This window comes from Pinus tabuliformis, chromosome J, assembly GCF_031772625.1.
Source record: "Pinus tabuliformis cultivar Carrire ecotype Pingquan chromosome J, CPIR1, whole genome shotgun sequence".
Classification (NCBI taxonomy): Eukaryota; Viridiplantae; Streptophyta; class Pinopsida; order Pinales; family Pinaceae; genus Pinus; species Pinus tabuliformis.
The window spans coordinates 1,235,547,433-1,235,659,344 of record NC_142295.1 but is presented as its reverse complement, the minus strand read 5'-3'; the positions used below and the strand labels follow the sequence as shown (position 1 = coordinate 1,235,659,344).

General features: G+C 39.1%; 1 pseudogene; it reads right to left on the bottom strand.

Moving 5' to 3' along the window:
• Window positions 1–12,819: 12,819 nt before the first annotated feature.
• On the bottom strand, window positions 12,820–102,244 carry LOC149231632 (uncharacterized; annotated as a pseudogene).
• Between the last annotated feature and the right edge of the window lie 9,668 nt (window positions 102,245–111,912).

Sequence of the window (111,912 nt, the reverse complement as noted above, 5' to 3'; positions counted from 1 at the left end):
CGTAGAAGACCTAGGAGTGGATGGATATACACACACACACACACACACACAAGCAAAGAGCAAAGCTAAAAATCGAGAGTATTCATGTTATGAATTCTCATTTGGCTAATGGCATGGAAGGAGCTAGTGAACCAAGAAAACAATGAAACCGACAGGTAGACCTAGTATCCTATACAACTAATGCAATGAAAAGAATGGAAGCATTTACCTACATTCCACAAGGAATTGGTGATAGATTATTTTTCCATTACCACGGGGTTGCCCCTTGGACAAAACCTAGAGAATCACGTGACTCTTGCCTAAAACCCTACATTCCCAAGAGTGCATCCCCCCCGTCTCTCTAACTTTTTTGTTGGTTTTGTTTTTTCATCCTTCGTATATTTGTGTCCACCACCATAATCTTGTAGGCCAACCTCCATAAAACCCCTTTATTTTCACTTATCAGCCTCCATCGTTTCCACCAAATTACTCCTCATCCAAGCATTTGTCAACCTTAGATTTGGAATTTGTCTCCCCAACTCAATTCATTTAATTTATTAAGGTTACAATGTAATCGAACTATTATGTTTACAAGGCTAGAGTTTTGAGTGCTTTCAGTGGCAATGGAAACATAAAAGAAATACAATCATAGTGCAAAATGATGCACTATAAAGGGATCATACAAAACTATTGAAAACATGGACTTATACAAAGATTGCTTTTCATCCTTGAAATTTTGGAATTAGACAAATCCAAATGGGTTGCTTCTTCAACGAAATAGGCAAGTGAAATTAAATAGGGTAATGCATCATGTCCATAAACCAAGCCCTCAGCTCAAAGACTTGGATATGATCAAACCACCTCCATTTTACCTCCAAATATTAGAAAATAATGGAAAAAGAAACACTTTGTTAGAAACATTGTCATTGCATCACTTATATATTATGTTATCAGTAACTGGTACGATGAGGAATTCTTTATAGACTGTCAATGTATACCACTTAAATATATGGGGGCCATGCATCTGCCATACAAAGGAACTTATTATGCTGTTCGAACACTTACGAACACCAAAGCTATTATCACAGTAAAAGCAATGGACCATGCATTGAGAACAATACCACTACATCAATAGAGTGCCAACTAAAAGGATGTTGTCAGTGTATCACTTATATATCATGTTATTAGTAATAAAGACAATGAGAAATTCTTTATAGACCATACAATCATACCACTTAAATATAGGGGTTCCATGCCCATACAAAGGAACTTACTATGTACTTTGAACACTTACGAACACCAAAGCCATTAGCACAATAAAATAAATGGCCCATGCACTAAGAATTGTGCCACTATATCAACAGAGTGCCAACTAAAAGGAGGTTAATATTCTTGCAAATCCCACAATAGTAATACAACATCTATACATTGCAGATACCAAAGAAGCCAAAAAAATTCCTATCTAGGCTAAACAAACGAGAATCACATAGAAACTAGGGAAACAAGGAAATGGGCCATGCACTAAAAATAATACTAGTAGATCAAAGGAATGTTGAGTAGGGAAGATCCACATTCTTACATAGAACACACAGAAAAGAGAGAAAGAAGAATGAAGATGAGTAAGGATTGGAGAAATAGATGGATGCTCCCATAGATGATGAGCCTAACCACAAGTCTAGGCCAAGTCATAAAGATGAGAAAAATAAAACCTCTCTTAGCCATGGATACTTTGCAGCTAGCAAAGGAATTTATAGTGTTTTATTTGATCTATGCTTACTTTTTATCAAACATTGATTCAATCATCCTTTCTGGAAAGTTTGAATGATAAGGGAATTGACAATGTTGATATGCATTATCAAGTAACCTATATTGTAAAATGCTTGTACTTGTAAATTTTTCTACATGATAAAATTATTTCTACAATTAAGAAAATGATCAGAGGAATTGTGAGATTAGGCACTATAGAAATTTCTAAAAATAGCAATCTAATACCATGTATAAATTACTGTGTAGATTAAATAATGCTCATGAAATTTACTAAATCACAAGACTTGAAGCTACTCTACTGATTTGTAGAAGTTAATTCACCATCTAAAACAAGAATCATAGACATGAAAAAGGAAACATCACACATGCACAAAAATTTATCTAAGGGAAAGGAACTGCTCAAAACCCCTTACTACCTATATTTCATTAATCAGAGAATAGAAAATAAATACAATTCTTTCTCAAGCCTGAGCACACTGTGGAAGCGTACAGTTATCCCTCTGCCTGATCGACTAACTCTGGTCACCACGTAGCCACTTTTTCAAGCCTATAGACTCCTATTTCCTTGCGTTGTTCCCTTGGGAATTAGGCCCTTGTTAATTAGGAAATTCTCTCATCTAGATTGTGCAATTCCTTTACGTCAATTCTCTAACTTCATGAACCACCTGTACACTTTAGAATAGTCTACAACTAATAGTACATTTCCTTGAAATATGCATATTAACCGGGTAACTCAATTTATCTACATGCATGAGTTAGTTTAGGTTGATTGATTAGTTATTTGGATGATCACTCAGTGTGGTTGAACTTCCACTTCCATAACTTGATATTCCACTAGTTCCTCCAACAATTAGAACTACTTTAACTAACCATAACTCAATTTAACTTAATTAAATTGCTACAGCTGAAATTAACTCAACTTAAGATCCTAAAATTTAGGAACACATTGCACACAACTAAACTTCATGCCCCTAACTCGAATTGCATAGCTAGACTCTAGTTTTTTAGGAATCAACACAAGTAATTTGAACCTCAACTCATTAGCTCAAATTGAGTGTTCTTAACAGAGTGATAAGGGCCATGTCACCTCAGTTAACTCCTCCAAGTTGTCTATTGATATGGTATTTCAAATTTCTTAATTAAGGAAAAAATCAAATTGAGACTTTTCTTGCCGCATTTTCAACATTCCCTCTTAGCAAGAAAGCGATTCTCAACTACCTTGATCTAGCACCTTTGGAATGTACTACATTCAACACCTCTCACTATTTTTGTTACTCCTGCAACACCTGCAACTGAGAAACATCCAAAAAAGATAGAATTAACTATGTATACAACTGTCTACTAGGAAAACTGTGTTGTTTCTAACTCTGGTACTAAGCCTCCTACTCTGCTATTAACAACTCTCTACACTCAATATCTGGCAGACACTGATCCTCCAAATATTGAATAATGTTGGCTCGTGTAGCAAGGTAATGATCCATGAAGAGAACGCCTCAATGGACCCTGCCAAAATTTTTGCAACTCTTGGACTAAGGGTCTACATTGCCCCACTACACTCCTGGAGGTATGGTAACATTCATGGCGAAATATGATCTACTTGTACTACTGTTGCTGCTGCTTCCACACTATTGTTGTAACTACTCCAATAATGAGTATGATCTCCCCAGATCCCGATGTACTAGCTTCCATAGGGCTACTCCCTCTGAAACTAGAGTCTCTCTGAGTTTCAATCTACCTGTGGGACATATAGGTGCTCCTTAATCTACCAATATCAATGATCAAAACCATGGAAAAGTTTAGGGGCGAATGTTCGCCCTTTGGTGAAATTAAGGGGTTTTAAATTTTTAGTGGGCGAATATTTTCTATCATAGTACATTTTTACAAATCACCTCAAATAGCCCACCTTATTTTAAGGGAGAGGTTGAAAAAGGTAAATTTAGCCCTTGAAATTAGGAGTTACAACCTTCCATTCGCCCTAATTTTCAAGAATATGTTTTATTTAACCTTCCATTCGCCCTAATTTTCAAGAATAGGTTTTATTTAAGTGAATCCCATGGGTCAAATACCATATTTATAAAAGAGGTATGGTAAATTAATATAAATATAAATAAATGAGAGGTATGGAAAATAAATAAAACATTTTTTATATTTACTCCATAAGTCACCTTATACACATGCAAGGGTGTAAACAAATAAAAATATAAGTAAAGTGGAGGTATATTGGTAAATAAATAAAATGTCTTTTTATACTTACTCAAAAGGTATGGTAAATAAATAAAACGTCTTTTTATACTTACTCAAAAGGTATGGTAAATAAGTAAAAATATAAATAAACTAGACGTATGGTAAATAAATAAAACCTATTTGTATATTTAGTCCATAACCCTCGTTCTATTTATGAAGGCTCAAAAAAGAGGTTATTTTTAAGTGAATCTTATGAGCCAAATACCATATTTGTAAAAGAGGTATGGTAAATTAATAAAAATATAAATAAACGAGAGGTATGGTAAACAAATAAAACATTTTTTTATGTTTACTCCACCTTATATTTACGAAAACCTATGGGCAAAATACTATGGCACAAATACCATGGGCTAGATTATTATTAATACCATGCAAAAAAACATTATTAACCCTAATATTAGTATTAATAAAAATAAAAATGGCACATGGTATTGACCCATGGTATTCACTTGAATGTGGCCTATTTAAATGGGGGAATTAAACTAGCATAGATCATCTTTACTCTGGATCTACTAACCCCCGAGAGGTATCAAATATCATGATATGCAAACTAGCATAGAGTGAAAAAATATTTGATCCCTCTCGGGGCTTGGTGGATCAAGTGTAAAAATGGATGTTGTAATTTAATGTATGTTAAACATTTTAGCTTGGTTAAAATAAAAAATAAAATAATAATCAACTATTAATTTTATTAATTTTTATAAATTACTAACAATAATTTTTATGCTCCAGGTTTATGATAACCATGGTATTGACCCATGGTAATACCATGGTATTCATGTGAGCATATACTATTTAAAGGGGAAATTCTATCATCTTAGATCCATCTTAATTCTAGGTCTACCAAGTGCTCAGAGGGATAAATAGATTTCATTCCCCTAAGAGTGGTAGATGTGGAGTTAAGATGGATATAGGTTGGCTTTTATGATAATGAAGATATTAAATAGACTTAGGAAATTATTTTGTAAAAACATCTTAAGGTGAATGGTTAAAGCATAGAAATTAGACAAGTATATTTGTATACTTTTGTTTTAACCTAAAACAAATCCAAGGCTAAAAGGAATGGATTGATTGCACTAGTCATCCTTCTATAACTTTCCAACATAGGCTAGAGTAAACAGATTGTAACTTAGGTAATTTTTCTAACTGCAAATAGGAACATACTTGTGTATTGGCAGGGTGGTTACGAGGTCCCTAGAAGTGATGAATTTGAATATTTCTTGTTTTTATATATAGTATTAGGTTTTTTCTCATTCTTTTTGTGAATGACATGGGTGAATTTTATCCTACACCCACTAGATTATCGATATGTAATTTCGGTAATTTTGATTTCAAAATATATTTTAAAGAAATGCAATGATTTCATTTGTGTATTCAATAAACATAATATTCTAATGGAATTCTGCATTTGTGGTTTACCTATACAGATTCCATGGAGAAGTATTAGTGGCGTGACATCAATTGTCCTCAAGCAGAGGCTTTAGTTTTACTCTTTTCTGGAAGCAAATACTTTCTTCCAACATTTTTGAGTTCCATGAAAAATTTGAAAGTCCTAATAGTATTCAATTATGGGTTCAAGAGAGACATAGTATTCAATTATGGGTTAAAGAGATCCACACTGAATGATCTATCAACCTTATCTTCACTTAGTTTAAGACTATTCACTTGGAGAGGCTGCATGTGCCCCCACTTCAAGAGCATAGTAAAGTCATGTAGAACTTAGAGAAGCTATCTTTAAGCTTTTAGTGAAGATTGGAAAATGTCTGGGTTCAATAACACCCAGTCGAGCATTAAGCTTCCAATAATGCTAGATTTTAACTTGGAGCACTTTTGTGATTTGGAGTAGATGCCCCCTCATATTTGTGACACATCTTTAGTTGTGAATTGGACTATTACTAACTGTCATTTCCTTTGAAAGTTACCTAATGACTTAGGGAACCTCAACTCTTTAAGAATGTTAAGGAAGGAAAGAAAGTACATTATGATAATTCTCTTATGCTTTTCAAGTTTTTCTTGGATATCTACAACGTTTCAGGTAGGAAAGTACATTCTGTTAATGAAAATTTGTCTTGATAGAAAGGCCCAATTTCAAATTCTAATGCTTTCAAAAAACATTGTATAACTGTAATGTTTCTAAAAGGAAAGCATATTTTTTCAATTTAAGTATGATGATCCCATATTCCAACTTATTTTTCAGTAACCCATTAGGCTTTGTAGCTTTGAATAAATCCATGTTTTTTGATAAGATCCTCTTCCAAATTAGAACGCAGTTTCCTTATGGCAATAACCACATACAATGTCTTGATTTTGTTATTGAGAAAATAGAGGTTGTGAAACAAGCTTGTGCCATACAAGGACTTGATTCATTGATTATGTATCAATTATGGCTCTTGATGTAACAATGTCTTGATTTTGTTTCTTGAAAATAGAGGTTATGCTTTACTATTTCACAGAATTTCTTACAATATTTCCATAAGTATTGATTTGTAATCTCAGTCACTGAGGGACGACAGTAATGACAAAGGTAATATTCCATGGTTTGAAGTTCCCCTCTTACTAAATATTTAAATATATCACCACAATTTAACTATTAGTTAAAGGAATTGTAATTGATTTGTAAACAATTCATTGCTTGATTTATAGATTTTGATTTTTTCCCTTTTTTATTTTTTTCTCAGATTTGGTATGAGATATCTTCCAAGATTTGGGTTCCCTAGCTTCCCCACCATAGCTATGAGGTTCAGATGCTATCATTAAATATTCTCATAATGTTACAACTTGTCCAGTAAGTGTGCTTTGAAACATTGTTGTTGCTTTTCCATGGTGTTAATGCAAATAAGCACTACAACTAGTGCCATTATTTAGATTAAGTGCCGAATTCCAGATGGTATTGTAATGATGGAGTGATTGTTTTCTAGCTACTAAGGCCATATGCATTTTTATCTCTTATGTTGTCCTGAGATATTCAAATTTAGAATAAGAATTGAGGTCTTGTTTCCACTGTAGATTGCATTCAGTTTCTTGAACATAATATATAGTAGATTATCTTTTACTAATCAACTGTGGATGTGATCCCTCATAGGAAAGGAAATTCAAAGTGACTTTGATTTCAAATTGATTTGTCAAAACATCCACACAGGAAAGGAGATACAAAGTGACACTAATTTCACAGTGATTTGTCAAAATGGAGGCAAGAGAAAAGGAAACTTTGTATTCAGCAATGCTCTTAATTTCATATGTACATGCACAGACAGATTAGTAGAAAATATTGAAGGGTTGCATAAGTAATATTTTCCATTCCACTACATTCTTTACAACTTGTAAATAAATAACTCAAAACAATTCATTACATTACTTGTTATTCTTTATTAATCAGTGGTTAAGATTTTGATATTGACTGGCTAAGATTTTTCTTCCTTCTATGAAATTGTGTGTTCTATAATGCTTCTTTTCCATTCACTATGTATATCATATAAAGTGTGTCTAATGGAGTAGGAATATTGGAAAGTCTTGTGATCCTTGAACTATGTTACAAGGCAGAAACCCAATGGGGCAGGGTAGGTGCATCCCCACAAAGGGGTCACAAATACCAAAGTTGGTATTGGCTAGTGCCTTGAGCTAGAAAATTTCCTTTACCCTTGTATTAACAGTGAATTTGGAGAGGATTCTAATACTACCTTCATAAGATTTATATCAGTTAAGATTGATGAATAAAATTCATGAGACATGAGCTAGGATGTCGTTACAAGGTGGTTGTTGATTATTGGAAGCTATGATGGCCATTATGTCAGGCTAGGTGGTCGCACTCCCTTGATCATGAGCATGATTGTGATCAAGATGGAAGACTTCATAGTCTAGATTGATTGTTTAGTAGTGATAGTTAGTGGGCTCATTCACAAAAGCTTCTATTTCGCTAATCCTTTTATAGAGTTGTCAGATTCAATTTCCAAAGGTTTTAATTACACTATAGAGTTGAGTTCTGAGAGAGTTGTGATTCACAGTGTTAAGTATAGTAGCTATGACACTTGAATGAAGACAAGCATAGTAGAAGTATCAGACTTTGTTATAAGTTTACCTGCATATTATAAGGGACTTGGTTGGCTTTTTTATAATTTTATAAACAAGTTCCATGTCGTGGAAATGTGAAAAAAAACAGTGATATTGCCACCATCTGGCTCTTGTCATATATGGTTTTATACTTTTTCAAAAAATTCTCTAAGAGTTCACAATGCTAAGATTCACTAGGACTTTACAAAGTTTTATTATTTATTGAAAGACTCGCCAAGATCTTACAAGATTTTATAATTGAGTAAAATATTCGCCATGCCTGGTGAGAGATTCGCCAAAAAATTATATATACATATTATATTATTGATAAAATCGCCTTCCATTTTTCTTATATAACATGGAGATTCGCCCATTTATTATACATATAAATTTAGGGGGGGTTCTTAAAATTTCCCCTGATCAAAACTCCATTTTTTCTCACTAAACACTGGCTCACTGATCTACCCACTAATAACCTTCTAGCTCCATTAAGAAGTCTGCATATAGGGTCTTCTGGATCTGCCCCAAACTAAGGCTCCATAACCCTTGCCTCCTAACAACTTATTATTTCTTCAATGATCATTGTACACGAAGAATTTAAGGATTGGTTCTAATGTGAATTTGACTATGATACCATGTATAAATTAAAGTGTGGATTCAATACTTCTCACGAAATTTGCTAAATCACAAGACTTGAAGTTACTCTACTAATATGAGGAAGTTAATTCACCATCTAAAATAATAATCATAGACATGCAAAAGGAAACATCACACATACACAAATTTATTTAGGGGAAAACAACAGCTCAAAACCCCTTACTATTTGTATTGCATTAATCAAATAATAGAGAAGAAATACAATGCTTGCTCAAGCTTGAGAACAACATGTAAGTGTATAGTCTATCCCTTTACCTAGCTAAATGACTCTGGCTAACACTTAGACAATTTTTCAAGCCTCCAAGATCATATTTCCTTGTGCTATTCCCTTGGGAATTAGGCCCCTATTAATTAGGAAATTCCCTCATCTAGACTGCACAATTGCTTTCAGTCAATTCTATGGCTGCATGTACCACCTGGACACTTTAGAATAGTCTAAAACTAATAGTGCACTACCTTGAAATCTCCATCTCAACTTGCTAACTCGAATTCTATACATGCATGAGTTAGTATACATTGATTTATTAGTTGTCTAGATTATCACTCAGTGTGGTTGAAGTTCCACTTCCACAACTTGACCTTCCACTAGTTCCTCCAATAGTTAGAACTATTTTAACTGACCATAACTCTATTTAACTGAATTAGATTACTATGACTGAAATTAACTCAATCTACACTCCTAGAATTTAGGAACCCACTGCAAAAAATTGAACTTCCCACCCCTAACTCAAATTAACTGAGCTAGACTCCTATTTTTTAGGCATCAACATAGGGAAATTTAACCTCAACTCATTAACTTGAATTTAGTGTTCTTAACTAAGTGACAAGTGACATGTCACCTCAGGTAACTCCTCTAGGTTATATGTTGATATGGAATTTTAAATTTCATCAATTTAATTAAGGAAAAAAATCAAATTGAGACTTTTCTTGCTACATTTTCAAGAGACACCACAACCCTAATATGTCATCCTAAAAACCCAGGAAGAAAGACAAAACATACATTTGACAATATTATTGTAAAAAATTAGTTATTATTATTAATTATTGCAACCAAAGAAAGAGATTGAAAATATAAGTTGCAGCTAAAAATAGTAGCTTTATTATGGCATGGAAATAGTAGAATAATTATTTATGAGTCAAATAAATAGATCTTATAGTAGTACAACACAAGTTTTGAGAATAATGGAGCAGTATTGATACAATATCCACCACTTTTCGAGGTGTGCATTTGTGAAATACCTAAAAATGGGCAAGGTAGGAGCAAATGGCCATCAAACAATTCTGAGAGAGGCATATCCTAAAGGATAGAAAATCTAGCAGAACCAACATGTGTACAAATAAAGTTATCTAAGCATTCATTATAACTGATGATGGTTTCTAATATGGAAAAATGAATGACCTAAAATGAATGCTTGGGATGAAATTAAGTAAAACTCTTTAATACCTTATTCCATGGATATGCAGTAATTTGAGGGAATTTAAGTTATGTATAATTCGGATTCGTGCACTTAATCTCCTCTCAAGTTGGAATCCCCATAACCTATAACACCCAAATATATTGAGTAATATATATAAAATTGACAATCTCCAAATGAAAACCATTCTACATAATTAATTGCAGACCTTGATGATCTCCACCAATTGGTCAACACCACTTTCTCTAGGAAATATGGGTTGTCAACGATAATAACAAGATAATAAGAAAACTTTAGCCAAGATGTCAATGTTCAAGCAAGATTACATTTTGTAGAGACACATCTTACACATCTTGAAGAGTAGAGGATGAGGAAAATTCCTAGAGCTTCCACCAAGATGCATAGCTAGTATGAGTAGAAGTCAAAAATGCCATGTAAAATCAACATATTGAAAATGGACACCAAAAGTATAAAGGAAAGAACTTTTATATTGTAACAAAGTAGTTTTAAATAAGAAACACACTTGAGTCACTAGCCAAGACACAAAAAGGACAAAGAAATATAACACATATGAGAAAGTCAAACACCCTAAGATTGAAAAATCTCATTGAATGAAATTATTAAATAGATTCTGAAGTTCTCCAATCAAAAAAATATCATAATAATATGCAGTGCAATAAATACCGAGAAAATATAGCACCATAAAAATATAATTATGATGATCATAAAGTTATCAGAATTACACTTAAACAACATCTAATTCATATGTTCAAGGTTTAACAACAAATTGAACCTAACAAGAGAGAAGACAAATAATTAAACTATTTCATTATTAGAGACAATTATTGTTTAGTACTTTCAGAACTAAAACGTTTCATTTCTAAAGAAGTCCCTATACAATAAATAAGGAACACTGAATGCCTAAAAGCATACAAATTATGAGATACCCTAATTTTATTTCCACCACAAACTTCCCATTACACCATATATACGATTGATGTGATTAATTTAAACACAATAGTACAAGAAACTAAGAAATATGTTAAAGTATGGGGACATACTTTAGGCTCTTAAGCGAAATTCCAATAGCAATGGAAAAGAATAACACCAACTATGGGATAGGTAAAGTATAACTTTTATGGAGCCTCCAAATGAAACCAAGGACCAACTACTCCAAGAGAGGTATTTAGAAACCATGAGGGTAAAATAGTAGGTATCATATTCTAATTCCTAGGCCAAAAGAGAAATAAAGCATAATTGTTAGCATGAGTATGTGGGATTAAAGAAAGCATATGACTTCCCTTCAAACATATTATATTCAAAGGTAACTAAAAACTCATTATTGACTATCTAAGTGGGAATAACTATAAGCCATATTTGGAAATCAGGAGAAACCTATCATAGATAAGGAAATATGAAGACCTATTTGTTCATATATGTCAAAGAGGAAGTTAATCAAGTTCTTGATTGGGTAATTAGCTTACGGTATCTAGGAAAGGGAATGAAATAGAGAACTTCGAACCTTGATTAATCATGCAATAAGAAGGTTCTCAACATGGACTAAGGAGAAGGTTATTCAGGCCTTAGGCACTATTGAAACAACAAAATTTGGATCAATTCCTATGTGAATTATGAACTTAGATCATGATGGATAAAGAAACATTTTTGAAGCCTAATGAGCCTATAATTTATTTTTTTCCCCTATGGCGTCAATTTCCAGCATTCTAAGAAAGGTAATGGTGCTACTCAATTTTTTATTGATTTTATGTATGATTCACATAAACCCATTGGTTGTCACCTAAATTAAATGCAAAACTATGCTAACCATCTAATGTGGGACATATTCCACTACTTCACTCATTTGTTTATTTGTGAAGCAATAAAGGTTCATGACACACATTCCTACTAGCAGAGGAATGAAAAAATATGTGTTTCTTAAGAAAAATGAAATAGTAAAGATAACAATTTCATAGATTTGATTAGGATGTCACTCTTGTCCTTATCATAATGGATAAAGGAGGAGGAGGAATTAACATAGCTCAAGGTAAAATTATCCTCTGATCTATGTTATGAAAATTTCATATCTAGTTATTTGGGTGGCCAGACAAATCAATAAGGCTAGCCTTAGATTTTCCCCTCCTATTTCAACCTATATTCTACCATTAGGATATGAGAAACTAGTATTCTCTCATTACTTATTAGGGTAGGATCCTTTTGTAAGTAGAGAATAAGGATAAGTAGATCCAAGATTTGTGCATTTCCTTTTAAAACGAGAGGATAAACTAGAAAAAGGGGTATAGAATTTTTCTCATCACAATAGGGAATCTGAAAAAGTATAAAAAAGACCTCCCTAATAACTATTTTATGATGTAACATAGTGAAAATGATCTTGTGAGTACAATGAGAAACCAAGTCCACATGATGTTCCAGCCTAGGCCTCATCTATATTGAGATCCCTCATCAAATTTACTCATAATTCTACCAAATTTTCGAAATCTTTTTTACCAATTTCAGTAAATCTAACAAACTGACATTTTTCAATCAATTTGGCCAAATTTGGTCACTATGTTGTGAAGTAAAGTCTTTCATAATGACAGTTGGAACACAAATTTAAACAAAAAAAATTCTAATTTTTTTTAGTAGTTTGACCAAATTTGATAACTATGATGTAAAGAGAAAGTTATTTCACAAAGATAGCTAGAACTCAAATCTAAACAAAAGAAATTAACTTTGTGACCACTTCAAGCATGTGATCATTCTTAGAGGAATCTTCATAAGTTATAAATTCACGTCCTTCACTTCTTGGGAAATTTTCTATCTATCCAATCCAATCGAATCCAATCAAAGAGAAATTAGCATAAAAAAAAGTGCAAATGCCATTTCTCTTGACAATTGTGGTTGGTTGGTCCCAAATAATGAACTTTGGTTTGTCCTTAAGCTAGGAAAATATAGAATAGGATTATTAGACTTGAACAACTTAAATGTATTTAAGGTTGAAAGTTGTTGTTCCAGATAGATGATTGGGTGCTACATTAGATTTCTAGAAAGGAAGAGGATTTATAGTGGGCCAATGCAGCTCGACTGTGCTAAATTCCGATAAAGAGGAGACTGGTTAACTTCATGTTTTCTCCTCCATAGTAAATGGATTTTTAAGATGGAAGAAATGTTGGCTTAAAGGTAGAATGGTTGAATGCTTCATTTCCTAGAGTTACAAAGATGACTGTTTCATTCTTAGCAGAGACATGATGGTCTATTACTCTCTTGGCTTGTTTGTTGTTCCTACAACTACCACCAATAGGAATGTTTTCAGAAATGGTGAAGTTGTCATATATTGTAGTTTTTAGAGTAATAGAATTACACGTTTGTAGAATCAAATATGAGGCATTTTGAGGGTTGTTAATTATGTGGTTTAATTCTTCATTCCAACATAGGCATCCTCGGGCATGGCATGAGGTCATCTAGAAGTTTTAATGTGTTGTTTTGCAAGAAACTCTGTAGAAATTGTTCGGGATAAATACTTGAATCAGATTAGGTAATATATTAAAACCCAAGAACTAATATATTTTAGCTATAGACAAAACAAATCTCAAAGTATCAAACAACATGAATCCATCAAGATCTTCTATAAGAAAAAAAAAAACCATGTAGAGAGAGGGACTCTATAACATCTAGCACCTCTCCAATTATGAATAGAGTTGATTATGTCTTTTTACTTGACTTTCAATTATTTAGGAGGTGTTATGAAGTTGTTTGTGTGTGAATATTAAGACAATTTGTATTTAAATTCTTATCATTTTACAAATTAATTGCATCTCCAAATATTAAAACACCTCTCTCTCTCTATAGAAAAGCATCTAAAAAATTATGCAATCAAATTGTATACATCTAAATATTGAGAGAATCTATCATAAACCACTTAAACAAGCGTAATTCTAAAAATATTATAAGTTTAACATAATGCACAAAGAAGTGCACAATCTCAAAAACGTGAAGGTTTGTGATATCTATGGTCACTGTGAACTATAACGCTTAGTCTGGTAGTAGAGGTATAAACCCTATTTTTAGATATCCAATAATTACAATATTTGTTATTAAATGAATTAGGAAAAGCTCATACTTTTATAAAATATTCTATTTTATTTTCTTTTATTAAATAAAATATTTTCTTTCCTCTCTAAAAACTCGAGAAAAAAAACATTTTGTACTCACAAAAAATTAATACTAGCAGGCATGTCCTCATTTCTAGCATTTAGTAAGAAATATATCTTGTTTAATAAAAAAAACTCCTTAGACATGAGAAACAAATACTAGTTTAAGTGGAAATACCTCATATATCAAACAAAAGAATAATATAGCTACAGTTGTCCATATTATCTTGTGATAAGGTAGGCTCAAATTCCAACCATCATAATCCAAAACCCAACTCAACACTTAAATTTTAATTTTAATTCTTAAGAAATGGAATATGCGATGAAGTCTTTTCTCATAAACCTAGTCATGACACTTAAACTGAAAAGTTAATACCTAACTGAGTGAGGGAGGATTAATAGAGAAGGATGCTATGAAATATTAGTTTACATGATAAGATTCCTTACAGCTGAGTGAAGGAGGATGCTATAAAATCTTTGGTCACATGAAAGGATATGATGAAAATTGTTAACAACTAAATGAGGGAAGATGATTTAAAAAAATAATCTTTGGTTACTTAAATGATATATGGAAAAAGGTCATTGTATTCATAACCTTTAGACTATGTATATGAATATTTTGGAATCAACAATGATTGAAGCAGAATTCAAGAGCAATCTTATGAATGCAATTAGTGAAGAAGACCTTACTTGGGTGCAATCGACAGGGTCCGTGCAATCTTCAAAAAAATTGAGAACCTTTTCGCTAGTGAAAATGCCCTAAATAATTTCAAATTAGTGAATCACAGATATGTCCCCAATTCTTCACAAGTCACATTCTGGAGTTAATCAACAGACACACACACACACACATATCTATATAACATTGACTAGATGTATTCTTTGATAGTTGTAAGAATCTCTCATTTGAAGGCCATGGATGTTGTTATAAAACCTAGGCCAAAGAAGAAAAGGTCAAAGCAAGAATGAATTAAAGAAAAATGGATATGCATATAAGAATAAGAAGCAAATAAAATGGAAAATGTCTTGTGTGATAAAGGCTTGAGATATTTATAGCTGAAATGAGAGCTAGACCTCCATGCAAGATGTAAATAGATTTTGGAATAATCCAGATGTGTTAAAAAAACTACCTTAGGGTTTCCATTTGGTCTTAGCTGGAACGACCTATTGAAATATTATGGTTAGATGGGAAAAAATTATTCATGTGAAGCTATAATCCCTAAAACTAGACTAGAACGGATTAATAGATTGAGATTTGTTACACCGATAACAAGTTAACTAGAATTATATATTAATTCTAGAGTTTGAGAAAATTGAAAGTAAATCTTACCAGGAAGATTTATTCTGAGTAGTCGAGATCCTAGAAACCCTATAGAAGAAACATATAGATAGAATATTGAATTACATTAAATGTTATAAATTCAAAGGAAAATGAAAGAAGGGATTTACTAGGTTAAAATCCTTTAAACTATGATAACCAATCTTAGCAATAATAATTAGTGTAGAAAAGAATAAAGGGTTCATAGAGATGAGACCCTTCTTAGTTTTCACAATAGGGTTTTAAGACCCAAAATTTATAGTAATAATAGTCCAAATAAGGTTTTGTAAAACCATTCAACATATTAAATGAAAACCAGCAAGACGGAAAAAGGGGGTCCAATAGTTGGCTAGACAAAAATTGTGTCCATTGTAGGCCTGGAGTTGAAGTAACATGACCTGGTCATCTGGTAAGTTTATCGTTCAAAACCCAAAAGAAAATATTGAAAACCCTTATCGTGAATGTTTCAAAAAAATCAAATGCAATATCTAAAACCATGTATACCAGAAAAGATAAAAAAAATAGAGAATGTGAAAATTACCTTCCGAGCGTTATGGGGTCGAAACCATGAAGTGGCCACAATCCAAGCTCTCTTCCGAGCATTTAGACCTTATTATGTTGCTACCCTTTCTTGAAAAATTTAAAACCCCAAAAGATAAACTTGCATTCTTTTAGCTTTGTGAATTTCTCCTTAATGGGAGCCACTTTTGTATTCTTCTTCCAATTCACATTAAGCCAAAATCCACTTTGATAAATCTTTTGGAATCCAAACTCCTCTTTGATACATCTTTGGGCATTAATGGAATGGTGAAGATCATCCAGTTTTAAAAAAAATTCCCAGTTGCTAAACACCATTCTTCTAACCTTGGATGCAATCCAAAAGTGGCCCACCAAATGTTATGGAGTTGAATTTTAGGTTACATTTGAATTTTGAGATCCATTGCACCATGTACACAGAGTCGATCAAGATTGAAACCTAATGACTGCAGCACTGTTATCCCACCAATGTTTGGTTTTTATTTATAGTTTTAATAAAAAAGACTAAGTCAAGTAGATTCACGGGGCTATGAAAAGGGAAAGCGAGCCAATTTTCATTAAAAAAATAAAATAATAATTTATAGTAAAGTTGAGGCAAAATAATAATTTTAAGACAAATAGTAATTTCGTATCAAATACGCATCTTAAACAACCCTTTCATGTAATAGTGTATTTCTCATTGTTTGGAAAAAACCAATAGTAATCAACTAATATACATGGGAAAAAATTCATTTACTGATGGTTACATAGATATCACTCCATTTCCAAACGTGACAACTGACACTCCCTCAGATCAGATGGTTCAATTTTTGTAACAGTCCCTGGTTGATTTTCCATGTAAATAAAATAAGACCAAGGTCATGGGACACGTATTCCAAGTAGAATGGTGGGTAAACATTGCAGTTGACATCACTTGTAGTTTAGTAATGGCTATGGAAATTAACAATGGCATTGGTAAAGGAAAAGAGGCAATAATTGGCATCTAATTATGAGAAATAAAGGAAAATAGGAGAAAAGGGAGATGAATAGACATAAATATTCATGCAATGGAAATTAGAAAGAAAATGAAGGAAAATAAAGAAAACAGGAAAGAGGAAAGGAAGAGACTAGACATCAATGATTAAAAGGCATCAGAGAAATAGTTGGTGGCTTTTGAAAATTTTCTATTCATCTCTAATTCATTCTCTCATACACTCTTACACACTTAGATAATTCTTGGAGCATCCTAGCATTCACTTAGAATTGGATAAAGAAAGCAAGGAATGAAGGAATTTGTGGGAAGTTGCAAAGAGGATTAGATCAGTAGCTATAACAAGGGTTCATTGTAGGTAATAGGTTGCATGTGTGATTTTCTTGTTGATATTTGGATGAGTGGTACATGCATGTGGTTACATGGTTATGTGATTTCATTGGCATGAATATTTTCCTATATTGACATTGGTTTCAGCCTTGCCTTTCTATTTCCTGGATAGACATGATCTAGTGGGTTCTTTATTTGTATTTTTGATTGGTTCTTAGTTTCCCTAGTGGAAGTGGGTTGGGATAAAATATCTGGAGCCCTGGTAAAAGTTTGGTTCCCTAGAGGATATGGGTTGAGATGGTAGTTCTCTGGATCCATGTAATAGCTTAGGATCCCTAGAGGCTATGGGTTGAGATAGGAGTCCTTGGAGCCCTCGACAACTTGGGGAGATACCAATCTAGTTTGATGTTAGTGATTTCTGGACTAATTTAGGTGAAATCACTATGGTTGACGTTTGAGGTGGTTTGGCCTCTAGAATCCCTGGTTGGTTCTATTTTGTTTTAACCTATACGATCCCAATGCATGTTTGGAATATGGCACAGGGGTGATTGACTGAAAGAGGGATTTGGTTTAGCCTAATCTATGGTCGGTTGGTATGTGGAAGTCCCTGACTTGGTTGACATTTTCATATGTTAATATGAGTTATTTTCTTATTATGATCTATGAGTACACGTATTGGTTATTATGTTGATCTTATGGTAGTTCTTTCATGGATTCTACTCTATTTATATGCTGGTTATATACCATGATGTACTATCACTATAGTGTTTGTTCATGATTTGAGAAGTTATTGAGTGGTTGACCAATGCATGGGTTAATAAGTGTTATTGCAACTACTTGAGAGGGAATTGAAACTTCTTGATGATTCTATAATGAAGTTCAAAATTTTATGATCATATATGCATTCATGACCTGTAGCTACTATGCTTATCATGTGTTTGACGAAATGTCTATTATGTGACTGGTATGTTTCAAGCTAGATTTAGCCTTAACATTCATTGGTTAAACTTGTTGATATCCTAGATCTAATTCTGGAAGGTTTTGGGAAGTTCTGGGTGGTGGTTTGGATGCTAGCATGAAAAAGCAGCATAGATCTTGCAACCATTGGCATAGAATAGGAATTTCGGTCATAATTGCATGTAAGAAGGTTCGTGGGTGCGGTTGGATCCTTCCAACCACATGCATAGAGCGTCAAGGGTGCGGTTTGGATGTAAAGTTTTTGAAACTGAGTTTTATATTAGGATATGATAACCAGAGGTTGTTGTATTACTTCTAAATGATATGGGGTTCCTAAGGGATGGTAGTATGCTTCTGGTTAGTCGAAGCCACTTCCATAGCTAGAAATTGGAGGTTGGGTCTTATCATGGTGACACTCAGCTCATGTTTACCCTGGAGGGCTTGGGGAACTAGGTAAATGTGGGAGGGGTAGGTTAAAGATTGGTATCAGAGTGAGGTTGCAACATTGGATGTAAAAACCCTGGTTAAAAATCCATGTAAAAATATATAAGACCATGGTCATGGGACATATATTACAAACTGAATGGTGGGAAATATATCCTAGTGGGTGTTCATTTCAGTTATTATGCCTAAGGGCATTTGGCAAAGGCAATGGAAAAGGCATTGAAAACGAAAAGTGGCATTAATTGGCATTTTATTTATGAAATAAAGGAAATTATGAGAAAAGGAAGGTTTTTGGGAGCAGGATCCCCCAAGGGTAGTTTTGGGGCCAAAATTCCATGTTTAAGTCAATTTTTATAATATAATTCTAAAGACTCCACATTTTGCGGTCGCGGAGCGCGAAGGTGTTATGTGTTAAATAGGGTAGTCCGCCCTTAGTTTTGTAAAGTAAAGTCAGCTATAAGAGATCTACCCATGGTCCGCGGACCATGGGATTGTATAAAAAGAGCTAAGCTCTAAGTAGTTTGAGAGATAGACAATGGCAGATCATGTAATAGAGTGATAGCTCTAAAGAATAAGTCTAAGTCTTGGGTCGTAGCATAGGTAGAGGCTCTGCAGCTGAGTGCGCAGAGGCCTCGGGTGGAAGTCCGCAGCTGATTGCATGGACCCCTGTAGTTGTGTGTGCAGGGTGGACAAAGTCTGTAAACGCTTGGAAGATATTAATAAAGAGAGATATTCTACAATTTCTTTTTCTTTGTTTTGTAGATACATCTTGATATTTTATGTATGAATTTCCTTTATTGTGCTTATTTGATGCGTGAAAGACCACAATTATATTAATTAATTGGATGCATTTACAAATATCTGGTTACGTTGTGTTAACTATAACTGTTTGATTAGATAAACAACTCACTTAGATTAATTGGGGAACTTGTACAACACACTGCTCTAGCAGTGCGAAATTACCTGAGCAGTAGGCTAGGGCTGCACGAAGGTCAATCGTATACTTTCGCGAAGGTATTGAAGGCCGGAATAGAGCGTTTGTCTTGCAAGCCCTAGAGCGAAGAGACCTGCATGAAGGCAGGGATAGAAGGAATCAAACGACATCACAACCATCTTAGGGTGTGAAAACTTTGTTCCAGCATCCCCCCATACTGCTTCGGGTGAGACTTCGGTCGACACTCCATGGGCTAATGCCAAAAGGGCCAGTAGTGTAGGGATTTCTTTGGCTAATTAACGTTGAACCTGGGTCAAGCCCCCTCAAGCCAACAAATGTTTTCGTTGCCGAGACCAGAATCTACATAAGAGATGTGTGATGTCGTAACAATGGAATCCAACTAAGAAGGAGATTAGAGACTGGTTGGATAGAAAGATCCACAAATTCGTGGCATATGAGAACAGGAACCCATGACTGACAAAGGAATAGTGGTTGGACAGCTAATGATATATAGAGATCCACAAGATCTTTTTCCGCTCCTTCCCTATTGAGATATATGAGTGGATCGTGAAGTTAGCAGATAGCTAAGGAAGGTGGAAAATTGAGGGTCCTATTATGTAGACCCTGGAGCTAGTGCGAAGGTTGGAAGCATTAGAGGATAAGAGCACCTGCATTATCGATCATTGGCTCGATCACATCATAGGAGGATTTGTGATTGAATTCACGGTCGATACCTTAGTCAGCTACAGCGAGGCAGAGCAATACTTTTTCAAAGGACCGCGAGGTAAGTACGTAAAATCTTTGAATACCTGGATTAAAATTCTATTGTTCAAAAAAAGGGTTATGCAGCTACCTTGATGTTCAGAACTACGTGAAGTGGAAAAACTTATAGGAACAAAGGAAAAAAGGGTTCGAGTCAGGTCCATTGATTTCACCTCCGCGAGGCAACAAGGAAGAGATAACGAAGGTTTCTTTGTGAAGTGATATTCAGTTAATAAGACAAGGATTCCCACGAATACCACCTCCAACGCAATTCAGTATGGAAAATATAGTGAAGTTGCCTTTTTTCGAAGGCTTGGGAAGCTCAAGGTGTTACAGATGATCATATAAAGAAGGCAACACTGGTTAGTTCTCTGCAAGAACATGCGCTAACCTGGTATATTAAGTACTCTAATGACAACCCGAATGCTAGAGTAGTAGACATCCAGGCAACACTTAATAAAGAATTCAATAGGCCTAAATCTGAGGGGCAGTTGATTGTGGGCTTCGAAGAGATCATGATGCAACCAGGTGAGATGCCTTGGGAATTAGATGAGAGGTTGAAGTGTACAATTCATGAAGTCAACATGAATTTGACAGATGGACAACATTGCGATTGGTTTGTAGCTTCTCTACTACCACACTTGAGGAGTGTGCTATTAGAGCAAAAGATAACAACTTAGGCAGAGGCCTTAGATATTTCCATGAGGCTACATGAAACCTCGATGCAATATCTAAATCTAGGAGTTTAGCAGATCCATGCGCAGTTGAGGAATCTATGCCTTGAGATGCAAAGTCTGAAGCAGGACAGGACGGTTTGACCAGAGGTGTGCGAGGAGGTATGGTGCTTGAAATGCAAGATTCAGGGTCATGAAAAAGACCATTGCCCAGTCTTTGAAAACTATATTGTAGGAGGAGGATTGATGCCTTTAAGGCTAGAAGCTCAAGCAGAACCTAGCGCGGGGCCTGCGTTATGGTGCGCTATCTATTAGGTAGCTGGAAAACCTACCACGGATAACTGTCACTTGCTACAGAAGTTTGTACAGGCACCGCAATAGTTGTTCTAAAGCTTTTGTAGGTTGGTCGGGCATGATGAGAATACTTGCAGGAGCTATGAATTGATGATGGATAGAAATTCCACCTATAGGGTTCAGGTCGAAACGTGACCCATTGACTAGAGCGCAGGGATGTTGCAGATAGGATTTCAGGGGTGTGGATGAGGCCGAAGTGGAGGAGGACCTGACAAAGGTCGAGGAGAGTTGATTTGCTACAATTGTGGAGGATTAGGACACTATGCCCGTGATTGCACTAATCCAACACGTCCGTTGTGCAAGTATTGCACACTGTTTGATCATGAAATGGAAGATTGTCCTATGTTGATATCTAGGATACGTGACAAAGGGGTGCTACCACCTCTACCGACTCAGAACCTGCAAATGATGAGGTATGATCCACGAGAGGAAGATCGAAACGTAAATATAGCGCTCAGAAGTGGAATCACGATAGGAGATGACAAGGGGAAACAACTAGAAGATAGTACATGGGTTCACAAGGATTCAGTGAAGGAGGTTGAGTTCGATTTGGAGCGAGCACGCGAAACCTTCATGGAAGCTAAGAATAGCTTCGATGAGGTCTCCACCTCAGGAACCAAGGATAAGCCTAAGCAGGAGATGGACTCCTCTATGCTCACAACTTTCTTGGAGACCTGTATGAAGTTACTGTGTGATAGTAAGGCCGTGAAAGGGTTACAAGAACTCATTAATAGATGTGCTAGAACTGTGCTAGGTGAGCCATGCATAGTACGAAAGATTGGCAAGCATAAAACAAGGACGAGACAGGAGATGAGACTGACCACGCAGATAGGAGAGTATGAGATGGATCAGGTTATTTTGGACCTGGGGTCAAACGCGAACGTCCTACCGAAGCAGACTTGGGAACGAATGGGGAGACCTACGCTGCAATGGTCTTCGATTCAGCTAAGGATGGTGAATTAGTAGAAGATCATCCCCATGGGGCGGCTGCAGGGGGTGACCGTGGATATTGAGGGAGTGAGCGCGCTGGTTGAATTTGAAGTAATAGAGATAGTGGATGACAACAATCCCTATCCTACGCTCCTGGGAATTGACTGGGTTAATGATATTAATGGGGTAATCAATCTAAAGAAGCGAAAGATGATCTTCGAGAAGAAATTGCTATGCGTAATAATACCCCTAGATCCGGCTAGAGGATCATGCTATATGGAACCAGTCCATGATTATGAAAGTGATGATGACCTGGACTGTATCTATAATATAACAGTGTGAGACCAATATTGGGTGAATCCCACCATGGGTGGATGGATTACCTGGGATCGCGAGAGTTCCTACACTTCGAACTCTGATGAAGAAGTAGAATGCTAGCAGAATCAGTTACATGAAGTAACTACGTTGAATTGAAACACAATGACCCGATCACTATGATGTGTGTCATCAGAAGTAAGAAATTTTCCTACTTATGATGGTTTGAATGAGGTAGATATCTTTTTGGATGCATTTGAAAGGGAGGTACCAAAAAAGCAACACTTCCAGGTGTTGGACTAGGCACTGCGCACTACACCCGCAAGATGGTGGGGTATGCATAAGGGAAGATTTGATTATTGGCGTGAATGTAGGAGAATGATGAGAACTCACTTCGGGAAGCCTAAGATGCGAATGACAAATAATTATGATGGGCAGGATGATCCACGTGCGCATTTGGCCAAATGGACCCAGTGTTATGGAGAAAAGCCCCAACTTGAGTGGGTGCACTTGTTCTATCATACCCTGGATGTGGTCCCAATGAATTGGTATGTGGAAACAAAGCTCCGTCATGGGACAAGAAAATGGGATATCCTGCACAAAGGATTCATGATGACATTCAATTTTGACAACAGGTTTGACAGTATTGATGAAGCGCTACAAGAGGTGAAAGCAACAATATTTAGGATACCGCATGATCCTTTAGACATGATTCAATGTGAATGGGCTACTTCGCTGAGTCACACGGTAGAATGTTATAATGTAATTGTTGAAGAAGAGGACGAGGATTTGTGAAAGATTAACATTCCAGAAACAGAAGGTCACAGCAAGGTTGAAGGGTTACAGATTGAGAACCCTGATATAACTGCACCATTGAAAATGAAACAAGTAAACATTGGTAATGAGGAAGAGCCCAAATTTGCGAAGATTGGAGACTACTGGGATGACACGACGGTAGATAAGGTTGCTGAATTACTCCATGAATACCAGGATTTATTCCCTACCAAGTTTACATATCTAAAAGGGATAATTAGGGACCTAAGAATGATGAAGATCATGTTGAAACCAGACACAAAGCCAGTTAAGAAAAAGCCTTATCGTCTCAATCCAAAATATAAGGAGAAGGTCCGCTTAGAGCTAGACAATATGCTCACGACAGGCATCATTGAGCCTATGGAAGAATCTAATTGGGTAAGTCCAATGGTGGTACAGGAAAATAAGTAGAAGGATGAAATAAGGATATGCGTGGATATCAAGAAGTTGAATGACACTTGAGTACATGATCCTTTCCCAAGTCCATTCACTGACAAAGTTTGGACAATGTAGGTGGCCAAGAAGCATATTCCTTCACTGTTGGGTTCTCTGGGTACCACCAGATCAAAATCATGCCGGAGGATAGGAGCAAGATGACCTTCGCAACTAAGTGGGGTTGCTTTCAGTACACTGTAATTCCGTTTGGATTGAAGAATGCACCTGCGATATTCTCGCGTGTGGTTGTTGCTGCATCCAAGGAATTTATTCATAAGTTCCTAGAGGTATATTTTGATGACTAGACTGTGTTTGGGCTGGTTAAGTGCTATGTAGCAAGCTTGCACATGATGTTGGATACCTACTGCAGATACTAGATTGCGCTCAATCTCAAGAAGTGTCTATTTTGTGTTCCTTTTGGGAACCTGTTTGGGCATGTGGTTTGTAGATAGGGACTGATGGTAGACCACGTGAAGATCATGGCGATACTGAACTTGGAAGTTCCGAGGAGTGTGAAACAGCTGTGCACTACTCTCAAACATACAGGATATTACATAATTTTTATCAAGGGCTACACCCATATCACTGCGCGTATGGAAAAATTATTGAAGAAGGACGTCAGGTTCTGCTAGAATGATGAATGTAAGAAGAGCTTGGATCTATTGAAAGAAAATATGGTTACCACGCCAATTCTAGTCTTCCCGAACTGGAAGAAAGAGTTTCATGTACATGTCGACGTGTCATGTATAGCACTAGGAGCAGTATTGACACATGCTGGTGGAGAAGGCTTGGACCATCCTATCACATTTGCAAGACAGAGATTATCCAAATCAGAGAAGAACTATTCCACCACTGAGCGTGAGGGGATAGCTATGGTGTATGCGCTCCAGAAGTATAGGCACTACTTGTTGGGAGGCCATTTTAATATGTACAGATATCACTCCACGCTAAAGTACCTGCTCAATAACCCTGTGTTGGGAGGGAGAATTTGCAGGTGGCTCTTATTGTTCAAGGAATATGATTTTGAAGTTGTTGTGAAGCCTCGACGATTGAACGTGGGACCAGACCATCTATCATGCAACGAAACAGGGGAGGAACCTACTGACTTGGAAGAAGGATTTCCTAATGCACAACTATTTTCAGTGCACATCACGGATGGTCATTTTGAGGATATAATACACTTCCTAACAACAGGAACTAAACCAGAAGGATGCACTATCCAGCAAAAGAAGGAATTAGTGGTGCATGAGGCAAATTTCTTTGTCATTGTTGGGCATCTATACAAAATGGGGACTGATGAGATACTGCGACGGTATGTACCTGACTTTGAAAGAAGCAACATCCTCGCGGATGCTCATGGGGGCACCGCGGGAGGACATTATGCAGGGGGAGAAACTACGCAGAAGATTCTACGCACAGGGTTGTGGTGGCCAACCCTCCATCAGGACTCAAAAGCATATTGATAGGTGTGTGATGTATTCAATGGATAGGTAGACCATCACAGAGGGATGAGATGCCTTTGAATCCATAAATGACGTTGCAACCCTTCGAGAAGTGGGTGATAGATTTTGTAGGAGCCATTTAGCCACAAGGAAAGAGGGGAGAAAGGTACATTATCACCGCAATGGAGTATTTGACTCATTGGGTAGAAGCGCAGCTAGTGAAGGATTGCATGGGCGCGACTACTGTGAAGTTCCTATTTGAGCATGTACTAATGCGATTTGGATTTTGAAGATTTTTATGAGTGATCATGGTACGCACTTCCTGAATGATATAATCAGCGCATTGACGGAGGAATTTCAGGTATACTACTAGAAGAGCACACCTTATCACCCGTAGGCTAATGTGACCGTGGAGGCGTTCAACAAAGTGCTCGAAAACACACTGACCAAGGTTTGCAATGCTCAGCGAAGTGATTGGGACCTACGCATACCTACAGTACTGTGGGCTTATCGAATGACATGCAAGAAGTTGACTGGACAAACCCCTTTTAGGCTTGTCTATGGTGTGGAAGCTATAATGCCTATGGAATACATCGTACCTAGTCTGTGCATAAGAAAACTCATAGGAATTACGGATCGCAGAGCCCTGGAGGAGAAGCTCGCATAGCTGGATCAACTGGAGGAAGAAATATTTTTGGCTGGATTTCACCAGTAGGTCCAAAAGCAGTGTGAAAAGGCATGGCATGATCGACACATCAAGCTACGCAAATTTAAGGTAAATGACCTAGTTTTGTTATATGATAGTAAGTTTGATAAATTTCTAGGGAAGTTCAGGATGCACTGGTTAGAGCCTTATGTTATTAAGGAGATTACTAGCGGAGGAGCGGTGCAGCTGGTCAAATTAAATGGAGAACCCTTCCCAGGAAGGGTGAATGGAAGTGACTTTAAGCCATACACCGGTGGTCTAGTTATGTGACTAAATGAAGTTAGCATAGTCTTAGCACTCTAGGTAGTTGAAAGGAGGCGCGAGACTATAAACTACACTGCTCGGGTTGGGGAGCTACGCGTTTGGAAGATGGTGGGAAGCAAGGACGTGTCATTGGATCTGTGATAGCATGGAGGGAGCTGCGCTACCTAAGGAGAAATCGCGCAGGTTGGTCAGAAAGTGACCATTAAAGTCACTGTTCATGAAAAGATGGCAGAAGTGAGGTCTAATGGAGTAGGCGATCGACATTTAAGATGAAATTTATGGCTTATATCCTTGAAAACCTCCCGCCAATCCAACATTAATGAACCGATATTGGGGGGAATGGTCGGATTTGAATTCAAAAAGCCCTATAAATTACAAGTGGCAGAGTGAGTTCGGGACAACAAGATCTTCTGGATCTTGATGGAAATGAATATTAGAATGGCCATCAATTGCAAGATACGATTGTCGCCCATGGTATACGCTAACCTTCAGAGCTATGCCGAGTTTAAAGTTGGTTTCCATCGAATATCAATCGTGGCGCAGAAGGACCCTACACAAAAGTGGTATGATTTGCTGTATCTAGTCACAAATGATGGCATTGATGTGGTGCTTGATAAATGGCCAGTGGAGTGGTGCACTACCATGGACTTGGCAGTGGGTGGAAGCAAGTTCGTCGCACAAAAGAAGAAGGAAGAGGCCAAGCTCAAGATGGCGTAGCTAGTCAGAAAGAGGAAAAAGGAGGCTGCTGATAAGGCCTAGGCAGAACAAGCAGGAAAGGAGGCAGGGAAATAGACAGGTGGCATAGAGCAAGGCTCTGACAAAGGTGCGTGGTTGCTTTTACTTGAGATAGAAGAGGAGGACATAGAGAATCACGACGCAAATCATCTGGAGACGTCCACCCGCATTAAGCACCTGAGAGAGTTGGAGAAGGGAGGGTCTATAAAGAAATCCAAAGCGACCAAGACCTCGCTAGACCCTATCACATTGACAGAGGGCAAATTATATGACATCGGTGACACAGTCAAAGATGTCACCACGGAGGCCCTGTAACAATTTTAAAAGCAGTAGTAGATCATATTAGGGGCCATCCAAATCGGTTGCAGGAGTTGCAGACCCGTGTGTCATAAGCTAGTACAGTGTCTACCAGCTTGGCCATAGGAACTTCAGAGGCTGACGATATGTTGCACACGAAGGCTTCCAGTGTGATAGTGCAGCCAGATGCAACACTAACCACAGAAAATGAGGCTGACAGGCCCACTGTCAGCACCTTGAAGGGAGTTGGACTAAACCTGGTAGCGCTTCCTTATGAAGCACTCCACCTCTTGTAGGATGGAGTAATTGTAGATTTGAGGGCCTGTGAGCACTACGCTCTCCACGTGATCAGTGAACAATGTATAAACAATGTGTCGATGGCCCTACAGAGAAATGTTTCAATCACTACTGAGGCCGAGGTGACCAACGAGAGAAAGAAGATCATGTAGGTCATGGAGGAGGCATGTAGAAGGGTCCCAAAGTTGGCCATTCCGGAGGAGGAGCCAGTTGAGGTCCGCATCTGCAAATTGGCCATAGGGGTGCGCGACACTTAGACAGAGATGGCACGCGTTCAGTTGGAGCTGAACCTATAGATTACAAACCTCCAGTTGAGGGCCCAACCTTCAACGCCGCCAGAGGTAAAGGAACAGCAGGCAACTGCTGTCACAGAAGTAGTCATGGTAGTGGAGAGTGCAGTAGCAGAATGCACACAATTGTTCAAGCAATCGTTTGAGGTCCTAACTAGATTTTAGTAGGACCCAAACATCTAGAGGCTAGAGATAGAAGTGCATGAACTCCAACAACGCTATGATGAAGTTAAGGGCATAGCGCGAACTCTCATTGTTACAGGGAAAAGTGTCTACACAGAACTGCTTATCCCACTAACGTGTGGTAGCTACCTTAGAAACAAACAAAGTAAAGCTACTTTCATTTTTCCTTTATGAAATATAGATGAGAGAAGAACAAAGAAGACCAACCACTGTCTTGCGCTAATCTCCTAGTGTGATTCCTCTCTCTCTTGATAGTTTTTCGCTACTTGCTCCCTTGTACGCCCAGCTTCACAGAGTACCTGTAAGATCACAGTAGCATAGTACTCCACAAGAACATGGATCTATAATCATAAACAATCTAGGATCAGATGTAAATTGACCATACAAATGCATAAAACATAAATGACACAAGAGTATGGAGGAAAACTTGAATAGATTTTATTGATAAACAAGAAAGAGCCAAGGGAGTTACAACCAGTTGTTCTGACCCAACCTCATCCTCTCAGCAAGGAAGCCCCTCTTCACCTCATACAAAGCTTAGATCACCCAACAATCTGATGTTGTCTCAAGAAACCAACAGCAATTCCTTACAATATGCAAAATTCCAGCCTCTAGATCTCTGGGATGAGGGATCCATATATAGATATCTGTAAGGGGGATAAGTCAGCTTGTGATTTGATTAGTTTCTTCCCTCTGATAGTTCTTACTTCCACTTGGAGATTGATGATCTCTTACTCATCCTTGGTCGAATTCAGAGAGGCAAGTGTCACAGGAGAAGTTTCTAGAAGATTCCATGCCTCTCCACCTCATGGAATGACACTGCCATTTGTCACTTCTCGCCCATCGCACCCCATAGAAGGGCTTTTTGAAATGCCACACACCTACACAGTGTATTTAGGTGAGATGCAACGCACTTTGCCTATGGAGCAACTGAAATGATCCTGTTTTGACCAGTTCTGAGCAGTTTTTCATGGAGAACTTCTGGGAGAAGCTGTAATCAGTTGACCTTGTTCCTTTAGGGGTTAGAACAACACTTTTAGGGACTTAGGAGCCCTTGTTTTATGGACATTTCATGCTTGGGGTTGTAGTGCCCAAAAATGTCTATAACAGTTTCCCCCTAAAGCATGAGTTCGTTAATCTTTTGATGTCGGGTGAAATGATTTATTATGAGGATCCAAAGTTCTTTCAAGCTGGGAGGAGACCTGTAATAAGATACAATACAATACATTATCTTCATAATATTTTCATGATCTAGCTGAGGCGGGCATTCCCATGCTCAGCTTTATAAATTCATTTTCATGTACATATGACAGGCAATCGTCTGAGTGTAGACTGATGATTCTGGTAGAGCCATCATCCCTTTGATTGGATGATTATTTGTGCAGCAATAATGTACATTTGATGTCTTTATTTCCCTGAATATATATTGCAGCCCGGATGGATGAAACTAGATCCGGCGTCTTCAATCTCGTTCGATCTTCACTCAAAGTACAAGTCTATCCATGTGAGAGATGTTCTGGAGTCGAACATGGAAAGACATCGCCTGATTACCAACCAATGATGTAAGCTGTTAACAGGCGCGAGAGGAATCACCGATAATGATAATGACCCTCAAGGTACTGCAGTACAATTCACGTGGTTTGAATAAAAGACTTGGCGCCGAACACCATGCAAAATTTTCGGTCGAAGGCCATTGATGTAAACCTGTCACCGGAAGTGAGAAACTTGCCATTGAGGCATGCAAGCTTCAAAGTATTGAATGGGGTGTTCCTAGATCGACTTCTTGGATAATGAGCTGATGTCGACAAGAAGCGATCCGTCATAGGAGGGCCTTAATGAATCCCACATCAATGACACGGAATGGAGCAAATGATTTTAATGGAGGTGAAAACAATCTTATGACATAAGGTTCAGGGTGGCGGTCATGAAAGAATGGAGTGTAAATGTATTGTAGCGGGTGAGACATAGGTGAATTCTCTGAATGACTTCTCTTGAACATATCGATGACACTGACGTGATGGACTGGTAGCATTAACCCCAAATGTGGATGGTGTGATGGGACCATGGTGATGTGACCGGTGAATGAAACAACCCAACCCGACTTGGATGCGGAGTGAAAGTGTCATGTTCAAGAGCGACTTGATACCAACAAAGTTTCTTCAAGTTTTCTTCCCAATTTTTCCCCAGTCATTGCTTACCAGTACCTCTTTATTTTTGTCAAGCTTGAGGAGGATAACATATGCTTGTTCTATAATTTTCCCTTCGGGCGAACCCATCGCTATGTTTTAACGAGCCTAGTGATAGTGAAACTCGTTCTTGTCTGTTATGGACAAGTTTGTTGCTATTAAGTTTTAACGAGTTTAACGACAAAGATAACTCGGTCCTTTTCAATTTTAGAGAGTCTAAAAAGGAACGTAAAGGAAACTCCAAAATTCCTTTTTCGTCATCTAATCCCTTAAGTCCGAAAGAGTATAAAACAATACAGAAGGGATGAATTTTCGATACTTTTAACGAGCCGAACAAAACAAGCGCTCGATATTTTTGTGTAATAATCCCTCAGGTCCAAAAAGATTAAAATCTAAAGGAGGGATAGCACTTCTGGTCCCTTTAACGAGCTAGAGAGGCCAATGGCTCGGCAATCTTTTCATATTTTACGAGTCAGTTGAAAAGAGCTTAAAGGAGACTCGTCTTTTGAGGAACGAGTGATAAACTTGGGTAGCAGCTGATTCCAGGTAAGGTTTGGAATTTTCCATCACAGCAGTGTTACAAGGATGGCTAGTGAGATCACTCTTCACAGCTGTTCCTCAAAAGGGGTAAACAATCAAATGGAGGTGAATGATCAGCCAATACAGAGTGGAGGTGATGGTGAGAACACAACCAGGGCTTTAAAGTCTGAAGTACTACATTCACGATGATCATTTACCAAGAAATAGTTCATCTTTTAATGAGCTTAAACGCGGGGAGAAACATTTGCTCATGGCTTATGTTTATATTTTAACGAGCTTGAACTATGCGCTAAAACTGCTCAATGCAATGGTTATTTCTTGACTTTACCATAAATAGATTTGTTCTTTCAAAGATTGTACTGCATTTTCAATTGCTCCATCAAACTAGTTAGAAATGAACAATACATGTTTGAAAAATGAGTTAAAACACTAATATTTTACTCAAATTACGTAAAAAGTAATGTAAAATTGCCTTTACCTCTCATTTTACCATTTCATTTGAACTTTGGTTTGTTGGAGCTTTGGAGGTGCTTTCCCCCCTTGATTTTCATCAGCTGATTTCGGGAGATTCTGTGGACGATTCTCGGCACCGTCTGGACTAGGTAGGAGCTAAACTTGAGCTCTTTCATTTCATGCTTTCCATTTTGCCTTCTGAGCTTGATTCCTGGTTTTTCTGAGCCGCTACAATACATTTACACTCCATTCTTTCATGACTGCCACATCCCCAGCGGAGTCGCCATTTTGTTACAGGGAAAAGTGTCTACTCAGAACTGCTTATCCCACTAAGGTGTGGTAGCTACCTTAGAAACAAACAAAGTAAAGCTACTTTCATTTTTCCTTTATGAAATATAGATGAGAGAAGAACAAAGAAGACCAACCTCTGTCTTGCGCTAATCTCCTAGTGTGATTCCTCTCTCTCTTGATAGTTTTTCGCTACTTGCTCCCTTGTACGCCCAGCTTCACAGAGTACCTGTAAGATCACAGTAGCATAGCACTATACAAGAACATGGATCTATAATCATAAACAATCTAGGATCAGATGTAAATTGACCATACAAATGCATAAAACATAAATGACACAAGAGTATGGAGGAAAACTTGAATAACTTTTATTGATAAACAAGAAAGAGCCAAGGGAGTTACAACCAGTTGTTCTGACCCAGCATCATCCTCTCAGCAAGGAAGCCCCTCTTCACCTCATACAAAGCTTAGATCACCCAACAATATGATGTTGTCTCAAGAAACCAACAGAAATTCCTTACAATATGCAAAATTCCAGCCTCTGGATCTCTGGGATGAGGGATCCATATATAGATATCTATAAGGGGGATGAGTCAGCTTGTGATTTGATTAGTGTCTTTCCTCTGATAGTTCTTGCTTCCACTTGGAGATTGATGATCTCTTACTCATCCTTGGTCGAATTCAGAGAGGCAAGTGTCACAGGAGAAGTTTCTAGAAGATTCCATGCCTCTCCACCTCGCAGAATGACACTGCCATTTGTCACTTCTCGCCCATTGCACCCCATAGAAGGGATTTTTGAAATGCAACGCACCTACACAGTGTATTTAGGTGAGATGCAACGCACTTTGCCTATGGAGCAGCTGAAATGATCCTGTTTTGACCAATTCTGAGCATTTTTTCATGGAGAACTTCTGGGAGAAGCTGTAATCAGTTGACCTTGTTCCTTTAGGGGTTAGAACAACACTTTTAGGGACTCAGGAGCCCTTGGTTTATGGACATTTCATGCTTGGTGTTGTAGTGCCAAAAAATGTCTATAACAGTTGCCCCCTAAAGCATGAGGTCGTTAATCTTTTGATGTCGGGTGAAATGCTTTATTATGAGGATCCGAAGTTCTTTCAAGCTGGGAGGAGACCTGTAATAAGATACAATACAATACATTATCTTCATAATATTTTCATGATCTAGCTGAGGCGGGCATTCCCATGCTCAGCTTTATAAATTCATTTTCATGTACATAGGACAAACAATCGTCTGAGTGTAGACTGATTATTCTGGTAGAGTCATCATCCCTTTGATTGGATGATTATCTGTGCAGCAATGATGTACATTTGATGTCTTTATTTCCCTGAATATATATTGTAGCCCAGATGGATGAAACTAGATCCGGGGTCTTCAATCTCATTTTATCTTCACTCGAAGTACAAGTCTATCCATGTGAGAGATGTTCTGGAGTCGAACATGGAAAGACATCGCCTGATTACCAGCCAATGATGTAAGCTGTTAACAGGTGCGAGAGGAATCACCGATAATGATAATGACCCTCAAGGTACTGCAGTACAATTCACGTGGTGTGAATAAAAGACTTGGCATCGAACACCACACAAAATCTTTCGGTCGAAGGCCACTGATGTAAACTTGTCGCCGGAAGTGAGAAAGTTGCCATTGAGGCATGCAAGCTTCAAAGTACTGAATGGGGTGTTCCTAGATCGACTTCTTGGATAATGAGCTGATGTCGACAAGAAGCGATCCGTCACAGGAGGGCCTTAATGAATCCCACATCAATGACACGGAACGGAGCAAATGATTTTAATGGAGGTGAAAACAATCTGATGACATAAGGTTCAAGGTGGCGGTCATGAAAGAATGGAGTGTAAATGTATTATAGTGGGTGAGACACAGGTGACTTCTCTGAATGACTTCTCTTGAACATATCGGTGACACTGACGTGATGGACTGGTGGCATTAACCCCAAATGTGGATGGTGTGATGGGACCATGGTGATGTGACCGGTGAATGAAACAACCCAACCCAACTTGGATGCGGAGTGAAAGTGTCATGTTCAAGAGCGACTTGCTACCAACAAAGTTTCTTCAAGTTTTCTTCCCAATTTTTCCCCAGCCATTGCTGACCAGTACCTCTTTATTTTTGTCAAGCTTGAGGAGGATAACATATGCTTGTTCTATAATTTTCCCTTCCGGCAAACCCATCGCTATGTTTTAACGAGCCTAGCGATAGTGAAACTCGTTCTTGTCTGCTATGGACAAGTTTGTCGCTATTAAGTTTTAACGAGTTTAACGACAAAGATAACTCGGTCCTTTTCAATTTTAGAGAGTCTGAAAAGGAACGTAAAGGAAACTCCAAAATTCCTTTTTCGTCTTCTAATCCCTTAAGTCTGAAAAAGTATAAAACAATACAGAAGGGATGAATTTTCGATACTTTTAACGAGCCGAACAAAACAAGCGCTTGACCTTTTTGTGTAATAATCCCTCAGGTCCAAAAGGATTAAAATCTAAAGGAGGGATAGCACTTCCGATCCCTTTAACAAGCTGGATAGGCCAATGGATCGGCAATCTTTTCATATTTTACGAGTTAGTTGAAAAGAGCTTAAAGGAGACTCGTCTTTTGAGCAACGAGTGATAAACTTGGGTAGCAGCTGATTCTAGGTAAGGTTTGGAATTTTCCAATCACGACAGTGTTACAAGGATGGCTAGTGAGATCACTCTTCGCAGCTGTTCCTCAAAAGGGGTAAACAATCAAATGGAGGTGAATGATCGGCCAATACAGAGTGGAGGTGATGGTGAGAACACGACCAGGGCTTTAAAGGTTGAAGTACTACATTCACGATGATCATTTACTGGGAAATAGTTCATTTTTTAATGAGCTTAAATGCGGGGAGAAACATTTGCTCATGGCTTATGTTTATTTTTTAACGAGCTTGAACTATGCGCTAAAACTACTCGATGCAACGGTCATTTCTTGACTTTACCATAAATAGCTTTGTTCTTTCAAAGATTGTACTGCATTTTCAATTGCTTCATCAAACTAGTTAGAAATGAACAATACATGTTTGAAAAATGAGTTAGAACACTAATATTTTACTCGAATTACGTAAAAAGTAATGTAAAAGTTCTTTTACCTCTCATTTTACCATTTCATTTAACTTTGGTTTGTTGGAGCTTTGGAGGTGCTTTCCCCCCTTGATTTTCGTCAGCTGATTTCGGGAGATTCTGTGGACGATTCTCGGCGCCGTCTAGACCAGGTAGGAGCTAAACTTGAACTCTTTCATTTCATGCTTTCCATTTTGCATTCTGAGCTTGATTCCTGTTTTTTCTGAGCCTCTGGAGTTTGAAAAACTCGCCTTGTCTTCAGCACACCCCTTGTGTGTTGAAAGGTGCATTGGATGTTGGCCTGTCTACTGGCCATCTGACATGCAACGCAACCAAAGCACTACTGTAGGTGTGATGGGCGCAAGGAAGGAACTTTATGCACAGTTTTTGATGGAAATTTTGCCTGTTTCTCACCAAAATCAGGATCTAACTCTTCTCTTGTTTGTTTTCAGAGATTTTTGGAGCAAGATGACTATTACATGGCGAGAACGTGAGCATGAAGAAGAGGACATGCTTGCTTTACATGATCCGGTTACAGTAAATGCACTGCGGAACTGTGGCTTGCTGAAGTTTTTCCGCATTTCTAGCATGAGACAACAAATCAACTTGCTGCAGTATTTGCTCGATGCTTGGGATCCTACCAACCAGGTGTTCCAGATTAGGGGCAAATCCATCCCCTTGACTGTAGTGGACATCTATTTCTTGACTGGCTTGTCGAGGCGGGGTGCCCCCATCTCTTTATCAGGTTCGGCCCGAGGAGGTGAATCTGTGAGAGATTATGTTCACTGGTATTGTAGAGAGGGATCTCAGCCGAGTAAGGACGGCAAGATCATCATCCGTGATGTCACTGACAGGTCCCTCAGGACTATTCTGTTCACTTTTGGTAGGATGGCTGGTGGTGCGGCTCTTCATGTAGCCAACCGATCTTATATGCAGTATGCCTTGGAATGTCTCCAACCGAAGGTGTTCAACTAGTGCGACGCAGTACTTCTTTTGATGAAAGAACAGTTGACCAAGGTGAAGAGTGGGAGGTTGAAGAACTTTGGTTATGGTTCTATCTTGACCGCCTTTGCCTTGGAAAAGATACCACTGATGCAGCTGCAGTATATTGCACTCGATTTACCTTCACCGACTGAACCACGTATGCAGAGATGGGTCGACCATATGTCTAGGCATGCTGGTCAGTCTCAGATTTCCTTTTCTGATACCTTCTTCGGGTGGTTTGATCGTCAGGAGATGGTTTATTCCGAGTATCCATATGCTGGTATGGACTTCGGGGTGATCCAGATTTAGTACTGCCGGCTGGCGAACAGTGGGGCGCCATTGGTAAATTCTTTGACCATATCCCTGTTTATCGTTTTTCTTTTATAATGTCCTTGTGCTTTATTCTGTCAAGACTTAATCAAACTCATGTGTTCATGCAGATGTTGGTCTCGTTCGGCCAGTAGTACGCCTGAGAGTGCCAGCTACCGCCCCAGCAGGAGAGGCTATTGGAAGGGATATCCTTCGCGACCTCGATGTGGCCGAGACTCTCACAACGTTACAGGAACAAGTTGAGGGCCTCACTCTTGGTATTCCAGATGTGAGGACTGACAAGCTGCCCTTGAGGTTGCAGCGGCATACTACTGGTGTGCCAAGACGATGGACTCGGCTCTTACGCATGATCGCACAGGCTGTGACTTGTTATCACGAGCATCATTAGACTAGGGTGCCCCCTAGCGTTTTGAGTTTTTGGTCATTTGACCAATTTTGTCTTGGTTACAGAACATTATGTGTAAACCATAAACAGTTATATATATATTTTTTATTTTCAAAGTTTTATTTTGGTTAAGTTACATGATCCAAAGGCGAATATTGATGGTATGCTTCTTTTTATAAATGTTGCAAATGTCTATCTAACACATAATTTGCCAATGAGTCAATTTATGTGTTTAAGGTTATGGAAATATGCTGATATTGAATCAAATCAAATCGCCTTTCCAAGATCTTAGCCCTTAGGAACATGCGATAAATAGCTGGATTTCGGACAGAGTAGATACCAGTGAGTTGTAGTATGACGAGTTGTGAGTCTAGCCTGACAATCAGTCGGCGTATACCATGTGTGATGGCATCAGAGAGAAGTTCTATCAATGCACTATATTCAACGATGTTATTCGTTGATCGACCAATACATACCCCTCTGAAACTTACTAACTCGCCGCTTGGATCAAAAATGGCCCAGGTTGCAGAAGATAGGTTCCGCGAACTATGACTCGCTCCGTCGGCATATCCAACACATGACTCCAATGGGTTTGACATCTACAATAAATGTAAAAAGTGGATTACTTGAACAAAACAAACACTTTAGCGAAACCAAAAACATAACAAAAGCATACAGGTTACTATACTGAATCACGCATACTAACGCTTGAGGTACAACCTGTTACGAGGTTGTGCCAGTGGAATCCCGTCATAATCCATTAACTCGTAGGCTCCTTTTGCTAACACTCGCTTAACAATATAGGGGCCCATCCATAAAGACTTGAATTTACCTGCCCCCAATTTATCGGATTCTTGGTCATAAAGCAAGACCAAGTCACCTTCTGAGAAGACACGGGGTTTGACATTCTTGTCGAACTGCACCTTGACTCGTTTCTTATGGGCTTTGTTAGCCAAAGCGGCATCACGACGGGTTTCATCCAATTGGATTAGTTCCAAGAAACGAGCCTCCTCTTCTGAAGTCTCGGGGAGAAGGTCAATTGCGAGTTTGAGGGATGAGATTTCACACTGGATTGGTAAGACTGCTTCTAGGCCATATACCAGTTGGAAAGGTGTAAACCCGGTTGCATTCCTTACCGATGTTCGGTAAGCCCACAAGGCTGAGTACAGGATTAGGTGCCAACTTCTTTTGTGAACTCCAATAATCCTTTGCAGCATGCACTTCAGGACTTTGTTGATTGCTTCAACTTGTCCATTGGCTTGCGGGTAATATGGAGTAGAGCTGTCGTGAGACAACCCTAGTTTGGCAGCTAATTCGGCCATCATGTGATTGCAAAAATGCGATCCATGATCTGTGACTATAGCTTGTGGGACGCCGAATCTGGCGACTACATGATTGGAAAAGAAGAGGGCAGCTGTTTCACCAGTATTATCTAATGTAGGCATCACCTCGGCCCATTTGGTAAAATAGTCAACTGCGACTATGATATACCCATGCCCCCCGGTCGAGGTGGGGTTACATGTCATGAAATCGATGCCCCATTTGGCGAATGGCCCGACAGCAACTATTGGCTGCAGAGGTGCGGGTGGTCTTCTGGTTTCGCTATCGAAAATTTGACAAGCATGGAAACTTCTAACTGCGGTTATGCAATCTTTGAACATTGTTGGCCAGAAGTATCCTGCTCGTAAAAATTTTTGCGCTGTAGCATAACCGGATTGATACCCCCCACACGCGCCTGAATGGCAATTATTCAGGACTTTTTCGGCCTCCTCATGAGTGAGGCACCTTCTCAGAACTGTATCGATACCACGACGGTAAAGTGTATCACCGACGATCATGTAGTCTTTTGCTTGGTATCGAATACATTTTTGTTCGGAGCGAGAGGTATTTGGCCTATATTTTTGGGTTTGGAGATAAATGATTATATCCCCATACCACTGATCGCTTGAATATATCAGAAACAAATTTTCGTCCACGATCGTTTCTTTGGATGTTTCATCGTTGGACGACGATGGGAGATCGCATAATAATTCTGCGAATACCAGAGCTTTCTTTGACATGGATTTTACAAATTCCAGATCAAACTCTTGTAGAATTGCTATCCATTTTGAATATTTGCCCCCCAGCAACTGTCGCGACAATATATAAGTCATGGGGTTGCAATCTGATAGAATGGTAGTTTTCCGAAAGAGGACATAGTGTCGAAATCTCTGTATCGCTTGAACAGCTGCGAGCGCTAGCTTTTCAGCATAAGAATATTTGCTTTCTGTATCATTTAAGTTCTTACTTAAATAATATATAGGATGTTCAATTCTATTGTCTTATTGAACTAAAACCATTGCGATGGTTGTATCCGCTGCAGCCAGATACAGGTTAAAGTCTTTTTGATAATCAGGAGCATACATTAATGATGCTTTCATTAGGGATTCTTTTAAAGCATCAAAGGAAGCTTGTGCAACATGATCCCAGACAAAGGGTACTTCCTTTTCCAAAAGACGCGTATAAACTTTAGCAAGTTCGACGTAATTTGGAATGAACCTCCTCAGAAAGTTTGCTTTCCCTTGGAGTTTCTGAATCTGAAGCAAATTTGAAGGTGGAGGCAAATTTATGATTGCTTGAACCTTAGATGGGTCGAGACGAATCCCGTCTTTCGAGACTACAAAGCCAAGTAAACGACCAGAACTGACATAAAATACACATTTGTGTGGATTGAGTCGTATCTTGTAGTGTCGGCAACGTAGAAATATCGCTCTTAAATGCTGCGGATGATCAGTCCGCTTTTGCGAATGAGCCGGTAGGTCGTCGAGGTATGGTTGAACGATGTTTTTGATGTCATGGAAGGCATAATTCATTGCCCTCTGAAATGTTGCCCCTGCGTTCTTTAAACCAAAGGGTAATTTTCGATATGCGAATGTGCCCCACGGACAAATAAATGCAGTCTTTGACTGGTCCTGTGGGCAGATATTTATTTGATTATACCCGGAGAATCCATCCATGAATGAAAAGATTTCACATCCGGCGCATTCATCAATTATCTGGTCGATGAAGGGTGTAGGGTAGTTGTCTTTTGGACAAGCTTGATTTACATCCCTATAATCGACGCACACTCTAATTGTTCCTTGTTTTTTCATAACAGGGACAATATTCGATACCCAATCGGTTAGAGGAACCAGGTAAATGAAACCAGCATGGAGAAGTTTTTCAACTTCTACCTTAATGGCAAGGCTTTCTTGGGGTGCACCTGCCGTAGTCATTGTCATACTGGTTTGACATTTGGATACATCTTGATGTCGTGTTCAACGATACTCGAGTCAATGCCTGGCATTTCACTATATGACCAAGCAAAGACATCTCTGAATTCATGAAAAAAAACGTTATATATTTCTAGTTCTGAAGGAGAACAACATTTGCCAACATAAATATTCTCTACAACATCTGTTTTGGTCGAGATATTTATGGCGATAGTCTCTTCAATGTTGGACAAGTTTCGCTCGGAATCCACCGTGTTTACAGTATTTGATAGGAAATAAAAAACTGAAGGATGATAAAGGTCATCAGGAGTATTTTCTTCACAATTCGGAAGAAGGGAACGATGGTGGTAATCATCCCATGGTGCCCCTTCAATTACCATTGATTGAACAATTCCTTCGTCAGTGACATGCACTCGCGACCAAGGATCTGAAGGGGTACCATATTTCTTAGACCTATCTATCCAAACGCTTGATGAGCATTGATTTGGGTTTGCCTCCCATGCTAGGAACATTGATTGCTACAATATTTCTGTTGGGCTTGGAGGCAAAACCTGCGCATGATCCATGTCGATATCGTTTTCTGATATCTTTTTTGAAGATATCATATTGCAGGTTCCTATCGACGCTACTTCCGCCAAATTGATTGGAGGTGGAAGGGCGAAAGTTCCCATTAATATAGGATCTTTTAGTAGGCCTACTCTGATATTTTGAAGCGAATGGGGGCTTCCATGGATCATTGGAATGCTTCCTGTAACTTGATAACCATTGGGGAGGAAGTTTTGTTGATCGACGATTGTAATCCCTCCTTGAAAGGGAAATGCAATCTTCCTAAAATAGGTCGACACAACAGCAGCCATAGCATATATCCATGGTCTTCCCAGTAGGATGTTGTAATTGAGATTTCCGTCGATTACCTCAACATCTATTTCTACTGTTTTCCCTCCTAGTTCAACCTTCAAGTTACTTAGAATACCATATGGGGTATATGTTCGTCCGTCAAATGCTTTTAATGTCGTCGAAGATCGTGATAAGGTTGGAGATCCTAAAGTTTTCCAGCAACTCATCGACATAATACATGTAGATGCCCACTAATCAATAATTGTTCGATGAACAGTTTTGTTGAGGGCTTTCACTTGAACGAGGAAAGCTAGTTGAGCTGGTAAATGAGGATCATATCCTTTATGATCGAAGGATACAAGATTGGAATTCTTTGGGTCTATCCCACCAATGGCTGATAATAAAGCTTGCTTTTGGGATGGGCAATTTTGTAGTACCTCAAAAGTCGACATAGTGGATGGCGATTGGGCCAAATATTCCACTATATTATAATGCTATTCCGCTCTAGCGCGGGGATTAAACGTCGACTTGTGTACTACTTCCTTTGGCGGTTTTATTGTCAACTCAGGAGTGATGTGTGGCGCAACTTCTGTCGAAGTTGTTCTCGAACTACTAGGTTGATCTTTATCCTTGTTGTTCGACAGCTGTGGATTCCCATAATCTTTGCTCCTTGTTGATATCAAAGAATCATTTTTTTGTTTGGAAACCGACAACATTAGCACTTGAGATGGGGTAGCATTTCCACTGTCACCCAGATTTGTCCCTGGATTTGCAAACGGATCAGTGAATACTGCCGAGGTTTTTGAATTCTTGAAGAATTTTTTAAGCTCAGCTCTATGTGGAAAATCTGCGGTCCGATGATCCTCATCGCATATAAAGCATGGATTTTTTGGTTTCCTATTTCCAGGAGGGTTTGCAGAAGATTTTTTAGGTGATGATTCTTCCTGTTTCTTCTTCTTCCCTTTTCCTTTCTTCTTGCCACCTGGTTGCTTGGTTTCTTTTCCCTTATCTGTCGATACGGCATTTACTTTCGAGGCAAGAAGTTCCTCTTTTGCATTTTGACCGGAAATCTTATGGGCCTTTTTAGATGCAGCCCTTATCGATTTTGTGTCTGTAACCCCACCTCGACCGAGGGGCATGGGTATATCATAGTCGCAGTTGACTATTTTACCAAATCGGCCGAGGCGATGCCTACATTAGATAATACTGGTGAAACAACTGCCCTCTTCTTTTTCAATCATGTAGTCGCCAGATTCGACATCCCATAAGCTATGGTCACAGATCATGGATCGCATTTTCGCAATCACATGATGGTCGAATTAGCTGCCAAACTAGGGTTGTCTCACGACAGCTCTACTCCATATTACCCACAAGCCAATGGACAAGTTGAAGCAATCAACAAAGTCTTGAAGCGCATGCTGCAAAGGATGATTGGAGTTCACAAAAGAAGTTGGCACCTAATCCTGTACTCAGCCTTGTGGGCTTACCGAACATCGGTAAGGAACGCAATCGGGTTTACACCTTTCCAACTGGTATATGGCCTGGAAGTAGTCTTACCAATCTAGTGTGAAATCTCATCCCTCAAACTCGCAATTGGCCTTCTCCCCGGGACTTCGGAAGAGGAGGCTCGTTTCTTGGAACTAAACCAATTGGATGAAACCCGTCGTGATGCCGCTTTGGCTAACGAAGCCCATAAGAAACGAGTCAAGGCGAAGTTCGACAAGAATGTCAAACCCCGTGTCTTCTCAGAAGGTGACTTGGTCTTGCTTTATGACCAAGAATCCAATAAATTGGGGGCAGGTAAATTCAAGTTTGAGGGATGAGATTATTACACAAAAAGATCGAGTGCTTGTTTTGTTCAGCTCATTAAAAGTATCGAAAATTCATCCCTTCTGTATTGTTTTATACTTTTTCGGACTTAAGGGATTAGATGACAAAAAAGGAATTTTGGAGTTTCCTTTACGTTCCTTTTCAGACTCTCTAAAATTGAAAGGGACCGAGTTATCTTTGTCGTTAAACTCGTTAAAACTTAATAGCGACAAACTTGTCCATAGCAGACAAGAACGAGTTTCACTATCGCTAGGCTCGTTAAAACATAGCAATGGGTTTGCCCGAAAATTATAGAACAAGCATATGTTATCCTCCTCAAGCTTGACAAAAATAAAGAGGTACTGGTCAGCAATGACTGGGGAAAAATTGGGAAGAAAACTTGAAGAAACTTTGTTGGTAGCAAGTTGCTCTTGAACATGACACTTTCACTCCGCATCCAAGTCGGGTTGGGTTGTTTCATTCACCGGTCACATCACCATGGTCCCATCACACCATCCACATTTGGGATTAATGCTACTAGTCCATCACGTCAGTGTCACCGATATGTTCAAGAGAAGTCATTCAGAGAATTCACCTGTGTCTCACCCACTACAATACATTTACACTCCATTCTTTCATGACCGCCACCCTGAACCTTATATCATCAGATCGTTTTCACCTTCATTAAAATCATTTGCTCTGTTTCGTGTCATTGATGTGGGATTCATTAAGGCCCTCTTGTGACGGATCGCTTCTTGTCGACATCAGCTCATTATCCAAGAAGTCGATCTAGGAACACCCCATTCAGTACTTTGAAGCTTGCATGCCTCAATGGCAAGTTTCTCACTTCCGGTGATAGGTTTACATCAATGACCTTCGACCAAAAGATTTTGCGTGGTGTTCGACGCCAAGTCCTTTATTCACACCACGTGAATTATACTGCAGTACCTTGAGGGTCATTATCATTATCGGTGATTCCTCTCGCACCTGTTAACAGCTTACATCATTGGCTGGTAATCAGGCGATGTCTTTCCATTTTCGACTCCAAAACATCTCTCACATGGATAGACTTGTGCTTCGAGTGAAGATCGAACGATATTGAAGACCCCGGATCTAGTTTCATCCATCTGGGATGCGATATATATTCAGGGAAATAAAGACATCGAATGTACATTATTGCTGCACAGATAATCATCCAATCAAAGGGATGATGGCTCTACCAAAATCATCAGTCTACAATCAGACGATTGTCTGTCATATGTACATGAAAATGAATTTATAAAGCTGAGCATGGAAAAGTGTCTACATAGAACTGCTTATCCCACTAAGGTGTGGTAGCTACCTTAGAAACAAACAAAGTAAAGCTACTTTAATTTTTCCTTTATGAAATATAGATGAGAGAAGAACAAAGAAGACCAACCTCTGTCTTGCGCTAATCTCCTAGTGTGATTCCTCTCTCTCTTGATAGTTTTTTGCTACTTGCTCCCTTGTACGCCCGGCTTCACAGAGTACCTGTAAGATCACAGTAGCATAACACTATACAAGAACATGGATCTATAATCATAAACAATCTAGGATCAGATGTAAATTGACCATACAAATGCATAAAACATAAATGACACAAGAGTATGGAGGAAAAATTGAATAGCTTTTATTGATAAACAAGAAAGAGCCAAGGGAGTTACAACCAGTTGTTCTGACCCAGCCTCATTCTCTCAGCAAGAAAGCCCCTCTTCACCTCATACAAAGCTTAGATCACCCAACAATCTGATGTTGTCTCAAGAAACCAACAACAATTCCTTACAATATGCAAAATTCTAGCCTCTGGATCTCTGGGATGAGGGATCCATATTGTGGAGCACTTGGAAGGTATGCTTTTGACTAGCAATCTAGTGGTTTTTCAATAATAGTTGTAACCTTTTCTGCATTATGAGTTCAAAGAAGATAAAGGGTTTTGATAAAATGTGCAACAATCGATAAAGGAAGCTTAAGTGCTAATGATTGACGTTTTTTATGCAGGAAGACGTGAAAACAAAGAATCGGCGATTGAAAGCAAGAAGCAAAGGGAAAATAACTACTGTCCCGCCAACAGGGAACCGGATGCGGACAAGATCAAGTAAAATTAGAGCCGAATAGCCCAAAGAAAGAAGGCGGGATACTGAGACGGAGAACGCAAGAAGGGAAAGAGAAGAATCGAACGATTAGCGAATCCCTCAGGATCCTTGATCCTGAGGGATCGCTGCTTTAAGTTATCTTTTGATTATCTAGATACCTCCGTCATTTCTGTTATATAAAGGCACCACGCCATTGAACGGAGGAGGACTGTCTTTGTAATTTTCAATTCCAGAACCAACTGTAATTATTGAGTCTCTCTGAGACTTGACTTTGTTATACTTTTGTTGATGCAATTAATATAAAAGACTTGGTGTTCATTTCGTCTCTACATCTGGAGTAACTTCAGGCAGTGTTCCATTGGTAGCCAAGGGCCCAGCTCCGAAGGACACTTGCTTTTGTATCATTATAATGTGTGGTTTGTTTATTTCCATTATTTCAGTAATCTGATACATCTTCTATATGATATGCTGTGTTTCGTTATAACTGACATCTGAATGAGTTCTTTTATCTCATGTCTCTGCATTGTATAAGTGGATCCATTCGAATTACGTCTTTCAGCTATTTCTGTAGCGGAATGTTGGTATGAATATTACTGTTATCAGATCCATGTGAAATAGTGTTTGTAAGACTTGAAAGCAATATTACTTCGTTCAGGAACATAGTCGTATCATCCATTATTCTTAGATTGCTGTAGTAGTAGAGAACGTGTACATACGGTTGAGGATTGCTGTTCCATTATTGCTGTTCCATTTATCATTGCTGTTCCATTTATTCTTGCTGTTCCATTTCCTTACTGCTGTTCCATTTCTTTACTGCTGTTCCATTTCCAGATTGCTGTTCCATTTTACTTTTCGCTGCTTGATTTACCTGCCTTTGTTGTTTTAGTGTGAGAGCAGGCCTAAGGCTGTTGAGAGCCTCAGCAAGACGCTGCTTAGCCCCAGACCTATAAGTCCATGCTCTGATTTCCTTTCTTTATCAGTTTCTAAAGGGATAGGTTATTGTTTCCATACCCTTGACTGATCAACTGCCTTGCGTGATTTTATCTTTTGGGTTAGTTTCGTTACAGCTTAGCATCTGTTTCCTTTCAGACCATTAGGACACTATACTACCGAGCATTACTCGGACAAACAGCCTCGGATTGAGTTACTCCTTGCAATAACAAAACGTTCCTGGATTGACTTATTAATGTAGGATAATTAGCGGTGTGAGAGACCCTAGTTACAGCTCTACATTTTGGCGCCGTTGCCGGGGAGGAGTAATAGCCATTTGCCCTTTACAGAGTAGTGCGCAAATCTGCTAGGGGGAGTTGGATTTTAAAAACGGAAGGTAAGAACCTGCGTACGGAGCACGTAAAAGCCCTGCTCCACTGTCCGCTCTCTTAGTAGAATTGCTGGTTGATAGGATTTAGTAGTTTTTAGAGTGCATGACTAAGAAGAAAAAGTTAGAAAAAAATACCAAAACCCCAGCCAAACCTGAGAAAGCCAAAGGACCGGTGACCCTTGGCCGAACGACCTTCATAGACGAAATTTACAAGAAAACTGAATCTCAGCCGTCAGTAGGCCTCAGAAAGACTTATTCTAAGCAGCCTACCAATTCCCTTCAGGCTACAGCATCACCATCTGGAGCCTACGCTGAGGTGCAGAGTCAGACTGTTGAACAGGACTTCCAAGAAATTGAAAATCCTGTGTCTGAACGGCTGCAAGAAGGGAACTTAAGCAACCTTTGTGAAGGAGAGGGGGAAACAGGGGAAATAGAGGAACCGAAATCTCCTTCCAGGATAATCCAGCCGTTAAACAGCCCAGATAAGGGAAGCGCAGCCAGAATTAATACTGAAAGCACCCCATTCCTTCAGATAGAAATCCCTGATAAAGGAAGTGTCATCAAGACAGCCCCTGCCAAGGCCGCCCCTTCTCAACCTAGGAACACCCTCCTAGAAATCCCGGAAGGTTACTGGCACATCTTCGATCCCATGGCGCAGAATCAGCCAAATACCCAAACTTCTACACTGCAATATCCTATAGTAGATTCTGCTGCGAATGCCCCCATGAAGGCAATTCCTCTTCAGCACATCCCAACGTTTCACGGACTGACATCAGAGGACCCTGATGCGTTCTTATTTGAATTCGATGTGTTATGTAGAGGGTATGATTACACCACTGATCCTCAGAAATTAAAGTTGTTTCCCTCTACTTTGAAGGGAGCAGCTCTGAGATGGTTTATGGGTCTAGGTGGTGGAGTCATAAACAATTGGGAGCAAATGAAAGAGTCCTTTCTCAAGAAATATCAGGATTACTGTAGGTCAAGGGAACTGAAAGATGAAATCTTCCAAATGACGGCCAGACCAAATGAAACTCTAGAAGAATATGTAGAACGCTTCCAGTATAACTTACAGAGATCCCCTTATGCATCATTACCTCTGCCTGACAATGTGTTGAAAACTGCATTAATTAGAGGTATGAAAGAACAATGGATTGAAACGCTGAATATCATGGGGAAAGGAGATATTTACCAAGAGAATTTTGCCGATATCATTAATTTGTGTATTAGGAGTTCAAGGGGTAGCACAAGGATAAAACCAACAGAATATGATAGGTTTGTTAGAGATAACAAAATATCAACAGAAGGGGTAACACGGGTAGAACTTGGGAATTTACTAGAAAATTTTAAAACTGATATCCTAGGGACATTAACTACTCAGCTTGATATTGTGCAGGCTAAAAAAAAGCAAATGGAGGCAGAGCAAAATCTGGCAATTTTTTGCCCCCGATGCAGAAAAAAACACAGCCACAAAGAATGTCCGCTAGATACAGTTCAAGCCTGTGCTATCTGTACGAAAGACCACCTTACTGAAAGCTGCCCCTCACTTCCTGGATTGAAGGCTGTATACAAGGAAGCAGAAGAAGAATCAGAACCAGCATACTTTGTTAACCAACGTCGCTAATGGCAACCGAGGCAATCAGGTATGTTTTCGGATCCAGCTTCTTCTTTTCAACCTCCACAATACAATGCTCAGCAATATGGTATGTGGCAAAATCAACCTACACCCCCAGTCCCGAATTGGTCATCACAGCCATTTCCTTCTCCAAATCCATGGATGAATCAGACAAACCAATTCGGATGGCCAAATTTTCCCTACACCCCACCATATTGGCAGAACAATTCATACCCTCCGCAATGGATTCCCCCCACATCACAAGGTTCACCCTGGCAGACCAATTGGCCAAGATCGACATATCAGTCAACAGGAACTATTCCACTCCCTCAACCAACTCTGCCAGCCTTACAACAAAACCCCCAGTCTAATTTAAGGCCACAACTCCCAGCCCAACCCAACCCTAATCCTAATAATAGACCAGTCCAATCCATCCAAATCATAGACACATCAGAAACTGGACTTGACTTAAGGGAGTGTAATGACCTTCAGTTACGATCTGGACGTATCATAGAAACAGAGGGAGACAAAATAGGTCACATTGAAGATCAGTTACCAATAGAACAACCGCTACAACAAAAGGATGTAAATAAGGAACAGACCCATCAACAAACAAATACATCCTCTCCTCCTTTCCCGGAAAGATTAGTCATACCGCGACCAGTGCAACATCCAGACTTTGACATTCTGGGAGAGTTACAAAACCTGTATATAAAAATCCCATTCCTCCAGGCCATTCAAGATATTCCTATATATGCAAAGACTATAAAAGAACTGTGCATAAAAAAATCAAGGAGGAATATAACTACTAACCCTAGAGTCCAAGTAGTTGGAACTTTATCCGACCTGTTATCAGGAAAAGAGACACCTATCAAATACGAAGATCCCGGGAACCCAATTGTAACTGTCCAAATCTATGGTCAAACCCTGCCTAATGCTTTAGTCGACTTGGGAGCTGCAATCAATATTTTGACAACTTCCACCTGCCAAAAGCTTGGCATCACATCGGTAGAACCTACTTCTACTTTGTTAGAATTGGCAGATCGATCTGTAGTTCGACCCGAAGGTACTCTATATGATGTCATGGTTTCCGTAGATTCCTGGGAGTATCCAACCGATTTCCTGGTAATTAATCCAAAAACCCGACTAGATGGACATCCGCTAATATTAGGAAGACCTTGGCTTGCTACTGCCGATGCCTACATTGGTTGCCGGCAGGGAAACATGACTATAACTAAAGGACTAGATGTTAAAAATCTCGTTCTATATCCTCCAGCACAGCCAAGCCTGCCAATGATCAAAACTAATCAGTATCCTGTGGCATACCTTACTAACAATATCAGAGCCCCATTAACTGTACAGAAGGCTTTAGATTTTAAAGATCAGATAGAAGATGATGCTATCAATAACTTCATCAGTCAAACCGAATCTAGCTCTCACATACAGTGTTTTATGATAGAGGCAGCATTTGATAGTGAGCTAGAAGAAGACCCCTTAAAAGATCCACATGACCAAACAATACCAGTAACTGTTGTTGCCAATAGTAAAGTAGTGGAAATCGAACCTGGTAAGACTCTAAATATTAACGTCAACCTGACACCAGATCAAGAAATGAAGCTTGTTAGTCTGTTACAAAAATATAAGGGAGCATTTGCGTGGGATTACCCTGACATGAAGGGGATTGATCCTCAATTATGCACCCACCACATCTATATAGAGAAGGATGCAAGACCTGTTCGCCAGCCACAAAGAAGACTCAACCCCCATCTAAAAGAAATAGTAAAAGCCGAACTTCAGAAACTTTTAGATGTTAATTTTATTTACCCCATCTCCGACAGTAAGTGGGTCTCTCCCCTAGTGGTGGTACCCAAGAAAAATGGGAAATGGAGGATTTGTGTGGATTACAGGGAGTTAAATAAGGCCACACAGAAGGATCACTTTCCCCTCCCATTTATAGATCAAGTACTGGACACTTTAGCAGGGAAGAAATTTTTCTCTTTCCTGGATGGCTTCAGCGGATATAACCAAATCCAAATCGCCCCTGAAGATCAGGATAAAACTACCTTTACTTGCCCTTGGGGAACGTTTGCCTATCGAGTACTACCCTTCGGCCTATGCAATGCCCCTGCTACATTTCAAAGAGCTGTTCTCAGCATCTTTGCAGACCTAATAAATGACGGACTTGAGGTGTATATGGATGACTTTACACCGTATGGAGATGATTTTGACCCAGCTCTGGATACCCTGGAGAAAGTCCTACAACGTTGTATCGCTACCAGACTTTGCCTGAGCCACGAAAAGTGTTACATGATGATGACAGAAGGGCTCATTCTAGGGCACTACATCTCAGCAGCTGGCATCCAGGTAGACCCGGCTAAAATTCAGATTCTTTTGCTCATCCCTACTCCCACTACTCAAACAGAGGTACGCAGTTTCCTTGGATTTTCTGGGTATTACAGACGATTTATAGAACATTACTCACGTATTGCTGCACCTCTATATGCTTTGACTGGCAATGTTGATTTCTTGTGGACAGAAAAATGCGACCAGGCTTTTAAGGAATTGAAGAACCTGTTATCAACAGCTCCAGTCCTTCGAGGACCCAACTGGAATTTGCCATTTCAAATCTCAACTGATGCCTCGGACACAGCAATTGGTGCAGTCCTGGGACAAGAAGAGGATAAGAAGCCATATGCTATTTACTATATCAGCAAAAATTTATCCTCTGCCGAACTTAATTATACTGTTACTGAAAAGGAATTCCTGGCTGTAATACATGCTGTTAACAAATTTAGACATTATATTACAGGCTATCCTGTTGTGTTATATACAGATCATTCTGCTATCAAATATTTGGCAAATAAACCTGTTACGAATGCTAGAATAACCAGGTGGTTGATCTTATTGCAGGAGTTCGACATCACAATTAAGGATCGACCTGGCAAGGAGAACCCTGTAGCTGATTTCCTCTCACGGATGCCGAAAGCAGTCGAAACAGCAGCAGTAGACGATCAATTCCCTGACGAGCACCTTTTTGTTGTTGCTGTTCGAACACCCTGGTATGCCGATGTCGCCAATTACCTCGCAGTCGGTAAGTTACCAAAACACTTAACCCCTCAGGAACGCAAGCAGATTGTTCAGAAAAGCACTCGCTTTTCATGGATTGGAGGCCATTTGTTCCATACAGGGGCAGACATGCAAATCAGAAGGTGTATTCGAGAAGACGAAATTTTCGACATTCTAAAAGCTTGCCATGACGGGCCATGCGGGGGACATTTCGCTGAAAAAAGAACAGCACATAAAGTATTGCAGACCGGATACTATTGGCCTACAATCTTCAAGGATGCGAAAAAGTTTGCACAAGCCTGTGACAGCTGCCAGCGAGCAGGAAAACCTGGCCAAGCCGATGAAATGCCTCTGAGACCACAATTGGTCATTGAGCCATTCGAACGATGGGCTCTGGACTTTGTTGGGCCCATCAATCCATCATCAAATCAGAGGACATACATTCTGGTGGCGACAGACTATGTTACTAAATGGGTCGAGGCCGAATCATTACCTAGGGCTACAGAAGACTCTGTGATACAATTCTTGTTCCATTTGTTTGTACGTTATGGACTTCTGAGAGAATTAATCACCGATGGTGGACCACAATTTGTTGGAAATAAATTAGCTGCAACACTTAACAATTACCATGTCCAACATAAGATTACTACCCCATACCATCCGCAGGCAAATGGGCAAGTAGAAAGTAGTAATAAGGTAATAGAATCAATTTTAACAAAAACCATTGCATCGCATCGACGAGATTGGGCCGCTCGACTACCTGAGGCGCTGTGGGCCTACAGAACCACATGGAGAAGCACTACAGGCTATTCACCCTATCAATTAGTATTTGGAAAGCAGCCAATTTTCCCCATAGAATTCGAAATCCGAACGCTACGAACTGCACAGGAAGTCGGCCTAGATCTGAGTGAGGCACAAATCAATCGATTACAGCAGATTAATGAATTAGACGAGATCAGGCTCTCTGCATTACAGAATACAGCATTGATTCAACAGCAGCGGGCTAAATGGCACGATGCACTGATCAAGAATAAAGTCTTTCATGAAGGAGACTGGGCTCTGTTATACGACTCTCGGTTTCAGGATTTCCCGGGGAAACTCCAGACTCGATGGCTAGGACCATACGAAATCCAGAAGGTGCACGATAATGGGACCCTTACCCTGGTCACAATTGACGGTTCTGGATATGCATTCAAGGTAAATGGCCACCGAGTTCGCCTTTATCGAAAGCCACTCACTCGGGAATCCTTCTGTCAACAGCTGCGACAAGATACTGATATAAAAATTTTAGGAGAGGAAGCGCAATCTTCCTCACCTATAGCTTAAGAAATTCATTTCATAACTTGTACATAACATCTTGTATATATGTTTCCTTGATTTTTTCCAAGTGTTTTTGCTGTTCCTTTGCGAAAAGGAACAGCACTGGTGTGTTTTTGCTGTTCCTTTGCGAAAAGGAACAGCACTGGTGTGTTTTTCCTGTTCCTTTGCGAAAAGGAATAGCACTGGTGTGTTTTTGCTGTTCCTTTGCGAAAAGGAACAGCACTGGTGTTTTTGCTGTTCCTTTGCGAAAAGGAACAACACTGGTGTGTTGTTGCTGTTCCTTTGCGAAAAGGAACAGCACTTGTGTGTTTTGCTGTTCCTTTGCGAAAAGGAACAACATTTGTGTGTTTTGCTGTTCCTTTGCGAAAAGGAACAACATTTGTGTGTTTTGCTGTTCCTTTGCGAAAAGGAACAACATTTGTGTGTCTTGCTGTTCCTTTGCGAAAAGGAACAGCACTTGTGTGTCTTGCTGTTCCTTTGCGAAAAGGAACAGCACTTGTGTGTTTTGCTGTTCCTTTGCGAAAAGGAACAGCACTTGTGTGTCTTGCTGTTCCTTTGCGAAAAGGAACAACACTTGAGCGTGTCTGCTGTTCCTTGTCAAAAGGAACAGCATTTGAGTGACTTTGTTGTTCCTTTCTCAAAAGGAACAGCATTTGCGATTTTCAGTGGCTCCTCTCAAAGAAATGGTATCCTACGAATGCCATTGTCATGTTTTCGTCCTTATGGAGGATGCTTTGTGACCATGGTTTCCTCAATCTTTTAGATACAACAATGAACTTATGCCGAGAACATAAACCATGAGATACCGAAATCAGCACATCATAAATCGCTATCACTATGAAGCCAGTATGTATAAAAGAACAGGAGGAGGGACGTGAACTTTTAATCTTCACTGTCATTGTCATTTACCGGTACCATTGTCATTGGTGATCTTTATTTCCCTAAAAAATCTTTTTTGATCACTACTTGGGAGTAAGAACGAATGATTTATATCTATCTGTTGGGATTGTAAGACTTCTTCCACCATTCCCCGCTCTTAAGGAGTGCGGAACCACCCTGATGTGAAAATAAATAAAAGAGATGCTCTGTAAAAGAAAACAAAAACAAAATATGAAAGTTGTCAAATGCAGGATAGGAGGTCTCATTCAGAGCCGGCCTACCATGATCATAAGGGTGGAAGCGAAGTGGCATTCCCATAATGGCCACCACACCAGGGATATGGTCCAAAAATAAATTAACAAGCAAATCTTGGAACAGGAGGTCTCATCGCGAGCCGGCCTGACCACGTTTCGCGCCTACCTTGTGAATGGCATTATGACTATCTGGTCACCAAGCCAGCATAATGGCCTGCATTTTGACAAAGCACTCTTCAAAATATACACAAAGGATCATGGTTCCGGAGGGTGAGATAAACAACTCTGCCAAGGTTATGAACACCTGTTGGCAGCAGAGCTCTGTTAATGGCATCGAAGTCGTAATATTTACACCAACAGGTATGATATTAAAATCTTTCTGTCTCTTATATCCTTCGCATGTATCATATGTCACACCCCGATATATTTATCGCATGAACATTACCACCAATCATGGCAACGGAACTGACAATGACTACTGGAGACTTCGTACAGTTGACAGACGTCCAATCCCCCGGTTCCTCATTATATCACGCAGGCTTATATAAAACGCGATCCACCTTTTTGCCTCGGTTTCGGCATTTCATTGTTCTTTTACAACATGGCATACTTTCATATGATGTACTTGATGATTGCACTCCCGACTGGCTGCTGCTCCTCTCTTTGACGGCTGTGGGCAGCCTATCAGATCGCGGGGGGGGGAAGTAACCTCATTACTCCATGGATTACGTGGCTGCATACCATTCGGGCAAAATAATGTACAAGGAAATGGCATGATTTAACGGTATGATGCTTCCATCTCACGGAGACTGCCGTCCACGATCTCTTCTTTTTGTTGCATGCCCTGAGTAGTCCTTTCCTAAATTGGCATCGATCATCCTTTTTGCGTCGTAAATACCGCAAACAGTTGCTGTTCCATTTCTGAGTTGAATCATGGGCGGAAGGACGGTCCGGAGCGAACCTCACAAGCTGACAGTCTCCGATGCTGCTCGCAAAATCCTGGAAAACGCAGGATGGTTGAATTATTTCAACCGCCTGCAAGAATCAAACGAAGCAGTAGCATTGGAATTCCTGCAGAATTTGCAGGAAAACTACTCCGTAGTAGGAGGAAAGCGGATAGAGGTTACAGAGGATATCATCGCGGAAGTCTCAGGATTACCAGCTGTTGGACCCAAATGGGGGCCGAAGAAGGAGAGATTACAGAAAGCTATGGAAATTTTCCAGGACGAAGGCCAAAGCTTGACAGTCAAAGGGAAAGGAGTTCTGCCGGCAGCACTAGGGGAACCCTGGACCGAGCTAGCGAAGACAGTACAAAGCTATATCACCTGCGAAGGGAGAAAAGACGTGGTAAGACCTCGTCACCTGAAACTCTTAGCTGTTTTAAAAGGAAAATGTTCTGTAAATCTCCCTGCACTTTTAAATTCGTTACTGCATGGCGCGGCCCAAAGCTTGAAAAAGGCCCAGCACATAGAAACAGTCGTTAGCCACCATGGGCTGATTCGGTTGATAGTGAGCCACGGTCTCACTCAACAGCAAAGCTCTTGGGAGGAATTGGTCGCAATAGTCGAAGGGGGATCGGCTGTACCACCCCCAAAACCTGAACAATCCTCTGGCACGCCGGAACGATTAGAGAAACGCAAGAAGTCAGCTGCAGAGAGACATGCCGCTTCAAAATGGAAGCAACCTCCCGATACGCCAGAGCAACCAGAGAAACCCGCAGAACCTACTGATACTCCCGACCAACTTGAAAGGCCAAGGAAGTCAGCTCGGCTGGCCCGGATACGAGGAAGGTTGGAAAGAATTCAGGGAACAACGGCTCAGCCAATTGAAATTGCGGATGAACCTCCAGAATCAGAGGGAAGACCCTCCGAAGGAAATGCTGAGCAATCGGAGGCCGAGACTGACCAGCCGGAAGGAGAAATTGAAAAAGGACATGAACCCTCTGAGGGAGAAGAGGCCACCAAACAGGGCAATCAGGAAGAAGAAATTGCACAGCCAGGGGGTAGCCCGTTGCAAGACCCTCCAAGTGAGGAGGAATTGGCAGCAGTTCTGGCCAATATGGGAGAATATGGCCAGGACTCCAGCACAGGAGGTGTCCCTGGCGGTCCCACAGAAAGAGAATTACCCGAGGAAATGCATGCAGAAGAGGCAGGGGGAGAAAACCTGCCTGGCTATGATAATGAAATGGAAGATAACAGTCTGGGACAATCTGTCCCCAGGATGCTGGAAGATATCACAGAAGACGCAAGCCTGAAAACCAAACCCTCTGCCGAAACAAGGGAAATTGCGAAATTGAGAAAGAAGCAGCAGAGGTTGCTGGGCACTATAGCCAGACTCCGGCAGCAAATTCGAATGCTGAAAGCCAGTCTGAGGATACAAAAGACTACAGGGAAAAGGAAGAGGACCACGGCAGCAAGAACCCCAAGGACAAGAATTCGCTTTGATGGACGAAACCCCATCAGGAGACCTACTGCCGAGGAACAGTCTGCTGTTCCAAATAATAATGAGGAACAGGGTGCTGTTCCAAATGATATGGAGGAACAAATTGTTGTTCCAAATAGCGCGGAGGGACAGACTGCTGTTCCATCTGGCCTTGAGGAGCGAATGGATATCCCAATGGAACAGCAAGAGGCTCCGATGGTAGGAAGACCACAGCAACCCTTCGTTCGCATTAAGAAGGAAACAGAAAACAAAGAAGTCCAAACAGAAGCACCACCCTTGGGCGTAATTCGGGTCCGAAACTCAAAGCAACGTAATAAGAAGGTCCAGGTTAAACTCCCAGCCTCTACGGCTGTGTGGAAGAAGGACCCAAAAACCAGAACCTTGCATAAAATGAAGGAAGCCCAGCAGGAAGCCGAGCAATTGCGAGAACAGACAGTCCCCAAGGAAAGATACGAAGAGCTCCAACAGCAACTTCGAGACATCAGTCAGTCCGAGAGCCAGGCCTTTGAAGGATGGCAGAAGGAGCAGGAAAAGGTTGCTAAGGTAACTCATCGATTAGATAGTGTTGTTAAGCAGATGGACACCGTGTGTTCCTTATATAATGATGTTTTGACTTGTAGGGCCCTTGCTAAAAATTATGCTTTATTTTTGCTTGAACGATATCTGAGATTAAAAATAAAAGCCGTTAGGGCAGGAGCACCTATCCACATCAACACTGTTAATGATTTTATAGACTGTTGCAAGCACTATGGAGTTAGAGTTCAGAGGTTATTATGCGAGTTTTACCTGCACAATCTTGTGCTAGACCAGGAAACTGATTTAAATCCTGGCCCTTTTGTTGGTGATGTACAATTCCAAGCCTTCATCTCATTTGGGGTTAATCAGGTGAAATGGCTCAGAGCTTATAACACCTTTCAGAGACAGGAAAATAGCCTAGACTTGTGGATACGAGCTGAACCTAGAGACCCAGTGACGCTATGGAGAAAGCATAGGAGTCTCATAAGGACCCCAGGAGTCATTGAGATAATAGGGCCCATGCACGAAGACTTGATCCGAAATGGTCTGGAATATTTCCTGACTATTAAAGATCTTGCCCTCGATGCTGCAAAATTTCGATACCGGACTTCTAGTCCAAGCATCCAGCTCAGGGAACCATTCAAATATGAGAATTTTGAGCTGGCTGCCAGCCGGTTGAACCTTTATGGGGAACGGATTCTGCAAGCAGGACCATCCTGGTTAGGGTATCGATTTCGCAGTCCAATTATTTGGCACCCTGCACCCGGATATCAGGCCTTATATGAGATGCCTGCAGATCAAATAGACCAGTTCTTTGACCATCTAGTTGCTCATCACGGTTGCCGGCCTCCTCACGAGATCCCTTCTCCGGCCTATTCTCTCACCGCCTTGCATCTCAACTACAATGTTTTCATGAGGCCATGAAACAGGGTAAGCAGGGGGGTGTGTGGAGCACTTGGAAGGTATGCTTTTGACTAGCAATCTAGTGGTTTTTCAATAATAGTTGTAACCTTTTCTGCATTATGAGTTCAAAGAAGATAAAGGGTTTTGATAAAATGTGCAACAATCGATAAAGGAAGCTTAAGTGCTAATGATTGACGTTTTCTATGCAGGAAGACGTGAAAACAAAGAATCGGCGATTGAAATCAAGAAGCAAAGGGAAAATAACTACTGTCCCACCAACAGGGAACCGGATGCGGACAAGATCAAGTAAAATTAGAGCCGAATAGCCCAAAGAAAGAAGGCGGGATACTGAGACGGAGAACGCAAGAAGGGAAAGAGAAGAATCGAACGATTAGCGAATCCCTCAGGATCCTTGATCCTGAGGGATCGCTGCTTTAAGTTATCTTTTGATTATCTAGATACCTCCGTCATTTCTGTTATATAAAGGCACCACGCCATTGAACGGAGGAGGACTGTCTTTGTAATTTTCAATTCCAGAACCAACTGTAATTATAGAGTCTCTCTGAGACTTGACTTTGTTATACTTTTGTTGATGCAATTAATATAAAAGACTTGGTGTTCATTTCGTCTCTACATCTGGAGTAACTTCAGGTAGTGTTCCATTGGCAGCCAAGGGCCCAGCTCCGAAGGACACTTGCTTTTGTATCATTATACTGTGTGGTTTGTTTATTTCCATTATTTCAGTAATCTGATACATCTTCTATATGATATGCTATGTTTCGTTATAACTGACATCTGAATGAGTTCTTTTATCTCATGTCTCTGCATTGTATAAGTGGATCCATTCGAATTACGTCTTTCAGCTATTTCCGTAGCGGAATGTTGGTATGAATATTACTGTTATCAGATCCATGTGAAATAGTGTTTGTAAGACTTGAAAGCAATATTACTTCGTTCAGGAACATAGTCGTATCATCCATTATTCTCAGATTGCTGTAGTAGTAGAGAACGTGTACATACGGTTGAGGATTGTTGTTCCATTATTGCTGTTCCATTTATCATTGCTGTTCCATTTATTCTTGCTGTTCCATTTCCTTACTGCTGTTCCATTTCTTTACTGCTGTTCCATTTCCAGATTGCTGTTCCATTTTACTTTTCGCTGCTTGATTTACCTGCCTTTGTTGTTTTAGTGTGAGAGCAGGCCTAAGGCTGTCGTGAGCCTCAGCAAGACGCTGCTTAGCCCCAGACCTATAAGTCCATGCTCTGATTTCCTTTCTTTATCAGTTTCTAAAGGGATAGGTTATTGTTTCCATACCCTTGACTGATCAACTGCCTTGCGTGATTTTATCTTTTGGGTTAGTTTCGTTACAGCTTAGCATCCGTTTCCTTTCAGACCATTAGGACACTATACTACCGAGCATTACTCGGACAAATAGCCTCGGATTGAGTTACTCCTTGCAATAACAAAACGTTCCCGGATTGACTTATTAATGTAGGATAATTAGCGGTGTGAGAGACCCTAGTTACAGCTCTACACATATATATATATATATCTGTAAGGGGGATGAGTCAGCTTGTGATTTGATTAGTGTCTTCCCTTTGATAGTTCTTGCTTCCACTTGGAGATTGATGATCTCTTACTCATCCTTGGTCAAATTCAGAGAGGCAAGTGTCGCAGGAGAAGTTTTTGGAAGATTCCATGCCTCTCCACCTCGCGGAATGACACTGCCATTTGTCACTTCTCGCCCATCGCACCCCATAGAAGGGATTTTTGAAATGCAACGCACCTACACAGTGTATTTAGGTGAGATGCAATGCACTTTGCCTGTGGAGCAACTGAAATGATCCTGTTTTGACCAGTTCTGAGGAGTTTTTCATGGAGAACTTCTAGGAGAAGCTGTAATCAGTTGACCTTGTTCCTTTAGGGGTTAGAACAACACTTTTAGGGACTTAGGAGCCCTTGGTTTATGGACATTTCATGCTTGGTGTTGTAGTGCCCAAAAATGTCTATAAAAATCATGCTGACACTAAGGTTATCCAAGGTGTAGGAGGCCAAGAAGCTAAAGGAATAGGTGGACACTGCACTGCACAAGGAAGTAGTGCTGAAGGCACGACTAAAGCCTTGACTGGAGGAAGCTTATGTAGTCACAGGAAAAATTGAAGGCAAGCTTGTGACTCTGCAAGCGACGCAACAAAAGCTTCAGGCTGATAGCGCATGAGCAGTAACTGAGAAGACAGTTAATATGCGAAGCAGGCAACAATTCAGTGCATGGCCAAAGTTGCGGTCATTAGGGTCGAGCTGGATGGGCTTCTCACAAAGATATTCGCGCCTATCGAGTGACTTGAGGGCAAGTCACGATGTTTTTGTTGGGAGCCTGTTGGGAACGGGATCCCCCAAGGGTAGTTTTGGGGCTAAAAGCCCATGTTTAAGTCAATTTTTGTAATATAGTTCTAAATAATCCACATTCTGTGGTCGCAAAGCGTGAAGGTGTTATGTGTCAAAAAGGGCAGTCTGCCCTTAGTTTTGTAAAGTAAAGTCAGCTGTATAAAAAGAGATAAGCTCTAAGTAGTTTGAGAGATAGACAATGACAGATCATGTAATAGAGTGATAGCTCTGAAGAAGAAATCTATGTCTTGGGTCGTAGCATAGGTAGAGGCTCTGCAACTGAGTGCACAGAGGCCTAGAGTAGAAGTTTGCAGCTGAGTGCGCTGACCCTTGAAGCTATGTGCGCAAGGTGGATAGAGTCTGTAAACACTTGGAAGATATTAATAAAGAGAGATATTCTGCAATTTCTTTATCTTTTTTCTGTTGATACATCTGGATATTTTATGTATGAATTTCCTTTATTGTGCTTATTTGATGCGCGAAAGACCGCAATTACATTAATTAATTGGACGCATTTACGAAAATGTTTTTACGTTGTGTTAATTATAGTTGTTTTATAAGATAATAAAGTCACTTAGACTAATTGGGGAACTTATATGGCACGTTGCTCTAGCAGCGCGAAAGTACCTGAGCAGCAGGCTAGGGCTGCATGAAGGTATTGAAGGTCGAAATAGAGCATTTGTCTTGCAAGCCCTAGAGCAAAGTGACGTGTGTGAAGGTATGGATAAAAGGAATCAAATGACATCACAACCATCTCAGGGTGCAGAAACTTGGTTCCAGGATCCCCCCATACTGCTTCGGGTGAGACTTTGGTCTGTGCTCCGCCAGCTAACGTCGAAAGGGCCAATATGTAGGGATTTGTTTGGCTAATTAACGCTGAACCTAGGTCAGGGCCCATCAAGCCAGTAAAGGTGAAAGGTCACAGGTTGCATGTGAGGAGGAAAATGATGGAAAATAATGGAAATTGAAGAAAATAGAGACCTCATTGATAAAAAGTCTTCTGAGGGTTAATGGGCAAGTTTGGTCAGTGTAGCTTTTTGTGAGTTCATTTTTGGAGATCTCATTATATTCTCTCTCTCATACCCTTGGATACATAGAGTTTTCTTGGAGCACTCTTTGAGAGTGTGGAATACTTAGATTCTTGGAGAGAGAAGGCAAATGAAGAGCATGAAAATGCAAGCTAGACATCGGGATCAATAGCTACAATGGGTTTTGCTTGCAGGTACCGAGTTGCATGTATGTTTTCCTCAATATTTTTGGCATTCATGGCATATGCATGTGGTTTATTGGTCATGATATGTCATTGGCATGGAGGATTGCTTAGATTGATAGTGTATTTGCCCAGCGTTGCCATTTCTGGGATAACCATGGTTTTGTGGGTTCATTTATTTATTTTTCTGGTTGGTTTTCATGTTTCCTTTAGCTTGGGCTGAGTTACTAGTTCCTGAAAGCCTTGGTTGGACAAACACTCTGGAAGCCCTATAATAGCTTGGGTTGAGTTACTAGTCATGGAAGCCTTGATTGGACAACTTCTCTAGAAGCCCTTGGTGGTTTGAGTTACTAGGCCTAGAAGCCCTGGTTGGACAAATGATCTAGAAGCCCTGTGATAGTTGTGGGTTGAGTTACCAGTTATGGAAGCCTTGGTTGGAACAAATGCTCTAGAGCCCTAGAAGGCTTGGGTAGAGATGAATCTGGTCATGGTTTGTGATGTCTGGGCATGAGGTGGAATCATTGTTTGATGAGTTGAGGTGTTTTGGCCTCTCGAACCCCTGGTTCGGTTTTGATGGATTATTCCATGAGATCCCAAATTCATGTTTGGAATATGGGACGGGGGTATCTGGCTGAAGAGAGATTTGGCTCAGCTATGTCTATGGTCGAGTGGTACGTGGAAGTCCCAGACTTGGTTGCATTTTTCTTGTGGCAATAAAAGCTCTTTCCTATGGTATTGATTGGTAAATATTCTTAATGTTATGTGGCTTATATGGTTGTTCTATGCTTAACATATATGATGTTTATATGCCGGTTATGAATGAGTTTTATGACTATCGTGATGTTTGGATCATTTCATGTTTTTACTTGCAATTGAATGAACAATGTGTCTATGGAATAATAGACAAAATTGTAGATAATGTGTTGAGGCATCAATGCTTCTTAGTGATTTTCATATAAGTATGAGAACCTTATGCTCAGTTCTATTGTTAAGACATATAGCTTTCATGTTTGTGACATGTTTGATGAAATGCTTGTGATGGCTATTAGGGGTCCAGTCCAGTCCTTGTTGATGTTTTTTAAAATGTATATTTTCTCCACTATGAAATTTTATTTCTGAACCTGTCATTGAGATTTGGGTAGTGATCTAGGCTCAGGACCTAAAAAAGTGGCACAAATCCTGAAGTCGTAGGCACAAAACTAGGGAAAAAATTCCCTAGAAGCTCCCTTTCCCTTGCTATGGGATCTTTTGGAGCCTCCTAGACACACCCTTGTCCATATCAAGGGAGAGTATAGGGGTTTGATGCACTAAAACTTAAATTTGTCTCAAGGATTGGTTATCCGAGTGGTTGGGATTGCTCTTGGGGGTTTTGTTGCTGATGTGGAAGGACCATGTGATGTGTTCTACCATTTTCACTTCCTTAACTGACACATAGCGAGTCTAATCATATCATAGTAACTTCTAATCACATTTTTACCCCAATTGGACAGTTACTTGGGTAGATGTGGGAGCAGGAGGTTACACTAGGCCTTAGAGCAAATGCATATTGCTATGCATTCATGTTAGTTTTCTATGTGTTCATCATGCATGCTTGTTGGTTATTTCTTGTTATGGTCATGATATCCATGTATGAATTAGTATTCTTATGATATTGTATCATGATAATCTAGACTTATTTGTGCTTATTTGATATCCTCCCCTAAGATACATTGAGTTATGATTTAATTATTTCTTCTCTATGGTTTATCTAACAGGCATGTTTGCATGAAATAGAAGACCAAATATAAAGAGAATAATGCTAGATTACAGTTCACATGAATCCCCTTATAGGCCTTATGTGAATTCACTGGAATGGGAAAGTTCAGTTAAGAAGTGAGGAGAATAGTTTTCTCCCGATCTAGTAGATACACTGAGGAGTCTTAGGGAAGAGATCAAAAGTTGAAAGGAATATAAAAACAGGTTGATTGAGGCATACGAAAGGATTTCCAGAGCTCAAGAAAATAAATTTGAGGTTAATGCAATCATCCTTCAAAGTTTTTTAGATTTGCAGAAGTAGGGACGACTAGGGATCAGTCATGGACATTAAGAGAATACAAATGGGGCTTTTGGTAGTAGGTCTCAAAGAAGGTACATGTTAGATAGAGATGATATAGTCAGAAGTGGAAAATCCTTAGACACACCTAATAGGAGGGTCAATGTTTATGGATTCTCTTCTAGATCTAGTTCAGAGAGACATCATCTCCATCATCACCATCATCCTTATAGGAGGAGTGATAAGTAGTATTTACCAAAAGATTTCAATTAAGCCAAGCCTCCTACATTTAATGATACAAAAGCATGTTTACGTTGGATGAAGAAGTTTTTCAAATTACATGACTATTCAGTGAACATGAAATCCAAGATATCTACCTCAGTCTAAAAGGGAAGGAAGACATTTGGTGGGAACATGTAAAGCATGTCAGAGGCATTATAGAAGAAGAGTTGATTTGGGATGAGTTCGAGAGACTCTTTGAGAAGTACTTTCCTAAAAGACACTATGATGAAAGGGCTAAGGAGTTCTATGAGCTAAATATGTGTTCTATGACACAAGATGAGTACAGAAGAAGAGTCATAGAGCTTTTGAGGTATGCTCCTTATCTTAAGGATGAGAAATCAAATATTCAAAGGTTCATCAGTGGGTTTCCAATAGAATTTGAAGACCGAATTGAGTTTGATGAGCCTTGGTCATTCGAGGAATCCATCAGAAAGTTGAAGCATTGTTATGAGTAGTCAAAGTGTAAATATGACTTCAAGCATGACTGGAAAGGTAATGAGAAGAATAAAGGGAAGTGGCCTCAGAAGTGATTAAGACCTCAGGATGCAACTTATAAGGTAATGTGGCACCTTATAAGAAGTTCAATGTTGTTGAGAGAGGACATGGATTTGAGCCTCAGAAGCAAAATAAGGCAACAAAAGAAATCATTTGAGGTGTTTGACTTGTGGTGGAGAGCATCACAGGAGTGAAATCCCATCGTACCATGGTGGTGTTGAGAAAATAATTTGTATTAATAAAACAAGTCAATTCACTCAAACATAAATTATCAATCATGGTAGGTATTTTTATTCCAAGGATATCGTGCAAAATATATGTACGAAACAATAGTTAACTTGTATTGGATAACTCCTAATGCTAAGATTTCTCCTATAAGAACAAAGTTTTCACTCTTCAGACTTTAAAGAATGCAAATCAATCTGACGGGAAAACCCTCACTTGCCTAAAAATAACTCACTACACACAATGCTGGAAATTAAATCACACTTTAAGAAATTAAATAACACTCCTTAAAATCAATCTTGATGAAACCATTCAATCACAACCAAAAAACTATCAAGCAAACTAAAATCAACTCATTCATTAACTAAATAGCACAATATAAAAAATGTAAAAGAAACCAACTAACACTTTGTTTCAACAACCAATTAAAATTCTGAAACAATAGTTGAATAGTAGCAGCACATAGTTAGTAAGGATTGATCCAGGAGTACCTATGCTAACACACAAGAAATCTATATTAAATATTCTACAAGCTAAATTAAGCAATAGTAGAAACAACATATTAGCAAGAACATGTAACAGTGATATAATAATAAATGAATTAACATAACCTGCAAATAAATTAATATGTAACTATCTACCTCTACAGTCACAAAAACCCCTACTAAAGAAGAGGATTGTTCCTCCTCATCGAGGGGTTGGTGATTCACAACTTACAAATCAACAATTTAGAGATAAGCCACAAACTTGCATAGATTGCATCACAGGGGGCTTCACTCAATGAACCTCTAACATAGCACGTGCATTCATGACATACTAAACAATACCCTTAATTTGACTACATATTGGAAAATACCTCTAGAAACAATTTATTTAACCCCCTACCAGTATGAACACAATACATCTTCCCAATTTAAAATGCCTCTACATTCACTATATATTTTATGTATCCATTTTTTCATTAACATTTTTTATACCCTTTTATATTTATATCCCTTGTATAGTGACATGATGCCTCTCTTACAACCAATTGTGCTATTCAACAACCCCCCATTTATTGATGTAATAGATAATATTCTTTAATAAATAGAGACCCTTTGATAAAACCCTTCAAAAATAAATTTAGCACTTAGACACTTTATTTTAAGATTTTTTAAGAATAAAGCAAGATATCAAGTCAAAACCCTTTGAAAACTAGCAATTCTCGCATTTTTGCATACCGCTGCACCAAGTGTGTCAAAAGCATTGTTAACAAGAAAAACCCGTGAATTGCAATCAAAAGGATCACTACGCCTAACTTAAATATCATTGGGATTTTCATTTAAAGCTAAGATCTATAGCATTTCCTATTTAATAAAGCCCATATCGCAATCGCACATCGGCGCTCACAAAGGACGCAAACCCACAAAGCATGTTGAAATGTGCGAAATGCAATATTGTGATAGGACAAGTAAACTTTACCACATCATGTCAAGATACTTAAAAAAGGCTAAAAATTACAAACTGCGTGATCTTGCGAAATGCGTAAAAACCTGGACTTGATAGAAGCCAATGTCATAAATGGTACTTAAGTCTGCCACGTAGTGAACAACACTTTATAAGGTAATTACTCTTTCAAAAAAACTACGCTCTAAGTAAAAAAGAATAAAATTCTTATCCTGCATCTCGCATCCCACAAAATCCTAAATAAAATTGAGAAAGCGCACAATCAAATATGCAATAATGCGATTTGTGATATTGCATCGCAATCACAAAATCAACATTCTCGCAACTTAAGTCCCCCACCTTAAAAGTTTTCCTCCCCGTTTTGAGATGTGGTACATTAATGAGCAATAAAGGCAGCAATAAGGGACCATTAGTGTCTATTTAATATAGGTTAATGGCATTTATGTTAAAAAGCGGCTCGACGTGATACGATATCTTTTCATTTGTGTTTGATTAAAAGTCATTTCTTGTCACCTTTTTAGGTTATCTATATCATTCATTCTCATTGTCATTCTTACTTGTGTTTATTCGTTAACTTATGCTTTGCTCCATTTCAGGAAAGATACGTAGGAAGCATTGTTAGAAACAATGGGAAAGAAGGGAAAGGAAGCTGCGTCCAAGAAATAAAAAATAGTCCCTCTTTTCACTGATACTACATGTAGCAGAGATGGAGGAACTACGACATGGGAGGTAATGTACAACTTGTTAGAAGAGGAGCGATCTAGGCCATTGGAAACAAAGGCCATGACATATGCCTAGGAGTCATATGATGCATCTTATTTCGAAATGGAATGCTCTTTCCTGCACTGCATAACTGCACGACCAAAGATAATCCCATATATAGACATGGTCAAATGGGTAATTGATGAGGCAAACATGGCAGACCAAACATTCAGGAATGATAGGCAAGAGGTCATGAGGTATTTTTCAGCAAATAGCCTACGACTAATGTATCAGTTACTAGAGTTGCAGAAGCTCTACAACAAACAGATCCTTGAGTAATTTTCCAAGTAAAATGAAGACCCGACAGACATCACATAAACCTGGATAGCAAGCCAAGGCAAGTTCAAACAGGATAAAAGGGGTATGTATTCTACGAAATCCATTTGTTCCTCTCATAGTTTTGCAGCGACAATGCTATGTATATTGTTTGGTAAACCCAATAGCACCAAGTTTTCCCTGGAATGGCTCCCATTGATAGATGTAGCAATGAATGCAACAATAATGAACTGGGCTCAAATTCTATTAGAAAATTTGGCTAAAGCTATTATAGAATATAGAAGGAAGGGAAATTCTTCTCTAAGAGTATTTCCCCCGTTTTCATGAGTGCTTTTGTAATGGATGCAATCTATTTTAGTTCTCAATTTCCCAATATGGGATGGAAGTGGACTGTACATGACCCACTTCCCATCCATATATACCATAAGATTTTTTGGGAATCTCAATTTCACCCCCATTTCTATAAAATCTGTCAAGTAGTTATGCTACCCATCCATAAAAAAGTGTACAACCAAACCACCCCTAGGTTTTCTAAAGAGGCCGAGGTAGATATCTTGCCAATACCCAGATGGCTTGGGGAAGAAACCTTTACCTACATCAGAATATTTGGGAGCATCACTTCACCGCATGTTCTCCCATATTACGTCCCCAACAAATTAATGGCCATAGAAATAGCCTACCAAGAAACAGGGGAAGGTGGATTAAGCAGAGGACTGAAAGAGCATAAGAAGGACATTTGGCCTACATTCCCATTACAATGTGGTGCATTTGCGCTACATGATTTTGGACATGCATGAAAAGAAGCATAGATTATTAAATCTCTGAAATTAGCTACACTTCTGGGAAGGCAGTATGACCCAAACGACACTGTTAAGAATTTTACTACTATGGTAAAAGTAAATCCATTCACCCACGAAGGGGACGCCTTTGATGACCTCTTCCTACAGGCAGAAACATATTCACAAGTGTTGCATTTGGCATCAGTACTTTTAGCCCAAGATGATCTTAGAGATTTCCATGTGTATAGCAAAAAAAAGTTATTGAAGGTCCCATTGGACCTGTTGCTGATAGAACCAATAAGGGAGCCAACTCCCAATGTAAACTTGGAGGACAGCCCATGGACCCATCTAAAAATCTCAAAAATTGTTGCAATTCGTAGGAGCCTATGCCACAAAAATTATTGACAAAGAGACAAAGGTCCAAATGCTTCTTAAGGAGAAGGAACAAAGAATTATGCTGTTAGAACATCAATTAGCTCAGGAAAAATCCAATCAACAAGCAAAATTACAAATAGCCTAGCTCCAGCAGGAATTTGAACATATGAGAATACAACATCAAGCTAGCTTAGTAGAAAGAGATGTGCAAATACAAGGTATGACAGATAAGTTTAATTATAATTGTCAAATCGATCAGTTCATAAAGGAAGTGCTCAGTCTTAATTCCTAACTAATGCAACAGAAGGAAGTACTTTCCCAAAAGATCTCGCAGATAAGTCCTTTTTGTGAAACCAGTGATAAGTTAATGAACCAGGTAGTTAACTTGAGACTTGAGTATGACTAAATACATAAAAGGATTTTTGACTTTATCACATGGGAAGAATCAGAGGATGGGAGAAAAGCTGACCTACTGAAGCTAGAGGAATCTCATAAAGACATCTTTTTCACAGATTAGGATTCTCGGTTGAAACAAGCGGAAAGGGAAACAATGACAACAACAAACAACATAATAGAAGCCATCAACAAAAATCTTCATGGTGCCAATCTATTTACAGAATGTACACCAAGATTTATTTTGAATGTCAAATAGTTAGAGCAGCAGTTGATACATGTAGCGTAGGAAAAGGAGGTGGAAATCATACAGGTGAGCAGGATAAATTGGGAAGCATACTCACAGTTTTTAGTGAAACCACATAGCCAGTGGACGACCTTGAGGTGCTTAACAACCTCCACAAAGAAGATGGTGCCAACACTAATAGACACAATATTTGTTGGGTAGTTAGAATCTATGATTGTCCAACGACTCATCTCAAGCCAATGGCTGATATTTGCAATCTTAGAGATCAAGTCCAATGGATTTCGTCATTTAATTTATTTTTCTTTTAGTTTTTTTTTTTTTCATATTGTGAGGAAGATCGTTTAAACCTCCTCAAATATTTTTTTGTAATAATCTATTTTAAGACCTATAGTTTAGTATTTAAACCCCTCTCATGCATTTATAGAGAGGTCCAGAAATTTTATCAGAAACATTCTTCAAAACATTGCACTTCTGTACTTTTGAGGAGGTTCTGATGGAATGAAATGAACATGATCTATTTTCTTTAAAATATCTAGCATGCTCTAATGAAATGCACTTTTGTACTCTTAGAATGTGTTAGATTGATTGAAATTGGGTAAATATTTATGAAACACATAGTAGGACTTGTCATATATGGTAGTTTTATCTTATGATCTTGTTTTATTTATGTATTAGGAAACACTTCTTCCTTAAATTGTTTTATGTGTGAAAGTCTGAATTATAGTTTAACATTATTACACTTTTGTATGATGTTATATTTGACTCCATTCTAAATACATGAACGATTTTATATGAGATATATCTTTCTCAATCATTTTGTCTAACTATTTATCCAAAACGATTATTATTAAATGATTTAACTTCTTATTGTAGTTGAATGATCGTTATTACCAATTGTTGTAGGACATCATTGTAGATCACATATTGTATTTAATTTTCGAGTATATTTATAGCTAAATAGTTTCAAACTAGGATATATGCATGTGTTTAATAGTTAGATTAGATTACACTTAGCTTAATCATTTCCCCATTACATCATATATCACCCCACAAACACTATCAATATATTTTTAGGAAACTGGTCCCATTATACCCAGTCGGAACCACTATACCAAACAGAATTGGAGTTGCTAACCAAGGTTCGGACTAGGTGGTTTTCCCCCATGTTTTTGCAATGGTTTTCGAGGCTTCAACATTTTGGCACTAGAAGGAGGGCCTAAATATGAATGGAAAGTAAATTCAAATCAATAGGCCATTCTAAGAGTTAAACTCCCTCACCATCTCCTCCAACTTCTCGATCACATTCTGAATCTCCAAATCCTAAGCGAGAAGTTGTAAAGAAACCCTTATAATCCACTTCTGTGATCTCAAAGAATTCAGATCATTCTTCTTCTATAGAAAGCCATGAAGTCTATTCTTTGATCCATAAGTTGCAGGGGATTTCAATATCTCAAGAAGAATCTGAGTTATCCCAATCTAGTGTTTCTTCTTAGTTTCCTTCCTCTCAAAGGTTAACTAGATCACAGAGCGAAAAATTTGGGATCCCCCCATTCAAATTCCCTCTACCAAATCGAAGGAGAGCTAAGAAGACATAGTCTGAATCCCATAGTGAGGTTCTCTCATCATCACCTAATTTCATTCATTCCATCAACTTCATCACAAAGTCAACCATACACCTCACAACTCCAGATCGTGGTTTACACTGGTACTGGAGCACAAGCCTCCTCTAACCAAATCACCTTCAACTAGTGGAACATATTCCTCTACACAGATACCTCGATGGCTCAAAGACCATGGAAAAATCCAGGAGCTGTTTGGATGGTGGGAACCTTACATCCATTGCTTGCCCATCTAGAAAAGTGGTTACCAAATTTCAATCCTGATGATGGCCTTCCAGCTGAAGAACACATAAACAACTTTATGTTGTCCATAAATCTCAAAGTAGCAGAAGAAGATGTTATTGTAAGATTATTCACTTATACCTTACAAGGATTAGCAGGATCATGGTATTTTTCATTACCATCTGGTTCCATTAATAGTTGGGATGCTTTTCAAGAGTAGTTCTTAACTAAGTTTCGAGATGACCGATCAACAACAACTACTCTTATCAATGATCTCTCGAACTTGAAAGCTGAACCCATTAAGGACTTCAATTCACATTTTAATAAGTTATTAAATAAAATCCCAACGACATCCAAGCCTAGTGATGAAGTCCAAAATGAATGGTGCATTTCTGCTCTTCCCTCAAACACAACTATTTTTGTCAATAGAGTTGCCAAACCTACTTTGGCAGAAAACATGAAAGAAGCCATAGTTGTAGAAAAATGCATTTTAGACTTAGATAAGAAGAATGCATTAGAAAAACAAAAATCCAAGAAGGTAACTTTTAGGGATGAATTCAAGAAAAAACCACCTAAAGATCCTTTTGATCTTGAAGGTATACAAAAAGTCCTTGAAACCATGTCCAATGAAATGGTTGATATGAAGAAATAGGTAGCAGAGACTTCCTCAAGGAAACCTTTCATACCATACAAAAGAAACCCTACCTCTGATCCTAAGCCTCTAAGTACCATATCAAACGCGGAGTTAGATGTGGAGGAAGAAGAAGTATCAATGGTTGAAGAACAAATAGATGATGAAGAAGTAGTTGAGCTACAAGGAATGTGGGATTTTATTCTTCCTAATGAAGAAGCACAAGAAGCATTAACTATCACAACTAGGAGTAGAAGCCTCGGTTATTTGCCAAAAAAAAATTCAAAGTAGCATAAACTCTGACTCCCAAAGACAAAGCAATAGGTAATAAATATTCGCCTAAATCCACTCAAACCACTCAAACAAATTCTTCACCTTCAGCTAAAACCTTGCTAGTCTCTGATTAAATGGAATAAAACATAGTTGAAGATATGAAAAAGACTAGGGCGAACATCACATTCCATGAGCTTAGCAAGTTAAAACATCAACAAAATCTATTGCTCAAAGAACTAAAAGAATTCCCTACTTCTCCTCTTCCCGCTATTGTAATCTTTCATGCTTCTCAAGAAATGGGAAGGCCTCCTAGTACCTCATTAGACAGAATCGGTCCTATGGATATTTCTCTAATAGGAGGAAGATCCAAATCCCATACTCCTCCATTTATTTTGACTTTTGAAGTTTTCAACAAAAATATACACAATTGTTTAGTTGATTTTGGAGCTTCATCCAACATTATACCAAGAACAGTCTGCGCGAAATTAAATGTGGAGCCCCGAAAGTCGCGTTGTGCAGTTAGATCGATCCCAAGTCAAAGTTATAGGAGAACTCAATCAAGTCACTATTAGAATCTCATCAAACCCAAAAGTGTGTCAGGTCATTGACATCCTTGTGGCTGATATCCCCGAATTCTACGGCCTAATCCTTAGCAAAGACTGATCAGAAAAGGTTCATGGCTATTTCGCGACTGATTGATCCCACAAGTGGCTTCCCTATAATGGTAAGATGAATCAAATAAGGGTTTACCGAGAGAAACATCAAAAGTATATCGTTAGAGAATTAGAGGGGGAAAACGAACTAGTCACATACAACAACAATATCATTGGAAATTAATTAGTCGAATCATTTCTAGGAAATTTTAACGCAAATAATTCACCCTTCTTGGAAAATTATGTTATATCACAAGTTGAAAATTATTCTCAAATAAATGCTTCTAAGTGTATAAGTTTTGTAGATAAGCCTATAGTTAGGTCTTTATTTTGAAAATTATTTTTTGATGGATCTAAATCTAACGATGGAGTCGAAGCAGGATGCATATTAGTTAGCCTAGAAGGGGAAAAAACTATGTTAGCATGCAGGCTTGAATTTGAATGCACAAACAACACTGTTGAATATGAAGCATTGGTTAAAGGGTTGTATAAATCCATCAACCTTGATATCAAATATCTTCAAGTATTTGGAGATTCAGAAATTGTAATAAAATAGGTAAGAAATACTATACATTGTCTATCTGAACATTTGAAACAATATCAATCGTTAGTCCAGCACCTCACTTCCCGTTTTACAACGTTTAATATTTCCCCTATCCCAAGACTCCAAAATGCAAGCGCCGATCTTTTGGATAATGTTGCGTCCAAGCTCATTCCACCAGGAGATTATAGCCTCGATCACTTTTCTATTGACTTAATTTTTAGGCCTTTTATTCTCTACAATATCACCAATTGGTGAGTCTTTAATAATGATCCAGATATCATAAGTTTTCTAACATCTGAAGGCTCTTACGATGACCAAATAATTGATGAAGATCAACATGACAACCAACTCAAGCAAGAAAGATTTATATGATCTCAAGGACAGGTTCAAGAAACCTACTAACTCAAAACTTCAAAGTTCAACTTTGAGGTTTGAACTAGTTAATCTTGGAACTGACTTTAAACCTCAAGATATCAATGTAGGACTTGGTCTTACACTAGATGAAAAATCAGCCTTCATTCATTTTTTGAAGAAATACAAGAATGAATTTTCTTGGAACTATGAAGATCTTAGGACATATGACAATTCCATAATTCAACATACCATTCCCATGATATCCAATGAAAAGCCAATACACCAAAAGCTGAGAAAGATCCACCTGAATTTAGAAAATCAGATCAAATCTGAATTGAATACACTGCTCAAAGCCAAAATAATTTTTCCTGTCAGGCACTCAAGGTGGGTTTCCAACCTTGTTCCGGTTAGAAAATAGAATGGTGATATTCGAATATGTATAGACTTTTGCAGACTCAACAAATCTTGTCTGAAGGACAACTTCCCATTACCTCCTATGGAACAAATACTACAATCAGTTGCAGGCTCAGAACTAATGTCTTTTCTGGATGGATTTTCAGGTTATAACCAGATTCTAGTACATCCAGATGACCGACTAAAGACTACCTTTCGAACCAAATGGGGCCCCTATGCCTATCAAAAGATGCCATTGGGATTAATCAATGCTGGTGCAACATTTCAGAGAACCATGGACATAGATTTCAAAGGTTTGGTGAATAAATCAGTGGTAATCTATTTAGATGATATAACTGTGTATTTAGAAAGGCGTAGTAACCATTTAAAATATTTAAAAAAAATCTTTGATCATTGTCAGAGGTATGGAATTTATCTCAATCCCAAGAAATCTTTCTTTTCTTTAAGTGAAGGAAATCTCCTTTGATTTATTGTATCCAAAGAAGGAATTCATATTGATCTTGATAGGATAAGAGAAATTTCTAAAATACCTTTGCCTCATAACAAGAAACCCATGCAAAATTTCCTAGGTCAGATAAATTTTATCAAAATATTTCTCCCTGACCTTTCATGAATTGTTTTACCTCTCCAATCTATGATTAAGAAAAGATATCTTTTTAAATTGGGACATACTAAGCATGAAGCCTTTGATATGATTAAATAAGGAATCATAAATGCTCCCTCTTTAGCAACCCTGAATTTTTCTAGTCATTTCATCTTATATACCTTTGCTTCCGAGAAACCATATGTAGCTATATTAACATAGGTCAATGATGACAAAGGTGAAGCACCAATTTATTTCTTTAGCTCCAATTTGTAAGGGGCTGAATTAAACTATTTAGTGTTTAAAAATAAGCTTTCATTGTTTTCAAATCAATAACGCATTTCAGACCCTTTCTCCTCAAAACTCACACCAAGGTAGTAGTACCATTCTCAGAAGTGAGAAATTTATTAATACAAAGAGATGTAGGTGAGAAAAGGGCAAATTGGGTAACAACACTACAAAATATGACATTGAGATCAAACCAGCTAAAATTGTAAAAGGTTAAGGTTTTTGCATAATATTAGCAGAAGCATCCAACTTACCAACACTACAAGATTCAGGTGATGATATACAGGTATATGAGGTAAGCCTCAACGACACTAAATCCAAATATGTTGATATCATATTTTATTTGAAAAATGGATATGCGCCTATGCAACTAAGTTAGAAAAGAAAAAGGGCTTTGAGGTTGAAAGATAAACAATATGAAATCATCAATAATGTGTTTTTTAGAATGAATTATGATTTTGTTTTTCTTAGATGTCTTGAAAAATCTGAGGTAGAAAAGGTTTTGCAGGAACTCCATGATGGACTAGTTGGTGGACATTTTAGAGGGGACACAACCACACATAAAATCTTGCATGCTGGCTATTATTGGCCAACCTTATTCAAAGATGCACATTAATATGTAAGGAAATGTAAAATTTGTCAAACAGATTCTGGGAGATAGAGGAAACCCGCATTACCATTGCAGCTGGTCAATATTGAACAACCATTTGAACAATGGGGACTGAACATAATAGGTGAGATCCTTCCTCACTCCTCAAGGTAGCATAAATATATCCTTACAACAATTGATTACTTCACAAAATGGGTGGAAGAAATTCCACTTAAGGTACCCAATTCCGAAAACATCATTGAATCTATTGACCAATTTATTATTACTAGATTTGGTCTACCATCTACCCTCATGTTTGACAATGTGTCTTATTTTACAGGCAATGTTATGATATAATTTTATCTCAAAAGAGGTTTTAAACTTAGATACTCTGCTAACTATTATCCTTAGGGAAATGGCTTGGATGAATCTACAAAAAAAATATCATAAGAATCATCAAATGAACCATCGATCAAATTCATAAAAAGTAGCACAAATCTTTAGCATTTGCTCTATGGGCAGATCGAATAACACAAAAGGCCTCAATAGGTACTTCTTCTTTTAATTTGTTCTATGGTAAAGAAGTTGTCCTCCCTACAAATGTAACTATTCCATCTCTAGCCCTAGTTCAATTTATTGAAGAAATTCCTTCCTTTTCTATGCAATTAAGACAATCACAAATCCTCAAGCTCAAAGAAGAAATGGAAAAGGCTAAAATCACACATGCACATCATCAATAGTTAGTCAAATCTTCATTTGACGTGAATTTTATAAGTTCAAAATCCTTTCAGCTCAGAGACTTGGTACTAAAATGGGATAAAGCACATGAGGAAAAATGTAAGCGTACCAAATTCCAAAGAATGTGACTTGACCCATTTTAGATTGTGGAACAAATAGGCCCATAAACCTTTCTATTGCAAGATTTATTAGGCAAGAGAGATTCTCTGCCTGTTAATGGGTAGATTCTGAAGAAATATTTTTCATAGAAGATTATAATCTCCTCTATCCCTTGTATACTATTGCTTCTACTTTTTAGGAAAATAAAAGTTGAGTAGAATTTAGTTTTGGCCTTTATAATAATAATCTATTTTATATTTTGACTTTTCGCTTGTCTAAGTAGAGATTGTTAAGAAGATGATTTTTACATTTGACTAATGAGCTAAGTTCTATTACTCTGAAATTGCTTGTTCTCTACCAAAATTACTTGTCCTTTCAGAAACCTAAAATTTGTAAAGAAGCGTTTATTCTACCATCAGTTAAGAAAAGTATCTATAACAAAGCAAAGACTCTCTATAGACAAGCATATTTAACTCTATAATTGTCATCCAAAAACTCTTAAGGAGTCAGTGATTCTCCCCATCTAGTAAGCTTTCACTTTTTTGAGAGTAATTCTAAAATATGCTTAAAACTTAAAGGATAAGAGGTCTCATCAAGAGCCAACTTACCATGATCATAGGGAAGTAACAAGCTGACATTACCAATACTGCATATCAAAATAGGGTAATGGCTTGAGATTATGTTAATCAAAAGACCCCTTTACGAGCCCACTTGTTCAATTAAAGTTACAACTAGTGAATGGCATTGTCAATTTTGGCCACCAAACCAAGACAATGACCTTTAAGAAGAAAATGAAAATTTTAAGAAAAATGAATTGTTTGAAAAAGAATGAGAAAGAAAGTAAGTATATGAATCTGAATTTATTTTTAAATATTGCACTCTTATCTAAATGGGATACTGAACCATTGCTGGTTAAAATTTAACCTTTTCGAGGCTATTGATGCCTACTAGCAGCAGAGGCTCTACCTATGACAATTGAGTACATCTAAAAGATAATTTGCGAGATCCCCCTGTTTTAATCTTTAAAACCAAGTAATGACTGATGTAGACAAAGAAATTTTCATATTGAAGAGGATAATCAAATGGATGATAATTAGGTATATTTTACTTATCTTATATTTCATGTATTTTTATTTTCTGAACTACCTTTATTTTGGAAGTTTTTAGAAATTTCAAAAAACAATTAGAGATAGCTAGTTCTTCTAGTGAATTGCCAATTGTTGTTCTATTCAACAAGCCACATTTATTGATGTAATAGCTAATATTATATTAATAAATAGGGACCCTTGTTAAAGCCCTTTAAAAAGAAATTTAGCACTTAGACACTTTCTTTTAAGATTTTTAAAGAATAAAGCACGATATAAGTCAAAACCCTTTGAAAACTAGCAATTCTCGCCTTTTCGCATACCACTACACCAAGTGTGTCAAAAGCCTTGTTAACAAGAAAAACTCATGAATTGCGATCAAAAGGATCACTGCGCCTAACTTAAATATCATTGGGCTTTTCATTTAAAGCTAAGACCTATGGCATTTCCTATTTAATAAAGCCCATATCACAGTCACACATCGACACTCACAAAGGATGTAAACCCACAAAGCATGTTCAAATGTGTGAAATGTGATATTGCGATAGGACAAGTCAACCTTATCGCATCACGTCAAGATATTTAAAAAGGACTAAAAAATACGAACTGGGCGATCTTACGAAATGCGATAAAAACCTGAACCCAATAGAAGCTAATCTCATAAATGGTACTTAAGTCCGCCACGTAGTGAAAAGCGATTTATAAGGTAATTAGTCTTTCAAACAAACTACGCTCTAAGTAAAAAAGAATATACTTCTTATCCCGCATCTCGCATCTCACAGAATCCTAAAGAACTTTGAGAAAGTGCATAGTCAAATATGCGATGATGCAATTTGCGATATTGCATCACAATTGCAAAATCAACATTCTTGTAACTTGAGTCTGCCACCTTAAAAGTTTCCCTTCCTGTTTTGCGATGCGGTACATTAATGAGAAATAAAGGCAGTGATAAGGTACCATTAGTGGCTATTTAATATAGGTTAATGGCATTTATGTTAAAAATTGGTTCGACGTGATACGATATCTTTTCATCTGTGTTTGATTAAAATTCCTTTCTTGTCACCTTTTCAGGTTATCTGTATCATTCATTCTCATTGTCATTCTTACTTGTGTTTATCCCATAACTTCTATTTTTCTCCATTTCATGAAAAATACACAGGGAGCATTTTTAGAAACAACGAGAAAGAAGGGAAAGATAGCTGCGTTTGAGAAATAAAAAATGATCCCTCTTTTCTCTGATACTACGTGTAGCAGAGATAGAGGAACTAAAATATGGGAGGTCATGTACAACTTGTTAGAAGAGGAGTGCCCGAGGCCACTGGAAACAAAGGCCACGCAGATACCCAGGAGTCATCTGATGCCTCCTATTTCAAAATGGCATGCTCTTTTCTGCACCACATAGCTGCACGACCAAATATAATCCCATATATGTACATGGTCAAATGGGTAATTGACGAGGCAGACATTGCAGACCGAACATTCAAGAATCACAGGCAAGAGGTCATGGGGTCTTTTTCAGCAGACAACCTATGACTAATGTACCAGTTACTAGAGCCGTAGAAGCTCTACAACAAACAGTTCCTTGAGAAATTTGCCAAGTAAAATGAAGACTCGACAGATGTCATGCAAACCTGGACAACAAGCGAAGACAAGCTCAAATGGAATAAAATGGGTATGTACTCTACGACATCCATTTCTCCCCCTCATAGTTTTGTAGTAGAAATGCTATATAGATTGTTTAGTAATCCTGATAGCACCAATTTTTCCCTGGAATGGCTCCCACTGATAGATGTAGCAGTGAATGCAACAATAATGAACTGGGCTCAAATTCTATCAGACAATTTGGCTAAAGCTATTATAGAATATAGAAGGAAAATAAATTCTTCTCTAAGAGTATTTCCCGGCCTTTTCATGAGTGCTTTTGTAATGGATGCAATCTATTTTAGTTCTAAATTTGCCAATATGGGATGGAAGTGGATTGTACAGGACCCACTTCCCATCCATATGTACCATACTATTTTGTGGGAATCTTAATTTCACCCCCATTTTTATAAAATCTGTCAAGGAGTTATGCCACCCATCCATAAAGAAGTGTACAACCAAACCACCCCTAGGTTTTTCTAAAGAGGCCGAGGAAGATATCTTGCCAGTAGCTAGATGGTTTGGGGAAGAATCCTTTACCTAAATTAGAGTATTCGGGAGCATCGCTTCACCGCCCATTCTCCCATGTTACGTCCCCGCCAAATTAATGGCCAAAGAAATAGCCTACCAAACAACATGGGAAGGTGGATTAAGTAGAGGACTAAAAGAGAAGAAGAAGGCCATTTTTCCTACATTCCCATTACAATGTGTTGCATTTGCACTACATGATTTTGGACATGCATGCAAAGAAGTAGATATTATTAAGTCTCTAAAATTAGCTACACTTTTGGGAAGGCAGTATGACCCAAACGACACTGTTAAGAATTTTACTACTATGGTAAAAGTAAATTAGTTCACCCATGAAGGGGACGCCTTTGACGACCTCTTCCTACAGGTAGAAACATATTCACAAGTGTTGCATTTGGCATCGATACTTTTAACCCCAGATGATCTTAGAGCTTTCCATGTGTATAGTGAAAAAAGGTTATTGAAGGTTCCATTAGACCTATTGCAGATAGAACCAATAAGGATCCAACTCCCATTGTAAACTTGGAGGACAACTCCAAAGAAAACTCTAAAGAAGAAACCCCAGAGAGATCTACGCGTGAGTCAGAGCACTCAGAGAAAAAGTCTCAAAATGGAGGAGGAAACAAAAATAAAGAGTCCAAGAAGGACACAGCTAGAACTATAGAAGAGACAACCGAGCAAACCTCAGCAAAGAAACAAGAAGAAATTGCCTCTACATCAACTCAGTCAGGTAAAAGCCCAATTATTGACTTGGAATAGGAATGGGAATAGTTCAACAAAAAGCTTCACACAGATTCAAACCCTGAGAAAACATCTGAGATACAGACTCTTAAGCAAACCCAACATAAGTCAAATCCAGAAACGACAGAGGAAGGAGCTAAGGGCACTCAGGACGTTGAAAGCATTCCTGCTACTCCTACTTCAGAAGTTGTTTTTAGAGTTGAAGAAATACCTCCACTAGTTGTATTTTATAGTCCTACACACAAAGCTGTGGTAAAGAGACACATAATGAAAAGAGGTATGGATGTTGTAGCTATTACAACTTATGAAAATAAACCAATGGGCATCGTTTAAAATGACTCGCCCATGGACCCATCTAAAAATCTCACAAAATTGTCACAATTCATAGGAGCCTATGCCACAACAACTATTGACAAAGTGACAGAGGTCCAAATTCTGCTTAAGGAGAAGGAACAAAGAATTCCGCTGTTAGAAAAACAATTAAATTAGGAAAAATCCAATCAACAAGTAGAATTACAATTAGCCAAACTCCAACAAGAATTTGAACAGATGAGAATACAACATCAAGATAGCTTAGCAGAAATATATGTGTGGATACAAGCCATGACTGATAAGTTTAAGGATAATACATAAATCAATGAGTTCATAAAGGAAGCGCTCAGTCTTAATTCCCATCTAATGCAATAGAAGGAAGTACTTTGCCAGAAGATCTTGCAAATAAGTCCTTATTGCGAAACCAGTGATAAATTAACAAACCAAGTCGTTGACATAAAACTTGAGTATGACAAAATCCATAAAAGGATTTCTAACTTTATCACATGGTAAGAATCAGAGGATGGGAGAAAGGCTGACCTACCGAAGCTGGAGGAATCTCATAAAGACATCTTGTTGATAGATTGAGATTCTTGGTTGAAACAAGCAGAAAGGGAAACAACAATAGCATCAACAATAGAAAACAACATAATAGAAGCCATAAACAAAAATCTTCATGGAGCCAATATGGTTACAGAATGTATACCAGGATTTCTTCTGAATGTCAAACAATTAGAGTAGCAGTGGAGACAGGCGGTGTAGGGAAACAAGGAGGTAATCAGTCAGGTAAGCAGGCTGAATTAGGAAGAATACTGACCGTTTTTAGTGAAACCACATAGCCAGTGGATGATCTTGAGGTGCTTAACTACCTCCACACAAAACATGGTGCTAGCACTGACAGACGCCATATTTTCTGGGCAGTTAAGATCTACGGTCAGCCAACCAACTCAACTCAAGCCAATCGCTGATATTGCGATCTTAGAGATCAAGTCCAAATGAGTTAGTCATTTAATTTTATTTTCTTTTTTTTTTTTTTTTTCATATTTTGAGGAAGGTCATTTAAACCTCCTCAACTATTTTTTTGTAATAATATATTTTAAGACCTATAGTTTAGTATTTAAACCCCTCTCATTCATTTAGAGAGGGATCCAGAAATTTTATCAGAAACATTCTTCGAAACATTGCACTTATGTATTTTTGAGGAGGCTCTGATGGAATGAATAGAACAAGATCTATTTTCTTTAAAATATCTAGCATGCTCTACTAAAATGGACTTTTGTGCTCTTAGAATGTGTTGGATTGATTGAAATTGGGTCAATATTGCTGAAACACATGAGGAGGACTCATCATATATTGTAATTTCATCTTATGATCTTGTTTTATTTATGTATCATACAATACTTCTTCTTTAAATAATTTTATGTGTGAAAATCTAAATTACAATTTAGCATTATTGCACTTTTGTGTGATGTTAGCTTTGACTCCATTCTGAATACATAAACGATTTTATATGCAATGTATCTTTCTCAATCATTTTATCTAACTATTTATCCAAAACTATTACTGTTAAACGATTTAACTTCTTATTGAAATTGAATGATATTTATTACCAATTGTTGTAGGACATCATTGTAGACCGCATATTTTATTTAATTCCTGGGTATATTTATAGCTAAATAGTGTCAAACTAGGATATATGCATGTGTTTAATAGTTAGATTGGATTACACTTAGCTTAATCATTTCCCTATTACATCATATATCACCCCACCAAAACTATCAAAATCATTTCTGGGAAACTTGTCCCATTATCCCCAGTCAGAGCTAATACACCAAATGGAAAAGGAGCTGCTAACCAAGGTCCGACCGGGTGGTTTTCCCCCATGTTGTCGCAACGATTTTCGAGGCTTCAACACAACCCCACATGCATTCTACAATGCACCTTTATTCTTTTGATATACATTGTAGATGCATATTAGTTCTCCCACAATGCAATTACTCAACCCACACTCAAGAAAATTTCACTATAATTTATGGAATTTAATGGTCTATGGTACACAAATATCAACCATGTTTTAGGAAGATTGATTATGTGCATGCATATAAAATAACATATAAGTTGATCTATATGATGATGAAAAATCAATTGATGAATATTTATGATTATATTTGCACCAAATAATGTGTTCAAGCACACCTATAGACCCTCTAGATGCAAGACCACTATCAACAACCAAAGTTGGGGCCCCAAATCTCAAATCAAGGGTGAAATCCCATCCTAGACATGCTTAGAAGAAGAGGACAGACAAGTCCCCACGCATGTGCTCTTAAGGGACTAGCATGAAAGCATGATATCACCTTTTGATTCAGTGTCATCTCACCAATGATATATGGGATATCACTCATATAATATGTAACATGAAACAAAAATGTATTGGAGATAAAATTGAGGCATTAAATGAATAGACTACAACTAGAACAAAAGAGGACAAAATTTTGATTCTGGAGGTGATCTGCTCCATTTGGCTTAATCAAAACAATGGTGTTGATGGGTCTCCAAATTAAACACAAATTAAGATCCATATAACCTTTCTTAGGCACATGAAGGTTATATTAAACCTCTCCTTCTACACTTAATAACTCTTTTTTAGCTTTAATATGTTCTTAGGAAGGTCTAGAGATAATTGCATACTGTGTGGCTAATATTATTTATTTTGTAGAATATTGGGAAGATTATGAATATTTGGAGGAGGAGATAATATAGGGACTTTCTCCCTGCTACAGGAGGACCAATGTTGGATAATATACGAATAAGATATTATGAAATTATTACACAAATTTTGGAGCTCCAATGATTGAGAAAATACAGAAATGTGTTCCCTGTCTTTTAATGCAAATTACTAGTGTTAGTAACTAGATCCACTTTTTGAGGGATCTTGGAGGGGAAGATGCCCCCTTTCAAGGATAATTATTCCCCATTAATTTGTATAAGTACCGATTCTAATTTATCTCTATAGGCATGCATTTTTCAGTCTTCTTGTGGAGAAAACTTGTTATTTAGCAGCTTCACTTTCATTTCTAGCAGGGATGTACTTCCATTAATTCAAATAATGAAGTGTGGTGCCATTTTTAGGTTCCAAGCTTGGTTTAATTCATATGACTTTGAGTTTTCGTGGTCTTGGCCATCCCAAAAGCCTCAGGTCCCTCTTGTACAATTTATTTATTTCCTTTGAATGTCTTTGTCACTTGTATCTCTTATCTTTGCATTTACTATTCATGCTTCCTTGTTGTAAGTTATATTGGTTAAATGATTGAAGTGAGTTATTTTTAGGTCATTTACAATGCAGCACTCATGATTCATCCTTAGAAAATATTTGAAAATTCATATGCATCATTGAACTACTTGGATTTGTTTACTAGTCCACAAATATAGAATTTCTGGAAGTCCCTTGTGTAAAATAGTACTAATTTTCTGTTGTTTTTAAAGAACATTTTAATGAGCCTAATTTGAGTTTATTCCACTTGTATTCGGTTATAAAAATATTAAATCTAATAAAAAAATTTACCCCATAGCATTTCCACTTGATTAGGTTAGCCATATGGTAGGTTAACTAGGTCACTAGTTCTTGAATTTCCAATTTTTGGAGTAGTAATTTTCTGCTATATTTGATCACGTGTTAACATGTATATTTTGGAGTGATTCCACTTAGAAAAGATTCCTAGGACATCCTAATTAATAAATTTTTTATCCCATCTCATTTTCATTTGATTTATTTGGGCATTCGACAAGTTATCTCACTCATGTAGCAATCCTGCCACTCTTGTAGCAGCTCCTGTATCACTCCTCTAACACACATAAACTTAACCAAAATTTCTCCAAAAACTTGGTTTTTGCTTCTTAGGCTTGAATAATGACCCCTAGGCTCTGAAACCATGATTGAGTAAGACCAAAAACTTCTTAAGCCTTTCCTCTTCTCCATTGCAATTCACCTCTGTAATTATGATTAGTGGACAAATTCATGACTTGAAGAGAAAAATGATGATTATGTTATGAAGCACCTTATTTCTATTACATAGACTAGGCTTTCTTTTGATGTACCATTTACACTCTGAAAATAGGTTAATGTTTACATTTATTCAAGTAATATTAGCATTTACATTCATGCAAAGTAGAATAGCCTTTCCTTTCTGCAAAAGTTACTAGGATACATCCTCTCTCCAAAAGTAATTAAGTTTTCTTTCTGTAAACATAGTAAGATTTCCATACATGCAATTAGTTTAGGCATGGATTTCATGACCTTCACTTCATTTCATCAAATCAACTAAAGAAGAAGCATTACATGTTACAAATATAGTGTCAACACCTCTTAATTTTGTATGAACCCTAGGTTGATAATTTAAGTTGGTAGCCTTTGGAGTTGCACCATTCTTGTTGCAATACTAAGGCTCATCACTTTTTGGTGTCATTGTTAGGGAGGTGTCAAAGTATGCATTTTTTTCTTCCCTAGTTGATCCATTTTTACAAAAACAAAAGAATGCGTTAGGCATATTTCGTTTCAGAAAATCGCATCGCATTAGAATTCTTATTCATTTTTTTTTATAAATTCATAAAAAAATTACTTCTCCAACACCAAACGCCAAACTCCCCCATTTGATCATGTCCTGCAGTAAGAGCCACATACCATCCACTTTTGCAGGTAGAAGAAGAGGAGGTGATAGAGAAGTTAGAAGAAATGGATGGAGATCATGACAATGAAAAATATCCTCTTGGATTTCCCATTCAATATACTAATATTAGTGTTCATATGAAGAACATCCCTCCATATTTCCTTCTCAACTTCCATGTTATGAGGTGAGAAGATCCATAAACATTTTGTTTTGAATTTGAAATCCTTTGTAGATATTATAGTTTCTTATTAATCACTCACAAATTGAAATTGTTTCCAAGGATAGATCTCTCAAATGGTTTATGAGTTTAGGGACTAATTCAATAATATCATGGAAGGATGTGCAAAAGTTATTTCTAGAAAAATATAAATATCATGATCTTAAAGAATAAATCTTTAGAATGACTCAAAAAAGATGAAAGCCTTGAAGATCTAATAGAGAGGTTCATGTATAATGTTAGGAGGGAAAAATTACATTATTTAGGATCTGAAACACTAAAAACCCTCTTAATTAGAACAATTAGAGATGAGTGGATTGATATCCTTGATCTCATGAATAGAGGTGATGTATACCAATTATCATTTGAATAAATTTATGAATCATGCGTGCGCATATAGAGAGGAATGGAAAGAGTAAGTAAATCAACATCAAGATCGATAAGTCAAGTTGAACATGGAAATTTTCTTGGTAACTTTAAAATATAAATTCTTAGAAATCTAAGTGAACAAATAGAAATTTTAAGAATGCAAGATGAGAAAAAAGAAGATGTTAATATTTGTATTTTCCATGAAGAATCACATTCTATTAAATATTTCCCATTATTACCAAGTTTGAAGGAAGTTTACCAAGAGGACATGGAGCAAGTCAATCACTAAAGAGGATATGTTATGTAGCTCCAAGAAGACCATGGCAGCCTAGTCAACCTAATATTATGCAAGAACCTAATCCAAAATTTCAAGCTTATGCACATCCATATAAAAGTAATTGGAACACACTCTTTCCATGGAAACCTTGGTCATCTCAAACCCAAAACCAATCTTGGCAACAAGGTTGTTAAGGAACTTATGGGAGAAATCCACAATATCTTCAATATCCTCCATACCCAACTCCATGTTATCTCTACCATCCACCTCTACCAAAACCACAACCTCAACCACATCCATCTCAAAGATCCACTCCCACTCAACTACCTGTACCACAATTTCTAAACCCAAATAATCAAGTAACTCAAAACACTTATAATGTTGAGGTATGCCACTTCTAAAAAAATCCTCTGAATCTAAATGGTATTTATCATAGCTCAAGAAGAGTGTTGCAAAAAAGATATTCTCTTGATGTCATTGAATGAAAACATTCATAAAAAGAAGATTCAAATGAGGAGACCAAAGAATCATGGGCTACACTTGATGGAGAGGAGACACCAAAATTAGAGATTAAGAAAGTTCCCTCATGTTTACCATCAGATTCTCCATGGGTTCAAGGGAATAATCAACAAAAAAATGAATATTTGAATGACATGGTAGAAGATGACACAAAAAGAGATCCAATTGCACAAGTGGACCAGGGGCATCACAACTATAGTGAAATATGGTTCTAGAAAATCATTAAGTTGCAGCAACACACTCTTCTTCAACAATTCATGATTTCATCTAAGTCAAGGAAATCAGTCTCTCACATTCAGTACATGTTAAAGCATATATTTTGATCCTACCCAAGATTTTATCTATCATCTTGATGTGCACATGGCTCCATTGGAAATATTCCTATACTTGAAAGAAATTTTGTTTTTTTCAAGTAGAGTGGGATAGATAAAAGAAATAAAAGAATTGAAAAAATAGAAAAAGAGGGAGAAAAATAAAATTTTAGGTGCTTGAGATTAGCTCATTGATTGAAAACTTCCATGAGGTGGTCATTGGGTTGAAAAAAAGAGAAAAAAATGAAAAAAATAAAAAAACATAGGTGAAAACCTCTTTTGAGGTTCCTGAGATTGGCTCATAGATTGAAAACTTCCATAAGGTCATCAATGGGTTGGGAAAAAGAGAAAAAAAAAGAAAAAGAAATTATCCTAGGTGAAAACCTCTCTTGAGGTGCCTAGGTAGTCCTACTAGTTGAAATACTCATTGAAGTAGCTAGTAGGGCTAAGTAAAAGGGAAAAAAAATGAAGAAGGAAAAGGGAAAAAATATAAATTCTTTGTTCATCTCTCTCTGATGAATGTAGGTGCTCTCCAACCTCTCCAAGCAACAAGAACAAGTTAGTAGAAAAAGAAAAAAATTGATCAAAACCTAGTCAAAGGAAGTCAAACTTGGGCTTTCTCCTCCTTTTCTCAGATGCTCCAACATGAACAAGGACATTTCAATCCATCACCCTCATCCATTTTCAACATCCACCCATCATTTTCAAGTCTTTCTGATTCATTTCCCTTATTTTCCTAAAATGCTACAGGAAGGTTATGTTTTGCTACAGGACGTCAAAATACATAGGGCAAAAAATTATTTTTACCATATCTCAAAAATCATGCATCCATTGGCTAATATGTTTCATGGGAAGATGCATATTGAGGATGGTAACATCCTCAAGAAATTTGAACAAATTCTAGCGCACACATTTCAAGAAATTAGTCTCCATCACCTACAACCATTTTTATTTTTTCTCTATATTCATTCATCCATTTGCCAAGATTTTTTATGGGGAGGTGCATAAGAATGATTGAAACATGCTAATTTTTTTTTAGGTTAATCCAACATACCATTTTATAGATATGGATCAAACAATTTTACTACTGCAGTGTTCCAGAATTGCTACAAGAGTGACCAAAATTGCTAAAGGATTGTGATTGACATAGAGAGAAGGGTAAATCCTATGTTTTCCTTATGGGAATGATGAAATAAGTCTACCACACCACCATCACCAATATTCCACACCATTTAGCCACGTATCTACTAAAATAATCATCTATGTCCATCAAACATACCCATTTTCACCTCTTCTAACATCATATCCACCACATCAGAGACTTCTAATTGTTGTCCTTAGATTTATCATGAATTACGAGTTTCATTGGAGATTTTATCTGAAGGATAATACGGTATTATAAGGGTCTATGTGACTACTATATGAAGACACACAATGATGTAGCAGTCTACAATTACCATACATGAACACAATTGAGAGCACTAGAATGAGGAACCAATCATCATGAAGACATTGGAGAGTCATTTCCTCAATTTTAGGTAGCCACAAGACCTATGCAAATTTTCTATAGGATCATTTTTCATCTCCAAAAACAACCTTTGATCCATGGTGGCAACTACATTTTGATCAAAACAATGAAAAAATTCCATCCAATGGAAAACAATAGATGAATGTGTCATTTTGTACCTCAGAGGGAATTCCAACAATCACGTGAATCTTCCATCCACTGAATCCAAGTTCCAACAATTAAATTAGGAAGAGTTCCATCAATATATCAGGCTCCATCAACCATATCAGTCTTCCAATCTTCACATTAACAGATCTAATAGTCAGATCAACAACTCCAACATCACCCGCAAAAACACACCCAAGGTAAGACTCAGGTATGCAATCCTCTAAAACTTTCCTATGAACTTATTTTAGCTTGAAAAAGGTTGCAAGTGTATGAATGAAAATGATTTTTATAGCCAAAATGAGCAGTAGAGCAACCTCGGCCTTATCTAGCAGATAACATCACCTTTTCGCAAACACACCCACGTGTATGGGAGAGGAACAAGACAAAGGTGAACAAGGCTTGAGAAAGTGGGTTGTAATCATTTAGTAGTGATGGAGAACAAGGACAAAGGGGTAATTGAGGGACAACTCAGTTAAACTCAAAGCACTATGAGTTTATTTTGCATGCAATGAAAACAAGAGAGAAAAATATTGAAAAAAGAAAAAATAATGAAAAAATCAATAAAAATTAGAAATAAAAGAATAGAAAGGTGGACCTACCACCTCTTGGCATGAAACGAATTGCTGCTATAGGAAGGAACATAGCTACCATAAGAGATTGATAGATTGATATAGGAAGTCTACAAAGGGCTATAAGAGATTTTTTTTTCTACTAGGGTGTTGGATTATGATTAATTAATTACTACAAGGTACAAAGAAACACAACAAAGCTACGAATGATCTGCTACAGAGAGTGTGGGATGAAAAATGGTAAATTCTCCAAGGTTGAAAGGTATCCAAGTCACTGGTTTGGTTATCACGTCATTCCTTTCTTTTACTTATGTTTATTGACCATAATTTCTCCCTCTATAAGAAGAGAGAGCTCTTTGTTAAGTGTTTTCAATTCCATAATTTAATGAACAAAGGTAATTCAAATTGCTAGTCAAGGGCATTCATAATATTTGTTGGATAATATGATGTGGCATGGCCAAGGATTAGTATCAACAATAAGAGGCTTGGAATTCGATGAGAATGACATTACTAATGAGCTAATTGATGCCAATAAAATCTTATTTTCGTGAGGAGAAGTGTTAGAGGAATAACAAGAAGACAAACCAAAAGCAAGGTGTTGCACGCACAAATAGAAACCATTACAATTGAAGAATCACCTGAGAGAAAGAAGAAGCCTAAACTTGCATTAGAACTTCCATGGGAAACCAAGATAGGGGAAGAAATGCAAATAGAAGAGTAGCAAGAAGAGCACCTAGAGGAGCAACAACTGGACCAACAAACATAGAATGAAGTAGGACAACATACATGAAGAACCACAGGGCAAGGAGGATGAATAGGTTGCTTAGAGAATGAGCAATAGTTTTAGTAGGGGGTATGATGGGCCTCCAAATTAGACACAAATTAAAGCCCATCTAAGCTTTCTTAGGTGCATGAAGGCTATATTAAACCTCTCCCTCTACACATAATAATGTTATCTTAGCTTTAATATGTTCTTAGTAAGGTTTATAGATAATTACATATTATCTGGCTAATATTATTTATTTTTGTAGAATATTGTTAGAATATTGGGAAAATTATGAAGATATGGAGGAGGTGATAATCTAGGGACTTGCTCCCTACTATAGAAGGACTAAGATTGGATAATAAATGAACAAGTTATTATGAAATTATTGCACAAATTCTAGAGCTTGAATGATTGAGAAAATCTAGGAATGTGTTTCCTATCATTTAGTGCAAATTCCTAGCGTTGGGAACTAGATCCACTTTATGAGGGATTTTGGAGGGGAAAGATACCTCCTTTCAAGGAGAATGCTTCCCCGTCAGTTTGTATAAGTACTGTTTGGAGCTAAACTTGCATGTTTTTACTTACCTTTTTATCCTATTTTCCTTCACATTTGCACTCCTAACTAAGTCATTTCATATCCTAAATCATGTAGGTATACCTCTAATCATGTCTTTATGAATTAATTAATCATTGAATCATAGTCTAGGGGATTATGACCAAAGCGCTTGCTAAAATTCATCTTATGTAGATTTTTAAGTCAAATGGCTAAGTTTAAACATCGAGCTGGAGAGCTACTATCGAACATCAACTGTAACTGTAGAATTGATCCAGACTTACTCTTTCTATCTTTTGTATTCAGTTTTGGGCTTATTACATCCTTCATGTAAATCGCAGGCAACAATTACCTTAATTTCAGGAATTGTTTTTGTATAAGAAAGGATAGAGAGTTTGAAACCAGAGGTTGGAGACAAGAGAGTTGAGCTTGGTAACTGTTAGTGTCAGTCTTTGAAGCCTTCCACCAGCAATCAAACATGCTATTACAAAGTTGTCTTAGGGTGTCAAAGTCAAATTTTGTCATTTCAGTGAGTCTTCAAGTAAAATTTGGTTACTAGGTATTAGATCTAGGATTGTTTTCACTCCTTCCAAAGTTTTCTAAGTGTCGGTCCATGTCACCATTCATCTGAGTGTACCATCATTCAAAAATTTTCCATCATCATTTCAGGTTCCAATGGGTCATTTTACACCTTGTTTGTGCTTCAGTTGTATTTGGGTAAGGCTCATTTCCCTCTCCTAGGGTTTTGAAGGTAATTTTTCTTGGATGGTCAAATCATCAACAAAACTTGTATCTTGATGCTCATACACCTTCCCCTATCCTTAATATACTTTCTTAAGCACTTCCCATCCCTAATATCCCTCAAATTCATCATTTTCCCACAAACCCTAGCTTATTGCTACAATTTGACAATTTTCTAGGTTAGGCCTGTGTTTTGTCCTTTTGGACCCCTTCCCCTCACTCACTATTTGAAATTATACTTTCCCCTGCTTCCTAACATCCCTACCTATTCTCCAATATTTTCTCAAGAATTTAGAAGCCCCTTATCCCCTTCATTTCCCTTCATTTCTACAAATCCCCTCTTCCACATATCGGGATAAGTTTTATTCAAATTATGTTTTGGAAAAATAGAAGATGAATTTGACAAAAGTTAGAGAGGTTTTTGTCCATAATTGACCCAATAAGAAATATCTTTAAGTTTTTACACAGGTTTCATGGTTTGGGAGAAATGTTGAAAACATCATTTCCCTCAGGAGGGTCGCTGCACCTCTGGAGTGACCTCGGTAAACTCAATTTTTATCCTATATGGAATGACCAAATCACTTTCTTGATGAGTCAACGGATAATTAGACACAAATATATTTCGAATGAGCTATCATGAGCTCAATTTGGAGTTGAGGAAGACCTTCAAAAGTTGACCGCAACAACACTCTACATTTGGGCATCCTCATTCTGCACATTTTGACTAGTCTTGGGCGATTTGACTTTTGATAGGGAAAATGAACTCCAAATTGAAAAATTCAAGATGTTCTGGAAAGTAGACTCGACAATATTTCCAACAAGCTACCACATGCCCAATTTTGGCATTGGGAAGACTGTCAAAAGTGAGTTTGAAGTTGGCACTACACACTAGAGGCCGGTGCTACGCTTTTCACTGGAGGAATTTTTGAGGAAATGGCTTACATATCTAGATTTAGCATGATGAGAGCATCAAACCTAGAAAAAATCAGAAATTTTGGAGAAAAACGTGGTCACCAAAAGGTCAAAAAATCATCAAATAATGACCTATCTGCCTCCTTTTGGACACACAGAAGCATCCTTGGGAGATTCCACTTATGGGGGGGGTTAGTGACCTCCAAATGCAAAAATTCAAGATGTTATAGAAGCTAGAAAATAATAACTTTCCAATGAGCTATCATGGGCTCAATTTGGCTAAGAGAGAGGCCTCCAAACATGGCTGTGAAGTGGCACTACGCACCTGGCCAGTGGCGCTACGCATAGAGCCAGTTTGCCAAAAAATCCAATTTTCGCCTACTTTCACTGCAAGTTGACTTTCTCTTTCTTCATGGATGAATTTATGATTGTAAATGATGCTATGCAATGTAAATGTAATTTTAAAATGACCTTAGAGGGTAGATTCATCATTTTGAGGTGGTGTTGGGGTCAATGAATCAATTTCCATGCTTATAGAGGCAAGCTATTCCACTGCCTATATTCTTGTTCCTTTTTTGGAAATGGTTGTAACAGTCCCTTATCTCTTGGATTCAACTATTGATGGCTAGAATGGTGGTTTGATGTCTATATTATGTATTATTTCAGTCATTAGCAAAGGTTGGACTCTCTTAGATGATTTCAACTACATTGTACATCTTTACAATAGTTTGGCAAGGAAAGAAACCAAGATTTGCAGCTTTTTTTGTGGGATACTTGTGGTAAAGTGTTTCTGCATAGTTTTCTCTTTTGTTATTAGTGTTTATCATGTTTTATGTGTGCTAGAATACGTTGGTTATAGTGCTCTGCCTTGGGAAAACATTTAGCTTTTGATGTTTTCTACAGTTTGAAGGGGATATATGATCTTTGCATGCCCTCCTTAGCTCCTCACCAGTTTTAATCCTACCATCTTACTCAATTTTAAGTGATAAAACACCTACCTACCTCGCCCCATAGAACACCCTGCATTCCTGACTTGATTTCTCGGACCCAAAGCTGCTTGCTCCATTTGATCCAGCAACAAAACCTTCAAAATCAACCAAAAAACCTAGAGCTACTATACCTAGCCTAAAATCCAAATTTGATTCAATCATCTCAACTGAGATTGACAAGGAGAGAGCCCTCTCCCGACCTGGTAGGGCTAGCTACTAGGTTAAGCATGGTTTGTGGTTATCCTAGGATTGCCTCCCTTCAGCCTGAGGTCGATCTAGGCTCTAACATAGTGGCAACCATACTAGGGAACATAGTGTTTTGTTCCTCATGTAAAATGTATCAAGTTTAGATCCGATTGTTGATGGTGGACAACGATCAGACACTGGAAGGATTAAGTCATTCACCTGGCAACTCCAAATCAGTTTCGAGATCAAATCCAAGGACTCCACTGGAGGATGAACCTGACCAGCAGAAACATGAAAGGACAATATGGAAAGATCAGGTATTCAAGTTGGAATTTAATCAAATACATTATGTTCTTTGTTATAAATTATTTCTTCTATTTTCCCAATAATGTCAAGAAGGCTTTACAAAGTATATTGTATTTGAGGAAAGATCCTAGACCTAGAAATGAGTATGATGTTCAAGACCATGGCTCACTGATTGAAGAAAAACAAGTTGCTGATCCAAAACATTTTCTTTCTTATCCCAGTTGTCATACACCTGATAATTATTGTTTTATAGATCATCATGGAGAAGAGAGATTTGATGATATGACATGTATGCTTGATAATGTGTTTTATACTGATGATTTCCCTAAGTTTTATCAATATGATGATGATTATGTTCTCCAAACAGAAGCTAATCTTGCATAAAAATAAACAGCTGGTTTGTGGATGGAGGAAGTTCATTTTCAGCAGCTCGAATAAAGTGGTCAGTCGTTGCATATCAGCTGTGGAAGTGAGGAGGAAATTGCAGCAAACTTTGAAGTATGTGAAGGATCTTTGCCTTTTTGTTTTACTTTGTTTCAGTTCATCAGAGACAACTTTCGTGCAATCAGAAATCAATCGTCGATAAGTTTTGATCTAAACCACCTTGAGGGAAATGAAATCCTTGTTCAAGACTTCTCACATCCAGATTTGCAGCCTCCGAATGCCATTGAATGTCAGGTTGAAGATAAAGACTTGGAAGCTAGAAGATATGATCAAATGATGCAAGATGATTCTATATCATTCTGTTTTGAATCATTTCAGTTTTTGAAGGAAATTTTGCATAGCATATCTTCAAATGAGCACCCTATAGAAAATCATGCAATCTCATTGGAACTAATAGAAAATGGGTTGCAACAGTATTTTCAAGTTTTTCACGATCCAATCGCTGATGTTTTGGATGATGTCTGTAGTCAAAGTCCTTCTCCATTAGCTAACTGTGAGCTTGAAACAAGTATTGATACAAATTTGATCTGACAGTTGGTTTCTTTGTCATTGTCAACAGGAGTCTCATCACAAAGCTTAGATGAAAGTTTGCATTCATTGTACGAGGTGAATAAAAGTAATCCATTGGATGAGCTAAGCCCCAGTGCACATGAATTTCAAGATCCTTATGCAGTATTTTTGGAATCGGATAGAGAATCCATATTATTCAACGGATCTATTTACAAGTTTTCATGGGAGTTGCATTGCAGTAGTTTTCTCTTCTTTCTCATAAACAAGCACTTGCGGAGAATTCAAATAGCAACCATAATGCTTACTTGGTTGCATTGGTTGTTTCATTTCACTTGATTAGGTGATGAATGGAATAGTTAGAGTAGGGTTTATTGAATAAGCTCCATTTTGAGCATATTTTCGAGTTTGTTAGTTATGTTTTAGTATCGAGTCAATTTTTAGTTGAGTAAGAGTCAGTTTGTGTATTTGAGTTATCAGTATTCGGTCAAGCATTTCAGTTGAGTTTTTTATCCATGCCCAATGGATGAGGCACTAGTCTACTTATCCCAAAGATCTACGGTGTTCTTGGCACCTCCAAGGAGCTACCATCCCTAATGGAGCCAATGTTAGTGTCAGTCTTTGAAGCCTTCCACCAGCAGTCAAACATGCTCTTACAAAGTGGTCTTAGGGTGTCAAAGTCAAATTTTGTCATTTCAGTGAGTCTTCAAGTAAAATTTGGTTACTAGGTATTAGGTCTAGGATTGTTTTCACTCCTTCCAAAGTTTTCTAAGTGTTAGTCCATGTCACCATTCAGCTAAATGTACCATCATTTGAAAATTTTCCAGGATCATTTCAGGTTCCAATGGGTCATTTTACACCTTGTTTGTGCTTCAGTTGTACTTGGGTATGCCTCATTTCCCTCTCCTAGGGTTTTGAAGGTAATTTTTATTGCATGGTCAAATCATTAAAAAAGCTTGCATCCTGATGCTCATACACCTTACCCTATCCTTAATATACCTTGTTAAGAACTTCCCATCATTGATATCCCTCAAATTCATCATTTTACCACAAACCCTAGCTTATTGCTACAATTTGACAATTTTCTAGGTTAGGCCCGTGTTTTGTCCTTTTGGACCCCTTCTCCTCACTAAAAATTTGAAATTACACTTTCCCCTACTTCCTAACATCCTTCTCTATTCTCCAAAATTTTCTCAAGAATTTAGAAGCCCCTTATCCCCTTCATTTCCCTTCATTTCTACAAATCCCCTGTTCGACATATCGAGATAGGTTTTATTCAAATGATGATTTTGAGAAAAAGAAGATGAATTTGACAAAAGTGAGAGAGATTTTTGTCCATAATTGACCCAAGAAGAAAAACCACTTTCAGTTTTTACACAGGTTTCATGGTTTGGGAGAAATGTTGAAAACATCATTTGCCTCAGGAAAGGTTGCTGCACCTCTGGAGTGAGCTAGGTAAAATTAATTTTTCTCCTATATGGAATGACCAAATGACTTTCATGATGAGTCAAATTATAATTATCCACAAATATCTTTCCAATGAGCTATCATTAGCTCAATTTGGAATTGAGAAAGACCTTCAAAAGTTGACTGCAACAACACTCTGCATTTGGGAGGCTCATTCTGCACATTTTGACCAGTCTTGGGATATTTGACTTTTGATAAAAAAAATTAACTCCAAATAGAAAACTTCAAAATCTTCTGGAAATTAGACTTGACAAGCTTTCCAACGAGCTATCACATGCCTAATTTTGACATCGGGAAGGCTTTCAAAAGTGAGTTTGAAGTTGACACTACCCACTAGACGCTGGCGCTATGCTTTTCACTTGAGGACGTTTTGAGGAAAGGGCTTACATATCTGGATTTAGCATGATGAGAGCATCAAACCAAAAAAATATCAGCAATTTTGGAGAAAAACTTGGTCACCGAAAGGTCAAAAAACCATCAAACAATGACCTCTTTGCCTCTTTTTGGACGCACAGAAGCAGCCTTGGGAGATTCTACTTATGAGGGGGCAAATGACCTCCAAATGCAAGAATTGAAGATTTTCCAGAAACTAGATAGGAAGAGCTTTCCAATGAGCTATCTTGGGCTCAATTTTCCTAAGGGGAAGGCCTCCAAAAGTGGCTGTGAAGTGGAATTATGCACCTGGCCAGTGGCATTACACATAGAGCGAGTTTGCCCAAAAATCCAATTTTCGCCTACTTTCACTGCAAGTTGACTTTTTCTTTCTTCATGGATGAATTTATGATTGTAAATGATGCTATGTAATGTAAATGTAATTGTAAAATGACCTTATAGGTTAGATTCATCATTTCAAGGTGGTTTGGCGGTCAATGAATCAGTTTCCATGCTTATAGAGGCAAGCTGTTCCACTGCCTATATTCTTGTTCCTTGTTTGGAAATGGTTGTGACAGTCCCTTATTCCTTACCCCTGATGGCTAGCATAGGTGGTTTGATGTCTATATTATGTAGTTTTTCAGTCATTAGCAAAGGTTGGACTCTCTTGGATGCTCTAAGCTACATTGTACATCTTTACAACAGTTTGGCAAGGAAATAAACCAGGATTTATAGCTATTTTTGTGGGATACTTGTGGTAAAGTGTTTTTGCATAGTTTTTTCTTCTATTATTAGTGTTTCTCATGTGTTATGTGTGCCGAAATCTAATTCATTCTTCTAGCTAAATGATATCAAGATAGATACGTAGAATACATTGGTTACAGTGCTCTACCTTGGGAAAACATTTAGCTTTTGATGTTTTCTACAGTTTGAAGGGGATACATGATCTTTGCATGCCCTCCTCAGCTCCTCATCAGTCTTAATCCTACCATCTCACTCAATTTCAAGTGCTAAAACACCTACCTACCTCGCCCCACAGAACACCCTGCATTCCTGACTTGATTTCCCGGACTCAAAGCTGGTTGCTCCATTTGATCTAGCAACAAAACCATCAAAATCAACCAAAAGACCCTAGAGCTACTATACCTAGCCTAAAATCCAAATTTGATTCAGTCATCTCAACTGAGATTGATAAGGAGAGACCCCTCTCCCGACCTGGTAGGGCTAGCTACCAAGTTAAGTGTGGTTTGTGGTTATCCTAGGATTGCCTGCCTTAAGCCTGAGGTAGATCTAGGCTTTAACAGTAACATAGACTTTTACATTAATGAAATTTATATCTTTCTGATCTTTCTTTGAGTTCGTGAGTTCATCACATCCTTGATCAGGGAGTTGGGCCCACTCTCCTGATCAGGTGTTGTTGAGATAGTGTGTGCTAGTTTCCTTTTCATGTATGTATTTCTTTTCCTTGCTGTGATGGTTTGATGTAAATGATGCGAATGGAATTGCTGTTAAAGTTAATTATTTCTATCAATTCCATTGTTGTTATAGATTACTTACTACTGTCATTTCCATTTGATGTTACAGTTGTTTATTATTTGTTGATGAATTCTCAGTCAATTCTGGGATGTTGGTGGGCTCCACTATTGTAGCAATAATGCTGCGACTCCTGGGACTCCCTTATTTACTTATATCAACCCGGTAGTTCGTAACAAACTTGGAAGTGACGGTGCTGTATGCACAAGTACTAGCTCTTGCCGTAGTTGTCACTTGATCAGCTGGCACAAGTCCTGCTAAAGGCTTAAGCCAACTTCTATGAGATCTTAGAAGAAGCTTTTTAACTGATGGATGAAAGCTAACTCAAAGGAAGCTAAACTACTTGCGGAAAGAACTAAAAGCCAAAAAATAATGCAAACCCTAGCAAACCCTAATTCTACCAGCTAGTCCTACTGATACAAAGGAGAGAATGCAAACTACTGGAAGGAATGCCATTACTTCTATGAAGGTAAAATACATGTGTCTAGACTACCTCTACCTGAAGAAAACATATTTTTGTTATTTTGAATAAGTTATTAGAATTATCATGCATATGCCTTTGACTGGCTTTCTACTATGCAGGGGTGGATCAAGGAGGAGAAATGCTTGGAAGAGGTTGGGAAGGTTCAGAGAGGGTCTAAGGAGTCCCTAACACCCTTCCAGAGAGTTTCAAAAAGTTTGGCTCTCAAGAAACCTCATTTGTGAGCTTCTACAGGAAGTCCGCAGTGGTTCTACAGGAAGTTCAGGATTTTCTACAGGATGTTCAGAAATTTCTACAGGATGTTTAAAAATTGGATTTTGGTGGATGGGTGAGTGAGGGGATATGCATTAATGGATATGGAGGTAGGATAGGGGTCTGGTAGTGGCCCAGGGACTGGTGGATGGAGTGGCGAGAAGGTGTGGAGGGCTAAATTGGCTCAAAGGAGGCTGAAACAATGATTGTACAAAAAGGTAGGGTTACGTGGGCAAGAGGACAAATGTGAGACGAGGAACCTAGCTAGGAAATGGAAAAACAAGCTCTGATGAGGCTTAGGTGGATGAGAGAGTGGTCGAGATGCCCTGCACAATGTACATTTAACCGAATCAACAACGTCTTACAAATAATCAAAGTCCTAGCTAATCTACTCTAACTGTCAATAAAACGAATGAACAACAGTGTTATTGGGAAAGAAAACCATGTACATCAATCATGTAGAGAACATTTCAGAGATCTAAACCCATAATTAACTTCTGCAAATGAAAACAGTACACTAAGGATTTCATGGTCAAGCAAACTAGTGTTTTTGTTGGGGCAGCACTGTTTCTTCAGTTCCAGCCCCTGATCCAATAAGGATGAGGTGAAACAGAGAGTGTTGTTGACCCCTTTTTTGGAGCTTCTTCCTGTTATTATCCTACCAATCCATTTTAAACATCTGAAGCAATTCTATTCATAAACAATGACCTATTTAACCAACACACCTAAATCTGCCCAACAGAAATACGTTTCAAATGCATAAAAGGAGAACAACGATGCATAAAGGAAAGGTAACAGTACAAAGAAGGAGGCCCTAGGCTCTCAGGTTGGGCCCAACCCCGAGAGCTATGGCTCCTATAGGAAACTCATAGTTGATATAAAATCAGACTGCTTCTCATTATCAAAAAATAATCATAAGTCAAGATTTATGCCACAATGGCTACAAGAGAACAAAGTAAAGCTAGCAGCACTGTAGTGAAAAATATGCAATGGTTTCCAAAAGTCCCTCACGAACGCTGAGGCCTTAACATTTATACACCACAAGGGCCCTAGTTGGCCTCCTAAATCTATGGGACTTGGCTGCCCAAACTGTGAGTAAACAGCTTCTTCCAAAATCTGCTTGGCTGCCTTCTAGATCCGGTTTTGGTGGCCTTTGGAGCTCGGAGTTGGGGGTGAAGATCTCGAGGAAGGCTATTTAATGCCATAGACAACCCCCTACGAATCCTCACCCCAAGCTTGGCTGTCCTCCAGCCCATGATTTCTCGGTTTTGCTCCAACATGTGTCAAAAAATCCTGAAATGAGCACGTGTTAGCCACCTAGGAAGACTGACTACCCTTATTCGTACAAATGACATAAACATACTGAAAAATAATGCATAAGCTATGAAAAATGAAGGATTGAACAAGGATAATTAGGCCAAATGAGCCCAACAAGTTACCAAATTCGGGGCTCATCATCAACCCCCTACTAAAAGGGTTGCTCATCCCCTGAGCAACTAGTCCAGCTCCTCGTCTTTCATTGCTTTAATAACCACCCTCACATCCCAGGCTTCTGAAGTAGTATCCTCCTCACTGTCATGGAATTCGGCCTTCCTTTCCACCTCTTCCCACTGCTTATGCTCTTCTTCTTCTATGCTTCCTTCTAACAATCCCAAAAGCAAAGGTGGACTTAGCTTGAGGCTGATCCAGCTGGCCTGGAGGTTCTGCATAGACTTCTTGTAGGGAGGCACTCGTGCCAAGGCCTCCCTCATTCTAGTTGGAGTGTGATATTCCCTGATTTTGAGGTTGTGGGACAATGTGTTCCACCTACGGGTGCAAGCATGATCACAATTGTCCCCTAATAATCGCTCCATATCCTCGAAGTGTGCTATGGCCTGAGCCTGCCAATCCATATACTCTAATAAAGCTTGAGAGTTGGTTGCTAGGTGCTGGTGGGCTGATATCAATGCTGTGGGGTCCCCAGGCTCTGCTCTAATCAGCAGTGGTTCATGTAGTTCCTGGTTCATGACATTTCTGACCTCTGCTACTCTCTTTTCTTCGTGGTTTAACCATGAGGTCATTGCCATCAGCTGCATATCCCCTACTGCTGTGTTGGGGTCCCATGAGGTTACATTTGGAAGGACCAAATTATGCAGGTAGAACTCTGATAGCTTGGCCTTGTCTTCTAATGAACTGTTGTTACATAAATCCATGAACTTCTGGGGGTTTTGGATTTGGGAGATATCCCTCTGTGCCAATGTGTTAATTTGGAATTGCAGCCACTGATCTCTTAGGTATAGGCCATAGGATTTGGTCGGCTGCCTACATTGCAAAGCGTCCATTGCCCAACTGGCCATGCAGGCCAGTTGTGCCTCCTTTTCTTGCATCTGCTGTTTTAGAGATTGTATATGTATGCCTGCCTGCAATTCCCTTTCCTGTAGTTGCCAGTTTAGTTCCTCAAGATCAGCTTGCACTCCTTCTTTTTCTTGGGGTTCTGCTGTGGTGTCCTTGGCTGCTATGTCCTCTTCTTTCCTCTGTCCCTGTAGCTGTAGCTGTTGTTTGAGCTGCTCATTTTCTTCCTGTAGAAATACTCGCTGGCAGTTTCCCACATGTTTTGCCATAGCCAATTCTCTTCTTGCCCCCTTGCGTTGTTCCTCCAAGGGACCTATATCTGCTACTCCTTTAGACTTGGCTATTCTCATCCATGTGTGGGTCCTCACTCTTTCTTCCTCTAGTGCAAAGAAAAGTGGCACTGTGAATTTCTGTGGAATGATTTCTCCGGCCTCCAAAAAGTTATAATAAGAGCCCAAGCTGGGCTGGGGGCAAGGTTCCATAATGTGCTCTACCTCTTCTTCCTTTTGTGGTGATTTGGCTGCCTCCCCTTCCATTCTTTCGGTTTCCTTGAGCCTGGCCAATGTTTCCTGTAGAAAATCTTCAGCATCCTGTAGAGAGGTTTTTGAAGCCAATATTTCCATTCTCTCCCTCCAGGTAGATGTCTTCGGGCTCCCCTGCTCATAAGTGACTGATGCTTTGGAGGGGGACTTCTCCTTTGGTAAGGTAGGGGTGTCTTCAATGGTAATTGGGTCTTTGGATGGAGGTTGGGGTCTGCCGGTTTTAATTCTTACACTTCTTCTCGCTTTGAAATACAGAGGAGTCTCCGTCTTTCGTTTTTCCTTTGGCTTGGGAGAGGTACCTAGGGTGGCCAACACAGCTGCTGCCTCCCTAGCTAGAATTTTGGCCTATTTCTCCTTCCGCTTTCCTTTTTCTGGACTTCCTGTAGAAAGTCCTGTAGTGGCTGGTTTCTGGCTTCCTGTAGAAGCCGTTTTTAAACTTCCTATAGAAATAGCCTTTTGGTTTTTTGTAGAAGCAGATGGCACCGTTTTAGCCTGCTTGGCAGAAGGTGCCTTTTCCTTTAGCTTGGCTGAGGCTGCCTTAGGGGTGCCCTCACTGGCTTGTACTTTCTCAGTCCTTTCTACCTTGCTCTGTAGTCTTTTCTCCTTGGGTGTTGGTGTAATTTTACCACCCCCTGTTTTGGCAGCTTGGATTTTTTCTTGTGTTCCCTTCTGTTCTTTCTTTGGTGTTTTGCCTGGGGTTTCTTGTCCTTTAACTTTCTTCTTTGCCTGAGTGTGCTCCTTCTCCTCGTTGCTAGAGGAAGTGATCTCCTTGGCCAAAATTCGGATGTCATCATCCTTAGACAGATTCCGAAAAGTTTCCCAGGAGACAGGGACGGTGTAAGTGTGGAGTGCATCTTCCACGAGGAGCTTGATAAGCCCATGATGGGCTAGCTAGTCTGGCGTCCCCTCTCTCAGTTTGGTGGCACACTCAATCATGGACTGCAGGAGGAAGTAAGGAATGCTCAACTTTTGCTCTGAGGGTAGGTCCATTTGGTGCCTGAGTTCTGTGAGCAACTGGAAATGATAGCCATACACGATGCTAAATCACCCCTCACACGTAATATACTTCATAATTTGGAGGCTGACTTCACTCCAGAACGGCTGTAGGCTAGTTCTTCGAACTCCATTCTTGTCCTCTGAAAATTGTTCCTCTGGCAAGAAGAACTCTTTTTTAGCTTTCTGACCCAATTTCCTCTCTTCCTTATCCCAGGGTACCCCCATCGGTAGATCAGTTACTCTACTAATGAACTGTGGGGTGAGCCTGAGGGTCAATCCTCTGAAGTTGACAACGGCCAATGTCTTTGACTTCGGCTTCAAGGACCTTAGGAATTCTTCTGTAATTTCATCATCGTGACCTTGAAGCTTGTCACAGAATGACATCCAGTGTGCACGGGAAAACAAGTCCACCACCTCAGGGGTTTCCCGTAATTTCTTGGAGTCTGAAGGCTCTTTTCTAATGAACCCTCCCGGCATGGTAAAAAACTCGTTTTTGTTGTTCTGAACTTGCCTGCTCGTGTACAGAAGGAGAGCTTCGAGGTTTTTCTACACAGAGCGCAGAGCTATGTCTCTGTTATGCACACAGTCATATAAAATTCACAATTTCCCACCGGTGAGCCTTGACAGTGGCTCAATTTTAATTCAACACCCTGGAGAAAATCTTGCATGCAGACTACGACGACAATTTCATGCAGCGATAAGAAAACGGCTTTTGAATTCATAAACAGACTTGATTCACACTCTCAACACGTCGAATTCACCACCTTTTGAATTATTTGCATGGGAAAGTTATGTTCAGGCCTACCTCACTAAGAATTGCCACCCTCAACTTGAACAGTCCAAGCTTCCCCGCAATGGCGGGCTTCCTGTAGCGCAGCTTCCTGTAGAAATCGTGCACAGCTTCTAGAGAACGTTACAGTGGTTTTGGACTTTCTGAGTAGCAACAGGACATTGGAACAGGCCGAGAACTCGGGCTAACAACCTTCAGAGGATTGAGGACGCGTACTCGGCTGCCAAACGGTTGTGAGTAAATGACTGCAGTGTATCATAAGTGATTTAGCCAGCCGATTTTGAATTGCTGCGGAATTCATGGCGCGGGGGTGAGCTATCCCAGTCGATCCGTTGGCCGACGTCACAGCCATCATTCCGTGGCATGTCCCTGACTGCTGAATCCTTCCCTCTGCATTCACCGCCGCCATTCTTGTTATACTGTCGCTTCTCTCCGACTGGACGCTTCCCACGTGTCAATTTCCCATCTTTTCGACATAACCAAGGCCATTCGGATCCGACGAGGCCGTCGGACTGGTTGTGGTGGCCAGTTGAATGGCTACCCAACTTGTTCAATCCATTCATTCTCACAGTCATGCACATTTAGAGTATAGCTTATGTAATTTGACGAAATAAGGTTAGGCGCTTACCTGTGCGGTTGTGGACGTGGTTTCTTCAGGCTTCAGGATGAGGAATGCTAGATCTGCTTGCTGCTGCTTCGTGTACGGGTGCTAGAGCTATTCTTCATTGGCTGCTGCTGGGTACGAGGCCTTAAGACCCAATTTCCTAGTGGTGTAGGCTGCATGCACCAGTTTTACGAGCTGTTGGTGTCTCCATGGTACGTGCTCCAGCCGGATCAGCTGCTACAGGATTCCTGTAGGACATCCTGTAGCCGTTTCTCCTCCTGGGGTGCATGCCGAAAGAATTGAGTCACGTTCATAGGTGCAGGGTCCTGAGATTGCCTTGACAGGTAAAGTGTGCGAGCCTCTGCATGCTTTATTTCCTCCTAAAAAATCTTTTTTTTTTCTCTGACAAAACAAAGTTCTGGGATGACTGTGCAGGTATATTCGGCCATATAGCAGCAATGGTGGTGAAAGGAGGTGAAGGATGGAAGAAAAGAGTGGTTGCATGCCTCCTCAATGGGCTTCAAGCTTCAAATTCTTCTTCATAATCGGTCCTGGCCCGCCCAAAGGCTCTACAGGATGTTTCCTGTAGAAATACAGAACTTCTTGTAGAAAGTCCTGTAGCTTCCTGTAGAAGGCTAACCCATGACCAGATTGTGTCCAAACCTTGAAAAAAATGAGGGTTCATGGAGGGAGTGTATGTGAGGTCGCCTGGTAGCTTGGTAGGGACCCTTGTCCTTGAGTTGAGAGGCCTCGTTTTTGCATTGTGTGCCTGCAACCTGCAACAATTTCCAGAGATTAAGCCTGTTTTTTGTTTCTTCCTTCTTCTTTTTCTTTTCCTTTCTTTTTGTTTCTTCCTTTTTTCTTTTTTTTTTCTTTTTTTTTTTCTTTTTTTTTTTTTTTTTTTAAGAGATAGCAAGGGCGCCTCAATGAGGTTTTCACCCCTACTATCTGCCTTGGGCACCTCAAGGAGGTTTTCACCCAAGGATCTTTTTATTCCAATTCTTTTTCAGAGAGACAACAGGGGCCCCTCAATGAGGTTTTCACCCCTACCATCTGCCTTGGGCGCCTCAGAAAGGTTTTCACCCAAGGATCTTTTTTATTTGCATTTTTTTTTTTTTAATATATAATGATGCTCAGGGTATGCCCAAAACAGAGGCAGAACCCTTCTCTATGACCAGCACTGATTTTTCCACAGTTTTGATGAACTCTTGCCTCGAAAGAGGTTTCCTGTAGATCTTTAGTCGATGCCCATTGACGAGCATGGGGATGGCTTCTTCATCAATGGTCCGAATAAGGATAGAACCATTGTCATTACACTTCTCCACTCCATATGGTCCTATCCATCTTGTCCTCAGCTTCCCCTTGAAATCCTTATGTCTGGAATCATACAGCAACGCCTAATCTCCCGGCTGGAATTGTTTGTCATTGAGATGTCGGTCATGCCATATCTTCCTCTGAAGTTGAACCACTTCTGAGTGAAGGAGGGCCTGCATTCGGTGTTCATCTAACCCATTCAGCTGCAATAACCTTTCTTGTTGAGCATGGCTAAGGTCTAGGTCCAGCTGAGCTGCCATCCTCAATGTGTTGTACTCGAACTCGATTGACAGCAAAGCTTTCTTCCCGAAGTCGGTTGTGGTCTTCTAGGTGGTGTTGTAAGCCCAAGTGGCCTCAACTAGGTGATCTGCCCAATCCTTTCTGCTGCTGCTGCTCACCACCTTAGTCAAAATCACTTCTAATGCTTTATTGGTGACTTCCACCTTCCCATTTGCTTGAGGGTGATATGGGGTGGAAGTCCTATGCTTGATCTTGTGATGAGCGAGCAAGTCTTCAATTAAGTTGGAGGTGAACTGGCTTCCTTGATCAGTGACTAACTCTCTTGGGTAGCCAAATTTGTAGAAGATGTTTTCTCTCAAAAACTGAGCCACCTTTTCTTCTGTCGCTGCTTTGATTGCCTTGGTTTCCACCCACTTTGTCAGATAGTCTGTGCACACAATGATGTAAGACCTTTGCCTTGAAGGAGGGTTGATAGGACCCAAAAAATCCATACCCCACTTCTCAAATGGCTCAAGAGTCACTTGAGGTTGGAGAGGCATTTCGTCCCTTGGAGTCGGTTTCCCCATCCTTTGGCATCGGTCACATTGGCTGATATATCTTCTGACATCTTGATGAAGCATGGGCCAATAGTAGCCTGCCTGTAGAATTTTGAAGGCAGTCCTCTTGGCTGCAAAGTTTCCTCCACAAGGCCCATCGTGACAGGTTAGGAGGATGTCAAAGACCTCCTCCTCCCTTACACAACGCCTTAAGATCTGATCGGGGCCAAGTTTGAACAGGTTTCCCCCGATCCAAGTGAATGAGGCACTTTTCCTCACGATTCTGCTCTTCTCCTTTGAGGATAGATGCGGAGGGAACTGTGCTGAGACCAGGTAGTTTGCTATGTCATCAAACCAGGGAGAGAGTACTGAGATAGCGAACAGATGTTCATCTGGCATCTGGTCATCCACTGTCCCCTCTTCACCGGCAGGTAAATCCAATCTAGAGAAGAAGTCAGCAACAACATTTTCTTTACCTGGTTTGTCAACGATAGTCAAATCAAACTCCTGCAACAAAAGTAACCATCTAATAATACGAGCATTCACATCAGGTTTATTCATTAAATATCTAATTGCAACATGATCAGTATGTACAAATGTTTGATAGCCAATTATGTAGTGTCGGAAATTGTTCAGGGAATGGACTACGGCCAAGAACTCTCTCTCAGTTACAGTATAATTCATTTCTGCCTTGGATAAGTTTTTGCTGACAAAGTATATGGCATATGGAAGTTTTTTTTCAACTTGTCCTAAGGCTGTCCTATGGCTTTGTTCGAGGCATTAGTGTGGATGTGGAAAGGTAGGGCCCAATTTGGACCTCTCAAGATCGGGGCGGACACCAACTTATCCTTTAATTCATTCGAGCCCTCTGACAGTCGTCAGTCCATTTAAACTCAGCATCTTTTGCTAAGAGGCCAAACAATGGCGAGGCTAGCTTACTAGATTCCTTAATCAATCTTCTATAATATCCCACTAAGCCTAAGAAACTTCGAACATCTCTTACCTTCTGAGGAGGTGGAACCTTTTTGATGCGAGCAATTTTGTTAGGATCCACCTGTAACCCTTGGCGAGAAATGGTATGTCCTAGCACAGTCCCTTCAGTCATCAGGAATTCACATTTTTCAGGACTGAGGGACAGGTTCATCTCAATGCACTTGGTTAGAACTTCTCCCAGATTGGACAATGCTTCCTGGAAGTTTGACCCATAAGGAGTGAAGTCATCCATATAGATTTCCACCGAATCATGGACCAGCTCAGAAAAGATGCTCAATACTGCTCTCTGGAAAGTGGCAGGAGTGTTGCATAGCCCAAAGGGAAGGACTCGGTAGGTAAAGGTACCCCAAGGACAAGTGAAGGTGGTCTTATCTTGGTCCTCCGGGCTGATTTGGATCTGATTATACCCGCTGAACCCATCTAGGAAAGAGAAAAACTTCTTTCCTGCCAGTCCATCCAACACTTGATCTATGAAAGGTAGAGGGAAGTGGTCTTTCTTGGTGGCTTTGTTTAGTTCTCTGTAGTCCAAATAGATCCTCCACTTCCCATTTTTCTTGGGTACCAACACCAGAGGGGAAACCCATTCGCTGTCCGAGATGGGGTAGATGAATCCTGCATCCAACAATTTTTGCAATTCTTCTTCGACAATGTCCTTAAGGGCTAGATTCATTCTCCTCTGAGGTTGCCTAACCAGTCTATAATCTTCTTTAATGTAGGTGTGATGGGTACAGACCGAAGGATGGAATCCTTTCATCTCCTTATAGCTCCAAGCAAAAGCATCTAGATGACTGGCCAGCAAGCTACACAGCTCCTTTTCCTGCGAAGGGGATAGGGAGGAGCTGATCTTTAAAGTTTTCTCAGGACCAAAATCCACATTCTTAACTTTGGGAGAGGTTGGATCAGTCACACAGAGGTCCACTAAGGTATTGGCTTGAGTATCCTCCACCAATTCCTCTAAGGACAATGCACTGGGAGGTGGATTCTGAATCAAGGTCTCAATCAAATCATCCTCGGTTTGAGGACCTCCCCTGGTGGTTTCTAAGGTGCACAAGGGTGCAGAGTATACCTCATCCTCTTCTCCTTCTTCCAACCAAAGTGGTAAGTCATGCTCTAACAGAGGTTGGGCAGGAGGGTATAGGACTAGCTGCTTGGACATAGGACCATTTTTGATGGTCATGTTTCCCGCTCGGCAGCTTATGTAAGCATCCGCAGTGGCTAACCAAGGCCTTCCCAAAATAAGGGGGTATCCAGTAAGCTTTGCCTTTGGTTGAAGGACCAAGAAGTCTGCAGGATACTCCCAAGAGTCAACAGAGACCAAGACATCCTCCACAATCCCTTCGGGAGTCACGGTGGAGCGATTTGCCAGCTGCAGGACTGTCGAGGTCTTCCTTAAGGAACCCTGAAGGTTGAGTTTGAGCATGGTGTCCCTGGTCATCACATTAATGGCAGCCCCTAGATCAATCAAGGTGTGGGGTATGATGGTGCCATTGATGTGGACATCAACTACAGGACTCCCAGGATCCAAATACTTTGGACAGATTACTTGCCCCAACATAAGATCAGACAGTTGCCCTATGACATTGATAGTTGAGGCATCTCTTTTTCGCCTGCCTGGGTGCCTGAAACACTTTTCCTTAACCAGTTTGTTGTATATCGGTACATCTTTAATGGCCTGGAGAAGTGGTATTCTCACACACAACTGTTTGAGTTCTCCCAGAAGCTCATTCTCTTCTAGGTTGGGTTGTGTGGTTACTGTTAGTCTCTCAGGAAAGGGTGGAATCGCTTTGGGTTCACTTTCCTATTTGTCTTCCTCGTCCTCTGGGGGAGGAGGTTGGCGATCTGGAAGAGTCTTCCCGAATCGTAGGTTGATCTCCTGGATCTCCACAGCATAGGTAGGGCATGTTGTTTCCCCAGTATATACCTGTTGGGCCTGTCGGTTGTTGGGGTTCGGGTTCGGTTGAGCAGGCATTTGGGGTTGTCTTGGAGGAGCAAGAGGTAATTTTTGTGGTTGAGTCGGTGGTGGAGGCAAAATGGCAGGAGGAGTGTTGTACTGGGGCCTCCACCCTGGTTGAGGTGCATTCCACTGAGGCTGTGGCTGGACATGTGAGTGAAACGAATGAGTAGTGGGTTGAGGATGGTATTGAGGTGGGTAAGACCACAGAGGAGGTGCAGACTAGGAAGGATGAGCAGGGGGACCCCAAGAAGGCATAGGAGCAGATTGGTTGGGGCTATAATAAGCTTGGGATGCCCCTTGCATCCCCTGCTGGTAAGGTCTAGGTCCATGCGACCTCCTTTGGTTGAGGAAGTAGAGAGGTTCAATGGGTGCCTCAGTCCCTTGGTATATGGCTTTAAATCCTGGTAAGGTTGGGCATTGGTTTGTGGGGTGGTCCTCCTCACAAACGAAACATACCTCTACTGAGTGCAATGGACACTCGTTCTTAGGGTGCTTCCTTGTACACCTGGGACAGAAGATGGCCAAAGCCCTCTCAGCTTCCTCTTTCTTTTGCTGGATTCGGAATGTATCAAGTTGCATGGCAATGGTCTGTCTCACCTCGCTTTTGAGGTCCTCCAGCTGATTAGCAAACTCATGCTTGGAGAAAGTAGTACTAGCTGAAAGTGGGTTTCCCCTACCTCTTTTCTGGGCTGCCCTAGAGTGGTTTCTAAACACAGTCTTTATATCCTCATAAGGTAGTTGGTAAATATCTCCTCTAGCTAGCATGTGAAGGGTATCTAGAAGGTCTTGAGGGACTCCTCGGAGCAGGACCAACTTTAGAGATTCAGGGTCAAGTGTGCACTTGGCCCGTTTATAGCTAAGTTGGAACCTTTCCTCATAGTCTTCTAAAGACTCATCGTTTCCCATGGTCATTCGAAAGATTTCTCCCTTGGCTTCCTTGGACCTACAGTAGTCCCGGTATTTGGTATTGAAAGCTTGCTGCATCTGAGCCCAAGTGGTGATACTGTTTCTAGGTAACCCCATGAACCAGCGTAGTGCTGCATCCTTGAGGGTAAAGGGAAAGAGTTTCAATTTTTGCTCGTCTTTTGTATAATCATAGGTTCGACAAAGGACATCAAACTCAAACAGGAAGGTATCAGGGTCTTCAGTAGTCAACCCATGGAAGTGAGGTAAAGTGGAGGGGCTTATGTTTTTCATTTTCATGTCTCCATTGGTCTCTCGGATGGGAAAGGCACCTTCTATTCTCTCATCTTCTCTTCTACCATTTCGGTTTTCAGCCATGGCTTCAAATGGAGTGTTCTCTAACTCTTCTTCTGTTATAGGATCTTCGTATATCTCAGGAGGTTCACCTATAGGTTCTTCTGGATCACTACCACCAAAGAAGAGAGAAGGTTGACTCAGTGATGTGGTGGGGGTATTGGGTAAGAATTTGTCGGTTTTATCTTTGTTCCTACGAGGCATGAAATGGAAAGACTTTTGATTGCTTTTGTTTTTCCTCTGCTTGTACCTGCAAAACTGAAACAGATGGAATTGCAACTAACTAGAATCTATTTTGCGGGAATGAAAATGTGGAATTGAAATGAAAGCAGGAAAGGTCTAATCTATTCTGTTGAAATCAAATCGCGAGAAAGAGATACTAGACTACGCTTGCAAAATTGAAATTCTATTTTACGCTTGCAAAATTGAAATTCTATGTTACGCTTGCAGAATTGAAAGTCTAATCTATGAAAGCAGGAAGTGTCTAGTTTACTTTTGCAGAAATGAAATTGCAGAATGGAAATGAAATAAACTATTTAGCAAAAGGCGAGAGTAGGAAAATAGAAGAAAAGCAGCAATCACAAATACTCTGACGCTTCCCCGGCAAAGGCACCAAAAAGATGGCGGGCTCGAGTATTGCAGCAATAATGTTGCGACTCATGGGACTCCCTTCTTTACTTATATCAACCCGGTAGTTCGTAACAAACTTGGAAGCGACGGTGTTGTATGCACAAGTACTAGCTCTTGCCGCAGCTGTCACTTGGTCAGCTGGCACAAGTCCTGCTAGGGCCTTAAGCCAACTTCTATGAGCTCTTAGAAGAAGATTTTTAATTGATGGATGAAATCTAACTTAAAGGAAGCTAATCTACTTGCGGAAAGAACTGAAAGCCAAAAAGTAACGCAAACCCTAGCAAACCCTAATTCTACCAGCTAGTCCTACTGATGCAAAGGAGAGAATGCAAACTACTGGAAGGAATGCCATTACTTCTATGAAGGTAAAATACATGTGTCTAGACTACCTCTACCTGAAGAAAACATATTTTTGTATTTTTGAATAAGTTATTAGAATTATCATGCATATGCCTTTGACTGGCTTTCTACTATGCAGGGGTGGATCAAGGAGGAGAAATGCTTGGAAGAGGTTGGGAAGGTTCAGAGAGGGTCTAAGGAGTCCCTAACACCCTTCTAGAGAGTTTCACAAAGTTTGGCTCTCAAGAAACCTCATTTGTGAGCTTCTACAGGAAGTCTGCAGGGGTTCTACAGGAAGTTCAGGATTTTCTACAGGATGTTCAGAAATTTCTACAGGATGTTTAAAAATTGGATTTTGGTGGATGGGTGAGTGAGGGGAGATGCATTAATGGATATGGAGGTAGGATAGGGGTCTGGTAGTGGCCCAGGGACTGGTGGATGAAGTGGCGAGAAGGCGTGGAGGGCTAAATTGGCTCAAATGAGGCTGAAACAATGATTGTACAAAAAGGTAGGGTTACGTGGGCAAGAGGACAGATGCGAGACGAGGAACCTAGCTAGGAGATGGAAAAACTATCTCTGATGAGGCTTAGGTGGATGAGAGAGTGGTCGAGATGCCCTGCACAATGTACATTTAACCGAATCAACAACGTCTTACAAATAATCAAAGTCCTAGCTAATCTACTCTAACTGTCAATAAAATGAATGAACAACAGTGTTATTGGGAAAGAAAACCATGTACATCAATCATGTAGAGAACATTTCAGAGATCTAAACCCATAATTAACTTCTGCAAATGAAAACAGTACACTAAGGATTGCATGGTCAAGCAAACTAGTGTTTTTGTTGGGGCAGCACTATTTCTTCAGTTCCAACCTCTGATCCAATAAGGATGAGGCGAAACAGAGAGTGTTGTTGACCCCTTTTTTGGAGCTTCTTCCTGTTATTATCCTACCAATCCATTTTAAACATCTGAAGCAATTCTATTCATAAACAATGACCTATTTAACCAACACACCTAAATCTGCCCAACAGAAATACGTTTCAAATGCATAAAAGGAGAACAACGATGCATAAAGGAAAGGTAACAGTACAAAGAAGGAGGCCCTAGGCTCTCAGGTTGGGCCCAACCCCGAGAGCTATGGCTCCTATAGGAAACTCAGAGTTGATATAAAATCGGACTGCTTCTCATTATCAAAAAATAGTCATAAGTCAAGAGTTATGCCACAATGGCTACAAGAGAACAAAGTAAAGCTAGCAGCACTGTAGTGCAAAATATGCAATGGTTTCCAAAAGTCCCTCATGAAGGCTGAGGCCTTAACATTTATACACCACGAGGGCCCTAGCTGGCCTCCTAAATCTATGGGACTTGGCTGCCCAAACTGTGAGTAGACAGCTTCTTCCAAAATCTGCTTGGCTGCCTTCTAGATCCGGTTTTGGTGGCCTTTGGAGCTCGGAGTTGGGGGTGAAGATCCCGAGGAAGGCTATTTAATGCCATAGACAACCCCCCTATGAATCCTCACCCCAAGCTTGGTTGTCTTCTAGCCCATGATTGCTCGGTTTTGCTCCAACATGTGTCAAAAAAACTTGAAATGAGCACGTGTTAGCCACCTAGGAAGAGTGACTACCCTTATTCGTACAAATGACATAAACATACTGAAAAACAATGCATAAGCTATGAAAAATGAAGGATTGAACAAGGATAATTAGGCCAAATGAGCCCAAAAAGTTACCAAATTTGGGGCTCATGAGATGTACAATTGTTACCTACATATATTTTTCTTGTTAGCCTTGAAATAACCTATAGATCCCAGATTGATAATTAATGTGGGAAAGGGTTGAATAGTTTTATTCACACTTGGGCACCAACATTTTGGAACTGTTGCTGGGGAGGCTACCAAAGGTACAAGAGCACAACCCACGTAGGTCGATGGATTAATCTTGTGTCCTGGGGAGGGAATTTCTCTTACTTTGCTCCAGGTTCCAAGATTTATTATTTTTGGTTTTTCTGTCTTTATTTCAATTGATTGCATAAGGGCCAATCTCTCACCCTCGGGAAGGAAGTTTTATTGCCTTACTCCAAGCCTCGAGCTTAAGATTTCTTTGTGTAATTTTTTTTCCATTTTCTTTGCTCTTAAAACATTTTTCTCATCCTAGGGAGGGAAGTTTTCTTACCCTGCTCCAGGTCTTGAGTCTACAATTTTCTTGATTTG